The 130392-nt window shown below is 39.4% G+C and overlaps 1 protein-coding gene and 1 long non-coding RNA gene across 2 annotated transcripts; both read left to right on the top strand.

Moving 5' to 3' along the window:
• The first annotated feature begins 12482 nt into the window (after window positions 1-12482).
• On the top strand, window positions 12483-13431 carry LOC110162864 (uncharacterized). Its single transcript, XR_008631487.1, has 5 exons — window positions 12483-12587; window positions 12947-13003; window positions 13052-13099; window positions 13196-13230; window positions 13389-13431. It is a non-coding gene; the product is annotated as an uncharacterized LOC110162864 (long non-coding RNA).
• Window positions 13432-27186: 13755 nt separating this feature from the next.
• On the top strand, window positions 27187-118569 carry mtnr1ba (melatonin receptor type 1Ba). Its single transcript, XM_020927787.2, has 4 exons — window positions 27187-27198; window positions 35145-35316; window positions 114242-114360; window positions 117823-118569. The coding sequence occupies exons 1-4, from the start codon at window positions 27187-27189 to the stop codon at window positions 118567-118569; spliced, it is 1050 nt and encodes a 349-aa protein (XP_020783446.1).
• The last annotated feature ends 11823 nt before the right edge of the window (window positions 118570-130392 follow it).

Genomic DNA, 130392 nt, shown 5'->3' on the forward strand with positions numbered 1-130392 from the left:
AAGTGCTTCACATGCAACAGAAAAATTTCAATACATTAACCCCCCCCCCCATATATACAACAATTTAAACAGAAACATAAAAACTAAAAAATAAACATAAAGCTCTTAAGAGTTATAGTAAAAATTAAAATGTATAGCTAAGATCAGATGGAGACCAAGTAAAATAGTGATGACAATTTAATTTAAAACAACTATAATAATAACAATAATAATGCTAATTTAAGTTATAACAACAAAAATTTCAGTTAAAAGCTAAATTAAAAAGATGTTTTAAGTTTACCTTTAAAAATATGAACACTCGCAGCGGACCTCAGATCCTCAGGCCGTAAAAGCTAAAAGACGCCTCAGCGTGGGTTTTAGTTTGGACTCTTGGGACAGTTAAAAGGAGACTACCTGAGGACCTGAGAGTCCGAGAGGGCTCATATGATAAAAGCAGATAAATAAATAGGATTAAGACCATTAAGAGCTTTATAAACCAATAAAAGAACTTTAAAATCTATCCTGAAGCTCACAGGAAGCCAGTGCAGAGACTTCAGTATTGGGGTGATGGAGATCACTTACAAGTCACATTTAATTGGAAATGTGAATGACCTTGCAAAAAAATTGGATTTCACAAAAAAATCTGAATTGAGCATTGAGCCCTGCAGTCTGAAAGTACAGAAACACGTCGCTATAAAAGAAGAAAACTGCAATTTTTCAAGTTAGTCCTTCTAGCAGCTTAATTTCCAAGTCCTATAAACCAAATTGAAATAGGCACCGAGACTGTTTTTTGAACTTTAAATTCAATATCGGAAACAGACGTCGAAATTTGTTTTTTGGTTTGACACTGAAACGGAACAATGAAATAAACTGTTAACCCATTTTATTGTTTTTCAGTTGAAATTCAAAAGAACGAATGGTGCACGGACCTGTTACGTTTCTTCATGTTTAAATTCCACCTTTGTACAGTTTTACAGGTAAGTTTTTTTTCCTCCACTCGCTTCTACTGCCTTTTGAAATAAAACCGTCTAACAGGATTACGTTTGTTCCTATTGTGAGGAGCAGTTGATAATAAAAGAGGGTACATCCTAGAGCCTGTTCTTTCACTGGGGGCAGAGTCTGTGGGCCGTTTGAAGACGTGCCAATAATGATAATGTACAAAGGCCCGTGTTAGGAGTACACTCACGTATGGGGCTCTTTATGTCCGTAAATCTCTGCCAAAAAATAAGTACAAAGGAATAAAACATTGGCAAAATATCAGAAAAATTATGTCAGGTTTTTCTATTCTTTGTTGAAGGTGCACTGTGTCACTTTTTGGTGGTCGTCCGTCGTCTGCTTGTTGCCGTGGAGATGTTATTGCTCTGCCTGGAATGTTCCACAGTATGACATTAAACAGCTTTACCTTACTTTTTCAAGCGCTTGTATCCGTGATCTCGTCCTTTCGGTCACTACCCAGAGCTCATGACCATAGGTGAGAGTAGGAACGAAGACTGACCGGTAAATCGAGAGCTTTGCCTTTCGGCTCAGCTCCCTCTTCACCACAACGGTCCGATACAGCGACCGCATCACTGCCGAAGCTGCAGTAGCTGGAGTAGAGCCGCTGCTCCTCCATGTCGAGAGGAGCCAGTTGAGGTGGCTCGGGCATCTGTTCCGGATGCCTCCTGGACGCCTCCCTCGGGAGGTGTTCCGGGCATGTCCCACCAGGAGGAGGCCCCGGGGAAGACCCAGGACACGCTGGAGGGACTATGTCTCTCGGCTGGCCTGGGAACGCCTCGGGGTCCCCCCGGAGGAGCTGGAGGACGTGTCTGGGGTGAAGGAAGTCGTGGATGGATGGACCTTACTTTTTTTGTTTGTTTTTTCAATTTCAGGTGGTTTTATAGCTCAAAAATGCCTACAAAAACGGACATTCTGACTGAGAGCGGGGTCGCCTCTCCTCAGACTCTCTGGCCTGTAACTTGGTCTGCGTTGGTCTCCATGAGGATAGAAATGTTTAATGCCATACTGTCAAACATTCCAGCAACAACATAGCATTTGACAGACCCTCCACCAGAAAAGTTACACAATGCAACTTCAAACGAGCATTGCGTAACTTTTTAGTGAAGGTCAACAACTTGCTTTGTTTTAAATGCCCCACAGTATGGCATTAAACTTACGTATGTCCATGGAGACAAGCCCACAATCCCTCCAGGCCAAGTTACAGGTCAGATCTGTGGAGAAGTGAGCTCAGTCTGTGTAAGAATGCTTGTTTTTTGTAGTATTTGTGAGCAGTAAATGCAGTATAGATGAGTTTAATGCCATACTGTGAAACCTTTCAGGCAAAGCAGTTATATTGCCATGGAAACAAGTTTGTGGTGGACCCCCAGTCAGTGCACCTTTGACTATTACAGTGAAAACAATAGAATCTCAAGACAATTTGGCTACGTTCAGACTGCAGGGCTTAACGCTCAATTCCGATTTTTTTGTGAAATCTGATATTTTGTGAGGTCGTTCACATTTCCAATTAAATGTGACTTGTATGTGACTCGTGTTAAACAGCCCGAAAGTGTCCCGCATGTGCACTGGAGACACGACGACATCAACCACAGCAAGCGTGCTCTTTTTTTTTACGGAAGTTGTCCAAACATGGCAGCATTGAGCACCTGAAGATTCTAAAGTTGCTCTTGTACCGGAGCCAGAACATGAACAACTTACTTGTTTTGAGGAGATTGAGAAGGAGAAGGACGAGGTTTTTGGTCGTGGTGTTTTGTGGGACAGCAGCAGCGACATCCATTGAAAGGAACGTGTAGATGTGGAGACGTAGCCAAGAGTGGTGAGTGGTGATGTGCTTCGCTTCAGTGACACGGACTTCATTAACAATTTTTGCCTTCTTCAGCGCAGAATAGTGACGTTTGTGGCTTTTTGACAACAGCCAAAGCGCAGTCATCCACCTACACGTTACTCAAGGTCTGTTTGTGATGAGGAAAACAACATTATAACATATTTGAGAAAACAGCATAATATAATGGGCCCTTTACAAAAAACAATTTCAGCCTAGACAATTACTTTTTATTCCAAATGGGGTTTCTTCTTCACAGATCTGACCTTCTGCTAATCTTGGTCCATCATCATCTTAACATCACGTGACTCTATGAAGATAAATATGCTTAAAGAAGACACAGTTGTAATCTATGACATCTTTGGATCATTATGTTATCTGGACATTTTTGATCACAATATTCAACTAAAATGACTTAATAAAAGAAACAATTCTGCTGACTTCCTCGTTAGAAATCTGTGGTGCCTAATGGGAGCTCGCATCCCCATAAACATCATCACAACAAAGGGCTGTGAAGTTGTATGTACCCTTGACGCAGCATCCTACATTTGAGAGAACTGCTCATATAAATATCATAAAATACTAAATAATAGCCGGGGTGTTTCTTTGTTTCAGCCACTTAACAGACCAGGCCTTTATTTGAGACCAGGCGGCAATTTATGGCAGACAATTAATTCCTTCCTTATAAAAATCTCGCTCAGCAAAACTGGGAAAATATGGTCCTCAAATTCTTTTGACCAGTATGACTATAATTTAAAGTTTTTACGGCACATCTCGGCTGAGGTATCGCAGTTATACGATGGCCTGGCGACTACTTTGCGACCTTGTCAGCACCTTTCCTGCCACTTCGTCCCCTGCCTTTCCTCGCTTCTTTGCTTCAACCAGTGTTGGGAAGGTTACTTTTAAAATGTATTCCCCTACAGATTACAGACCCCAAAATGTAGTTTGTAACATAATCCATTAAATTACTTAAAGTGAGTAACAATCTGAATACTTTGGATTACTTGATATTGTCATGCTTTTTAAAACTACATGAATGTACCAACTACATCCTGAAAATTCATGTTTGTTCTCTTCAAATTGTCTGTTGAGCCCAAGTCTCCATGAACAAATCAGTGGCGAGTGTTTTACTGTAGAGAAACAAAGACAAGGAAATTTTAACATCAGATGTTTTATCTGCTAAAATAAAATAAAATCAGTCTTTACTTAACCGTATTAAAAATATTGATAGAAAAAATATTTTTACGAGATCACTGCTGCCTTAAATTATGTCCACACTATTGTTAGGTGTCATTGTTTAGTCCTGGTTGTAGTCCTGGTTGTAGTCCTGGTTGTAGTCCTGGTTGTAGTCCTGGTTGTAGTCCTGGTTGTAGTCCTGGTTGTAGTCCTGGTTGTAGTCCTGGTTTTAGTCCTGGTTTTAGTCCTGGGTTTAGTCCTGGGTTTAGTCCTGGGTTTAGTCCTGGGTTTAGACCTGGGTTTAGACCTGGTTTTACTCCTGGTTTTAGACCTGATTTAGTCCTGGTTTCAGTCCCAGTTTGGTCCTGATTTAGCCCAAAATGTGAAAAAAAGAAATATACTGCCATGTAATCCATTTATTTCAACAAAGTAACTGTAATCCAACTACCACTCACTGAAACTAGCTGTAACTGAATACAGTTACTCATAATTTGTATTCTGATTATGTAACTCTGGTATATGGAATCTGTTACTCCCCAACACTGGCCACAACTTTCCTCTTACACCTCAGCAACTACGACATTGCTGCTTCCTCTGAATTGCCAAACTGAAGTAATTTTACCAAAACTCCTAAAAACTGCTTCCATTTCCTGCCCGCTATGTCGCACCATCTTTCTTTACGTCACTTCAAAATAGAGATTTCACAGCAACATCATCGGTTTTGTCATTTTTTCAGTGAAGGTGAGGCTCATCGGATTTTTAAAAATACATTACACTCGGACTTTATTTGGAACCGGCGGTTATTTATCAAAATATACACCTGCACCTAGTGTTTAAAGGGGACTGGAAACATGTGTGAATGAAACAAAACAACTCTAGGTGCGTTTATGATGAGGAAACAACTTTATAACACAGAACATAGAACAGCGTCATATGGGCTCTTTAACGGTTTAAATTAGCCCTGTCAGTAAAGTGTTCACCTGCTCTTGTTTGCAGTTGGCCCTTGGAGGACCTTAACACATGGACCAGGCCCCGGACACAAGGACGCGTGGAGGTTAAACACATGTAAATCTGCTCTGAGCCCCTCACGCACTCTGTCCAATGTGGTTCTATTGATTTATGAAGCTGACACAGTGAATGCCCAGGCTGCATCATCACAGCCCGGCCGTGGTTAAGTAAACAGTAACAGAGACGCAACGCTTAACTGAGATAGAAGAGGGTCCGCAAAGAGCTGCTCGTATCACAATGAAGGACAAATGGAGAGATATGGGCTAAAAGGGACCAGAGGCATGAAATCAATTTTGAATGTAACATCTGGTATGACTTTAAAAGTGCGCTGTGTAACTTTTTGTTTAGGGGTCTGTCGATTGCTTGTTTCTATGAATTTGGGTCCGGTCAAGCAGTAACGGAGGAAACGGGGGCAGATTTTTGACATTCAAATGTCTCTTATTCAGAAAATAGAGGGACTATTGAAATAAGTAAAGTATCAGAATGTAGGAAAGAGTTAACACTCCAACAGGGTCAAGTTAAACCTGTGATATTCTTTCAAGTTGACAAAAAATTTAAAAACTCATGTCAGTAACGGAGGAAATGAAATATGCTGCACTTTTTGGGCAATAAATCCAAACAGTGATAACTCTTGGTTCTCACTTATATATCCTTAAACTGGTTTGAATATTTGCTTCGTATAGTTTTCTACCATATGGTACAAGATTAGGTTGAAAAACCTCTTACTTTTTGACTAATGAGATTTTTTATTAAGAAAGGTCATGGTAACGGAGGAAAAGTAACTGAGGGAAAATTGTGCAAACAAGTAGAAGGTGCAGGATTTTACATCATTTGTCAACTTTTTTCTTCCGAATACTTTATTACTTCAAAATGAAAGGAAACTATTTCTATAAAATATGTCAGTCCTTCCAAGCAAATTTTTATCATTTTAAATACATTTTTTAAAATCATGTACCTTCATCAACAGTTCAAAGATGGAATAACACAAGATATGATGAAATACATCCATTTATTTACATGATTTGCAGGTCTTTGAAATGTGGGAAATAATTTTTGTTCCATGTTTCATACATGGTCTGTTTAAAATGTATGTAACTTTAGAACCAAAAATGGGACAGAAAAAAGGTCAACAGTTTCATAAACTAGAGTACATGTGTATCTGTTCAATACATTTTTATATCAGATGCATTAACTTGAATTTTTGGCCTTGTGTTTACTTCTGCTTGACCGGGCCCACATGTCATTGCTCAGCCTTGAATGTTCCACAGTGTGACATTAAACAGCTCTACTTTACATTCACAAAATTACAGGTAGTTTATAGCTCAAAAATACCTAAAAAAATCAGGCAATCTGGCTGTGAGCGGGGTCACCTCTCCACAGAGCCGACTAGTAAGTTGATAAGGTTTGGTGCCACCATTGTCTGTTAAGGAATCACTGGTCGGACCCAAATCTGCAGAGGGGAAAAAAAGTATTTTATTCACAAAAATAGTCTTGGCGGGGGGATAGATTCCAAGGGAGGCAGGACGAGTCCGGGTTGGCTGCAGATGGGAAGTGTGTGGAGATGGAGGCTGACCGGAGGCTTACAGAAACTGGTGGCAACGGGATGAGGCTGGCTCCAAACGAAGTGCTGGGGATAGGACAAAAGAAAAGGGTAAGAATCAAACAGTCTCTGGAATTCTCAAAAAAAATCATAAAAAGCCTAAGTAGTCACCACTGAGGTGACGGTACGATCTGGCACTGGAGAGCAGGTCAGCAGGTCTTTTATTGTAGGAGATGATTACTTGATGAAGAACAGGAGTGGAGCTCAGCAGGTGCAGGATTGGGACCCGCCCAGGAAATGCCAAACAAGGTAAGGAGACACAGAGAGAGGGAGCAGGGAGAGGAGGGATAGGAGGAGCATGGAGAAACCCTCACAGTGTCACATTTTGCAGAAATACAAATTAATGACCTGGGACAATCTTATTAAATTTAAAAATATCTGTCTAGTGTACAAGATCACACGTGGCTCAGCCCCTCCTTCGCTGAAAGACTTTGTTCATTTCAGATCTAGTGAGGGCAGAGTGACCAGAGCATCAGTGAGGGAAGGAGGCATTATTCCTCATAAAAAAACTGGATTTGGTCAGTCTGTTTTCTCGGTCAGAGCATCCCATCAGTGGAACTCTGTGTCTGAACAGTGTTGGGAAGGTGACTTTTAAAATGTATTCCCCGACAGATTACAGATTACATACCCCAAAATGTAGTTTGAATACTTTGGATTACTTGATTTGCTGTAGAGAAGCAAAGACTAGGATATCATAACATAAGATGTTTTGTCTGCTAAAAAAAATAAAAAGCCCAGACTTTCCTTTACAGTATTAAAAATATTATTGACAGAAGAGGAGGAGACACGTCCACCCAGCATGGTTTAGTCCTGTTAAATCCTGTTTTAGTCCTGTTTTAGTCCTGTTTTAGTCCTGTTTTAGTCCTGGTTTAGTCATGGTTTAGTCATGGTTTAGTCATGGTTTAGTCGTGGTTTAGTCGTGGTTTAGTCGTGGTTTAGTCGTGATTTTAGACCTGGTTTAGACCTGGTTTAGATCTAGTTTAGATCTGCTTTTAGTCCTGTTTTAGTCCTGGTTACCTCCGCCAAGGAGGTTATGTTTTTGCCGGCGTTTGTCTGTTTGTTTGTCTGTTAGCAACATAACTCAAAAAGTTATGGACCGATTTTGATGAAATTTTCAGGATTTGTTGGAAATGTGAAAAGGAAGAACTGATTCCATTTTGGGGGTGATCCGGAAGAAATCCTGGATTTTGGATCACTTTGACATTTTAGTTCACATTGTGGTAAATGGGGCCAAAAATTTTGTTTCTCAATATCTCGGTTAATTATTGACCAAACCCCATGAAATTTGACTCAGGGATGGACAATGGGATCCTCTTTCATATTCCAAAGGCTGATCCGGATCTGATCCAGAAGACTGATTTTATCTCAGTTTATATAAAAAATGGGGGTAGTCCTTGGCGGAGGTCTGCGCTCTCTGAGTGCTTTTCTAGTTTAGTCCTGGTTTAGTCCTGGTTTTAGATCTGGTTTAGACCTGGTTGAGATCTAGTTTAGACCTGGTTTAATTTCTGGGAATGAGTGGAATTACCGGAAATTAAAATTATACATAAAAGCACATCTGTTTTTATGTGTTGTTAGGACACAGTCCCGCACGGCGCAGTCCTGCTCCACTCGCTACAATTACAATTGTAATTTTCATTCCCGTTCTCGCCGCATCTGTGATAAACCTGCACACGTCTGATCTCTGAATACATCGCGACACAGACACAGACACAGATTCACTTTCAGCATCAACATCCCTCTGTCACAGAGAGAACACTCATATTCCACTGAGTCATGTCCTTTACTCCAACAGAAGCTAAACCTCATCAGAGCACATATTCTTTTCTCCGCTTAGTTTATGCAAATGAGCCATGTGGTTTTAAGTTTCTGTGAGACTTGCGCAAATCTGCATTAAACACATGATAATGTCAAACGGGCTGATGCGGCTCTAGAGTGGTGATGTTTATATGTTGTAAAATTAAGTTTATTTATGCAGATTAGTCATAGTAATAATAATGATGATACTTATATAAAAACGTTAATGATAGTATGAAAATAAAGTAATAATGAATTCAAATGAAAATACCTCAAGATGAAGCTTTTCTCAGCAATTTTTAGGTGAGATTAAAAAAGAGATTAGATTAATTAATTACAGATCATAATTAATTAATCTCATTTTTTTTTTTTTTTTTATCGCTTCACAGCACTAACTACAATACTACAATACTACAATACTACAATACTATAATACTATAATACTACAATACTACAATACTACAAAACTACAATACTACGTGGCATCTCACAGTTGTGTTGATGCTGTACACAAAACATAAACATCTTCATAGAAAAAGTATCCGACCCTCCACCAGAAAAGTTGCACAGTGCATCTTTAATTATTGCTTGTGAAGCCATTTGACTTGCCGATGTTCTTACTGTGGTCAGTTTTGAAATATGGTGCACTTTTCAGTCTGGTCTCAGTGAATAAAGAAGCTCCATCTCAGTGCAAGTCTCTCCAAAAGCACTTATCTCATGGACATCCTGACACGCACATGTGGAGATGGCTGGAGCAGAGCCAGTTTAATTCACTTCAGAGGGAGAGTGTGTTTACGCGTGTGTGTGTACGTGTCTGTGTGTGTGTGTGTGTATACAGGGCAGGGCTGTGCTGAAGAGGCACGGAGACCCACTGCTCTCATCAGATACACAGGTGGAGGTCTGCACCACACACTTCATACACATGTCAGATTTGATTTAACCTGGAGCTTAAACCCTGTGAGCACTTGGCTTTGTTTCATAGAGATGCTCTTACTTCAACTGTACAACAACAGATAATACTCCCTACAACTGTACAACACCTTTTTGTATAACAGATAATACTTCCTACAACTGTACAACACCTTTGTCTATGACAGATAATACTTCCAACAACTGTACAACAACACCTTTATATAACAGATAATACTCCCTACAACTGTACAACTCATCCTTATGTAACAGATAATACTCCCTTCAACTGTACAACAACACCTTTATATAACACATAATACTCCCTACAACTGTACAACAACTCATCCTGATGAAACAGATAATACTCCCTACAAGTGTACAACAACTCCACCCTCATGTAACAGGTAATACTCCCTACAACTGTACAAAAACTCACCATTATGTAACATATAATACTCCCTACAACCTTACATCAGCTTACCCTTATGTAACAGGTAATACTCCCTACAACTGTACAACAACTCATCCTGATGAAACAGATAATACTCCCTACAACTGTACAACAACTCACCTTTATGGAAGAGATAATAATCCCTACAGCTGTACAACAACTCACTTTTATGTAACAGATAATACTCCCTACAACTGTACAAGAACTCATCATTATGTAACAGATAATTGTAACCCGCATTTGAGGCACTTTTATTGTTGCGGGTCAATTCCGCTTTACCGATCGATCTCCCCCACTTCCTTTAAGTTGCGGGGTCACCGTGTCACTTCCTCCTCCTCCGCTCCGGCAGAGTCGGCGTCAGAGCACATCTACTGGAGGGGCGTGGGTCACCAGCAGGGGGGGCACTGCCATTTGAGAAATATTTTAACACGGTGGAGTAGGGCTGGGCGATATGGATCAAAAAATATATCTTGATATATTTTGCTATATCTCGATATACGATATATATCTCGATATATGTTCAAGAAAAAATAACCCCCTAAAACTGAAAACTGCAAAAACAAATCTGCCAAATTCCACAAGGTCCTTTTTTTTAATTGAAGTGTAAGAGGTCGGCAGTTCATATAGGAACATTTAAGATTACAAAAAACCCTAATTACATAAATAATAATTTAACTGTAAAATAAAAGAAATAATACATATTTCCTTCTTTTCATTCATAAATAAAACAGCTCAACACAAGCTCATCTTTGCATTAACTCTGTTATCCAAACCAGAACCAGAACCATAAGCTCCTTTAGCAGAAGAAGCTCAGGATGCTCCTTATTTTAACAGATCCATGTTATTACCCAGCAGTAAGGAGCTCTGAGGTTTAATCCCACAATCCACTGCAGACCAAACCAAACGTTTCCAAACACTATTGTACAAGTGACACTGCAGCAGATTATTCATTAAAATATTCTGCATAAATAAACTTTACATTGCTAAACTTTACAATATAACGACTACGAGTCACATCAGCCCGTTTGAGATAATAATGTGTTTAATGCAGTTTTGCGCACGTGTGTTTACATTTTACAGAAACGAAACTTAAGTGCGTGGCTCATTTGCATAAACAGCACTTCTCGTGCAGCTCAGCTCGTTTAGCTTCTTTCGGGCAAAAGGACGCGACTCAGTGGAATATGAGGATGTGCTGCTGATGGTTTTGTCTGTAAATGGTGGAAAAGGTTCGTGGTGATTGAAGCTTTTCACTGGCACCAACTTTCTTCGTTCACGGTGATAATGAGGAGTGAAGGAGACACGAGCGAACAAAATCAGGGAGGCGGAGGCGACGAGACAGAAGGTAAACAAGCGAAGCGGCGAAATCAGAATTGAATATAAGCATTATATCGATATATACGATATGTCAGAATTCATATCGAGTTTAAAATTATCTCGATATAATTAAAATATCGATATATCGCCCACCCCTACGGTGGAGTCATACACAGCAGACATGCTATCATGTTTTTCTTTAACAGTATTAGGCTAATTATGTGTTGTTGTTATTATTATCATTATTATATTAAAATTATTATTATTAGCTGCAATAGTTGTTGAGGCTGTGTGGTAGACGATACGCACACAAGACAATAATAAAAGGTTGAGGTTTATTAAAAACAATAAGGCCTGACACTGGTTGTAAACATTAAACAACAGCCTCTCGTCAAAAACACCCCTGAACAACATCACTGAAAGAAGCAACCGGGCAAGAAATAGTCACACATCGGACAGCACCAGGTCTGTAGTGAACGTGGTACACGAGGGTAACGCCGTCCAGTCCTGTCCTATAGAGACCTGAGACTTGAGGGACCGGGACTAAACCAGGACCAGTGGCGGCTGGTGGTATAATTTTTGGGAGGGGCACCAAGGGCAAAATTATAAATATATATTATGAATAATATCCCTACTAGCATCAGGATCTGCAGCGGATCCGCTTTCGGTCCGCCCAAATCCGCCCCAGAGTCCGTCCGCTTTGCGGATCCGCTGCGTATTTGTTCCGTATTCGCTTTCTGACTGTTGCTAACCCTAACCCTCGGATGGCCTGCTGTTACAGAGAGAATCTACGGTTAAATCATCTTAGATCCGCACTGTGAATGTACTTTTAACACAACACTTTGTTTTTGACACACTGAGTTGTACTATCAATGCGCGGATCCGCGGCTAAACCGGTTTGGATTCGCTGCGCGGACGCGCCACTGAGTCATCAGCCGTTATCGGGACATGAGTGGAAAGAAACAGCACCCACCTATTGTCCATGGATTTAACTGTAAGTAATAGTTAGCGACAGTAGCAGCTGACGTGATGAAGACGATGTGATGTCAGGAGTCTGGAATAACTCCGTCTCTTGAGGTAGATCCCAGTCTAAATACTATTTTTATATAACGCTACTTATATTCTTGTATATTTTTACGATCACAGAGTTGTAATTCTGCTCCGTGATCATTGGTCGTGTCTAACGGGCTCGGTTCTGGCTGGATGCCGCTCTCGGCGCTCTCCCTTTGGCTGTGGAGCGACGGTGACACCGGTGTCTGATCTGGTTTTGTTTTTAACCAGAGATAATTATTATTTGTGTAGATTAGAGTGTTGACTGTTGAGTTGAGACTAAAGTGCAGTCATGTCAGTGCCTTAATACGATCATTTAACGCAACGTGCCATAATACAATAACGTAACATAATAAAAAGCACAACTTTTAACAACAGCTAATGTTAGATAACCAACCTAAACTTATGTTGTTTTTCCCCAGATGACATCAGGAGCCCCTGTCCTTCTGCTGAGTGTCTCCATCAGGAGCCCGGCACGCTGATCAGAAGTTAGTACTTTTAATGATTTCTGTGACTGAGGATTTAGTTTGGAGCCAGATCTGACTTTGTCTCTAACTTTCTGTTATGGGACTTGAGACGGTGCTTCAGACTTTCAGTGAGAGATGTTGACATGAACACTAATGTGTCACATCTATATTACACTGATATTGACTATGAACACCATCATAAATTGATTATTATATTTTAAATGTTGTGGTAACAGTAAATGTAGTAGAGTATTCTATATTAACAGCAGTGAAATATGTCTCAATCTCATACTCAGGCTTATACTAAAACAAAAGAGTTCAGTTTTACTGCGCTAAAGTATTTCCTATGAGTTAAATAATGTTTTTCATCTCTGTTTCAGAATATACAATAGTTAATAAGAAGATGGACATAACAGCATGATAAAGACCCTCTGGAGGTAAATACTGCACTTGTATTTGTGTTTCTCTTATTTGATGTTTTACAGAATTCCCTCTGCTGGGCCAAGTTCCAAAAATGTAGAGACAGACCCTCTGTAAGTTTACTGTATTATCCTACTTTTATTAACTTTCATAACTAAACATATGCACATTATAATCACACCTGTTGTTGTGCATATTGTTTCTTTCAGAACATGCTGTGGTGGAGTTTAAAGACTGACCCTCTGTAAGTGCATAGATCTCTCCAATCAAGTATTCACCTTTCATGTTCACATCACACAGCCACTGTCAGGACTTACAATGTTCTTCACAAACCTGAACTCTAACTCCTTACAAGAATAAAAGGTGTAATGGGGTGTTTAACATACACTGGTGTCATTTCAGATGCTGTGAGAAAGGGGAAGCCCAGAGCTGGACACTGACAGACTGGATCTTCACCAGTCAGACTGAAGAGGAGCCAGCGTCACTGCACCTCTGCCTCAAAACCTCTGCCTCAGACTGAAGCTAAAGACAGAAAGAGGATAATACTCCCTACAACTGTACAACAACTTACTCTTATGTAACAGATAATACTCCCTACAACTGTACAACAACTCACTCTTATGTAACAGATAATACTCCCTACAACTATACAACAACTCACTCTTATGTAACAGATAATACTCCCTACAACTGTACAACAACTCATCCTTATGGAACAGATAATACTCCCTACAACTGTACAACAACTCACTCTTATGTAACAGATAATACTCCCTACAACTGTACAACAACTCATCCTTATGGAACAGATAAGCCTATGTCCTGTCAATCATCATATCATTGTTGCAGTGTTTTCCTGTGACCTCTTGTACATAGCTGTGATTTTATATTTTATTACTTATCTGTCAATTTTATTTTGACTTGTGCATTTACATTGACACCAGTCTCTTTTTGCTACTTATTTAGAATGTATTATTACTATTTCTATTTTCTCTCTTTGTTATTCTATTATATTATGATGTGTGAGTTGCTGTGCCCAAATAATTTCCCTTGTGGATCAATAAAGTTTGTCTGAGTCCAAGGTTAGATGAGTTTATCAGGACCACAGCTGAATTTTCTCATCTTAGTCGTGCCAACAACAACAACCATGTTAACCATGCACTGATGCAATTATGAAATGATTGTTGGACATTAATTAGATGCATGTTGACTTTTTAGTTTTTTGTTGTTGTTTTTTTACCTCAAGATCCACTTATGCTATATATCTACTGGAACAAGACACATTTTGCTCAGTTACATGGGCCTTTAAAGATTAAATTCATCTTTTTAACATATGTCTTACCTTTTACTATACTTTTTTTTTTTTCTCTCAGTCCTCCAGATATCAATCCATAGCAACTTTTCTCTGTACGGCAGACTGAAGTACTCGCAGTCCACAAAGCAATGTGTTCTACTCCATTCAGTGTAGTGAAGACCGCAGTGAGTGTTACACGGGAGAAACAAAACAGCCACTTCACATGAGGATGTACAAACACAGACGAGAGAGCAATGATGGACCTCAGTCTGCCGTTCATCTCCATCTCAAAGCCACTAACCACTCCTTTGAGGACAGTGAGGAACAGATCTTAGCCAGAGAAAAGGAATGGAGAGGGGAGTTAAACAATTTTTGTTAGGAAACACAATCCATCTTTGAACAGAAATGGAGGCTCAGACATCATCTCTCTTCTATTTACAGCTCCATCCTCAGACCTAAATCAAAACAAAGAAAACAATAGTGATAGCCTGTTCGAGTTCAGAGGTGTGAAAGCACCCAGGGGACTGAATGATTATGCCAATATGACTCAGTCCCCACTTAGTGCAGCTCAATAGGCCTTGCTAAGAAAAACACTCTGTAAACAAGTAGGTGTGTTTCAGTGTAGGTAGTTCTTCCCTTCAAGCAGATCTGACCAGAAGTGAAGAAGCAGCTTGGACAAGTTGAGGAGAAAAATTCAGTTTGTGGACTGGACAAAAGTTAGTTTAGTTGAAGACGTTTCGTAGCTCATCCAATCTGCTTCTTCAGTTCTGGTCAGAATGCTGGTGGACACGTCCTTCCTTAACTTCCTTCCAGATATAAGGAAGTGTCCACCAGCATTCTGACCAGAACTGAAAAAGCAGATTGGATGAGCTACGAAACGTCTTCGACCAAACTAACTTTTGTCCACTCCACAAACTGAATTTTTCTCCTCATGGATTCTACCTGGACGACTGAGGGATTCTTCACACATCTTGGACAAGTTGCAAAATGAATCTATCAAAAAATGTTTGTCCAGTTGCCAGAATTTAATTTCTCCTCTGCTATTTTTTTTTCTGCTGAAGCTTTTGCCTTTTTGTATAGATTTAAAACTTACTTTAAAATGTGTTATATGCAAAACTTAAAGGAATATGACATGTTAAAATGTGCTGATCAGGAAAACCAGCCAATAAAGTCCATCATATCTGAAGAATATTATACAAACTCCACACAGAGAAACTCCCCACATGATGCCAGTGGTTTTGAAATGATAATACAGTTGCACAGATGAAGCTCTTGCATGTTCTGCCTGTTGCTTTCCTTATTTCTTGTTACTCTGCTGTTTCATCGATCGGAGAGAGCCCCTGATGTGAGCTGTGTTCTGGTTAAAAATACCACACCTGCTCCTCATGACCTGTGCAGAGGAGGTCTCCTGTTTTTGTGTCTTTGGACAAAAACTGTGACGCAGTTTCAGAAGGAGGAATAATTAGGACCGTTGCCATAGTGATTCATAATTAAAATCTAAATATTACATTTTTTTAATGTTAAAGTCAGCTGAAACCTATGAAAAGCTAGATAAAAGTCTATTGCAATGAATATATATTCTGCATTAACATAAAAAAGAGAAGAAAAAGAAGAAGAAAAGAAGAAGTAAGTAAAATTTTTATTTATATAGCGCTTTTCAAAGACATATATCACAACAAGACTTTACAGAACATTATTCAGTCACTCCATACCCGGTGGTGGCCCCTTCGACCACCACCATCACTCACGCACACACCACTTTCATACTAGGCAATGTGGGTGAAGTGTCTTGCCTAAGGACACAACGACAGTTTTTGTGACAAGTGCCCCCCTCTGGAACCTAATTTTCTCAGTGGTCTTCCATCCAAGTACTAACCAGGCCCGGCCGTGCTGAACTTCTGTGTTCTGACTGTGCTGAGCAAGATTTTTATAAGGAAGGAATTAATCGTCTGCCATAAATTGCTGCCTGGTCTCAAATAAAGGCCTGGTCTGTTACAAAGAAGGTCTGGCTGAAACAAAGAAACACCCTACGCTATTATTTAGTATTTTATGATATTTATATGAGTTCTTGCTGCGTCAAGGGTACATACAACTTCACAGCCTTTTGTTGTGATGATGTTTATGGGGACGATAGCTCCCATTAGGCACCACAGATTTCTAACGAGGAAGTCAGCATACTTGATTCTACTACTACTACTACTACTACTACTACTACTACTACTACTACTACTACTACTACTACTACTACTACTACTACTACTACTACTACTAAACTACTACTACTACTACTACTACTACTACTACTACTACTACTACTACTACTACTACTACTACTACTACTACTACTACTACTACTACTACTACTACTACTACTACTACTACTACTACTACTGTACTACTACTACTACTACTACTACTACTACTGTACTACTACTACTACTACTACTACTACTACTACTACTACTACTACTACTACTACTACTACTACTACTACTACTACTACTACTACTACTACTACTACTACTACTACTACTACTACTACTACTACTACTACTACTACTACTACTACTACTACTACTACTACTACTACTACTACTACTACTACTACTACTACTACTACTGACTACTACTACTACTACTACTACTACTACTACTACTACTACTACTACTACTACTACTACTACTACTACTACTACTACTACTACTACTACTACTACTACTACTACTACTACTACTACTACTACTACTACTACTACTACTACTACTACTACTACTACTACTACTACTACTACTACTACTACTACTACTACTACTACTACTACTACTACTACTACTACTACTACTACTACTACTACTACTACTACTATACTACTGCTACTACTACTACTACTACTACTACTACTCTATTACTATTACTACTACTATACTACTACTACTGCTACTACTACTACCATACTACTACTATTACTATTACTATTACTATTACTACTACTACTACTACTATTACTATTACTATTACTACTACTACTACTATTACTAATAATAATAATAAATTAATACAACAAATAATAAGAAAGTAAAAACATATGAAATAAAAAATAAATAAAAAATTTAAATTTAAATAAAAATATATACATTTTAAAGATAAAAAAAATTTAAAAAATAAAAATACACAATTTGTTAATTCAGAATTCAGAACCGTAAATGTAATTAAGAAACCATGCACTGTAGAGCAAAGGAGAAATTCAATTCTGACTATCAATTCAGAAATGCAGTGAGCGTATTGGAAAAATGAAACAGCAACTTCATAAGAAGATGTACCAACACAGACGAGAGAACAGCACAGGACCCCAGTCTCTGTACATCTCTATCTCAAAACCACTAACCAAGTCTTTGAGGTAGAGAGGGTTGATCTTAACCAGAGAAAAATGGAGAAGGGAGTTAAAGAGACTATTTTTGTTAAGAAATACAATTCATTTTTGAACAGATGAAGGCCCCAGACATCATCTCTCTCCTATTTACAAACAGAAACAAGTGTGTGGGTTAGTTTCAGAGTAGTTTCAGTGTAGTTAGCTCCTCCCTGCAGGCAGATATAAGACCGCGTCCAAGAGCATCTGACCAGAACTGAACGAGCAGCTTTTGTCCAGTTGACAGAATTGAATTTCTCTTTCGCTATGGATCCCACCTGGACAACTGAGGGATTTCACAAACATCTCCTCTACAGACTTTTCCTCAGAAAGAGACACACATTCCCCCAGATGATGCAAAACACAATTATTTGTTTAACACAGCTGCTGTCACCAACGCACTCCGCTGAAAATACCGAAGTCGATATAAACCCGTTTTGTAGCACCGCTTTGATGGACGGATGGAGGAGGAGCAGAGATTGTGGGAGAACAGATCTGTCCATTGATTTGTTCTTGAATTCATTTAGTATTGACAGTCACATACCCAACATATAGAGACATACTGCCATTCACTCCCACCGTAATTCACTACAGGACATGATAAGAAAGTAATTCAGCGATACGGGCTTTGGAAGGGAGTTGGATGCAGCGCGTAGAAACCCGTGACAAAAATGAAAAATAGTGTGCGGCGCGACATAGGTTTGAGGTTAGATGTACAGATGGTGGTGGACCGGAGCCAGGCTGAAGAAGATCCATCAGAGCAGACTGGAGTCCAGGGAGCGCTGCTGGCTTATTGAAGCGTCCCAGAAGAATCGTGAGTTTGACTAATGTTCACCACACACTGAGCAGCCCTGGGCGACGTGCAGTACATAATAAATCCTCCAGGGGTCTCACTATAGGGGTAAATGCAATGTGGATGACTGGAGGGGACTTGCTATATTGCTCAGAGGCCTTGGGAGTTTACCATAAAGGTCCGATATTACACAAAATTGAGTCTTGTGAGCTTTAGGCCATGTTATAATGTTGTTACCTCATAAAAACATACCTGCAGTTGTGTTTTGTTTCATTCACACGTTTGAGTAAACATTTATTATGAGTCTGTCTACATCTCTAAAGCTCAAAATGCGCCGTTCCAACCTGCGATGTCAAATAGTGGAAGTTTTACCGTCTTACTTGCAAATTGTGAGATTCACTAGGACAAACCGTGCAACGTTTCGGCACTAGGCCCTCGTCAGGCAAACAGAATGAGAGTTCAGGTGGCCATCTTAAATAGGGTGTGCAATTTGCAAGTAAGACGGTGTGCGGGATTTTTCTCCATCCTCATCTGGATTAAAAAATAAAAATTGCTATTAAAACTCACTTTTACCCCTACATCCTTTACATCCTATGAATCTTTTATTTAGTACAACCTGTTATTTCACAATCTGCGTGCTGTAATAAAAGCTATAGGACCAGAAATACAAAACAAGAACAAAAAACTGAAAATTTAATTCACACTCTTTCATGCAAAACACATAGCAAACATGTATAAACAACTTTTTGCACATAAAAAATGATAAATTTAGTGTCTTATCTACAAAAGTGCAAAATATCAAGAATGTCAATAAACTAAAAATATCCTTGTTCCCTCAAAACATCCATCCATCCGTTTTCTTCCGCTTATCCGGGGTTGGGTCGCGGGGGCAACAGTCTGAGAAGGGCCTCCCAGACCTCCCTCTCCACACACACTTCCTCCAGCTCTTCCGGAGGGATCCTGAGACGTTCCCAGGCCAGCCGAGAGACATAGTCCCTCCAGCGTGTCCTGGGTCTTCCCCGGCGCCTCAAAACAAAACAAAAAAAAAGTGCAATGCCTTTCCTGGTGTCAGTCATGGAAACAGCTGGTGTCAGGTCCAGAGCACAGAGCCACATCACGTCCTGCATTTCCATGGGGTTTATTACATTTGGATTTGTACATTTTGACTGAAATAAACCTTTCAAATAAAAATTACAAGGGATGTGTAGTTACACAGACCAAGATGTGTAATTTGCCATTTATCTGAGAAATAAGTGCACTTAGAGAGCCAAAGATGTTAATTTTGTCTTCTTATGTACTTCAACTTATTGGATGCTTTTTAAAGTCAATACAGTCAAGTGTATTGACCTTGTTGACATGTTTCAGCTGCTGCTGCAAACCATCTTCAGAACTGTCCCCGGTGTTGGTGGTGATGTGTCGTATATCAGCTGTTGTTACTTCCTGTAGGCGTGGTCAGCTGTTGTTACTTCCTGTAGGCGTGGTCAGCCTGATGGACCTGCAGTTCGCTCAGACTGATAAGACTGACAGTTCAAACGCTGGATCAGGGAGGACAGTGAAATCAGGAAACGAGGCACGGACATGATCAACCGTGATGACGGAGTGTTCCTCCTTTCACACACCTGGGACACCCTCCTCCAGAGAACATCGGGAGGCGTGGTCAGTCTGAGCGAACTGCAGGTCCATCAGGCTGACCAAACCTACACCTACAGGAGGACCTAACAGCAGCTGATATACGACATGTCACCACCAACACCAGTGACAGTTCTGAAGATGCAGCAGCAGCCGAAACATGTCAACAAGGTAAATACACTTTACTATATTGTCATTTTAAAAGAACCTAAGACGTTATTGCACTTAGAGAGGTTTTTTCAATTGTTACAAACACAGACGCTCATTTAGTCGACCATATTAGCTCACTACACTCTTTGGCAACGTTTGGGTCGATCAAAATGGATGGAGCGCATACGTTTGGTGGAAAACAACATTCCTATTGGACATACATTTTTCTCTACATCATCACACAGCATGCATGTGACGTGGGATAAGCTTTACAAGGGGAAAAAAGTAACCGCGCAGGGTTAATAGCTACTCTTTATGTTTAGCTGAGATTGGCAATTCCTGTATAAGTTGTTTTATGTGTGAATGAAACAAAACACAACTCCAGGTATTGTTTTGATGAGGAAATACTAGTACATAGAAAACTTTGTAATATGTAAACAGAAAATAGTGTAATATAGATCCTTGAAGCTCCTGGAGTATTGCACAATTGGTTAAAAACGAATATTAGCTCGATAATGTCATGATTTTCACTGTAATCAGTGTTCATATCAGTGCGGTGCTTTGATTGAATGCGGTTGTGTCTTGAAAAGGTCACGCAGTTATTGGTGAAAAGTGTACAGTGTCAGAAGTCATGGTTTTGTCCTGCTGCTAAGGTTTGATTTCAATATTGATTCGGGATTGATTTCATATACGATGCCCTTACATGCTGTAACTCCATCCATTTTTCAAACACAAAAGTATTGCTTGTGATGTGCTGTGGCTGGTTTTGTGGTTTACCACGGCGAAAAGAGACAAATATCTGGAGGAGCCAAGATAAACTGCACACATTTAACGGTCTTATAGTTGTTAAATGGACTCTTGAGAGCTTTAAGCCATGTTATAATGTTGTTACTTCCTCAAAAACAGACCTTCCATACAGACATTGACCTCTAATTGTCGAAGTAGTGGCATAAACATTACTTTTCAAGCGTCCAACTACTCCGACATTTGTCTTTTCTTTGTTGGAGTAGCTGCACTTTACTATTTTTCCAACATTCTACTTTTCCTAGTGCTGGGCGAATGGAGCCTCGTGAAGCACTGACACCTCAGTCGCAATATTGTCTCAAATGGTTCGACGTGTCTGAGGCCTTGGAGAAACACTGACCTCTAGTGGACAAATTTAACCATTGGCACTCAGGTGTCTCAGCGTCGATGAAGTATTGTTAGTGTAAGACAATACTTGTGTGCAGAGCGACACCGTAACAACAACAACAATAATAATGATGATTTAAAATAATATGTAAAGAGCAACATAAATAACATGCTGTAAATAAGAAAGTAGGTGTTACCTTGTTAGGTGGAATTAGATCAAAGTGATCCCAAACCATGGATCACTTTTTTCCACTTGTAGATGCCATCGAAAATGAAACAAATGCCAAGAGTCACCAAAAGTCACCAAACTCACCACTAATACTCCTCCTCCACCAATACTCCTCACTACCAAACATTTTTAAGAAATATTGGTGCATCTTTTATACTGTAGCAGTTTAGCTACAGTATAAAAGGAAGTGCGCTGAACACTCTGAAGCACTCTGAACCAATCGCAGAGCGGAACATTCGCTGAGCCAATGAAACACTTCGATACAATGAAGCGATTAACACGCAGAGCGAAGCAGTAGGGGAGGGACCGACACTTTGACACTTCGGTCACGTGAGCGGCTGCTGCGAGACGAGCTCCGAGGCAGTGCTCCAGAGCAATTTGTTTCAGAAAGAACGAGACGTGCTCCGGAGCTCATTTGCCCATCACTAACTTTTCCGACATGAATAATATGAATGTGATAGCCTATTATACTTTGCACTCTCATATATCATAAGATGCTTGGGCAGGTGCAAAGGTCTTGATCAGAGAAAACTTAGGAGGCCACATAGGAGACCAGACAGTGGGGAAATGTCCTAACTGATCGCCGTGGGAAACAGCCCTGCATTTTAAAAAAGTGCATATGCCAGCCTTCGGGAAAAAACTAATCTAAAAACGGAGACTGCATGGGCCCTTTGTGCTTCATTTATTTTGTCGTGTAGGCAGTTTGCGGAGAGCACCGTACAGCCTAAATAAATAACCAATTAAGTTCATTGCGCCAGCTCAATGAGAAGACTTTATTCCTCACCTCTCGTAAAGTGGTAAATTTAAAGTGCATCATCTCATCCATATTATCCATATAAATTGTCCTCCGCAAATAATAACATCCGGTCCACAAAACTGCGCTGTTAATCCAGTTTGAGGTGTTCTTTGAAAGTAAAAAGGTGAAAGTAGTGTGTGTGTCTGTTTACATCCACACAGCATGGATCAAGGTGAAGCTGCAGATTTGCGATAGTGACTCTACTTCCTGTGGACTTTATCGCCAATTTATGCTTTACAAATCATGTATCTGAAGTATTGCACAATATTCCACAAATATTAATGACAGTTTTGACTTGTATCTAAACTAGAAGTGTAGTGCTGTGATCTTTTGAACACTTAATGCCGGACGTACACAGCTCAAACTGTACGACCAAATCGCAGGGTTTAAAAGTTCACACCTCACGACTCATGTTCTTACATCATACAAACTACTTCAGCAGAGTGAAACCTTAATGAGAGGTGACTGGATTTTAAACAGGTTTGATATTTTTGCGAACTATGAATGCCGATCTGGAGCTGGTTTTGAGGTATTAATCGGTTCCCCGATACTGTACACTGCACGGTATACGGTATACTGCATGAAGCACAACACACGATTAAGTGAAAACTCAGCCTGATCCTAAAAACAGTCGCATGAGTGAAAAATCGTCTCAAAAAGGGCCAAAAAAATCGCACAGTGTACGCCCAGTTTAAGAGTCTCAAAGTGAGTGGTTTTAGTCCAATGAGATTTATTTGGTCTTCCGATATTTTATGTTATTACGTTCTTTTTTCAGACCTAGAGTTTTGTTTCATACCTGACTGTTTCAACTGCTCACTAGCGCACTTCCTCAGAGTGGTCACGTGATGTTGCTGTGACGTGTCTGGGTAGCTGATTTAAACAGGTTTTGGTGCTGTCTTCCTACCGGTGGAGGCAGGACGACAGCGCCATCTGCAGTCCGACTTCCTCAGGACACTATCCCAGGTGTGTGAGAGTAAAAAAGCCCCCTCGTCCAGGTTTATAGTCCCGTGGGCACGTTTCTGTATTTCGACTGCCTCTTTAATCCAGCGACGATGTTTGTTTTCCTCTGTCCCATTGATGTTTGCACCATCCCAGTTCATAATGTGGTTCTCTCTTTTACAATGGTCAAAAATGGCCCAAAATTTGAGTTGTTCCTGAGTGGTTTTACTGTAGGTTTTACTGTTTATTGTACTGGTGAAAATGAGGACCGGGGGGACTTTGTACTGTACATACCTATCGATTGATCAGCTGCATTCAGCACCATGGACAGCGAGAGGCAGAAAATATGACGTGTTAGAGAATAGTGATACCAAAAAGTGTGGGAAAACCGGCCTGTCTAAATAGAGGCATGTTGTAATGTATTGTTGTTTAAATATAGATATGTGATAATAAAGAGATGTCATTATAGGCTGTGGACCCTGATGTGGTAGTTTTCAAGTTAACAGCTACAGTTTACCTTTTGTTCAGTAGAGATTAACATTTCCAGGGTTGAAATGATCCAAATTATTCTAGTGAAGTTGTATGGAGTTTAAAAACACAGTGGAGCACTTCCTGTATTACCACATGACATCACAAGGTGGAACAGTGTGTATTCCACAGAGTATTTTCAGTCTGAGAGAAGAACTGAGTCTAAATATGCAGGTTTTGCGTGTTACACATGTGTGAATGAAACAAAACACAAGTGCAGGTCTGTTTGTGATGAGGAAACAACAGAGACAGCAGAGATCAGAGAATAGTGTCTTTAATATTTGCCCCGTCAAACTTTGGTCATTTACAATGCAAATGAGTGCTACAAGTTCAAATTCCTCACGTTTTATAGTGTGAAATGCAATGGATACTTGGCATTAGAGGCTTGCAAAAGTGAACAAAAGTGCAGAGTGATGCTGCCGTCTTGGAGTCCCTTGGAGACACTTAGAGGCCCCTACACTGGAAAACGTATTGCTTTTTTACTACAATGCATGAGTTTCATTAGCTTCTATTACAGTATAGGACCCTAATGGTGCACTGTAAAATTAATAAAGCTACTATATGGTTTTGAGCTATAAAGAAATTAATATAGCCTATAAATTAAAATGGTACTGAGATTGTTTCATGTAGCTAAGTTTAAAATCTACAGCATTTGGTTTGCTAGACATTAAAAAACACATATAACACTATTGTCTGATCTCTGTTATAGGGATGGGCATTCGATTAAATTCGTAATCGATTGTCAGGAGAATTAATGATAAATTTTTGATTAATCATTAACGTTTTTATTAAAATTATCATAATTAATAGTAATTTATTTTTTACTAATCTGCATAAACATATAAACCATAAACACTATAGAACCACATCAGCCTGTTTGACATTATAATGTGTTTAATGCAGCTTTGACACATTTGTTTACGTTTTGCAGAAACAAAAATTTAAACCACATGACTCATTTGCATAAACTATAAGTGCTGAAAAAAACATCTCTTTCCTTGTGTCCTGATGCAGTTCACCTTCCTAAAGGACACGACTCAGTGGAATATGAGTGTTCTCTCTGTGACAGAGGGATGTTGATGTTGATGATGGTGAGTGTGTTCTGTGTGTGTGTCGTGTTGGAGATGGTTAATGTTTTCAGAGATCAGACGTGTGCAGGTTTAGTGCAGCTCTTTATTTAACAATCATTTCACTTTATTTATGTTGGTCACTTTATTTATTTTGGCTACTGTTGTGATGAAAAGACTAAAAAGTGTTTGTCTTTTGGGCGCATGTGCACTCAACTTCATGTTGCAGTAACCAGGATACTGCGTTTACATGCACCATGACCAAACTGGGATACTCAAAAAAATCCAATCATACCCGGGACACTGATGTGCTGTAAACACACTCAGTGAGTGGAACAGTGTTTCCAAGGAGCCAGAGCCCAAACGTGGGACTGTGAGGCACAACTCCAGTGTTTGTGCTGTCAGACGCAGCCTCGTCTCCTCACGCTACACTGCGCACAAAAACCTACATTTCATTTGTCAAAAATCTTAATGATCAATTAGTCGACTAATCATGCCCATCCATACTGTGTCATAATGTTGTTTCCTCATCACAAACAGACCTGGAATTGTGTTTTGTTTCATTCATGTTTAACTCACAAACTCTGCATTGTTAGGCTTCTCTCAAGCAGAAAACACTCTGTTCCACCTTGTGATGTCATGTCGCAATACAGGAAGTGCTCCATGGTGTTTTTAAACTTCATACACTTTCACGAGAACGGTTTGGATCATTTCAAACCTGGAATTGCCACTAATGAACAAAGTAGCTGTTAACTTGAAAACTACCACTTCATGACATCACAAGGTGGAACAGAGCATTCAGAGCTTTGGAGATGTAAACAGACTAATTATAAAGTATTACTCAAACATGTGTAAATGAAACAAAACACATCTCCAGGTCTGTTTTTGATGAAGTAATAACATTCTAACATGACTTAAAGCACACAATAATCCATTTTGTCTAATATAAATAGAGCCTTTAATGTCCAGCCCTGTTAGTATTAGAAACAAATTACTTTTCATTTCCGATGGCTTCTCCAGTTACCCTGTACTGCTACGTTTTCTACTTCATACAGCTAATGACTTCCGGATATAGCTTAACATATGCATTTAATTAGCTCTAACTCTGCTTACATTGAACATTTGGTCTGCCTCGTCCCCTGTGTGGATCTGCTCCCTGTTATCCTCTCATATAGTCCACTCTAACCCCTCATTGACCCTCTTTTACAAGTCTAATGTGTATTTTCTCAGAGACTTTTAAGATGTCCTCTCCACTTCACTCCGAGCACTGATGAGCCAATGCGGAGCTGCCAAAAAGGTTATTGCAAACATAAAACTCCGGCGATGACCAAGAGTGAGGAGAAAACGGGCACAAAACACGGCAGTCTCACGGGAGACGGGGCCTGGACTACGCGTGTTCTCATTATAATTGAAATATCGGAATGCTTTGCCACGAAGTTCCATAGTTTTATTGCTCTCAACAAATAGAGCTGTCACATAACGTTTAGATGGAGGGCGAGGTCTTTAAAACTTCATGGAGAAGAAAATATCCATGAATTTCAGAAAGGTATAAAAGTGGGACTGCTGCCACAAGTTATTTTGATATTGACAGTAATATTAATATTATGATTCTTGTATTGGTATTGTCCTTAAATCAGTGGTCCCCAAACTTTTTTGCGCTATGGATCATTTTAACGTCAAACAATATTTTCACGGACCGTCCTTGAAGTTGTGTCGGATAAATACGACAAAATAAAACGATATGATCAACACAAAAACATAACAATAACTGAAATATCGTTGTATCGTATCATCAAAGTTCTCACAATAATATCTTGGACCATCATAATATATCGAATTACAAGTTTCTTTGCTTAAATGAAGAGTTATGGTGCAGCAATAATTTAAAAAAAGACAGAGGGAACTACATAGACCATGATCCTTTGCTCCATTTCAGTGCAAACTATATGAAGGAATAACAGTTCTAAGCACTTTTAAGTCTTAGTTCTTCGGAGTAAGTCTTGTCAAAACATTTTAAGAGGAAAAAGTAGCATATTAACTGTTTTGTTGCCTCCACAAAATATTAGATATATTTTGTGATAGATATGTATTGCGAAAATATCGTACTGAGATTTGGATATTGTTACATTCCTGATCGTGAGCTTTCCCACGATATCACAGTAAATATCATACTGTGAGTTTCATGCCGTGATGATATTGTACCATGAGACTTAGATATTGTTACACCCCTAGTAAATATGATAATAAATGTTGCCAAAGACGTCTGTTTTTTATTCATTTTGCAGGTTGTGGTTTTAATATTAGCGTTAATGTGACTGAGACAAGCATCCTGACATGCAACAAGAGTGAGTCATAGACGAATGTAACAGAGAGACTGGTACCAAACAACCCATGGACCGGTACCAGTCCCCGGTCCAGGTGTTGGGGACTGCTGCTATATATGATATGGTTAAGTTGTTGTTAATATTGATTGATTTTTTTAAACCCCTCTTCCCCACTCATAAGTATCTTTCCAGAACATTCTGAGTGACCTGTTTGTTAAAATGTTATTAAAACTTTCAGTCTGCTGACTGTTTGTTGTGGCTCAACAAAAAGGACCCAAATTGAGTTGACTTGAGGCTGACAGAAAATTAAGAGTTTTATTAAGCAGGTTTCCTGGGGAGTCTCAAGAGCAGTTAAAGCAGATGCAGAGTGGAATCTTCAATCAAATTGAAAAAGAACAGGAGGTAAGTATGAATATTTAGAAAAACGTAAGTAACTACAAAAAGTTTGGACTGAAAAATCACCATGTAATAAGATGGAACAATCTGGCAGCTGCTGTCCCCAGAGCTGAAGACAAAAGCTGGATGGCAGACTGTGTACACACAGGTTAACAGCTGCAGGTGAAGACTCCGCCCACACACACAGGGACAGGAAAGAGGGGAGCACAGAGGAAGGAGTGTCACAGCCAGCGGCATCACTGCTGCTACAATACGCTCTATTCACACTTGCATCACAAACCAGGAAGAAGTTTGGAAACATGCGATGACGGTTTGGCTCACCGACCGACTCTGATCAAACTCACCGAAGTAAATGTGATCAGTGGTAAAATGAAGACTGCAGACGTATGTGCTGTTTGGAATCATCTTGAATTTGGCGCCTCATCTCTTCTAATCACATGTACCCAGTGCACTCAGAGTTGTGCATCAGTGGGGAAATGATGAAAACTGAGCTGTGGTTGTAACTGTTGATGAGCCGAACATAACGGAACACTACCATGACATGGAGATGATGAAAACTGGGACATTTTTTCTTTTTTCCTAGATTTTGTCAGACTTACTACCATGAACAGAGCCTGCCGGAAGTTGTCATCACACTTTTCCAAACGTTGTCCTGGTTTGTGTTATAAGCATTAATAGAGCCAATATTAACTAAATGTATTATTGTATTTTGAATGGGAAAAGTCCTCAAAATGATGTAGATAGCAACATAAACTCATAAATATACTTTTCTAGAGTAAACCATATACCTACTTTCTAAAGGTTGGTATTTCTCTATTCTTTCCAGTGCAATTTACAATGGGGAGTTAGCCTTAGCCCCCACTTTTCAACTTTTTCTTGTTTCCTGACTTGAGCCAAGCTGGCCCCACCTAATGCCTCCGCTTAATTTCAATTCAATTTCTCTCTAGCGACTAGGTCAGGAATTGGAATACACTAGAAGGTTTACAAGAATCCCGGAAGTTGTAGACCACGTACCGGCCAATCAGAGAAGAGCTGTGAAGCCATGACCTCAAACTCAAGCTCCTGTATGGGTCCCTTTTGTGATACAGCACAACAGTAAACAAAACAGCAACGATGATTGAGGATTTAAAGCTGGAACAAAGAGAATGTCTGGTGAATTTTATCAAGAGGAAAAACGTTATTGTCCTTCTTTCTACGGGATTTGACGCATTACATATGTCATAACCAAATAGCAACAAGTGGTTAAATGAAAAAAGTACCTGTCTACCATTGAGCGAACGAATCCTAATGCTGTGAGGTCAGACGGTTTCCATGAAGTGAAACCGTCTGATGAATCCAGCTATTCTGACTTAGCAATTAAAGATGAAATTTGCACGAATATTAACAACCACACAATTAACATTTCTTGAATCTAAAATCACACCTGTATTATAAAGTAAATTTTTCAGTGCTATTGTGAAGAAAGAAAAACAACTTTTGTACATGTTTAAAATTCACAAATTATGCAAAACTGACTTTTGAGTTTTTAAACATGTTATAATGGTTTTCCATAATCTTACACAGAATTGTATTTTGTGTTATTAAAAGTTATATTGTGCGAAATTGTCCCTTGTGAGCTTTCCTCCTCAAAAACAGACCTGGAGTTGTGTTTTGTTTCATTCACACACATTTGCGTAACCGTTTATGAGTCTGTCATCTGCAAAAGCTCAAAATGTTCTGTTCCACTTTGTGATAATTTGCAAGTTAATAGCTACGTTTAGTTCAGTAGAGACTGGCAATTCCAGGTCTGAAATGATCCAAATGATTCTAGTGAAGGTGTGTGGACTTAAAAAACACACTGGAGCACTTCCTGTATTACCACATGACATCACAAGTGGAGTGTTTTCTGTTTGAGAGAAGAACTTGTGTTTAAGATGAGGAAATCGACCAGAAAATAGCGTAATATGAGCCCTTTAATGCATGTTTGAGTTATTCGGATTTGTCCTGCATGAAAGAATCTGTCTTCTTCACACATTTTATTTAGTTATTTTAACAGTGAATTCCTCTTTATTGTGTTGTGGTGTCATCTGAACATCCTTTTTCTTCTCAAACTCTCGTACCTGCTCGTGTTCGGCAGCTGGTGTTCTTAAAACTGGGTCACATTTTTCTACGCTGCTCACTTTGGCTTTTTTGTTCCACTTTTTCGTTTTCCTTCGGGGATTTGTAAGAACAATGACTCCGGTTTAGAAAGCTCCGCGCAAGCTTCTCAAACAGTTTTATTGAGGTAGTCCATTCTTCATTCTCTCCTTAGTCAACACAAACTGTATCTCGTTATTTAAAAAAACTGCAACTGATCAAAGTACTGAAGAAGACATATTAAAACACCAAGTTACATCTACAGCTAAACAAAAAAACAAATATTAAAAATGTACTGAAAAGGGTCACGTCAACCAACAATCACGCATTTTCACAAGATGGTCGTCCTACACAAATGCTCCCTACAGTTACAGTCACTGATCCAAAGGTTGATTGTTCGAATCCTGCTCTTGGCATAAATATCGTTGGTTGAGCAATCAGATCCACTGATCCAGAGGTTGGTGGTGAATCTTCAGCTCCCACAGATGGATGATGTCTTTGGGCAAGACACACAAGTAACCCTTTATCTACTAGTCTACTGTCTATACTGTCCATACTGTCTACATCTAACCTTGTGCAGTAAGATGAATTCTCACAATATTTGTGTTCTCAAACTCACGAGAATCCATCTTGAGGTGCTCTCGCTGTATGGTTTGGGTGGCAGTAGCTCAGATGGTAGAGCATTCGCCCACTGATCTGAAGGTTGATGGTTTGATTTCAGCTCTCGACATAAATATCACAGGTTGAGCGGTCAGATTCACTGACCCACAGGTTGGCTGGTGTGATTCCAGCTCCCACAGATGAATGCTGTTGTTGTGTCCTTGGGCAAGACACTTGACCCACCTTGCCCACAGTGTCTGCGTACACTGGTGTGTGAATGGGTGAGTGGTTCCTTGTTGTAAAGAGCTTTGAGTGCCTTGAAGGTGGAAAAGCGCTATAGAAAAATGTGACCATTTACCATTTAAATTGGACCAAAGCAGTGGTCGCCCAATCACAGGTCTTCTATGGCAGCGGGAGCACCTCAAGATGGATTCTTGTGAGTTTGAGAACACAAATATTGTGAGAATCTTACTGCACAAGGTTAGATGTAGACAGTATGGACAGTAGACTAGTAGATAAAGGGTTACTTGTGTGTCTTGCCCAAATTCATCACCCATGCATGGGAGCTGGAGATTCACCACCAACCTGTGGTCAGTGGATCTGATCGCTCAACCAATGATGTTTATGCCAAGAGCAGGATTCGAACCATCAGGCTTTGGATCAGTAGATAAACATTCTACCAACTGAGCTACGGTTGACTGTAATTGTAGGGAGCACTTGTGTAGGATGTCCATACTGTCTACATCTAACCTTGTGCAGTAAGATGGATTCTCACGATATTTGTGTTTTCAAACTCACGAGAATCCATGTTGAGGCGCTCTCGCTGTACGGTTTAAATTGGACCCAAGCAGTGGTCACCCAATCACAGAGCTTCTATGGCAGGGGGAGCTTTGGAGTTGTCCTACAAACTTGATGTGCGCTCAGGTTCAAACTGAATCTTGCCAAGACCGTTCATCAACATCGACGACGAATCCAACCAACCGCTTGACGACGCTACACAGAATGCATTGTGACGTAAACAAATATGGTACCAGTGATCATATGTTCTCCCTTTTTATAAATAAAAATACTACAAGCAAACATATTTGAGTTTTTTGGTATCACATATTTATAACTGATGCCAACGTTAATCGTATAAGACCAGGATGTCAAAGTACCGGGGATCCTTTTAATGCACAAATTTGTATTGCAAAAACAGCTAAATTACTTTATGGACATCTTCCCTCTGCAACATGACACTTGTTTTGGTTCTATCTGACTCAGGTTGGATATGTCATTTCGACAGATTTGCCGTGATTGGCTAAAAAGAAACTGATGGGCGGTCACTTCGGGGTGAGTCGCTCAATCAGCTCGAGGCATTCTGCTGCAAGTCTTTCCTTTTTCTAAACACTTTCAGCGAGAACCGTTCCAGATGGAGAATCTGTAGAACTCAATTCAGAGTGACACACAGATCAATCTAACGTGAGCCAAGTTAGTGTACATCTCCAAAGCTCAAAATGCTCTGTTCCACGATGTGATGTCATGAAGTGGTCATGTTCAAGCTAACTGCGCCTTTTACCTTTTTCAGATTGGCAATTCTAGGGCTGAAATTTTTCAAATGGACATTGGGCAGATTGACAAACTGATCCGTAAAGCTGGTCACGTGATCGGCTGTGAGCTGAGTGAGGGAAACGAGGACACTGGACATGATAGACACTCCTGTTCACCCACTGCGCCAGACTATAGAGGGACAGATAATACTCCCTACAACTGTGCAACAACTCACCCGACTGCGCCAGATTATATAGAGGGACAGATAATACTCCCTACAACTGTGCAACAACTCACCCACTGCGCCAGATTATATAGAGGGACAGATAATACTCCCTACAACTGTGCAACAACTCACCCTTATGTAATGGTTAATACTCCTTACAGCTGTACAACAACTCACCCTAATGTAACACATAATACTCCCTACAACTGTACAACAACTTACCCTTATGGAACAGATAATACTCCCTACAACTGTACAACAACTCACCCACTGCGCCAGACTATAGAGGGACAGATAATACTCCCTACAACTGTACAACAACTCACCCACTGTGCCAGACTATAGAGGGACAGATAATACTCCCTACAACTGTACAACAACTCACCCGCTGCGCCAGACTATAGAGGGACAGATAATACTCCCTACAACTGTACAACAACTCACCCTTTTGTGATGGATAATACTCCCTACAGCTGTACAACAACTCACCCTAATGTAACACATAATACTCCCTACAACTGTACAACAACTCACCCTTATGTAACAGATAATACTCCCTACAACTGTACAACAACTCACCCTTATGTAACAGATAATACTCCCTACAACTGTACAACAACTCACCCTTATGGAACAGATAATACTCCCTACAACTGTACAAAAACTCACTCTTATGGAACAGATAATACTCCCTACAACTGTACAACAACTCACCCGCTACACCAGACTATAGAGCGACAGAGGAGCTCATTCTCCAACAGACTCCTACAGCTCCACTCAAACAGTCAGAGATACAGGACTACAGTCGTACTATAATACTCCCTACAACTGTACCACAACTCACCCTTATGTAACAGGTAACCCTATGCCCTGTCAATCATCGTATCATTGTTGCTCTGTCTTCTTATGACCTCTTGTATAAAGCTGTAAGTTTATATTTTATTACTTATCATTCTATTTTATTTTGACTTGTACATGTACATTTATAAAATTATGTCTTATTTGACACCAGTCTCTTGCTTTATTTTCTGCTGCCTATTAAGAATTTACTATTATCATTTATATTTTTGCTTTATTGTGATGTGTGAGTCATTGTGTCCAAATAATTCCCCTTGCAGATCAACAAAATTGGTCTATTCAAATGATTCTAGTGAAGATGTATGGATCTTGACAACACAGTGGAGCACGTCCTGTATTAAGAGATGACATCACAAGGTGGAATGGAGTGTTTTCTGTTTGAGACAAGAACTCAACCCAAATATGCAGAGTTTCTGAATGTGTGAATGAAACAGAACACAACTCCAGGTCAGTTCGTGATGAGGAAACATTATAACATAGACCAGAAAATAGCGTCATGGGCCCTTTAAATATAGTGAATCAAAGATAAATTATTAACGTAGGCTGCTGTATCTGAATATGATTTTCTGTTTTTGTTTTGTTTTTTATCAATGGGGGAATTCTTCTATTATCTCTGTTTAATTATACAGTGTTGGTAAATGCACTCCACTTTCATTATCATAATTAGCCCCATATGTTTACATCCGCCCACATGCAGCTGCTGTACACACAAACTGAGCGTGAATGAATGAGCTCCACGCCTCACAGGGCAGCGCACGTGGACCGGGGGGGGCGGGGCCTGGCTCTGCTCCGGTGCCTCTGACAGAGAATCCGACACACAGAGCCAAAGAGGGGAGAGAGGAGAGGGAGCCGGAGCAAAGAGAGGAGAGGAGGAGGAGGAGGAGTAGAGCCGAGGAAATCAAAGGAGACCGGGACAGGAGCACGCAGGGACACTGTCTATGGGCGTGATGATGATACAGAGAACGCGAACGGAGCTGGAGACAGGATGACCGAGCCGAGTGACAGCTGACGAGTGGAGGTTTTGAAGATTGGATAAGTGAAAAGCCGATGGAGCGAGCTCGAAACCGTAAAAGAAACACCACGAAACCTCCCGTGAAGATTGCGTGGACGCTCGAGAACTATTAAAATCTTCTACGATGGGCAAGACTTGGACAAAAGGCATGGGAGATCTCCAAGGAGGACACCAATTTGAAAAAGTCTGAAATGTGATGAGGTTATATGAGGTAGACTTTTAAAGACAAAACCAATACAGTGACCAAGAAGTAGTTTAGACTCAAGTAAAAGGGGTGTGGTAGAAAATATTTCGATAAGAGTTCGATGGGACTTTTTGAATTGACAGTAAAGAAATTTATAGATTCAATCAAGAACTTCAAAATTCTTGGACTGAACTAAAATACAAACATTTTCGTGATCTGTAAAGAAGAAAGTGGAAGACGTTTTATTTTTAGAAATGACTATTGTCGATGGACCGACAAGAAAAGTCAAAACGGACATCGTTCATTCAGAAATTTTACCTGACTCAAAGATTGGGTCATTGAGAGAAGAAAACTCCTCCATCGGATATTCAAAAATGTCAAAACCGAATTGAATTTCAGACTCAATCTCGCCAAGACGTTTTGAAAAATGAAACTGCTTCAATTTCTGAAGGTGTGCTTTTTCAGGGGAGAGTTTTGGTTTGCCTGGCATTTGGAGATTACATTTCTGTAGCCAAGGTTAAGAACGTCAGAGAGAAACTGCCGGTGTCCTTCAAAAAATGTGAAGACCTATCAAGAAGATATTTCGTTTCAACCGACCTGCGTTTGAATGGATTTACTGCTGCCCATTTTTACTCAAGATTACTCAGGAAAATCCTAAATGAAATCTTAACTCAAAATGGGATTCAGACTGCTCTTTTCAAACTGGTTCACCTGAACTTCTGTCCACCCACATGGCTATTACGTGAACTACAAGAACTACAAAACTACAAAAATGGCAGACAAAGTACGGTGCCCGAATTGCCCGACCTTAACATTCAAATGAACCAACAAAACTACGAACAAACGCCAAATACGCTTGAAGGTAATTTGAACTTCTTGCGGTTTCTGAAGAAAACGTAGAATGTGAGGAGAGACTTTTCGGAGTAGAACCTATGGGGGGCGCTGTGGAGGGCAACATGGACTCCCTGGACGACGAACCCAAGGCGACCCTGGCCATGGGGCGACCTATGTGGGTGGTATACACTCTGGCTGCGGTTCTGATCTTCACCACCGTGGTCGACGTGCTGGGGAATCTGCTGGTGATCGTCGCTGTGCTCCGAAACCGAAAACTACGCAACGCAGGTAAGAACATTTTTTTAATTTCATGTAGTTTGAATTGTCCTAGCGGGCTGTAATGGATTAAAGAAATTCTTGGTTGACTAAAGATTGGTTGACTACTGATTGATTGGTGAACGAAAAGTGGGCGTGGCCAAAGTTCTCAAAACGGTTGTGTTTCTCCATATATCTCATTCAAACTCCACATACAAGACGACACCTGTTCCACAAGTTCGTGAAAAAACTGCTATTTATGAAAAAAGTAACAAAGGAAATCATCATTGAGTTTAAGTGGCCCATATTCTGCTATTTTCTGATCTGTTATAACTTTTTTCTTCATCATAAACAGACCTGGAGTTGTGTTTTGTTTCATTTACACATTTAACATTAGACAAATCCTCAAAATGGTAAACGCTCTGTTCCACTTTGTGATGTCATGTGGTAATACAAGAAGTGCTCCACTGTGTTTTTAAACTCCACACACTTTCACAGAAATCATGTAGGTGATTTGAGCCCTAAAATCATCTCTACACAGCAAAAAAGCTTGGTCAAAATGTAAAATATAAACACTTAAATCCATCAGAAAATGACTTAAAAGTAGTAAAATGATGTGTCCATGCAGTAAGATTATTTTTCTTGACAAGTTGTCTTAAAATAAACTACCTCTAGACTAGAATTAAGCATCTTAGAACTAGTAATTGACAACATTTCAAAACATTTCCATGTTTTTTTCATGGCTAAAAGTGCATTTTCCATGACTTTACAGCACCTACATGTTTAGAACTGATCAGACTTTAAGGGCTAAATATGAAAATGTTAACCTTTTCTACTCATGTTATGGTTTGGGATTATAGTTTTTGAGCATTCAAAATCCTGTCAGTGCATTTATTGTCATCTCTTTTAAACAGAAGGCACAGATGTTTGGAAATAATCATAATAGTCTAATGAGAACATAACAGAAGGCTGTAGTTGTGTGAAAGAGATATTAAAATTACATGACTTTTCTAGGCCTGGAAAATGACATTTTCAATCTCAATCTCAATTTAAATTTCCATGACCGTGGGAACCCTGTAGTAAGTAGATAATAAATCTGAAAATAAAATGAATAACCTACAACATACAAGTTTTAAAATCTTGGCGAAATCAGAGAAATTTGCAGAACTAATAGTTAGTTCTAACTATAACTAACTAGATAAAAGGAGCTGTTGAAATACCGCTTCATGACATCACAATGTGGAACAGAGCATTTTAAGCTGTGGAGATGTAGACAGAGGATTACTCAAACATGTGTGAATGAAACAAAACACAACTCCAGGTCTGTTTTTGAGGAGGTAATAGCATTATAACATGAATAGAAACTCACAAGAGTCAATTTTTACGAAACATAGAACCTTTAATTTGCCTTTTTACATATAAATATCCAAAATACTAAATTTTTTAGCTCTCTCACCCACTTTTTTGTTCTGCTGTTGTCCCGTAGAAATCCTTAAAACCTAAATACTGTAAAATGATTCTTTTGGGGAGTTTGCTACCTGCTTGTCTCTGTGGAGATGTTGCTTCTTTGCCTGAAATGTTCTACAATATGACATTAAACTTATCAATCTGCACCGAGACAAGCAGGAGAAGCTATAGGTCAGATCTGCGGAGAGGCCAGCCCACTCACTTTAATATTGCAGGTTTTCAAGGTATGTTTGAGCAGTAGAAAGTAAATGAACAAATGCCAAAGAAAATAAGACAAATACCAAACTGCAGAAGATTCTAAGCTGTAAAATCTCCTCCCTACACCAGACTGAACCTTTAAGTGGCTTGAGTCCAACATGCGCCTACCTCAGCAATGATCGTAATGAGACATTGCTCATTCCACGAGAAATAAAGGAAGTGTAAACAATTGCTCAAATATATCAATTGTTGGCCCAACTTCATCCTCTGCCGTGCTCTAACTTATGTAGTATCCATATTTGTTGAAAGCTGCTGATGCATGCACAGATCAGACAAAGGGCCTTTAAGTATGGGCAATTTGTCAAGTTCTGAGCAGGTCCTTGATTTATCCTGAGTCTCTTGGCTTGGGTTTAGTTCCGAGACCTTTTGAAAAATCTTTACGTGAGAGTTTGCATTGTAGGTACAGTCTTCCACATTAACACAAAGCTTCCCGAGGCTAATCTACAGAGGCCGAGAAGGGTCACAACAAAGGCAAACGCCGCAACAAATACAAATGCGACAACACGACAAAAAGCCACAACACACCCAAAAAAAGCCACAACGGAAATGACCGCGAGATTTTAATGCAAACGCCGCAACAAATACAAACGCCACAACACAAATGCAAATGTAGCAACACATTAAAAAGCCACAACACATTAAAAAGCCACAACACATCAAAAAAGCCACAACGGAAATGACCGCGGGACTCTATTTTAATGCAAACGCCGCAACAAATACAAACGCCACAACACAAATGCAAATGCCACAACACATTAAAAAGCCACAACACATCAAAAAAAGCCACAACGGAAGTGACCGCGGGACTCTATTTTCCAACGGACCAATCAAGCGGCAAGTGAAGAAGAAGAACTACAATGTGAAACGAATAATGATAAAACAATAAATTACTTTTACTTACGTTTCCAACTTCTCCGTTCCTTTACTTTTCACATTGTAGTTCTTCTTCTTCACTTGCCGCTTGATCGGTCCGTCGGAAAATAGAGTCCCGCGGTCACTTCCGTTGTGGCTTTTTGATGTGTTGCGGCATTTGCGTTCGTGTTGCGGCGTTTGCGTTTGTTGTGACCCCTCTCGGCTTCCGTACTAATCTGACCAAGATCCTGCTTTAGATGTGGAGGAAAGGTCTGGGGCTGCACCATGTGGTTGCTTTTCAGGCCCCATTTACACGTACATGGGTATTTTTAAAAACGCAGACATTTCCCTTCGTTTGTACCCGTCTTTTACATCGAATTCGCCTCTGAAAATGAATCTTTCTGAAAACTCCGGCTATAGTGAAGATTCTGGAATTCGTTTGCATGTGAAGTGAGATAGACAGAGTTTTAGGAGCTGACTCGCCAAAAGTACGACCAGTGTTTCCCTTTCGCTGTGATGATGATGATGGAAGCATCCAGAGCAGCAGTCACATTTCTTCTGCTGCAAACACTTTTCATTTGTTTGCATTTGCACACACAGCTGATGGATCATATTCATGCACCAGAGACGAATGAGAGTAGAAGGTCAGCAATTTCTTTAACATATCTGTGGAGAGGCGAGCCCGCTCAGTAATGCACGTTTAGGTATTTGTGAGTAACGCTTACAACTGTAATGAAATAAATGCTACAAATTTGAATCTAATCCAGATGCTGCCCAGAGGTTTGGTGTAGGTCTGACGGCGCTCGATGGCGTATTTATGCAGGATGAAACAAAAAGAAACAAACAAAACAGTAACAGACCAATAAAAAAGAACAGACAAGTGTTAAAAAGATTAAAACTACCATATTTTCCGCACTATAGGGCACACTTAAAAGCCTTTAATTTAATCAAAAAACGACTGTGCGCCTTATAATCCAGAGCGCCTTATATATGAATTTATTGGGGTGTCTTAGTACGACTTTAGTAAACTACAAAGCCGCACCACTTGCAGCGTCATGGCTCCTGTAGTCAGGAGCATCAGGAGTAATACATACTGTGTGTCATGGTTCAAGCTTTGTAGTTGTTTTTTGCTTATTTTGGTGGATCTTTTCCTTTACTGTTGTGTGCTCTTGGTGTTTTATTTTGATATTGGTTCTGTCCGCTTGTAGTTTGAGTTTAACTTCCTGTCTGTTAATTGATTTGCCCTGCCCTAATGTGTTTCACATGTATTTGTGTGTTTCCCTTTCGCTGTGATGATGATGATGGACGCATTCAGAGCAGCAGCCACATTTCTTCTACTGCAAACACTTTTCATTTGTATGGTATTTAGGTATTTGTGAGTAATGCTTACAACTGTAATGAAATAAATGCTTGAGGTTTTAATCTAATCCAGGTGACACCCAGAGGTTTGGCTTAGTCACGATGGCGCTCAGTGGCGTATTTATGTGGGTTGATGTAAACGAAAACTTTTTTGAAAACGATCTTATGTGCACAGTGTTATTTTGGAAACCAGAGGGAGGGAAATATTAGTTTCTCAAAATACCTGGCTATGTGTAAATGCAGCCTCAGTATCATTGAAGAATAGGATTTATAAAAGTTTACCTTAATTATAATTTTAACATCTAAGCTTTCAGTAAATTAAACAGAATCACAACCAGAATAATAGGTGACTGACTCTTGAGCTTTAAGCCATGTTACAATGTTGTTACTTCATCAAAAACATAACTGGAGTTAAAAGCAAACAGACCTGGAGTTGTTTGTTTTTTTCATTCACACATGTTTGAGTAACCCTTTATTATTTGTCTAAATCTCCAAAGCCCAAAATGCTCAAAATCCTTTTACCTTTTTTCAGTAGAGATGATGAAATGATCCAAATGTTTCTAGTGAAGGTGTGTGGAGTTTAAAAACACAGTGGAGCACTTCCTGTTTTACATCATCATATGACATCACAAAGTGGAACACAGTGTTTCCCGTTTGAGAGAAGATCTCAGCCTAATAAATATGCAGAGTTTGTGTGTTAAACATGAATGAAACAAAACACAACTCCAGGTCTGTTTGCTTTTCTAGTCCATTGTCCGCCACCTGTTTGTCTCATGAAGATGTTATTGCTTTGCTCAGAAAGTTCCACAGTATGGCATTATCAGCATCGCATTCATTCAGTTGCAGGTGCTTCTGCTGTGTAGAAATACCTTGTAACTGTAATATTTTGTCTCAGTAGAGAATAGATACATTTAAAGCCATACTGTGGAATATTGCAGGCAAAGCAGCAACTACGAGGCATGGAGACCAGAAGGATTTGCATATCGTATTTATTGCATCAGTTGGGTTATTCGTTCGCAGCTGTTGCTTCCCCGGGGCTGACTGTTATCGCTGTCAATCTGCACCACCCGGCTCTCCGACTACTACCAGTCCAAAACACGCAGAGGGTCGTATTTTCAGTGAAGTTGTTTAGTTTTTTTTTTCTTTTATCGATCATTCATTTTGTGGGATTTCTTTTCCATATACAAGAAAGATATTGACTTTGTAGAGACACCAGGGCAAGTGTTGGGAAGGTGACTTTTAAAATGTATTCCCCTACAGATTACAGATTACAACGTAACGTAATCTGAATACTTTGGATTACTTGATATTGTCATGCTTTTTAAAACGACATGAATGTATCAACCACATCCTGCAAATTCTTGTTTGTTCTCTTCACATTGTCTGTTGAGCCCAAGTCTCCACGAATAAGCAAATGTTTACTGTAGAGAAGCAAAGACTAGGACATCTTAATCTAAGATGTTTGTCTGCTAAAAGACAATAAAAAGTCTTTCCTTAACTATATTAAAAATATTATTGATAGCGAAATGATTTCTATATGAGGTCACTGAAGCCTTCAATTATGTCCACCTACTGTTAGTGTCATATTGTTTAGACCTGGTTTAGTTCTGGTTTAGTCCTGGTTTAGTCCTGGTTTAGACCTGGTTTAGTTCTGGTTTAGTCCTGGTTTAATCCTGGTTTTGGTCCTGGTTTAGACCTGGTTAAATTCTAGTTTAGTCCTCCTTTAGTCCTGGTTTAGACCTGGTTAAATTCTAGTTTAGTCCTCCTTTAGTCCTGGTTTAGACTTGGTTTAGTTCTGGATTAGTCCTGGTTTTAGTCCTGGTTTAAGTTCTGGTTTAGTCCTGGTTTTGTCCTTCTTTAGTCCTTGTTTTATTCCTGGTTTTAGTCCTGGTTTAGCCCAAAATGTGAAACCAGGAAAATTCCGCCATGTAATCCATTTATTTCAACAAAGTTACTGTAATCCAATTGCCACTCATTGAAACTGTAACTGAATACAGTTACTCATAATGTGTACTCTGATTACGTAACGCCGGTACATGTAATCTGTTACTCCCCAACACTGGCTAGGGGTGTGCTACATGTGTCTCCATGGTCGAATGTGCTTGAGTTACTATGATGATACGATGCGTACTTTAGCAAAAACTGACAAAAGCGATTTAAGAGGTACCTTTTCAATAAATAAGGTTTAAAATATTAAAATACAATGTGATAAAATACCCAAGGCCACAGGTAAGTTTGTAATAAAAGGACAGAGACGTGACTTTAAAAGATATAATTCTAATTTATTAAAAGACTAAAGGAGCAAGTAACCTTTTAAATGATTTATTCTATAAAACCAGGCAGTTCTTAAAATGATAAAAATGGCCCAAGTTTCTGAATAGACAGTACTAAATAAATACTAGAATAAAACCTTGCAGCCCCTGGGCAGAGGAACAAATCCTGTAACAGAAATAAGTGTTAAAAATCAACCAAACAAGGGTGACACCCAGAACGAAACGGAAAGTGCTACCACGCAGTACAATAACATACCGTATTTTCCGGGTTATTGGGCGCGCTTTTAAGTCTCTAACCGCATCAAAAAACGACCGTGTGCCCCACAATCCAGAGCGCCCTACACGAATCCACCCGGGTGTCCCAGTACGACTTCAGTAAACTACAAAGCTGCACCACCCTCAACACACGCAAACACACACGGAGCAGACAGCGACCGCACAGCGAAACACACCCACAGACACACTCATCACTCCACGCCGACGAGGAACGGAACGGAGGAATGAACCAAAAAAGCGAGTGCAATGTGCCGCTTCTAGACACAACTGAACAACTGAGTCACTGCGAACACACCGACAATCCAGCGATCCCAGACAGCACCCTCCCTACATCCACAACTGAACAAAGCCCAGAGTCACCGTGAACGCCACAAACAAACAAAACCACTCACCCATCACACTGTTGTGTTTCGTTTAAAGTCCAGTGCGGTTTATGTGTGAAAAAAGTTCGAAAATAGAATTTAATGACAGTGCGTCTTATAATCCAGAGGGCCTAATAGCCCAGAAAATACAGTATTTTACCTCTTTTAAACCAGTTTTAATGGATTTTAACTGTACTTTTAGAGCTAAAGTAACCAGTGGCAGATCTTTTTCCCCATGTATTTGAGATTTTATGGTAGGACAGGTTTTACATAGGGTTTTAATATACCGTATTTTCCGCACTATAGGACGCTCTGGATTATAAGGCACACTGTCATTGATTGGTCTATTTTCAAACTTTTTTCACATATAAAGCACACTGGACTATAAGGCGCATTAAACGAAACACAACAGTTAGATAAGTCAGTCAAACTTTATTTAACGTGTTCACAATAACTCTCAACTTTGTTCAATTGTAACTTGTAAAAAATACAGTTTGGGATGCTAAATTGTTTTTTGATGGGGTTAGAGGTTTAAGAGCGTGCCCAATAACCTGGAAAATACGGTAGTTAAAAAGAGGAACAGCGTTAAAATCAGCCAGCAGAGGTCAGGACTGAGGCTTTGTCGCTTGGCCTATTTCCGCTGGTACAGGAAGTTGGCGTCAGGTGATTAAAAACTAACTCGCTTGTGACGGTGATTTTACGTGTGACAGACTTGTTTACCTGCACAAATCAGCCTGTCGTAGCTCAAGTTTGTCAGTTCTTTCTGGTCTGATTGTGTTTAAACAAAACTCAGATTAAAGTCTAACATAAGCAAGAGAGCTTCAGACAGAGCAGTGCCTCCAGTTAGCGTCACACCCCCACGGAATGTTGGTGACTCTGCAAAGTATGGAGAGTTATATAAAGTCCTGCTGTCATTTCAAAGTGACCTGCTTTGAGGGGTTTAAACAGTAATGGCTTTTTGATATCAATTACGACAAAACAAAAGGAGCAAAGATTGTCAAGGAAACTTCACTTCTCTCAGGACAAACAGTTTCTCCAGGGGGTGACCTTGACGCTGCCTTCTTCCTCTCCCTCCTCTTCCTCCTGCTGTCTCACTGTGAGCCGTGCGAGTGTGAGATTTCAGCCCAAAAGTCTCCAAACAGGAAAAGTAGGTGACTGAAATAAGTTAAGGATTAGCTCATTCTGTTACAGGGACAAATGTGTTCAATTTGGATAAAAGCTATAGCAGCTGTCCGCAATAATTAAGGAGCCGGAGACGTTTTTGTTACAAGTTAATTCAAATGGAGCCGCTAATGGTGCGGGCTCTGGCAGGAGGAGTAATGGTCCAGTTTTGGTCCAGACACAAAGGAGAATTTTTAAATGAAATTGTAATTGGACAGATATGAGATTGTCGACTAATGGGAGAGAAAGGTTTGAAGTTTAATTTTTGTTATGTTTTGTAATGGACACCTGCAGTTTAATTACTGTAATTTTCAGACTGACAGACTTATACTGCAGTGCGACTTGTGTATTAAAATGTTCACACTGAAGTCATGAGAGGTTCTAGTCTTGTGTGTGAGTATCTGCTGCTCCTGTTCCTCCTGTACCACTGTCACTTCACTCTACTGCACATGTCTCCTGCAGAAAGAGCCTCTGTCCTGTCTGTACCGTTACTTCTGTGCCAGTGAACAATTTAAAATCTAAACAAACTTATATAGACTGATTGAATAGGCAGCAGGTATGACCATTTATAGGGGTTGCAACCCAAAACACGTGATAGTTAAAACACGTTATTCAATCAGTCCTGATGAAGACCAAAACCAAGTAGTCGAAATGCGTTTGGCGTGACTATTAATAAATTCACCACAAATCAGAGTGCCTTTGCCATCCTTTTTTCTATTTTACGAGAATCTAAGCCCTCCGGTTTGATGAGCACCTGTATGCATATGTTTTTTGATCCAGTGTTGCGCTCCAATTTTGTTATTTTTAAACTTATATAGACGACTGAGAAGACTGAACACAAATGCCCCAAAAAGAAAATCATTTTGCAGATTACAAACTGCAAGTCCTGAAATCTGCAGCTGAAAATGATAATCAAGCAGCAGAAAGAAAGATTGGAGTGAGCGAGAAACTTGTGACACCGGGAGGATGCACCATGAAACTTTCCTGAAGTCACTGGATGGATGGACAAAGTCTGGACTTCAGTGACACTGAAACCATCCTGTCGAGATTCAGAAAGACCAGAATAATTCTAACTGGAACTGATGCTGAGTCTGACAACAGCTACACAGAAGAGGAAGCGGTGCTCTGTTTACCTCCGGAGGTTGTGGAGTTGTTCAGAAGTGACACCGAGGATGAAAAACTGAATGGATTTAGTGATTTGGAGTGAGATGGAGAGTTTGGTAAACTTGTTCTGTTCAGTTGTTTATGCTATAGTTATGTGAAGAACTGTTCATTCGACACACAACTCCGAGCAAACTGGGTACATGGATTAGAAGAAATGAGAGAACCAAATTCAAGAAGATTCTGAACAGCACTTACATATCCAGTCTTCATTTTACCTCTGAACACATTTGCTTCAGTGGGTCTGATCAGTCGGTCGGTGAGCCAGGTGTCGGGAACTACACTGGAAGTTGTCATCACATGTTTCCAGACATCTTCCTGGTTTGTGACGTAAGCGTAAATAGAGCCTATGAGGGACAAATAATATAAAAAGTGACAGTACGCAATGTTGTCCTAAAAAAACTGTTTGAATCCCAGTCAAAGCATTTCAAACTACTGCTGGGCCTTTGGGTAAAACACTTCATCCAGGTTGCCTATGCTGAATTACGTGTTTGGGGGCGCTTTTAAAAAGAACAATGCCAACAACTGATTTTCGTATCCTCCAGTGGATACCTGCACGATTTTTCCTGTGGAATCCTACAGCTATCACAGATTAAGAAAACAAAATTGGAAGTAAGTAAGTACAGAACAGTAGGGGTCTACCGGTGGTGGTGAAAACTGGTGTTGATTGTCAATATAGCGCCTTGAAAAGAAGTGATTAAATTACTCAAACATGCACAAATCAATCTAAATACAACTTTGAGATGGTAAAAGTGGAGGAGAAACAAGTATAACATGATTAAAAACTCTGAAAAGTCGATTTTGCACAATACGTCTGTAATTGCATTTTGTGTGATTTTTTTGTTGTTGTTGTTGTTGTTACTTTCTTCTAATCTATCTTCTCAAAAACAAACCCTTCATATTTAGGCTGAGTTCTTCTCTCAAACAGAAAATACACTGCGCCACCTTATGATGTCAGACAAGAAGTTCTCCATTGTGTTTTTAAACTCCATACACCTTCACTAGAATCATCCGGACAATTTCAGTGGCCAAATTAGAGTATCCAGCTCTACTAAATAACACCAAAAAGGAGCTGTTAACTTGAAAACTACCTCTTCAATCCATGTATCATTCGTTTGTTTTTCAATATAAAACCAAAAATAAGAAAACGAAAAAACAACAGTTTTTTTCATTATTTGTCTCCAAAACCAAAATGAAAAAACGGATAATGATTTGTTTTTTCAGTTTTCGATTTTGTGTTTAAATAAAAAATGGAAAAAACGGATAATGATAAACGATAAACCGATAAACCGATAAACGATTCCCGTTTATGTGACTTCCATGACTGCGATGTCGGACTTTTGCACCACATACGGACTGAACCAGGACTGATACAGGTCCGGGACCAGAGCGGGACTGAGACCGAGACCAGGCCAGGACCAAGCTGGGACAAGACTGGGACTGAGATTGAAACCACACCGGGACCACACCAGGACCACACCGGGACTGAGATCAGGACCAGGCCGAGACCAGATCGAGACTGGGACTGAGACCGAGACCAGACCGGGACCAGACCGGAGGCTCAGAGCTCACGGCAGGGCCGGAGCTCGAAGCTGAGGCTCGGACCCTGTGGAGGCTCGGAGTCGAAGCTCAGAGTCCGCCCTGGTCCCGGTGTGGTCCCGGTGTGGTCCCAGTGTGGTCCCAGTGTAGTCCTGGACCTGGATCAGTTCTGGGTCAGTCCGTACACGGTGCAAAAGTCCGGCATCGCAGTCACGGAAGTCACATAAACGGGAAATGGACGTTTTTTTTAATTTTGGTTTTGGAGACAAATAACGAAGAAAACTGTTGTTTTTTCATTTTTTATTTTTGGTTTTATATTGAAAAATTAATGAACGAATGATTCTCTTCCTGACATCACAAGGTGGACCAGAGCATTTTGAGCTATGGAGATATAGACAAATAATGCAGGATTACACAAACATGAAACAAAACACAACTCCAGGTCTGTTTTTGATGAGGAAACGGCATTATAACACGGCTTAAAGCTCACAAGAATCTATTTTACGTAATAAAGAACTTTTAAAATGATTCTTATCTGTATACTTGTATACTTGTAACACACATGTAGCATTTTTTTCTCAAGCTTCTCTTCCGATCCCTTAAATCCTTTTACAAACCATATCTGCCATCTTGTGTTAGAATAAATATTAATACCTGCGTTTGTAGCCGTGAGCGCAGTAATATTCTCGGGCCTGACAGTTTGAATGGATGTGACAGACAGTAGATGTGGCTCTTATTGCATCAGTAGAGCTTCATAAAACTGCTCCATCTGATTCAGTAAGGCCACCTCAAAGTCACTGGTCTGATCAGCACTCTCAGCACACTCACTCGGGCTCAGCTACAGAACAATATATGGTGCATTTAACCTCACTGCAATTTAATGAGCTAGTGAGGTAGTAGCCCATAGTCTAGACCATCATACTGTACGTTTCCAAGGTGAGGATATGTGTATAGAAGAAAGGTTTCAGAGTGCGACTGTGTAACTCTTTGGTTGGGGTTCCTTCGCCGTCACCTTCTTGTTTTTATGGATATGTCATTGCTCTGCTTGGCATGTTCCACGGTATGACATTAAGCACATCTATCCACTAGGGATGTAACACTAACCGAAATATCATGATATCGTATCGTCAAAAGTCTCACAATAATATCGTGGGCTGTCACAATATATCAAATTACAAGTTTTTCTGCTTAAATGCATGCTTTTATAGTTGAAATTGCTAATAAACATTGGGAACTACATATCCCATGATTCATTTCAGCACAGATAACATGAAGTTGTTATGTTTTTTACTTGGATGCTTGGGATTCTGACAGGAATGATTCACACCAAAATCTTGTCAGGGTATTTTAAAAACAAAAAAGTGTTCTATCTACAGTTATATCAGCCTCCACAAAATATCACAATAAATAGCGTACAGTGAAATGCATATTGGGATAATATCGTACTGAGAGATATCGATATCGTTACATCCCTATTATCCAGCATTTATTCATTATGCGCATTTCTATTTCTCAAAAATACAATAACTGTCTGTGAATCGGAACAACTCCCCGCAGATCTGGCCTGTAACATAGCCTATTGTCTCCCTTAAAATAAATAGATATAGATCAGACATGGGCATTGTACAGCCCCTTGGCCACATACGGCTGTTTGCCTGTCTCTGACCGGCCCGTTTAAGATCATTTGGAATTACAAAATAAACATTTTATAATTTTACCTCATGCATGGACTAAAGCTGCATTGCTTTTATTTTAGGGCCTGTTTACACGAGAATGCTTGTGGGTAAAAACGACTTAATATTTTATCGGAAGTGCCTTTCGTTTGGATGGTGACGGCATTTTTGGGGCTTAAAAACGCAAAAATCTGACACCACCCTCCAGAGTGGAAAAGTTGAATACACTCTCCAGTAGCATTTCCGTCTACACTGCCCAAACGCAAAAATCTAGTACATGTTTACATCACATACATGTTTACGTCACATACATACAGTACACAGAAACAAACATGTCAGATCATTTCCATACGTTGGACCTTCTAGCTGCTCTGACAGCTCTAATAAACTTACAGGAGGCTCCCAACAAATGTATAGAATCTGCACGGATACTGTCAAATTCTGGATGCACCAGTTCGTCATAGATGAGTCAGATGGATATGGACGAGACCTGGAGAACCAGTCGATGGTGGGACGACTTTGAGGAAGGAGGAGCTGATGAAAATGTGTGGTGTGAAAACTTCTATATGTCCAAAAATGCCCTTGTTGCTTTAAATACAAACATACCCAGTCCAATTCCACACACTTTTGCATCACCGTATGCATGCAGATTTCCTCTCGAAAACACTTGTGTAAAAGTGGAATAAAAAGTGAAGACGCGACACCACTTTTGCATCTTTTGTTCAGACCGTCATCATATAAACGTAGCCTTAGAGGTGTTTTTTTTTATTTTTTTGTAAGGCAACCGTACTTTTTCATTGCTTAGTCAAAATATATACACTTACCAGTCTTACCAGCGCATCAAATCAGTGCTATTTAACGTATTGCTTTTTATAAAGAAATACAAATCATATTATACAGAACTGAGTGAAACATTTTGGCCCGGCTCTCCACAATATTTTCTGTTTCTCATGTGGCCTCATTGAAAAAATAATTGCCAACTGCTGATATAAATAGATTGGTTTAATCTCTACCGTGGAACTCTCCATGGAGACAAACAGATGAAGGACACTCCACCAGAAATATTGCACAATGCACCTTTACACAGCTCTGCCTTACATTTATTCAGTTACAGGTACTTTTATTGCTCTGAAATTCCTAGAAATACAGACATTCTGACTGTGAGTGGGGTCACCTCTCCACAGATCTGACCTGTAACTTGATCTGATTTGGTCTCCATGAAGATAGAAATATACTGTTAAACATTTCAGACAAAGCAATAACATCTCCATGGAGAAAAGTATTTTACTGACCCTCTACCAGAAAAGTTACACAAAACATTTATTCAGGGGTGACAGTAGCTTAGTTGGATTATTGATCCACTGACCCACAGGTAGACAATGTGATTCCAGCTCCTACAGATGAATGCTGTCCTTGGGCAAGACGTTTAAACCACCTCACCCCCCTCAATGTCTGTGTACATTAGTACGTGAATGGGTGAATGGTTCCTTGCCCACTAAGTGACTATTAAATAAGGATGAATACAAAACAAAAAAGTACTGCTTGCACATGAAAGGGACAGTCCAGAATTTTGGACATAGGGCCTCATTTCCTAGTGAGCCAGAGTGTTGGAGACGTGTGGAGACACTTAAATATTCCATCCAGTCCTTGTATTTGCAGAGGTCGCTGGTGCTAGGCTAGTGCATGTCAATGGCCATAGTTATCCTGCTACTAAAAACAGTCTTAACCACTCCACAAAACACCTAAAGAAAATCTATTATTACATCAGACTGTCCAGGTGAATTTCTGTGTTGATTGAATAATGTTTGAAATAAAATTAACCTTGCATCGCATGAATCGTCGCATCGTGAAGGACTATTTACTCATATATCAGTCCGCCGTGTCAAGCTTTCTATCAGGAAGTACAACTCACTGCTGCTGCTCAGACATAAATCCTTCAAATGCAAGTTTGGTTTTACTTCTAAAGTTATTATATCAACACAAACATTTACATGGACAGTCTGGTGTAATAATAGTTTTGTTTCGGGTGTTTTGTGGAGTGGGTAAGACTGTTTTTAGTGGCAGGATAACTATGGCCATTGACATGCACTAGTCTAGCACCAGTGACCTCTGCAAATACAAGGACTGGATGGAATATTTCAAAAAGTGTCTCCACACGTCTCCAACACTCTGGATCACTAGGAAATGAGGTCCAAAATTCTGGCAAGTGATTTTTACAATCTTGTAAACAGAATTAGTTCTTTTATAATAGTTTCCAATGGCCCAAACTCACTCACTCACCATTTTCCCAACATATTCTGAACATCCTAAGCTTTCAACAAAGGTCTACAATCGCTTTTCTGAACTTTCAGAGGCCAGAGCACAGTTTTTCCTTCACACTATTGGCAACAACTAGCATGCTAACAGCACACCAATGTTACTGTCTGGTTTACAAACAATAAAAACACTTTAATAACACTGTAAAATCAATATGTAGGTGTATGTAAGTGGATATTACTTAAATTAAGAACATTTGACTTGTTCTGAGTTGATTCAACTTGACAAGTCAAATGATCTGCCAATGGAATAAGTGTGTTTTTCTTAATTCAAGCAATATTCGATTTAGTTCCTTATTTGAATTGCAAAGAGTTGTTTTTTTAGTGTAGCAAAGATGTATTTTCATATTTTAATTGGTTCCATTGGTACATCATTTTACTTGTCAAGTGAAATTTACTCACATTACGATAAAACTTTCTTAATTCAAGTCATGTTAACTTGGCTTTAACTTCATTTGAGTTTTTGCACTGAAGATGTAGATCACACAACCATTTTTCTTTTTCTTTTTTTTCAGATGCACATGAGAAAACGTATTACATGTGGTCATAATGTTCTGGTTAAATCGTATAGTATAAACCTTCACACTTTATCTGTGCTATAACGCAGTGGTTGAAGGTTATGAAGTACAAAAGTATAAGTACAGTTTTTAGGTGTCTATACTTTACCTAAGTACATTTTACAGCAGATACTTTTTACAAGTACTTCTCTACATTTGAGAGCAGATATCTGTACTTTCCACTCCATTACATTTTAGATCTGGACTGAAAAGTAAAAAGTACTTCTCTTTATAGTTTGAGACCTGCTGAAATGACTGAAACTTATTTTTAGCACATTTAATTTGGGATAACGTCGCAACTTTGAGCAAACCAAAATACACAAAACACAAAAACAGACATGAAAAATAAGAAATCAGTTGAACCACTTAAAATCTGCTAAATTCTTAATCAAAATCACAATATTTGATTCTTTAATAGTTCTAAAAATCTCTGCGAAATACTTACTTTTTACTTGTAGATTTTTCAGCAGGCACTTTTCAGCAGATTTTTTCATGTGATACTTTTACTTTTATAATCTTTTGACCCTGTATCTGCACTTTCACCTGAGTAACAAAAGTGAGTACTTCATCCACAGCTGCTGTAACGACAGGCTGGATGCAGGGTGCCTCAGGTGTCTAACGCAGGCTGCATTTGCATCATTAAGTCCCGTCTTTTGAATGAGCCGTGACTGCGCCTCTCACTCCAAAAGGTCATTGATGTATTTTAAGAACGAGATGCCAAATCCAATACGGCAGCCGCGTCTCCGAACTGCTCATTAGGTCCAAAAGTTTCTTCTACTTTATCTTCTTTTACTTTCTTCTGTTCGCTTCAGGGTCTCCTCAGCAGAGCCTTCACCGAACCCTCTCCTCTGCCTCCCACCCGCGTCTTCTATTTTCACACCAGTATCTTCAGGAAAACTTCATTAAAGGTCCTATATTAGACAAATAGGACTCTTGTGAGCTTTAAGTCATGTTTGAATGGTGTCTCCTCACCAAAAACACACCTGGGGTTGTGTTTTGTTTCATTCACACATTTTCTTCTGAGTAACTCTATACACTTTCACTAGAATTATTTTGATCATTTCCAGGGCATTTTGAGCTTTGGATATGTAGACAGACTAATAACAAATGACTAGTGAAACATATGTGAATGAAACACACACACAAATCCAACTACTGTATTTTTTCTACTATAAGTTGCTCATTTTTTCATGGTTTGGTTGGTGCTGCGACTTATACTCCAGTGCGACTTATATATTAAAATGTTCACACTAACAGCCACAACAGGGCGCTCTAGTCTTGTGTGGGAGTATCTGCTGCTCCTGTTCCTCCTGTATCACTGTCACTTCACTCTACTGCACATGTCTCCTGCAGAAAAAGCCTCTGTCCTGTCTGTATCATGTCAGACAATCGCACCTTTTCTTCTGCACCACTGAAAATTTAACATTTAAACAAACTCATAAAGACACTGAGAAGACTGAACACAAATGCTCCAAAAAGAAAATCATATTTTGCAGATTACAAGCTGCAAGTAGAGAAATCTGCATTTGAAAACGGTAATCGAGCAGCAGAAAGAAAGTTTGGAGTGACACTGGGAGGATGCACCATGAAACTTTCCTGAAGTCACTGGATGGATGGACAAAGCCTGAACTTCAGTGACACTGAAACCATCCTGTCGAGATTCAGAAAGGCCAGAATAATTCTAACTGAAACTGATGCTGAGTCTGACGACAGAGACACAGAAGAGGAAGCGGCGCTCTGTTTACTTCCGGAGGTCATGGAGTTGCTCAGAAGTGACACTGAGGATGAAGAATTGAATGGATTTAGTGATTTGGAGTGAGATGGAGAGTTTGGTAAACTTGTTCTGTTCTGTTGTTTATGTTATAGTTTATCTGAAGAACTGTTCATATGTGACGTTAACAGTCTGTTGTTCTCTCTTCTATTGTTATGACTAGAACTTGACTTTCAATATGAATTATAAAAAAAAAAATTCCCCCAAAAAGTGCAACTTATAGTACCGTGTGACTTTTATGTGTTTTTTCATTACGCATTTTTGGCTGGTGAGACTTATACTCTGAAGCGATTTATAATCTGGAAAATACCGTATGTTTTTGAGGAGGTAATGACATTGATGACAAAATGACTTCAATCTCACAAGAATCTATTTTGTGTAATAATATCATAAAATAACAGTGATATCTGATAAGAATTTACATAATATATTTGTACTTTCCTCCACCTCCACAGTTCAACGTGGTGACAGAACTATCATTTATTCCAGCCCACGTCCCATCAGACCAAAGTGGTTCTTCACTGACTCGAATCTGACTTCTCTAATTAAACCTTGTGCAGTTTGTTTGGGCTTTGACTTCAGAAACACTTTCACACAGCAGATAAAACTGTTCGCAGGCTGATGGGAGATCTGACTAGGCTGACGTGAAACGCAATGTTAAGTGGGTAAAAATATGTTTAGAATGCTTGATGTCTGGGTTTCGGAAGGACACAAAATGAGTGCTGTTGCCATAGCAATTAACAATTCAAAACAAAATGTGACAGTTTTAGACTAGGGGAAAAGTTTTTGCATATAACAGAAAGCAGAAACTCATTTATACAGTGACCCAAAAATGACTCTGGTCATGTTGAAAATCTATCTTAAAACATGGCTGAAACTATTGCTGCTGGTGATGCTGTCTGCCTTTGTATGTTCTAAATTTAAACTCAAAAATATATGAAAAAATATTTTAATCAATACATAAATAATAAATAAACAATAATAGAAGAAAAGAAAAGAAAGAGAATATGATAAATACATACATACATGGATATACACACACGCGCGTGCGCGCGCACACACACGCATACATACACATACGTGCATACATACATACACACACACATACGTACATACACACACACATACATACATACATACATATATACATACAGACATACACACATACATACATACACGCATACATACACACATGTATACATATGAAAAATCTTAGCCCTTGGTGTTGTCCAAAGTCTGTTATTGTTGATTACATTTCAGGTAAATAGTCTTCGTCAGAACTCAGGGGTCCAAACAAAGCAAGAACAAAATGATTGAACTGAGGCAATTTCCCAAACACAATCAGAAATAAAAAGAGCTGGACATGTGCCATAAGAGTGTGCTGCAGTGTTTTCAGTTTATTTTTTCATCATAGTGTTCCTCACATTTATACCTCGACAAGGGCACTGGATATTATTATTATTTCAATTATATTTAAAAGTACACAGTTTTGTGTTTTTGTGTTTTCTGTTTTGTGTTCATCGCTACAGTGCTACCTTTTTCTTTTGAGCATCCTTTTGTTTAAACTTTACATTTCTCCACCTTTTTCTTGGCCTCTCTGCAGGTTGTCATGCTTTAATCTCTGTTTAATAGCATAATGCAGGAGAATACCGTAGGCGATCCAATCACATCTCCATGGAGTCGAGCGGGTGACATTGAGAAATGTTACACAATGCTCCTTCAATTAAGATTATCAAAAGAGTTAGGCCCTGTAACCTTTGTTTTGTTAGTTTTTTTGTTTTTAAATTATACTAGTCTGGTATAATTATTTTTAAAAGTACACTATGTAACTTTTTGACTGAGGCTCTGATTATTTCTTGTTTTTATGGATAAGTCATTACTCTGACTGGAATGTTCCACAGTATGACATTAAACACTTCTAACCTTACACTTATTCAATTACAGATGGTCTTATAGCTCAAAAAGACATAGAGAAAAGCTCAAATACACCTAGAAAAAAAAAAGAAAAAGAAAAAAAAGCCATTCTGACTGTGTGCGAGCAGGGTCGCCTCTCCCCAGATCTGACCTGTTACTTGGTCTGGTTTGGTCTCCATGAAATAGAAAGTCTCAACGATCCTGTGAAACATTCCGGACAAAGCAAAAGTCTCTATTCACGCTTACATCACAGAAACATCTTAGAAAGATGCAATGATGACTTCTGGCAGGCTCTGTTCGTGGCAGTAAATCTGACAAAATCTAGGAAAAATGAGAAAAGTTTTCTTCATCTACATTCCACTGAAGCATTCTGTTATGTTCGACTAATCAACAATTATAACCATACCTCAGTTTTCATCATTTCCCCACTGACGCACAACTCTGAGAAGAGATGAGGGCATCAAATTCCAGATGATTCCGAACAGCACATACTTTTTATTTATCTATTTATTTAATAGGGACAGTGCATATTAATGAACATCTACAACACTGCACTGTAAATATGACAGATTATAGCAAGAATACTAATTTCCATCTGTAGTCCCTCGGCAGGTGACACTACAAATTTAACAAAGAAAAAAACAACAAAACAAGTGACAGTTCTAAACTAAAAATGTCCACAAGTCTGGTTTTCCTTTAGCCTCTGTTTCAAGTGGGATTTGAAAGTGGCAAGTGTTGGAGTCTCTCTTAATGATAATGGGAGACTGTTCCAAAATTTAGTGCCTCTGACTTAGACACACTTTGTCCAAATGTGGTGCGTCTGTGTGGAAGTTCACAGTTCCCCCACACTGTGGCCCTAGTTCTCATCCCACTGACAGTCTTTACTTTAATACCTAACATAACATACATAACATAACATACATATGCAGTTGGGGTTGGGCATGATTAATCAGTTAATCGATAATTGATTATTAAGAATTTCATCGATTATGTTCATTTTAATCGACAAACTGAATGTAGGCTGCTGTGCGTAGTGTAGGGTGACCAAACATCCGTGTCCAGGGACAAACAGGGGTCCGTACATGTGTCTCTCTGCACTGAGGAGCGAGCAAACACACACAGTCAGTCAGCCTGCAAAGTGCCGAAGCACAAATGCGTATTTAACGATGACATGTACAATAAATTCCACACTTTCCATTCTGGTCAAGTGTGAGTCCATGTGCACAGTGTACAAAGCAGCACATATGTTTCGGTGTCCAGTGGGAGAAAGTTTTGCCAGGTGAGAGTAGCACAATGTTCATGACGAGTCTCCACCTCCCTCCCCCCGTACGGGGTCCTGGTTTTGACAAATGCAAATCTGGTCACACTAATCTGTATTCACCTGAGTCATGTCGTTTAATCTGACAGAAGCGCACAAGAGCTGTTTTTTTTTTAAATTCACTTAGTTTATGCAAATTAGCCATGCAGTTTTAAGTTTTGTTTCTGTGAGAGTTGTGCAAAGCTGCATTAAACACATTATAATGTCAAACAGGCTGATGTGGCTCTAGAGTGGTTACGGTTTACATGTCGTAAAGTGGAATTTATTTATGCAGATTAGTAGTGCAGATAGTAATAATAATGATGATCATTTTAATATAAAAACATTAATGATTAATCGATATTCAATTGTTAATTCTCCCGACGATCGATTAAGTCGGTGAGTCCCGTGTCGGAAAATACGTCATCCTCTTTCCAAACGTCTTCCTGGTTTGTGACGAAAGCGTGAACAGAGCTTATAACGTCTCCATGGAGAAAAGCATTTGACGGATCCTTCACCAGAAAAGTTGCACAAAGAAAGAGTAAATTCCATGGGTAACCTCTGAACCAGAAATCAGAAAAAGTTGGCAGCGATCTTCAGCTGAATAAGTCCACTCTCTCCGTCTCCATCAGTACAACAGGCCGAGAGCTGAGTGGGTTATTTATGTATGTGCATGAGCAGCTCTCCTCACCTCCAGCTGCTCTCCCTCACCGTCCTGTCACTGCAGACGGATGGCCAGGGATCACCATTGCCCTTATTTATTTTTCAGGAGGTTTTACTAAAGCAGGCTCCATCTATCTATGTGACTGCAGGCTTGGACCACACACACGCACACACACATACACACACTCAAAACACGCTGATACTGGAGAGAGTTCTGCTCCACTGGGCTGCAGCAGGACTCAATCTGGCAATTAAAAGCTTCTGACACCAACGTCTTATTGTAGAAAACAGAATCCAGGCTAATAGTGTGAGATCTAAACTGGTTTATTTCGAAAGGGTCACTACACTAATTTAAAGCTGCAACTTGTAACTTTTCTGGGAACTTTTCTGCTACCTGCTAATATCCAAGGATAGAGTGTGTTACTTTGTCTGTAACGGTCCACAGTATGGCATTAAACTCATCTATATAGCGTTACCTTAAAAGCTTTCTTATTGTGATGATCTGATGTGTAACTGGGCAACGTGTAACTTGTGCAAAATAAAAACAACAGGATCAGGTTAATACAAACATATTAAGACCAAAATGGCGAGTCCCACAGCAGCAGTTACAGAGAAAGCCAGAGTTGATGGACCCAGAAGTGTCCAAATGGCAGTGTTATACCTGAACACATTCATATTTTGGGCAAACGTGAACTGAATGCACTGTATTACTGCCTGATGAATAAACTGTGAGCGTGTTCATTTTGGAATCTATGAGTGGCATGTGCTTCTATTTAACTTCATTCAATGGGGTGCCACATTTCTTTAGGGTTCCAGGCAAAAATATGTCTAAACACACCGTAAAAAGTGGAGTGGAAAAACATTCAATCTGGCAACAACACTAGTCACCAGCGTTGTATCGCCGCATGCGTCATCGGAACAAGACAGAACACTTCACTCTACTGCAGAAAGAGTCTCTGTCCAGTCTGTATCATGTCAGTGTCTTGGAGGATTTCAGCAGATTTCTGGCTCTATCGAGGGTGGGGATAGGTGTATCAATCAGGTATGAGTAGATGTCCGGCTACTGAAGTTTGAGTTTCTGATTTAACACATACAGGTTATTAAGACGTATCCCACTCACTAATGTTCATTTAGCATCATAACTTATTTTATGACACGATGATAAACAGTTTAAGTGCTGCGCTTTCTGCACTCAGGCTGCACACATCTGCTTGCTGATAAACAAATATTCTGTCTATACTGTCGGGGCGAAAGCTGCAGTTGTTCCTCATGTGACTGAACAGACAGAAATGCTGCTCCCTAAATGCTCATGTGAAGATTTGATATGAAGATGAAATTTAACACTTAGTTTCATAGTTAAAACTGATCAAATAATTGCTGTCTGTGGTTCTGTATGGGCTTTGGCAATGATACTGAAAAACAATAGCTCACAGCAACGTATTTAAAAAAAAAAAAGAAAAAAGAATGATGAAGTATTTAATTTTTTTGGAGCAATGAAAAAACTATTAACTATAAACAATTATGAACTATGAGCGAACTAGTTCATTTTGAAATTTGAACTGAACTTTGAACTAGTTCATATAGAAAATGAACTTTCCCAACACAGCCAAATGGTCACTTTCTGGAACTTGGCACACATCCATTTACATATACAGGCTATGAACCTGGAGAACCTGGACCAGTGTGTCGTCTCCTCGTCTCCTCGTCTCCATGGAGATGAGTTTAATCCACATCTCCATGAAGACAAACAGGTGGCAGACCCCCTTCAGAAAAGTTACACAGAGGATCCTCAACACAAAGTCAGCGTTCCTGCAGAAAACTGGGACAGATTAATACTTTTCAACACAATCTGACCAGAAAGAAATCTAGAAACTTTGTGTGCATTGTGTCACCATGGTTACAGATGATCACGCCACCATACACATAAATGTAGAACACCCCCAGCATGATATCATTACTAAGAACAGCAAGATATTAATGCTAGGAAGGAAGAAAAAGACATCCACCTCTTTCTGGTGAAGGAAAGAAGTGTGTGTGTGTGTGTGTGTGTTTGCGCAGAGGAGCTTTAGGTGCTTTCAGTGCTTTGGGATGTCCTGTTCACATCCGCACTCGTGTCTAATTGGCTGCTTCTTTATGAGCTGAGGGGTTTAGGGCAGAGCGTGAGAGAACTACAGAATGAACTGAGCCTGAACATAAGTCATTACACGGAGTACTCGTCACCTTCACTGCCCCGCGGAGACGCCGGGTCAGAGGCCACAACCACGGAGACCAGTCACTGCATCAAAGATATTTTAACAGCCATTTTTGGACCGAGAAGTAGTATAGTGATATATGTTCTAGGAAAGTTTGGAACAACAAAATACATATCAGTTTGATTTGAAAACTATATGAACATTTTTTTTAACAATTTAATTAACCAAATCAGCTTCAGATTAATAGCTTCAAACCAAAATTTAATTATAAACTTTCTAACGGCACAAAGTTAGCCTGACCAGATAAGACTACATGCTTTTCCCATTCTACACAAAGGCTAATGTGGGTTGATTTGAGGTAGCCAACTAGCTCTTTACACCAGTTTCTACACCAAATTTGACAAAAGACCTTCCAGAGAAAACATTTTCCAGGAATGGTCCATCTCATTACCGACTGAAACAACAGAGCAGAGAGAAAGCGTGAGGCTTCACAGAGGCTTTCCGGTCCAGAGCTCACCTGGTTCCCCCGGGTGTTGGCCGTGATGTCCGGGCTGCAGGACACAGAGGTGGAACACTTAGAGGAGGGACACTTTTGTCCTGAGGGCTGTTACGTCATACTACCCTAACACTGGAACTGATAATCCTACCTGTTGAACTACAAAGGATACATTTACACTGAAATGAATCACCGTATCACCGTATCGGAAACTATTTGCATCCAGACATGTCGTTTCTGTGTCTGCAAGCCTTCCCTACCCACACAGCTTTGAGCATATTCGTTTACGTTTTACAGAAACAAAACTTAAAACCACATGGCTCATTTGCATAAAGTAAGCGCTCAAAAAACTGCTCACTATTGTGCGCTGATGTGATTCAGCTTCTGTCGGACTAAAGGACACGACTCAGTGGAATGTGAGTGTTCTTTCTGTGACAGAGGGATGTTCTGATGACGGTGAGTCTGTTCTGTGTTTCTATCGCATTGGAGATGGTTCATGTTAAACTTTTCAGAGATTATACATCTGCAGGTCGTACGCAGAGACTGTATATATGAATGGACATATATTCTAGCCTCTTAGTGTTTTGGCAGTGAATTACCTACATCAGCATATCAGTGTTTTCAGGCGTCCACACAGTGCCGGATCAGATCTGTACTCAGACGAATTTGTGGGAGCTGGCGGCACCACGTCTCTGAACACTGCATCCATAATGAAAATGACTTGAATATGTACTTTTTAATGTTCTATTATTGTCTCCATGGAGATGTTATTGCTTTACCTGCAATGTTCTGTTCTCCATCGGCAAACATGCAGTTACAGGGCAGATCTTTGGAGCAGTGACCACACTATAAGTCACAGTATTTGTAAAAACACCTCTAATTGAATAAATGCCAGATAGATTTGTGGAACATTTTTGGCAAAGACACAAGCAGGTGTCATACTCTACCCGAAAAGTGACTTAGTACAGCTTTAATGTGTTGTGACAGGCCTAACCCCATCCCCTGTGTCAGCTCTTTAGTTCTGATTTAGTGAAGTGTGAATATGACAGGACATCAATATGTGTTTTAGGGACAGGACCAGGCGCTGAGGCACAAAGCCAATGTAAGAGAACCAGCTCACACACTGAATATTTACAGTTTCCAAACAGCTCTGTATGGTCCAGTGTAGGTGCAGAAAATCAATAGAATAATATATTAACATCTCACTGTAAGACATACATTTAAACATTACATTTAAAGTTCCAAGAGTAAGTCACCTGCCTCAAATATGCAGTACAGTGTTTGCCATTATTACAGGAGACTATGGGATTATAGTGACCACCAAAAGTCTAAAACTCTCCCCCCATATTTTAAAAGCAACCTGGCACAACAAAATTAGACTTTGTAGCTCATTGTATTATCATAAACTTATAAAAGTCTGGCTCAAAATAAGGTGTTAAAGTTTAAATATAAGCAGAAACAGTGACATTCTTACTCCACAAATTGAATGAGGTGAAATTATTCAAATACCAACCATAAACTCAACCAAATCTGTGGGAAACACTGCAGTAGTAACAGTAGTACCTTATATACCTTTACTTGTATTGTTCTAACAGTGATTACTTTAACTAAAACATACTGTGAAATTATGCATGAACATTTTTGCACTATTATCATAACGTGTATATGGACAAGGGGAAGACATTAGTTTGTGAACACCACTGAGTTCCTAAATTTTTAATGGTGTACTGCAGGGGTCTTCAACGTTTTTTAGGCCAGGGACCCCCAAACTGATGGAGAGCTGGAGCAGGGACCCCCTACTGTATATATGGCATACAGTTGTGGTTTATATTAAATTGGGTCTAGTGTCACGTATAAACAGCTACTCTGTTATTGTACATTCAATACTAGGGGGGTGTTCCATCAAAGTCGCTTAACAAGTCCAGGCTTATCCTGAAATCCTGACCTGAAACCAGCTCCACAGCTCGAACCCACTGAAAACCAGTTCATCCTCATCCTTCAAAAATGAAAAAATATAAAGTAAATAAATAAATAAAAAAGTCTAATCAACCAAAAATTTCGCGACCCTCCCCTGCCGTACCTCCTCAATCCTCCTAGGGGTCGCAACCCTCATGTTGAAGACCTCTGGTGTACTATGTCACTTTTCTGGTGGACAGTGTCATTGCTTTGTCTGAGATGTTCCAAAATATGGCATTAAACTTTAAGGCAGGCAACGCCATCAGGTCAAGTTACAGGTCAGATCCGTGGAGATGTTAACCTGCTCACAATATAAATGAAAAAAATGTGAAATATCTTGAGTAATAAATGAAATACAGACAAGTTTAATGCCATCAAATCTCCTTATAGAGACTGTATAACTTTTCTGTTGGATGGTCCATCAGATGCTTTTCCCCATGGAGATGTTATTTCCTTGTCTGGAATGTTTCACAGTATGGCATTAAACCCTTCTGTCATTATGGAGACCAAACCAGACCAAGTTCCAAGTCAGATCTGTGGAGATGCAACCCCGCTCACTGTCAGAATGCTTGTTTTTCTAGATATTTTTGAGCTATAAAACAGCCTGTAATTGAATAAATGTAAGGTAGAGCTGTTTAATGTCATACTGTGGAACATTCCAGGCAGAGCAATGACATCTCCATAGAAACAAGCAGGTGAAGGACCCCAAATTGAAAAGTTAAATAATACGCTTTTAAGTAATTCTATATAATTTTGAGACTTACTCACCAGACCCATCCTGTTTCTGTTCTCTCGTTTCATCTTTATAATGACGACTCACTTTGGGACCAGTGAGTTGAGTCAGCTCTTTCTGTTCTTCCCTTTTTAAAGCCACATTCTGCATTATTCTCTTATGATTATCTCTGACAGATACATGGGTGCGCTGCATTGACCTTGACTCCGAGTGGCCCATAAAACCAATGAGGCCAAGAAACAAAAGAGAAACTCCATTAGAGACAAACCGGACCACGTTACAGAATCAGCAGTAACAGCCACGCTTAAGTCATTACTCAAACCGTCAGCGTGGGACCTGAGCACGGGCACCACGGGTTTATGACAATAACAGGAAAATATGGTGTCAAAAGTGTGACTCAAATACATAAATCAGACCAGCGCCGATGGCACAAATAAGTAAGCAGAAGTAAAAGAAGTGGGTAGTTTCAAATGTGCAGTGCAACATTGGGCTCACTTCAGTAATGGGGGGTCAAAGACAATGGGAATCTTCCATGTTCAAGACAGTTGTCGATAGATTTACAGATACTTTAAATTCATTTTTCAGCACCAACAATGAAACGTAATAATAATACAGGAGTAATTCATCAGTAGAGCGATGCGTTGTACAGATGTATGGAGTGTGGGACAACGGACTTCCAGAGTGTGTCCGTGGAGCAGAGCAGGGAAAAAAGCCTGTCCCAAAGGTGCTCTCCTGTCCTATCCTGTCCAATGGTGCTGTGTAGATGGTGCTTGGGGTTCTCCAGGACGGTCAGGAGCTGGTTTAGGGCCCTCTTCTCAGCCACAGATGTGAGTGAGTCAAGCTCTGCACCCACTACTACTTCCTCACCAGCTTATCCAACTGAACAGCATCCTTTTTTTTTTGAGGCTGTAGCTGGACGACAAACGTACTGAGAAAGTGGAAGGATTGAGTCCCATGTGGACCAAGTTCTGTTTGTCAGGATTCCTATGGCAACATTTAGATGCTAAGTTTGACTATCCGGAATTAACACTGTAGATATCAACATAATAATTTAATTTTGGATAGTAGTAATTGTCATTTGAGATATCTGTAACTGCAATTTTGACTAGACAAAAAGGACAATTGCAGAAAACTGTTATTCAGTTTTGACTAGGCAGATTGAAAGTTAAAGATATCTCAAATGTCATGATTTCATCATGACACAGAAAGCACCATGTTGTCTCGTAGTACACCAGTCCGTCCAAAAAGCCATTTGCCTCTAAAGCTAAGCAACCATCAGTGTAAGGCAAGCCGTTTAAAAATTGAAACGCCAAGCTGGATATGTATTACCTCTAACTCAGTTTTGCCTAATCAAAAAGAAAATTTCCACAGTGACATTCTTCCTATCTGTACTAGTCATTTTAGATATCCACAATGACATTCTTCTCAGGGCAAATGATGTCACCTTTGCCATTCATTTTTATGGATTTCATAATTACAGATATCCACAATTCAGTTGAAGATGTTCACAACATAAGTTACAGGGAAGAATGTCGTTGTGGATATCGAAAATGACAATTACAGATGATAGGAAGAATGTCATTGTGGATATCCTAAATGTTCTTTTTGACTAGGTAAAACTGAGTTACGTATCTGCAATACATATCCAGCTTAGCATTTAAATGTTTAAACGGTTCGCCATAGGATTCTTGTCTTTGTCTCCCCCCTCCTTTCTGTGTGTCTGTGTGTCTGGGCAGAGAGTCCGGCACCACCCTTACCTATGGTTCCCACTAGAGCCCTGCAGTCATGGGACCCGCGGGACCCGACGCAAAGCACTGCGACGTGGGACACATTCATAAAAACATTTTAAGCAGCAGACCGTACCCGCAGACTGACCCACCCGTCCCACGAACAGTCCGGTACGCTGCGCAGACAGTCCTCCTTCCGTACGCCACGCAGACAGTCCCCCCGCGTCCCTGATGCCACGCGGACAGTCCTTCCTTCCTTACAGCGCACGAACAGTCCCCCCCGCCCAGTCCTTCCTTCCAAGTACGCCACGCAAACAGTTCCCCCACGTCCCGTACACCGCGCCAACAGTCCCCCCGTCCTGTACACCGCACGAACAGTCCCTCCTTCCGTATGTCATGCGGCCTGCGCCACTAAACCAGAACTAAACCAGGACTAAACCAGGTCTAAAACCAGGACTAAAACAGGATTTAGCCTGGACTTAACCATGCTGCCGGACTGCCCACCGTGCCTCCTCCCATACACAGCCCAATTCCTTTCACTTCTCCATGTTTGATAGAGTTTAAGAAAGCAAAGGTTCCCATCCTGCGGGACTTGCGGGCGGGCGCGTGACAAAATATCGCAGATGCGGGCGGGAGTGGGATTGAAAATTACAATTCTTTGCAGGAGCGGGCGGGCGCGGGCGGGCGCGGGACTGCACAGTGCGGGAGCGGGCGGGAGCGGGACTGAAAATTGTGTCTCGCGCAGACCTCTAATTCCCACCCTCTACTCACCTACAGTCCATCTCCAATCAACCTTCAACCTCTCCAGTACAAAGAACCGGACATTACCCACATTGGAATTCCACCCCAACCTCCGACCCAGATCCCAGAAGTCTGCCTTTTTTTGCGATAAATTTTTGAATTTCATTGTCTGTATCATTTGATCCTCTAGTTGTTATAATACCGTTGTTGTGTCCTTAGGTAAGATACTTCACCCACCTTGTCGAGTACAAATGTGATGTGTGTGTGAGTGTTGGTGGTGGTCGGAGGGGTTGATGGTTCATTTGCTCTTCCCCAGAGCAGCTGTGGTAAAAGAATCTTTCCATCACTGGTCTAAATTATGGAGTGAACAAATAATAGCTTCTTTATTGCACTTTGAGTGGCTTCACCAAGTCCTTAAAGCACATTACAAGTGAAAGCCCTCATGCATTATTAGGCTGAGCACCAGACGCTGGCAGCCATATTTAGTTTTTTACTTATCTAAAGCTGATTATTATTATTATTTTGTATCTCCTGCTTAAATGGCTTCAAATTATATAGTTTGGTCACATCTCGTAGAAATGCAGTTTGGTGGTGAGGGCATATAAACTCAAAAAGTGACTCAGGATCACGAAAAAGGTTGAAGAACTTGCTAAACTTTCACATTTTGCTTTCCAATTTCAACATTACTGACTCCGTATTTGTCAACTCCCCGACCTGTTCAGACACCAAAGCAGAAGCGTTGCTGAAGAGCTGAATGCGTTCTTTTCTTCTCCTCTCTCAGAGTCTCACAGATGTTAAATATTTTACGACCTGTGTTTGTTTTTATTGCTGTGAAGTGATCAATACTCACCTGAACGCCGGAGAGGACTGTTCAAAAGCCGGTTCATAAAAAATTCAATGTGGCTTCACTTCCTGCTACATGTGCGTTTATGGCTCTACAAATCACAGCGAGATCGGGCTGTGAGTTCGGACAGAGGGGAGAGGTTTCCTGACGTGAAGGACTCTAACGGGGCTTTGTGTTTGTGACTGAGAGGGCTGCATGTACGTAGTTTTAGCCTTATTGATTATATGTGTATCCAGCAAACAAAGACTTGAACAGATTAAAGATGAGCTGTGAAACTTTCTCTGTGGAGATATGATTGCTACAAAAACAAAAATAAAAACAGATTCGCACTTCAGTTCTTTGGTCCATGTACTATTCGTTCTTTTGAATTTCAATTAAGAACGAAAAACAATAAAATGGAAAAACATTTAATTTCATTATTCCATTTTAGTGTCAAACAGAAAACAAATTTGGTCTTTCCAATATTTAATTAAGTTTATTTTTTTCATCATCATCATCATTTCCAATCATAAAACAGTCCCGGAGCCTATTTCAATTTATTTACCCCGGAAGTTCTGCTGCTAGAAGGACTCACCTGAAAAACCTGAACATGTCGTCTTCTTTTATAGCGACATGTTTACTTGTCATTGTTGAACTCCATGACAAAAAACAGGAAGCAGCGAGGCGATAAACTCCTGAATTCACTCTCGGCGCAATATGCAGCAGAACTTCCAGGGCAAATAAACTAGAGAGAATAAAATATCAAAATTAAAATAGGCACTGAGACTGTTCTTTGATTGGTGTTATTTGAAATAAACTTTAAATTCAATACTGGAAATAGAGGGTGAAATCTGTTTTTTGTTTGACACTAACATGGAATAATGAAATAAAATGTTTTCCCATTTTATTGTTTTTCATTCTTTATTAAAATAAGATTTTTTTTAAAAAAAAAAAAAAAAAAAACAATGGTACATGGACCTTCTTTGGAGCTCCCAATTTTTTATTTTAATGACACCACAATGTGACGTTTCGGGGTCAAGCTCTTCTTCAGACATCCAGTACACAGTCGCAACTTACTGGATGTGCATGTCTCTAAGATATTATTGCTACACCCAGAACATTCCACAGTACGGCATTAAACGTGTTTTTTAATTAAAATGCCTTGAAAAGCCTGCATTCTTGTTGCAAGTATATGAGATTGCTTCTTTACAGATCTGATCATGGTCTGCTCATTTGGGCTTTAATCTTCAAAACGACAGCTTTAAAGCCATAATATGAAAAAAATCTGATTATCTGATTGGCATGTATCTCAAAACACCACACTCAGTTTTCAGATTCCTACACACAACCAAAAAACACTGCTGCAACGAACAGCATAGAAATTCTAGTAGGTACCACACATTAATAATTTAAAGCTGTTATTTGACATATATGTGGCAATATGAAGCACAAAATGTTCACAGGAAGGAATGTCATCAAGTGGTATTTTCCAAGTTAACAAATACGTTTCACATTTAGTTCAGTACTCAGCAAAAAGTGCAGTGTTAAAATGGACTCACACAATAAATTTTAACATTTCTCAGGGTTTATATGAGTCCAATCTGTTCTAGAGTTAGTTAGTTTAAAGGGCCCATCTCATGCAAAATCAGCTTTTCAGAGCTTTCTACCTTGATGTGTGGGCCTTTTTTATGTCACCGAAGTGGTTTTTAGATTGATTTGGCTTTTTTTTTTTTTTAAACAAATTGCAGTGTATTTCTGCCACCCTCCCACGTGACAACGAACTAAAGCTGCTACAACGATGACGCGGCAGATACACCGATGACGCGTTTGACGTATCAGAAAGAGCTTCACACCCGTCCCCCTCCCCCGCTCCACCCCACATTGGTTGACAATTCCCACATGAACACCTAAACAAAAGCGACAGCATAAGCTCATTGTTCTACACTGCAGTGAACACGATATAATAAGTTGATCTACTAGTGTTTATTAATACTTTACCAATCAGTAATGTTCAGCTGATGTGGACGCGGTGCTTGAGCTTCGTGCTCCTCAAAGTCCTCGTCCGATTCCGGGTCCAACACATGCGGCTGAACGCGCTGTATCTCCATGATGAATAAAAGTTTATTCTACCACTATCAGGGTCACGTCTGTCTCCCCCTCCCTCCCTGAGATGGGCGGAGGAAGGGCGGCTCACTCAGAGCCTACATCACGTTTGGAGGGCGGAGCCTGTGCTTTCTCAGGACGGGCGGGGGGATGAGCAGTAGTCGATCTTTCATAGTTCCTGGTCTGTGACTGTCTCCAAGAAATCAGGAAGATTTCAGAACTATTGTGTAATGGATGTTCCAAAACTCAAATTTTGCTTGTTTATGTGCAGAAGATACAATGTGAAAAGAGTTATTTTGCATGAGATGGGCCCTTTAACATTTTTGGAAATGTTAATTAAGTAACACTGGACCAAAGTTCCTGTTTAACCCCGACATCATATTTGTTACATTAATGTTTTGAGAGTAAACAGATAACACTTTGTAGGGTTATCCTGATTTAGCTAAACAACACACAGAGGGGTTTTACTTTTACACTTTATTTGAGTTAATTTAAGATGAAATTATGAACAAAAATGGTTCAAACTGGTCTTCTGGGAGTTTGAAGTGATGGGTGGGAGGTGCCAAATTAACACTAAATGAAGTTGAATATACAAGTAAGTAAGATGAATTAACTTCATCCATATCAACTCCGGCAAATAAGCCCAACTCAAACCCCCATTTAACTTTCCAATAGGTAAAATAACCCTTTTTTAGATAAAAAAAAAATAACTGAAATACTTTACCCTGAAATTTTAACCCTCCAGTTTTTGAGTTTTTGCTGTGCAGAGATTGGTAATTGCGTGTCTGAAATTATCCAAATGACTCTAGTGAAGGTGTGGGGAGTTTAAAAACACAATGGAGTACTTTGTGTATTTACGACATGACATCACAAGGTGGAGTGGAGTGTTTTTTGGGTTTTTTTGAGAAAAGAATATGGCTTAAATATGCACGGTTTGTGTGTTAAACATGTGTGAATTAAACAAAACACAACTCCAGGTATGTTTGTGAAGAGGAAACAACACTATAACATAGATTTTAAAAAAGGAGTGTAATCTGGGCCCTTTAATCCATCAGAAAGGAACAGTCTAAACTCCCCTCGCTTTGTAACTGTCAGTATAGATTACATTTAGTGTTAGTCCGGTGCTGCTTCACTGTGTCCATCTCAAACAGAGTAACAGATCACCGTTTTATTGCTTTTGTGGCTCTTGTCTCATTCACTCGCTCCTCTTTTCATTAAAGTTTAAAGTGAAACGCTGCAGGTGAAACTATAATGGGACCTGCCAGATGGACACAAAGAGGGACAGTCGTGGCTCCTGAAACCCTGAGAAAAATACTGATTACATGTACCAGCCTATAGTCCTGAGATTACACCGGCCCTTGGACTAAATGAATAGAGTCAATAACTTTCCTTCTATAAAGAGCATATTAAAAGGGTTCAGTTTCATTACTCAGCGATATCAATGGAGAAGGTGTATTTTCACTTTTATGGGTATGTCGTCTGCTTGGCTCGTGCCTGAGACGTTGAAGCAGTTCATAGAATGTTCCACAGTGCCACATTTAAAGGTCTTCTCATACACAAAATTGACAAGCCAAGTTATGATAATGTTACCTCCTCAAAAACAAACCTGGAGTTGTGTCTGTCTACATTTCCAAAGCTCAAAATGCTCTGTTCCATCTTGTGATGTCATGCAGTGGTAGTTTTCAAGTTAACAGCTACCTTTTAGCTTTTGTTCAGTAGAGATTGGCGATTTTAGGGCTAGAATGGTCCAAATGTCAACATAGATAAAAAAAATAGTAGTGATGGGCGAATGGAGCCTCGTGAAGAATTGACACCTCATTCACAATTAGGGATGGGCATTTGATGAAATTTTCTTAATCGATTGTCGGAAGAATTAATGATCGATTATCGATTAATCATTAACGTTTTTTATATTAAAATGATCATCATTATTATTACTATCTGCACTACTAATCTGCATAAATAAATTCAACTTTACGACATATAAACCGTAACCACTCTAGAGCCACATCAATCCGTTTTAGATTAGAATGTGTTTAATTCAGTTTTGCGCAACTCTCACAGAAACAAAACTTAAAACCGCATCACTAATTTGCATAAAGTAAGCGAAGAAAAAAAAACAGCTCTTGTGTCGCTGATGCGGTCAACTTCTGTCGGATTAAAAGACATGACTCAGGTGAATACAGGTTAGTGTGACCAGATTTGCGTTTGTCAAAACCAGGACACCGTACGGGGGGAGGGGGGCGGGGCCTCGTCATCGACATTGAGCGACTCTCACCTGGCAAAACTTTCTCCCACTGGACACTGAAACATATGTGCTGCTTTGTACACTGTGCCCATGGACTCACACTTGTCCCGAACGCAACGGAAAGTGTGGGATTTCTTGTACAAGTCATCGTTGCACATTGTTCGCATTTGCACTTCGGTACGTTGATGAACGTAATCGATGAAATTCTTAATGATCAATTATCGATTAATCGACTAATCATGCCCATCCCTATTCGCAATATTGTCTCAAATGGTTCGACGTGTCTGAGGCCTCGGAGAAACACTGACCTCTAGTGGACAAATTTAACCATTGGCACGATGCAGGTGTCTCAACATCGATGAAGTATTGTTAGTGTAAAACAATACTTGTGTGCAGAGCGACACCGTACCAACAACAACAATAATAATGATGATTTAAAATAATATGTAAAGAGCAACATAAATAGCAGCTGTAAATAAGAAAGTAGGTGTTACCTTGTTAGGTGGAATTAGATCAAAGTGATCCCAAACCATGGATCACTTTTTTTCCACTTGTAGATGCCATCGAAAATGAAACAAATGCCAAAAGTCGCCAAAATCACCACTAACGTCACACAATACTTCCTCACTACCCAACGTTTTTAAGAAATATTGGTGCATATTTTATACTGTAGCAGTTTAGCGCTTGTCAAACCATGGAAGTGCACTGAACACTCTGAAGCACTCTGAACCAATCGCAGAGCAGAACATTCGCTGAGCCAATGAAACGCTTCGATACACTGAAGCGACTGACATGCAGAGTGAAGCAGTAGGGGGAGGGACCCACACTTCGACACTTTGGTCACGTGAGCGGCTGCTGCGAGACAAGCACTGCCTCGGAGCAATTTGTTTCAGAAAGAACGAGACGTGCTCTGGAGCTCCGTCTCATTTTCCCATCACTAGAAAATAGGGCAATATAGAGAACCCGCATGTGACGTCACGGCCTTGCCCTGATCCAATTCCGCTGAGCCAAAAGATCACCATTGTAAAGTTGGCACATTTTCAAGTCGTTCCTGTAATTTTCTCATTAAGACACATGCCGGAAAAGTGTTGCGTACAGAGATAAAGACACGGGTTCAGTTGTATCGGATCCCGGTTGAAGCTGACAGACGAGACAAGTGGAGCTGTCATAAATCGGGGAATTTATGACGCGACCACAGACAAAGCCGCCTGAAGGAGGTCAATTGTGGCAGTCGTCAAAACACTGCAGGCTTTGTAGCAAGCACTTTTTCGGAGGTCAGTCATCATCAATTACAATCGAATTAATTAGTTTCAAGGTTATTCTAGCTAAGGTGATGTAAGATGTAAGAAAGTCATAAACTCACCCAGATATTTGTAGGTGTCTCGACTCTTATAAGCCTTCAAACATGATGCAGTGTACTGAGAGGAGAAATTGATTAAGTCGTTTTAAATGTCTGCATACTGTAAATCCAGCAATGCAGCACATTGTTTTAGCGATGTAAACAGACCATCTGGAATGCAATATGGGTCTGAAATGTTGAACCTGTTTAATTTTGCCTCGTACTTAAATTTATTGCTTATGTCCACGTGAGAAGTGCCGTCCTTGTGTTAAAATTCCGTGTTAGTAGAGTGCAGCTACCATCGTCGGGACCATCAATATGGTGGCCAAAACAAAAACGGTGACGTGACTGCAGGTTCTCTATAGAGCTACAGCACCTACGTGACTGAATCTGACAGGGACGCCATGTTGGTGGGTTATGGGTAATGAATGGCACCAGGTCACTTTTGGTGTTTTTTTTGTCATTAGGAAATTGTAAACTACGTTTTATCTCAAAACTAATCAGATTAAACATGAGTGACCCTTACCTGGCACTGGTGTTATTTTTATTTCGCTTTCATTCTGTAAAATCTGGACATCTGGTTTACTTTTTCCCTTCTTAAATCATCTACAAAGGTCTTTGAAGATGTTTGTGAAAAAATAGACTTTATTATAAACCCCTGTACATATAACGTTTACTGATACTGACTGTTTAAATGACGTGAAATTGATCAAAATAGCGAATATACCATGTGCTCTGACTAATGTGCAGATGTTGTAATTACGTAGCAGCTACATCACTCAGGTAAATGTAATAAACACACACAAAAATCACAAAATTAACTTTAGTAAGTGATTTTATTTTCTACAATCCACATTTCTAAGCAGGCATTAAAGGTTGTATAGAGGATTTTCCAAGGAAAGAGAAATACAGCGACTGTTTGTCCTGACAACAAATTTCAAATTTTTCACCCCCCTCCTCTACAGCTGCTAAGTTGAAACGCCTCCTCCCGCCTCTTCATTACGCTTCATCATGCTTGTTTACAGCCGGTGCACTTCAGAATCGCTGAATGAATTGCTATTGAAGTTGCCTGTCCAGAAGTAATTTAGCGACCGACGCGTCAGTCTTTAGACCCTTCGTCTGCTTCGGTGCACGCCATTGCTGGAACGAAGCTCCAAGAATCACCTTAGTTTAGCTTTGCTCTTTTTCCCCTTCTCTTCTTCTTTCTGCAACTGGTCGTGGATTCTTGTCTACTGTTGCTACAAACTTTGTGCTAACTGCAAGGAAGCTACAGTTAATTCTGATTTCAACTTTCACTGACAATGTGAAACTAAAAAAATTACATACAACCTTTAATGTTAAACATATTAACAGTGTTAAGTAAAAAACATTTGGGATTGTTTCTCTTTAGTCTACTCTCTCTCTGCCTCATTAATAGACTATAACAATACACCAATAATGCACAATCTCTAAAACCCCAAAAACTTTCTTCAGTCCAGTCGACACTGTTAGATTCCATGGGAATTCTCAACTGTGACCACTGCCAGTGTCACAAGAACTCTATATGCCCTTTAACATATCTACTGTATTTTTCGGACTATAAGACGCACCGGATTATAAAGCGCATTAAGTGAAGCAAATGAACGGCACTTGAGACTGATCCTTAGTCCAGGCATCCACGATCCATTGGCAGATCATGGTATAATTCATGAATGTAAATGTGGGTGGATCATTTTAAGTTTGTTTTTTTTTTTTGTTTTTTCCTGCAATGAGGACTCAAATATACATTGAGTAATAATGTGTTTAATGCAGCATTGCACCCATTTGTTTACATTTTACAGAAACTAAACTTAAAACCACATGGCTCATTTGCATAAACTATAAACGCTGAAAAAAACAGCTCGCTCCTTGTGCACTGATGCTGTTCAGCTTCTGTTGGACTAAAGGACATGACTCACTTACTCCGCGAGGCTCCTGACCACAGTAGCTGTAATGCTCCTACAATCCATCAAGCGATGCAGCTGTGTAGTTTACCAAAGTCGTACTAAAACAAAATATTCTGACAGCCATGTACCACATAAAATCAGTTCGAGGTCAGTTACGCACAACCAGAATTAATACATAAGGTGCACCAGATTATAAGGCACACTGTCGATTTTTGAGAAAATTTAAGGATTTTAAGTGTGGTTTACGGTCCGAAAAATATGGTATATTTTTACATATTGCCAAACATTATCTTGAAAAACATGCATTACTATGATGAGCAGAGTCACCTCTCCACAGATCTGACCTGTAACCTGGTTTGATGACGTCACCTCCTTGTCTTCATGGTGTTAGAGAAGTTTAGCATTACAGGCAAAGCAAAAACATCTCCTTGGAAACAAACACGTGACAGATTCCCCATCAGAAAAGTTATGTAGTGCATCTTTAACCAAGCTAAATTCACGTCCAGTTCTCAGTTTAAGTGGAGTCTGTCTGCTGTTCGCTGGTTCTGCTTTTGTCTGGGTGTAAACTAATGTTTCATCTGAATGGCAAACAACAAAATATAGATGCATCTTGTCTTTGTAGTTGACATTTTACTCCAGATGCCCTCACAGATACTGCTCTTTTTATAGCATTGCACAAAAAGTATACAGTTGATAAATTGGAAGCTTTTTGTTGAAACCACAATACCCCAGATGGTGATTTTTCGAGTCTATGAAAAGCAATGATTGGCCTACAGGGATAAGCTGCTCCCGTGCCCATTCCCAGCAGAGCAATTAAATGTAGGTTAGACCAAAACCAGCCCAAATACTGTTCCAACCGTGCTGCGTTCAAGGACAGTGCACGAGAACTACAAATAGATGCATTTTGGATTAGAAGTCAGGAAAAGGTGAAATATAAATATAAAATATATAAATATTTAAGAATAAAAATATTACTTCCTGGTTGGAAATCATGACATCACTTGGGAATTCCATCACTGTTACCAAGCAACCATGTCGTGCATTGGTCCAAAACTCCTCTCAGAAAGTAGGACGCTCCACATATTAAATTTTCACTGCAAACTGGGGATGATTTCTTAGGCAGTCAAATGTTTCCTTTTCGGTCCTTCCTGTGGATCAATCCTGCCCATCGCCTTCGCCTTTCACTATTTTTCAATTCCGTTGGGAAGGGAAACAGTTTGAACGGAGGTTTGAGTCACACACATCTGATTCCCTTTTGCATTTATGGAGTTCGCAAACAAATTTCTCGAGTCGTTTTCCGCTGTTAGGATCCAACAACCACACAATTACCATGTCTGAATCCTAAAACTAAAATATGACAATATCAGAACCAGAAACAAAAGTGACATTGTTCAAAAGACTAGAAAAGATCGACTTTGACAATAGACGCATCCCACTGGGAAAACAAACATGGTGGTTTGATGCTCACTTTTTGGGAAAATCCTTCCCAGTATGTATTACGCAATGACCAGAAGTCCGAAATTCTTGATGCATCTATTCCGTTCCTATTTAATTTTATTGTATGTATGAGAGAGTGAATGTAAAAACTTTTTATGATTTAAAAATAATAATTGTATGTTCCAAAAAAAACAATAAGTACTTAATAAAATTGTATATTTTCCTATAGTTCATATTCATGCTTCCCTGTGTTGCCTTCATATTAGTGATGGGCATTTCGGCTCTTTTTGGAGAGCCAGTACTTTTGGCTCTGCTTACTATGGGCGAGTTTCATTGTTGCATGCATGTTGCAAAGCGCGCGTTGCATGCTGGGAATTATTTTGGTCAGCGGCAATAAACACTAATTCAACATGACGGACGGAGCGAGAAAGCACGTAAAGGATATTGATCCTGGTTTTTTATCCACTCTAACGGCAGAGGACCCCAGACCATTTGACCAGAAATTGGTCATAAGCATCGATGGAGCCAAATCACCCTTTTCAACCCCGACAAAAGGTGGACCAAACCAAATTTCTGGTCAGAATCGCCAACTACCTGGTCAAATATTCACTTCGGCGATATCCACAATGACTTGGTGGAAACTCCTGGGCCATTCACAGCAGAAAAGATGAAAACCTCCAAGAGTCTCGATGTGTTGTTGAACTTGTTGGAGTCCACGGTTTGTTAGGATCTTCTACGTTTGCTCTGCGAATGTTTGAAAGACGTTTAATTCACCGTTAGTGGTTCTTTTCACTCGGAATAAGAAAAAGACATTTTCCTTCTTCTGTGCTTCTATTTGTGCATCCGATAATGCAGCAGGAATTTACCATTATCGGGGAGAAATACGCGAGGTTACGCACTGTGTTTGACCGCAATCCCTGTTTTTTGCCTCCAACCAAAATATTTCCCAGCATGCCACGCGGACTTTTAATAACAATAACGTCAGCTGAAACTCGCCTATAAAGAGCCGGCTCTTTCAGCTGCCAAATGGCTCCTCAGATTTTCTGCTTCTTAAATTAATTTATTACCAAAGATGCAAAACTGTGTGTAAAATGAATTACTAATTAATTAAAAAAACCTTTATGACATCAAGTGTTTATCCTTTATATGGCTTTATTTTCCAAACACACTCAACCTTGAACCAAGTGCTACAAAATAAATGATGAAGATTTAAAAAGTATAAAAATGTAGTCTCATTTGTCAATTAGACAGACTTTAAATGTATTTATTTGTGGGGCCTGCTCTATATGATATTTTCACCTTGCACAGTCTACTCTCTGCTTTTGAACTGCATATTGTATTGAAATGTGTCCAAATTTTACTGCGTTTTCTGCTGCTGTTGCTCATTTTCTCACCGTTCGTCGTTTTCTCTCTTTTTCTCTCTGTCCCGCTCACTCGCTCTCATTCAGTCTCTCGTCTCCCTCCCTCGTGTTGTGCATGTGTGTGCTCATCTTTGTGTGTGTCTGTGTCGTGTGTGCACTCACCGCTGTGTGTGTCACCCCTCTCCCTCTTCTGCTCAGTGGACACACAGATGCCGCCACACATCTTGACCAATCACGTACGGCTTTCACAAAAAAAAAAAAGGCAGAGGAAGAAAACAAGAAAGGCACTATAAAAAAAAAAAAATCTGCTCCCAACTCCCTAAGAGCCGGAACAATCGTGACCAACACATCACTACTTCATATTATAGGTGACCTGTTCTCTTCGGTGGTGGCGTTGCTGGACATTGAGTAATAGAGCTTCAGACAGAGCAGTGCCTCTAGTTAACACCACAACCCCGGAAGCGTTTGATGGCACCAGCTGCAAAATATCAATATGTAATTTTATTGGTGGAGGATCCATCAGCTTCTTGTCTCCATGAAGATGTTCTTGCATTGTTTGGAATGTTCCTCAGTCTAGTATTACATTTCTTGCATTTATTCAATTACAAGTGCCTAAGGCCCCGTCCACACTGGTATGTATTCGTCGTTTTCGTTGTGGATGCAGTGTTCGTCCACACTAATCTGATGGAAAACGGCTCCAGAGATCTGATGCCGCCAGGTCCCACGAATTCATCTGAGCACAGATCGGATCCGGCACTGTGTGGACGCCTGAAAACGTTGATACACTGACGTAGGAGCTTTAGTTGTCGTCCTTATTGGACCACGTCACTGTGAGTTGTGCCTTCCTGATTCGCTGGGTTCATGACATCGATCATGTGACGCTATTGCGGAAAACAGTTTAAACAAACCACAGACAAACTGAACCTCGTCGTTGGTCCACAAAAAGACTGTTTTGACGCTTGCCATTTTCCTCGCCTCAAAATCGGCTGCTGCAACTTCAGACACGGCGCTCCACTTCCTTGTTTTTACCGCCCATGTGACATCATGAAGTCGTGATGACCTGACGGCAGCCTAATCACGTGACTAGCGTTTTAGACTGTTTCGCGTTACTGTGTTTATAGGGAAGGCTTTGATAACGGACACAGAAACGACGTGTCTGGGCGCAAATCACTTCTGATATGGTGATGCGGTGAATCGTTTCAGTGTAATCGTAATCTTAAACTAACAAAAAACATGCATTCTTCCTGAGCTGCTTGTTGTCATGGGGTTGATAAGATTACAGTAATGCCACAGTGAGGAACATTACTCAGAAAGTTACAGAGAATATATTTAAAGGGCCCGTCTCTTGCTGTTTTCTGTTATAATGGTGTTTCCTCATTAAAACCATTAGCCTCGTTTCACTTCATACAAACCGTCTGACCTTGCAGCCTTAGATTTCGTTCACACGGCGGTAGGTGGGTACTTTTTATCATTTAACCAATCGCAGCTATTTGGTCATGACGTATGTAATGCTCCGCTAACGGGGCTAACTGGTATATTAAGCTTTTCCCAAATCCCATAGGAAGAAGGGCAATAACATCTTTCCTCTTGATAAAATTCACCAAACATTCTCTTTGTTCTGGCTTTAAATCCTCGGCCTCGGGAATCATCGACAACACTGAATAAATGGCTCTTCACTGATTGGTGACTGGTGCCCGAACTTAGACTTCTGGCTTTTTTGTGAACCGTCTAGTGTATTGTGATTCCTGACCTTGTCGCTGGAGAGAAATTAAATTGAGCGGAGGCACTAGGTGGCGCCAGCCTGACTAATAATATCCAACCCTAAAGAGTAATGTTACTTCAGTAGAAATGTTATTAGGAGTATGTTAGTAGGATTATTAGGAGTATTATTAGGAGTATGTTAGTAGGAGTAAAATGATGCTGCTAGAAACTCTGAAAATTACAATTTCTATAAAGATCCTACATTATGCAAAAGTGGGTTTTAAGCTGTGTTAGAATGTTCGCTGATTGACTGGTGCCTGAACTTGCACTTCGGGGTTTTTTGTGAACCGTCTAGTGTATTTTGATTCCTGACCTAGTCGCTGGAGAGAAATGAAATTGAGCGAAGGCACTAGGTGGCGCCAGCCTGCCTATAACCCATAACCATATTACTCAAATTTGACTCCTGTGAGCTTTAAGCCATGTTATAATCCTGTTACTTCATCAAAAACAGACCTGGAGTTATGTTTTGTTTCATTCACACATGTTTAAAGGCAAAATGTAGCTGTTAACTTAAAAACTACTACTTCATGACATCACAAGGTGGGGCAGAGCACTTTGAGCTTTGGAGATGTAGACAGACTAATAATAAAGTGTGAATGAAACATGAATGAATGAAACAAAACACAACTCCGGCTTATGTTTTTGATGAAGTAAAAACATTCTAACATGACTTAAAGTTCACAGGAGTCAAATTTGTGTAATATGGAGCCTTTAAAATTGTTTCTGTTGGTGTCTGGTTATTTTTATGCTGCTGTCAGTGAGTTCATTTTGTGTAGCACTTTAAAAATTTGGTGTGACTAAAATCCACTGCATAAATAAATACAAAGTGGATTCAACGCACACGCACAAGCCTTACATGAATATGTAAGTACCATAATGAATCATTAGTCGTGAGTCTCACCTCTATGTTTACGGTCACATATTTTTCCTGTCTTTTGTCCGCTCTCCCACTCAGCAGTCTGTACGTGCATTATCTCAGTGAGGGGGAGGTTTAATGAGATGGACCTGAGCCAGTACTGTCTCTGTGTAACTGAAACACACACACAAATCACTGACTACTGCTCAATGAACTCCATGACTGTTCATTCAGATAAACAGAGAAAGGCCACAACATTATGATCACCTGCTCCATGTGCTTACACGCTGTATCGACACCGCATGGATGTTTGTGGAGGAATTTTCTAGCAGTTATCATGGTGACACAAAGCACACATTAGCAAACACAGCCTGGGAAGTTTTTAGAAGGTCTGAAAACTCAAGAATAAATAAAACAATAATTCATTTAAAGGTGCACTGTGTAACTTTTCGAGTAGAGGATCCATCACCTCTTTGTCTCCATGGAGATGGTATTACCTTGTTTCTCAGTGTGGCACCTGGCTCACATCAGACAGATAAGTGTATCACTATGAACTGAGTTCTACACATTCTCCATCTGGAACGGCTCTTGCTGAAAGTATTTACCTTGAGCTGATTGAGCCAACCGTCCTGAAGTGCCCGCCCACCAGTTTGTTCCAACTTGCGGGAAGATGTCCATAAAGCAATTTACACGTTTTTCCAATGAAAATTTGTGCATTAAAGGGACAGTCCGGAATTTTGGACATAGGACCTCATTTCCTAGTGAGCCAGAGTGTTGGAGACATGTGAAGACACTTCCTAAAATAATCCATCCATTCCTTGTATTTGCAGAGGTCTTACCCACGCTAAAAACACCCAAAACAATCTATTAAATTAAATCTATTATTTCACCAGACTGTCCATGTAAATGTCTGTGTTGACTGAATAATGTCTGAAGTAAAACTAACCTTACATTACATGAATCGTCTCATGTTGATGGACTATTTTCTCAGCAGCAGCAGAATTTTACTTTGCAGGTAAAATAGGTGATAGTTGACATCAGTCCCCTGCTGCCAAGTTTTCTATCAGGAAGTACAACTCACTGCTGCTGCTCAGACATAAATCCTTCAAATGCAAGGTTGGTTTTACTTCTAAAATTATTCCATCAACACAGACTTCCACATGGACAGTCTGGCAAACACTGTATATATAATATATAACACATATATATATATATACAGTTTATGGTGTAGGCCTGGAGCTTGGGGTTGTCTGAAATTCCTCCCCCTGCCATAGAAGCTCTGTGATTGGCCCTGGGTCCAATTTAAACCCTACAAGCAGGACCACCTCAAGATGGGTATTTGTGAAGACAAATATCGTGAGAGTCCATCTTGCTGTGCGAGGTAAATTAAAGATCTCCATCTACCTTTTATTCAGTTATGGGTGTGTTATTGCTCAAAGCGGTGGGCAGCGGACCATCCATGACCTTGGTCTGGTGGCATCTCCTGCTAGTTTCCATGGAGATAATTAAGTTTACCACACTGTGACATTTTCCAAGCAAAGCAGTTATATCATCATGGAGACAAAAATGTAGGCAGACACACTACCAGAAAAGTTACATAGTGCATCTTTAAACAACACATTTTCAGGTCCTGTTGCGGTGTTTGGTTTTCAACAAAAAAGTGAAGGACTGTCAACTAATGCTGGCTACCTTGTGATGTGAGAAGGACTTATTTAACAGCACAAACCAGCAGCTCTCCTGTTGTACTTCCAACTAGGTCAGCACTGTACGGTCAGATTGTGTTCATATAAAGCTCAGATTAAAGTCTGAGTCACAGAGCTTCAGACAGAGCAGTGCCTGTAGTTAGCTTCACCCCCAGAGGAATGTTGATGACTTCAGCTCCACACTATCAATATTGTTGTTATTGTTTTCACCAGTGTTTGTTCATTATAAAACTTTGGAATGATTCACACCAGTGCACACGAGCAGCTGTTGTGGAGCGTGAGTCAGAAACAGCCCATTAGTCCCCAGTCAAATTCACTTAACTCTTTACTTTCTCCATCTTTTACTCAAAACTGAACATTAGCTAAGAATAGTATCGTTTTTTTTTATTTATCATTTTCTGTTTTTGAGACTAATCATTTAATAACAATTGATTGCTTTCTGGTTGAAGATCCGTCAAATGCTTTTGCTTAATGGAGATGTTATTGCTTTGTCTCTAATGTTCCACAGTATGTTATTAAACCTTTCTATCTTCATGGAGACCAAACCAGATCATGTTACAGGTCAGATCTGTGGAAAGGCGACCCCGCCCACAGTCAGAATGCCTGTTTTCTAAGTATTTTTGAGCTATAAAACCACCTGTAATTGCATAAATGTAAAGTAGAGCTGTTTAATGTCTGTGGAACATTCCAGGCAGAGCAATGATGTATCCATAGAAACAAGCAGGTGATGGACATAGCTAACTTGCTAGTTCCAAATAGGAAGTGAACATGGGGGCACTTCTGGCTCCATCGACTCTGGCTCCAATTGAATTCACATTGAAAAACTGTCATCCCTCTCTCCGTGACTACTGCTGTGAGCCTTGTCATTAAAATGTTTGTATTAACCCATTCTATCTGATCATGGTGTTTTTATTTCGCTATTTTGTCCATAAATATATTCCTATTCCTAATATGGAACTCGCCTCTAAAATTGCTTCTATAACCGCTAGCCTCTGTGAGATTCATTTGACTGGAGCCGAACACTGTGGCTGACGTCACACTCACTTATGTCGGCTGTACACTGAGTGATCTTTGGCTTGTGCGATTGTTTTTGGGATCAGGCCAAGTTTTTGGATTAATAGTGTGTTGTACTTCGTGTAGTAAACATGGGGTAACGAGAACCGATTAATACCTCACAACCAGTAATGGACCTTACTGCGTTACTTTTTTCATTAAGGAGTAATCTAACTAATTACTTTTTTTTTATCGTTTAACACGTTACCGTTACCAACACACCATTACTGCGTGTTACTGAAGCTCCTCATTGAAGCGGTCGTCCGTCTTCGCTCACACCATTTCTCACACAGACACAGCACAACACAGCTGCTCATGTACACGCACACGCACAACTTCACTATACAAGCCCTGTCAGGAGCGCTGATGTTACTCATATGAGAAAAACAGTGAATGAAGTAGCTCCAAAACACACGGCAAATCACCTCTGTGTGTGACAGACAGAAATTTGGCTGTCATCACTATTCCGCGCTGTTATTATATCCATAAACTGACAGGGAGCGCGTATCGCCACAGGACTCATATCGGTCTCACTATTTCATAGATATTTCTGCTGGACTTATTTATCTGCTAAAGCGTTAGCTCTGCTGTGTGACATGTAAACAAACAGTGCCATGTGATGATGTCATTGGCCATGGCTCGGTTCAGTTGTGCAGGTGTGAGTGCAGAACATAGAACCCTAGGCAATCGTGAAGACTTAGTGTGAGTCGTATAGTATGAGAACATGAATCGTGAGCTGTGAACTTTTAAACCCTGCGATTTGGTCGTACAGTTTGAGCTGGGGCTGAGTGAAACCATCGACACACTTTATCTCTGGCATTAGTCCACTTCTTTATACAGTCCATGGCTGTCTTCATCATCACAGCAATTAAACAGGCCATATCAAAACATTACATCTTTCAAATGTGGAAAAGTCCTCTATGGGTCCTCACAAAATCCTTCAAATCAGAAAGGAATCAGAAATGTTTTTGTGTGGTCCAAAGTTATTCCTCACTTCCTTTACAGATCCTGAGCCTCCTAATTCAGCACTTTTCACAACTTTAAGAGACCAGATTGGAGATTTGCAGTGACGATAGTAACAAACTAAGAAGCATGTAAACATGCATTTCCTGATTACAGATCTTAAAATGCTTTCTAATTAGCTACACACAGAATGTAGATGAGTCAATCCAACATTTAACATGATATTTCTGTAACACTAATGCCTAGAATCAAGTTAAAAGCTGCTTTGGATCTGCTATTGCTATACTAAAGCCAGAAATAAAACTCGATGACGATCGCAGTAGATCTATTTTACACCATCTTTATTCAGCGCATACATCAAACTTATAACTAATGATACAATGAAGCCTATCTTTGCTCTCCTGGTGAAGCTCATGTATTTTTCAGGCTCTGGCTCGTCTGCAGCGCGTGGGGGGTTCTTACAGTCAACCCCAGAAACGTGTCCTCAAAGCCTCCCCCGATCAAAGACGCATATTAAAGTTTCAGCTGGTATTGTGTAACACTTTATGTAACAATATCTGACGTCAGGGCCAGCGACGCTCTCATTTATTTAGAATCTTAGCGCGGGCTGGGTTTGAGAGCTGCGGGCCCAGGGAGAGCGAAGCCTTTTCGGGGGAAAGCCTTGTCAGATGTTCCCTCTCCTCCTCCAGAGAGATGGAGAGAGGAGAGAGAAGAGAGGAGTGTCATCATCATGCACATTCAACTTGTATGAGGGGAGTTACTGTAAAATTGTACACAGCAACATTTTCGCTGTGAATAAAAGACAAAATATGTATAAAAATGTATTTGTGTTATTATATGGCAACAAAAAAACGTAGTAGAGTATAGCCAAAAAGTTTTATTCATGTAAAAATAGCGTTACCTCAAAGTATTATTACCAAAAGTAATGGTCCAAGAGATTACGACTCAAGTAAGAACGCTCTGTGTAACTTTTCTGCTGGAGGGTCCATCACTTGCTGGTCTCTATGGAGATTTTACAGTTTTGCCTTTAATATTCCACAATATTTAAATAAACTTCACAATGGAGACAGGTTAAAAGCAGTCAGATCTGTGGAAAATCAAGCTGCACGTGGGAAGAATTCATGTTTTTTAAGGTATTTTTGAGCTATAAAACAGATGTAATTGAACAAATAAGAGAGATAGGTTTAGATCGCCATGGAGACGAGCAAGTAGTGGACCCTCCATGTACATACTCTGGTATTTTCTAAGGATAGACACAAACATGACACAAACTAAATCATATCTGAATAGGGATGTAACGGAATCCAAATCTCTCGGTACAATATTTTCTCGATATGCATCTCACGGTTAGTCTGATTCATCAGCCGGTTTCACTCTGTAGAAACCATCTGACCTCGCAGAATTTGTTCGCTTGACGGTAGGCGGATACTTTTTTAATTTAACCAATCTCTGTTATTTGGTCGTCAGATATGTAATGCTCCGCTCCCAAATCTCGTAGGAAGAAGGGCAATAACGTCTTAATCCTAACCCTAATTCACCAAACATTCTCTTTGTTCTGGCTTTAAATCCTCGATTTCGGGAATTGTTGCCAACACAGAATGTATGTCTGTTCAGTGATTGGCTGGTGCCTGAACTTAGACTTCTGTGGTTTTTGCAAACTGTCTAGTGCAGACATGTCCAATGGGGCCCCCAGACAAGTTTTTCTTGGCCCTCAGGCTTCCAACTGAATTGGCCCAAATTTCTTTGTATCAATTAAAAATGAACTTTTTACTGCAAGTTTTTTGAAAATCTACCTTGATAAAACTAAGTATTAAATATTTACTGTGTGGTTTTGAGGATTTTAGCATAAATAAAGACTGATGGCTCATTCTAACGTGTTAAACATGCACATATTTCAATTATTCCCTGTACTGAGCACCAGTCTACGGCCCTTGGTCGGCCCCTCTGCTTTGTCTGTGTTTAGATATGTGGCCCTAGATGAAAAAAGTTTGAACACCCCTGCTCTAGTGTATTTTGATTCCTGACCTAGTCGCTGGAGAGAAATGAAATTGAGCAGAGGCACTAGGTGGCCCCAGCCTGGCTGATAATATCCAACCCTAAAGAGTAATGTTACTTCAATACAAATGTCAGTCAAGTAAGAGTAAAATGATGCTGCTAGGAAAGTACTCTGAAAAGTACAACTTCTTTAAAGATCCTACATTACACAAAAGTGAGTTTTAAGCCATGTTAGAATGTTGTTACTTCATCAAAAACAGACCTGGAGTTTTGTTTCATTCACATGTTTGAGTAATTCTTTATTATTAGTTTGTCTACATCTCCAGTGCTCTGAATGTTCTGTTCCACCTTGTGATGTCATGAAGTGCTAGTTTTCAAGTGAACAGCTACTCCTTTTACCTTTTGTTCAGGAGAGATTGGCAGTTCCAGGGCTGAAATGATCCAAATGATTCTAGGGAAGGTGTGTGGAGTTTAAAAACACAGTGGAGCACTTCCTGTATCACCACTTGACATCACAAAGTAGAACAGAACATAATAATAAGCAGGGTTTGTGTAATAACAACTGTGAAAAAAATTCCAGGTCTGTTTGTGATGAGGAATCACTATAACATAGATTAAAAAAAAAAAAAAAAAAAAAAAGTTAAGTAAAAAGTATTATACAAGTAAATGTATAAGTGAATACCCAGCTCTGCCAATAACGCAGAGAGAAGAGGGTGAAGTGTTTTGCCCAAGGACATAACTGCAGGTGTGGAAGCAGCAGGAATCAGACTCACAGCAGGTCTCTGGCTCAGGCTCCTGAGCTGCTGCTGTCTCATATTGTCAATGTGATTGTGCTGAGAGATTGATTGAATTTTAAATAGCGTTAAATTTCTCTCTCAACTCTGAAAAAAGATGTTTGAATTATTTTTATTCCGAATTATAGTTGCTAAAATTTTAAGTATATTTTTTTCAATATGTTTCAAATTGAAAATAAAAATGTCACCTTTAAATATTCAGCATAGATATTTTCAAGCCCTCAAATTCAAGAGTGTGAAATTCGAAGTGTAAAATTTCACAGCAAAGATCCAATATTTGTGCTGAGTTTTTTAATCCTGAATTTTTAACACTTTGAACATACAAATGTACACTTAAATTTTCGGCAACTAAAGTTCAGAATAAAAATAATTCAAAGTTAAAAAAATTCAAAGTGAGAAATTCTGCAGCATTTAAAATTCTAAATCTGATTAAATAAATCCCAATTCCAAATCAAAATACACTTTATTTCTATAGCACATTTTAAAACAAGAAACAAAGCAGTAAAAGCAGTCAAATCAAAAATCAAATTCAGTCCATTCAAAGCTTAAAGCAACAGAAGATTATAAAATCAAGACAACAAAAAGATAGAATGCAAACATTTATTTAAGATAAAATGCTAAAAACAATAAAAGCAGTCAAATCAAAAATCAAATTCAGTCCATTCAAAGATTTAAAAACAAACAATTAAAATCTTAAAGTCAACTCTAAAATAAATTGGAAGCCAGTGTGGCTGCAGGTGAGGTGGGCGTCGACCTCCCCCACCAATCACGGACCAGTGCTCCTGCAGCAGGAATCAAGAGAACTTGGCAAAAATCACACAAACAAATTAGAACCAAGGCCTGGGGCCGTAACAAAGGCCAAAAATTCAAGTTAATGCATCTGATATAAAAAGTGTATTGAACAGATACATATGTACTCTAGTTTATGAAACTGTTGACCTTTTTTCTGTACCATTTTTGGTTCTAAAGTTCCATACGTTTTAAACAGACCATGTATGAAACATGGAACAAAAATTATTTCCCAAATTTCAAAGACCTGCAAATCATGTAAATAAATGGATGTATTTCATCATATCTTGTGTTATTCCATCTTTGAACTGTTGATGAAGGTACATGACTGACATATTTTATAGAAATAGTTTCCTTTCATTTTGAAGTAATATTAAAGTATTCAGAAGAAAAAAACTGGCAAATTATGCAAAATCATGCACCTTCTACTTGCTTGCACAATTTTCCCTCCGTTACCATGACCTTTCTTAATATAAAATCTCATGAGTCAAAAAGTAAGAGGTTTTTCAACCTAATCTTGTACCATATGGTAGAAAACTATATGAAGCAAATATTCAAACCAGTTTGTTAAGGATATGGAAGTGAGAACCAAGAGTTATCACTGTTTGGATTTATTGCCCAAAAAGTGCTGCATATTTCATTCCCTCCGTTACAGACATGAGTTGTTTAATTTTTTGTCAACAACTTGAAAGAATATCACAGGTTTAACTTGACCCTGTTGGAGTGTAACTCTTTCCTACATTCTGATACTTTACTTATTTCAATAGTTCCTCTAGTTTCTGAATAAGAGACATTTGAATGTAAAAAATCTGCCCCTGTTTCCCTTCATTACCACTTGACCGGACCCAGATGCCAAGGTTGGAGAGTGTTTTACATGCTTTTTCAGTGGGCCCAGGTCAGTGAGGGTCAGTATTGCCAAACACAATGATTTCACTTTTGCCTTCATTAAGACTTGTGGGCCAACCAATCCTTGACATCACTTAGAGACTGAAGGAGAGGTGTCAGGCGGTCAGAAGCAAGTTTTTTAAGTGGCAAATTATCTTCCATACTATTGTAAATGATTTTCAAATTGTGAAAAATTAAGTTTGCATTGATTCAAATGTAATTAGTCCGTAGTTTCTCACAAACCCTACTGCACTTCACTAGTATTCACATGGATTTAGTTTTACCAGTGAGAAAGCTTTAAAACAGCTTTTACCGACAGAAAAGTAAAGTTGGATGGAGCTTTTTTTGTACAGCCAGTCAGCTCTCAGCCCAAATATATAGATATTTGCTGCTATCAACATTCCCTGGGGGTGTGATGCTAACTGAAGGAACTACTCAATCTGAATCTCAAGTGTGACTCAAGTTAGACTTTTGCTGTATTCTATTGCTCTCGGGACTCTGGGAAAACCAACCACCTCGAGAAAGTGCAATGAAAAGGTCAGTCAAATGGGGATTCCGAAACACCAACTCGGGCAAGTCGATTGGACATTAAACTTTCTCGGGCATCCATATTTTCCCCAACTGTTGCAAAGGGAGAACTGACTCGGATTTATCAACGATCAACATTCACTAGAACATGGCATTTAGTCTGAGTTTTGTTTTACTACAACAGGCGAACTGATTTGTGCAGATAAACAAGTCTCTCACACGTAACATAGTTAGTTTTAGCCAACAGTTTTTCAGTTTGTCACTTTTTTTATGTTGAAAATCAAACACATTAAAGGGACAGTCCGGAATTTAGAATTTTGAGGACCTCATTTCCTAGTGAGCCAGAGTGTTGGAGACGTGTGGAGACACTTTTTGAAATATTCCATCCAGTCCTTGTATTTGCAGAGGTCGCTGGTGCTAGGCTAGTGCATGTCAATGGCCATAGTTATCCTGCCACTAAAAACAGTCTTACTCACACCACAAAACACCTGAAGCAAAACAATTATTACACCAGACTGTCCATGTGAATGTCTGTGTTGACAGAATAATGTTTGAAATAAAACTAACCTTGCATTGCATGAATCGTCACAGCAACGGAATTTGACTTTGTTGGTAAGATAGGTGCGAGTTGACATCAGTCCGCCGCTGTCAAGTTTTCTATCAGGAAGTACAACTCACTGCTGCTGCTCAGACATAAATCCTTCAAATGCAAGGTTGGTTTTACTTCTAAAATGATTCTATCAACACAGACATTCTTGGACTGTCCTACAAATGCTCACATGAGTGATTTAGGGTTTAAATCCAGTGTGTATTCTTTCTTGAGTTTATCTTATTTATTTATTTATTTATTATTATTTATTATCCCAGTGGGGAAATTTGTCCTCTGCATTTGACCCCTCCTTCATGGTCACTGAGGTAGGAGCCGTGGGCAGTATGTGGCTCACCCAGTGACCCATCTCCGTGAACTTCTTGCTGGTGTTGGTAAGGACTAGTCAGGCTGGAGCCATCTAGTGCCTCCGCTCAATTTAATTTCTCTTTAGCGACAATCAGTGAAAAGCTGTGAAGCCAAGACTTCAAACTTGTCGCGCCTGTCTGGGTCCCTTTTGTGGAACAGCACAACAGTAAACAAAGTGTCGAGATGGATGTAGACGAAGACAGACATTCTGTGTTGGCAGTGATTCCCAAGATCGAGGATTTAAAGCTGGAACAAAGAGAATGTTTGAATTTTATCAAGGGGAAAGACGTTATTATCCTTCTTCCTATGGGATTTGGCACATTATACATACTTCATGACCAAGTAGCAACAATAGGTTAAATAAAAAAGACTCCGCTTACCCTTGAGTGAACAAATCTTAATGCTGCGAGGTCAGACGGTTTCCACGAAGTGAAACCGACTGATGAATCAGGCTTGGTCAGGACTACCTTAGCTGGAGGATTTTACCAGTGGTGCATGTTTTGGGTTGAGTCTTAAAACCTTTTGGCTGCGTTTGCTAATGAGGACTTTGTGTCACCATGGTAACTACTCAACATTCCACCGTAGAGATACATGTAAAACACCCTCATTGTTATGTCACTGCAAAGTATCAGTAGTGACTCACATGACTCATTTCCTCGTTTGCAATAAATACTGTGTTTTTTTATTACATGAAGACAGCGTGTAGTGGTCTGAGTTTTCACATTCTGCTTTTACTATACACATTCTGAGGGGGAAAAAACTGAATTTACTCATTTATCAGAAGGGGGAAAAAAGTTCTTCTCTAAATGTGCATTATACATGTTTTTTGAGGGTCCATCTCCTACTTGCCACATGAAAATATTATTGCTTTACAGGGAATGTTCCACAGTATGATATAAATTTATTGTATTTATTCAGTATGTGTGCATGTGTTTTATGAGTGTAGTTGTGTTTTCTGTTTGTTTCTATGGAGATTATCAAGTTGCATGCCAGTCTGTGGAACATTTCAGGTAAATTAATAACTTTTTTATGAGACAAGCAGGAGATGAACCCTCAGAAACTTGCATAATAAAGTAAACTGTTCTAAAGCAGCAGTTTCAGAAATGGCAGCCCACGATTCATAGTCAATAAAACATCTCCATGGAGACGAGCTTTCAGATCTTCCAGATAAACAGGAGCCTCTATAATGGTCCTGGATTACGTAAAATGGACTCTTGTGAGCTTTGAATTATTTTAGAATGTTGTTATCCCATCAAAAACAGACTGGAGTTGTCTTTGTGTTTCATTCACACACGTTTGAGAAATCTTTTATGATTAGTCTCTCTTCATCTCTAAAACACAAAATGCTCTGTTCCACCTTGTCATGAAGCTGTAGTTTTAAAGTTAACAGCTATGTTTTATCTTTATCAAATGATTCTTGTGATGGTGTACGAAGTTTAAAAACACAGTGGAGCACATGACATCACAAGGAACAGAGTGTTTTCAATTTGAGGGAAGAACTTTTGTGTTTAACATGTTAATGAAATAAAACACAACTCAAGGTACAGTATCTTTGTGATAAGGAAACAACAATTGCCATATTTACATGAGAGCTTTAATTCTGATTGAAAATAATTTAATTCAGAATAAAAATTCCACTTCAAAAAGACCATGTAAACACTTATTTCCTAATGATAATTATTCGGGATTAAACTTAATTCCAAAGTAAGTGGGTGGTTTATTCCAATTTTAAAGCCGAATTAATTTATTTCTCGATCATGTAAACGTTTATTCTTCCTAAAAATAATCCCGGTCGTTCAGTGCATGATCATTGGGTCGCCCCTCTGACACGATCCAGATGATCCGGCTCCACCAGTCCTGGCTTCGGACTTTCATCCACGTCTCTTTGGATTTGTGAGCGGGATGTGGGAGTGGGCTGAGGTAGAGCAGCCTCACACTCAGTTTGTCTTCTTCCTCCTTCTCCGACACTCTTCCCTTCTCCTCCTCAGCTGACAGACGTAAAGCGTGATGAGCGAATTCTCCAGCCGCTGCGCAATTATCATCGGAACGACGTCGAGAAAAGTTTGGATGATGTTTGTGTCCGTGGCGTAACGACAAACCGAGATGACAGAAAAGCCGGTAGCAGCTGAAGTGTGTGTTTTCTTCTGGTCGACGTAAATATGTTGGTGTCTCTGTCCAATCAGAACCCTTCCTCACCCCCAGACGTTGAGCGGAATTAAATAAAGCCAATTTTTCCATGTAAACCTCAACTCAGAATTATTATTTCCATGTAAACTCAAAGGAGAATATTTTCATTCAGAACTATTTAATTCAGAATAAAAAATGTAAACGTGGCCTTTATAACATAGATCAGAAAATAGCGTAATATGGGCCTTTTAAATTATCAGCGAGCAAACTGATCAAATGTATATAAATATCCTGTAGTCATGTAAACAGAATGTAGTCTGAGGTGAACTATACAGTCTGTAAAATTAATTCAGCGGGGTTATGCAGGGTCAGAAAAGCAGGCGATGTTAAATTTGTCTCTTCACTGTGTCGGCCTACAGAGAATACATATATCTGAACTCACCACACTTTTACAGAGACGCCGCTGAGTTCAAACAGGCCCAGAGCTCGGTGCATTCGAGGTGAAGGCTCAGAGAGAGACAGACTTAAATCACGACTCAAACACGAACAAAATGGTGACAGTCAGATCGAAACTCCGAAAAGGGCCCTTATGACGCAAAAGTGACTCTTGTGAGCTTTTAGTCAAACTTTATTTCTCTAGCACCTTCCAACAACCAAAGCCGACCAAAGTGCTGTACAACATTAAAACAAGATAAAAAACATTAAACATCATACAAATAGGTCAACAAAGCACATGACAACACAGAGTTCTAGAGTTTTGAACCGGCCACTGCGAAAAGAACGATCACCCCACTGTTTGCACCAGGACCGGGGGACCTCCAGCAGATGTTGCCCAGCAGATCGTAGAGCTCTGCTGTTGGTGAGGGGTCAAAATCTCACACAGGGTCGGAAAAAGTAGACTGAGCAAGGATTCCGAGTCAGAATCCAAGATGGCTGTGCCCACTGTGATGTGTAAATATGAAATGTTGTCACTGTGTTTGGACACTTTGATGGTTTAAATGACAATTTCAGTCACTCGTATTACTGCAGTACCTTACCGCGTCTGTATCACTGCCTGTGGGTGTGGGAGTCGGTGTTGTGATGAGGCCAGTACTGAACAAATACTTGATTTAAAGGGACAGTTCGGAATCTAGGACATAGGGCCTCATTTCCTAGTGAGCCAGAGTGTTGGAGACGTGTGGAGACACTTTTTGAAATATTCCATCCAGTCCTTGTATTTGCAGAGGTCACTGGTGCTAGGCTAGTGCATGTCAATGGCCATAGTTATCCTGCCACTAAAAACAGTCTTACCCACTCCACAAAACACCTGAAGCAAATCTATTATTACACCAGACTGTCCATTTAAATGTCTGTGTTGACGGAATCATTTTAGAAATAAAACCAAAGCTTGGCAGCGGCGGACTGATATATGAGAAAATAGTCCCTCAACATGCGATGATTCATGTGATGCAAGAGTAGTTTTATTTCAAATATTATTCTATCAACACAGACATTCACATGGACAGTCTGGTGTAATAATAGATTTGTTTCGGGTGTTTTGTGGAGTGGGTAAGACTGTTTTTAGTGGCAGGATAACTATGGCCATTGACATGCACTAGCCTAGCACCAGTGACCTCTGCAAATACAAGGACTGGATGGAATATTTCAAAAAAATGTCTCCACATGTCTCCAACACTCTGGTTTACAAGGAAATGAGGTCCTATGTCCAAAATTCTAAACTGTCCCTTTGAGTTTATTTGAATTTGAATTGATTTGTTTGGAGGATAAGCCCCTTGAGATGTTAGGGACCTTAGGGACGTTAACAGGTGTTAATGTCCTTAAGGTTGTAACAGAAGAGAAATCATAACATAAAATGAAGTGCAAATTTCAAAAATTAAATGAATTAAAGTGGCAGCATTTTCATAGGATGAGGGAATAGTCGTAGTCATAATCCACGTGGTCTGACACGTGAAACATAATAATACACTTCAAGCTCGAACGTCACGTCAAATCCGAGGTCCAAGTGGGAGTCGGAAGATAATCGAACACAGGGTTTTTCTTGAGTTTCCCAGCGTGATATCACTGCAAAGTACAATACAAGAAAGTTATTTGTAGCATAACTTCACTTGACGTGTTTATATTTCGACACAATAATCTTGAGTAACATTGCAGCTTGTCATGGCCCCAGCCCAAAAAAACCCAAAACCTAAACTAACTGAAGTCTTCCCTGGGGCACTGCAGTTTTTTCTGGACATGAGCTGAAGTGACAGACGCGCTCAACCTCCTCGTGACCTCCTCGTGACCTCACTTTACTCTTGGGCCCCAAATCTCTGTCTGAACTTATCCAGCTTCATGTTTTCAGAAGAGCTGTTTTCTTTTTGTTTTCGGGGCATTCGTCTGAACTTGTGCTGAGGAAATCTGAATTGTAATAATCTGAGTCAGTGCTGTCTCATGATTCAGAAGTGTTCTCCGCAAGTTTGAATCCAGCCTGGGTGTTTTGCTGTTTCTGTTCAAGTATTTCATTTACATATTGCAGACTAGAGACTACTTCCATAATGAATACATCATCATCACCAGCTTCTCTATATGAAGATGTTCCCTGAAATGTTCCACAGTAGGACATTATACTTCTGGGAATCTATGGAAACAGCGGGTGACACCACACGGCCAGCTTAAGTGTCAGATCGGTGGAGAGGCGAACCCACTCACAGCAAAAATTCAATCAGAGTCAATAAAAAAGGAGACATTCCAGATGAAGCAGCAGCATCTCCATGGAGACAAGCAGATGGTAGACCAGAAAAGTTACATAATTTATCTTCACAACTTTAGGCATTCATGGGTTTTAGCTTCTATTTTGAGAAGACTTTTTCCCATTCAAAAGATATATTATTACTTAAATATTATACTTTTAAATTAAATTCAATCGCTATGGCAACAGTCCCAGTTTTTCCTCATCCTTTTCCCATTTCAAATCGTTAAATGTCATGGCAACCAGGGGACTAGAGACATCAACAGTGAAACTTTAAGTTACACTGTTGAATGACACAATTACTACTTCTATATCTGAGTGAAATTTGTCAAAAATGTAAAAAAAAAAATAAAAAAAATAATTGTGTTTCTATTGCTCAAAAACACAATAATTCCTTCTGTGAATAGGTGAATAGAGGTGACTTTGCCTGATTCATCAGCCGATTTCACTTCGCAGAAACCGTCTGACCTCGCAGCATTAGAATTCATTCGCTCGATTGTAGGAGGGTACTTTTTTATTTAACCAACTGCTGCTATTTGGTTGTGACATACGTAATGCTCCAAATCCTGTAGGAAGAAGGACAATAACGTCTTTCCCCTTGATAAAATTCACCAAACATTCTCTTTGTTCCGACTTTAAATCCTTGATCTCGGGAATCATTGCCAACACAGAATGTATGGCTCTTCGCTAATTGGCTGGTGCCAGGACTCACACTTCCGGGGTTCTTGTAAACCATCTAGTGTATACCGATTCCTGACCTAGTCGCTGGTAGGGGTGTAAGAAAATATCGATTCAGTGATATATTGCAATACTTCATTGCACGATTCTTATATCGATTCAAAATGTGTCTGAATCGATTTTTGACAGTCAGGTTTTTCATGAAAAAATCATAAGTTAAATTTACTGTTCTCATGATTTAAAAATTAAATAAACTGTATTTCAGTAAATTTTGTTCTTTTGAATGCTACTTGATCAAAATATTATACATAATTATTGATAAGTCACAATATATCATCCTTTGTTTTAGTATCAGGATATATTGAGATATATTGAATCGTGACAGGCATATCATGATGCGTATCATATCGCCAGATTCATGGCAATGCACACCCCTAGTCGCTGGAGAGGAATGAAATTGAGCGGAGGCAATAGGTGGTTCCAGCCTGGCTAGGGGCAACTCTCCACTGATCTGATTTGTAATGTAGCGCAGTCCTGTAACCCGCTGGTCTCCTTCATGATAGACAGATTTAATCTATACTGTGGAACATTCTAGACAAAGCAACAACATTGCCATGCAGATAAGCAGGTGATGGACCCTCCACTAGAAGTGCACCTTTAAAGTACTATTAGTGAGCAAAATATTAAAATGTGTCTTATGTAGTCAAATAAAATCATCTAGTAGAATAGTTTTTTGTATTGTATTATGATGTGCGGTGGCTGATGGGGGCCAGACGCACTGCAACGGCCCAGTGCGCTTCAGAGAAAATGATGCAAATTCACAAACTCAAACACAAGTTTAAATGAGGTACAAAGAACTTGATGCAAATGAAAAAAAAACAAAGACAAATGTGTCATCATCATCAATTGCGCTGCAAATAAAGTAATGACGCAAAACACAAAACCAAGAAAACACCAGAATGAAAAACGCTGCATAAAGAGTCATCACAACCTGCAGGGGGCGCTCTCAGTGTAACAGCTCAATGGAGAGACACACCGGATGGAGAGAGAGAAATGATCTGCCCGTAAACTCTGCCTATGAGAGAGACAGAAAACAGCCGACTGATGATAAATTACAGCGGGGACTAATTATTGTTACGACTAATCGACGTGCAAATGTGTCGCCTTGTAAAATCTGGTGTGAAATACAATAAAATAAACAGCATCTGATGTACAGCGATATTTGTATTATTTATAAAGTATAATAGTATATGAATATAATCAAATAAAAGCCACATTACCATAACAAACATTGAGCTATTACAATGAGAGCGCCCCCTGCAGGTTTGGAGCACTTCTGTTGTAGTGACTGTTTATGCAGCGTTTCTTATTTTTCTGTGTTTTCTGTGTCTTCATCATTTTGTGCTTTGTGTCGTTTCTCTATTTGCGGCACATTTGATGGTGATACATTTGTCTTTGTTTCTTGCAGCGAGTTTTTTCCATTTGCACCATGTTTTTTGTTTGTACCTCATTTAAACTTCTGTGTGAGTTTGTGAATTCCCATCGTTTCTCTACTTCTCTAATCTACTAACCCTTATTCTGATATACCACCACTCAAACAGACACTCACCCCGGCATTCTGTCATTCCGACATGCCCCGATTCCAACATGCCCCCGTTCCGATACTTTTTGGTGCTGCCATTTCGTCATCTTTATGTCGCCAGTCTGACAACCTACTCATAGTGCAGAGCTTCACCTTGTTTGTGTTGTATACGCTGAGTGGACCAAACCTCCTTCAGTACGCTACCTAGGCCGCACCTTTAAACCAGAACTTAAACCAGGACTAAACTAGAACTTAAACCAGGACTAAACCAGAACTTAAACCAGGACTAAACCAGAACTTAAACCAGGACTGAACTAGATCTAAAACCAGGACTAAACTAGAACTAAAACCAGGACTAAACTAGAACTTATACTAGGCATAAACCAGGACTAAAGTCAGGACTAAAATCAGGACTAAAATCAGGACTAAAACCAGGTCTAAGCCAGGTCTATACCAAGACTAAACCAGATCTAAACCAGGTCTAAACCAGATCTAAACCAGGTCTAAACCAGGACTAAAATCAGGACTAAACCAGGCCTAAAATCAGGTCTAAACCAGGTCTAAACCAGATCTAAACCAGGTCTAAACCAGGACTAAAATCAGGACTAAACCATGCCTAAAATCAGGTCTAAACCAGGACTAAACCAGGTCTAAACCAGATCTAAACCAGGACTAAACCAGAACTTAAACCAGGACTAAACCAGAACCTAAACCAGAACTAAACTAGAACTAAAACCAGAACTAAAACCAGGACTAAACCAGATCTAAACCAGGACTGAAATCAGGATTTAACCAGGACTAAACCAGGTCTAAACCAGGATTTAACCAGGACTAAACCAGGTCTAAACCAGGATTTAACCAGGACTAAACCATGCCATGCATCTCCTCCCATACATTGTGTGCATCTTGCCTCCTACGCCACCAATCTGTCAAAATATAGTCCCGAAAAGAGCACAAACACAACTTAATAATTCCCTTGTGTGTTAGAATGGCGGAATGTTGACAAAAAAGCTAAAGTGCTGCCACTCTGACCAAGGAAAAAAAAAGTCAGAGTGCAGGGATGTTTGATAAAAAATGGAAATGCCGCCACTCTGACAATTAGACGTTGTTGTCGGGGTTGCGATATGTCAGAATGGCAGCACGTAACCGATGAATAGATTGCTTAAACAGTTCACTATTGAAATACACAGTTACACTTGTACTTCTAGCAGAAATGTGTCAACAATGTAAAAAAAGAGGAAAACCAATACAAAGGTTGGCAGTGAAATTGTTATTTAAGTGAAAGTACAGACACTGGAGCAAAAAAAAAAAAAAAAACTCAGGTAAACCCATTAAGTAACTATTTTAAAATGTACTTTAAAGATTATGGAATCTAACAAAGCTTCAGATGTGGTGATTTTGAGACAGATTTGTGCTGAATTTGTACAACAGAAAATACTTTTGCTTTTCAGTCCTGTTCAAAAATGGAGTGGAGTACAGATACCTGCTCTCTGATGTAGTATCGGTGTGTAGTATCTGTATGTGTGTGATTGATGGCGGTTGGAGCGGGCACGGCCACACACAGACTCCACACACAGACTCCACACAGACTCCACACCTGCGGCTGCTCTGTCCGCTCAGTGTGCAGAGTAAATGAATTATGGATGACATTGTAATTGAAGTAACCCATGGCTCTTCAGGGCAAACTCTATCATGCTTAAACGTGCATTGTGTAACTTTCCTATTGTAATATCTGCCACCTCCATGTCTCCATAGAGATGGTTTTGCTTTGTTTGGCAGGCCGGCGCCACCTAGTGCCTCCACTCAATTTCATTTCTCTCCAGCGACTAGGTCAGGAATCAGAATACACTAGAAAAAAACAGCAAAAAACCCGGAAGTGCGAGTTCGGGCACCAGCCAATCAGCGAAGAGCCAGACATTCTGTGTTGGCAACGATTTCCCGAGATCGAGGATTTAAAGCTGGAACAAAGAGAATGTTTGGTGAATTTTATCAAGGGGAAAGACGTTATTGTCCTTCTTCCTACGGGATTTGGGAAAAGCTTAATATACCAATTAACCCCGTTAGTGGCGCATTACATACGTCACGACCAAATAGCAGTGATTGGTTAAATAAAAAAAGTGCCCGCCTACCGATGAGCGAACAAATTCTAATGCTGCGAGGTCAGACGGTTTCTACAGAGTGAAACCGGCTGATGAATCAGACTAACCGTGAGATGCATATCGAGAAAATATTGCAACGAGAGATTTGGATACCGTTACATCCCTATTCAGATATGATTTAATTTGTCTCATGTTTGTGTCTATCCTCAGAAAATACCAGATTTTGTACATGGTGGGTCCACTACTTGCTCATCTCCATGGCGATCTAAACCTATCTCACTTATTTGTTCGATTACAGCAGTTTTATAGCTCAAAAATACCATCAAAAACATGAATTCTTCCCACATGCAGCTTGATTTTCCATAGATCTGACTATTATTCACCTGTCTCCATTGTGATTACCAAGTTTATTTCCAAACTAAGGAATATTCTTACATTGAAGTAAAGCTATTCATACTTGAGTACAACTTTTTGGCTATACTCTGCTATGTTTTTTTGTTGTTATATAGTAACACAAATACATTTTTATACGTATTTTGTCTTTTATTCACAGCAAAAATGTTGCTGTGTACAATTTTACAGTAACTCCCCTCATACAAGTTGAACCTCCTGGTTAATGAAAAAAAGTACCTGCCTACTGTCATGTGAACGAATTCTAATGCTGCGAGGTCAGACGGTTTCTACGAAGTGAAATCAGCTGATGAATCAGGCTAATGTTACACAGTATGGCATTAAACTTATGTATCTCCAGACAAACAGGTGTTGAAATGACACTGCAAAAACTCAAATCTAGCCAAGTTAAGATGACTTGAATTAAGAAAGTTTATAATGAGTAGATTTGACTTGACAAGGGAAATTATCTGCAATGGAACAAGAGTTTTTGGACTTAAAATAAGAAAATACATCTTGCTACATTTAAGATAAGAATTGGACTTAAAATAAAAGAAACTGAGGCTACGTTCAGACTGCAGGGCCTAACGCTCAGTTCGGATTTTTGTTGTGAAATCAGATGTTTTTGCGAGGTCGTTCACATTTCCAGTTAAATGTGACTTGTATGTGACTCCAGTGTGAACAGTAAACGGCCCAAAAATGTCCTGCATGAGCACTGGAGACACAACGTCAACCGCAGCGAGCGTGCTCTGTGTTTACGGAACACACATGGATGCCAAACATGGACGTGAGCATCGAGCACCTGGAGATTTTAAAGTTCCTCTCGTAACGGAGCCAGAACATGAACAACTTACTTGTTTTAAGGAGGAGACTGAGAAGGAGAAGGACGAGGTTTTTGGCGTTTTGTGGGGCAGTCTGTTGAAAGGAACGTGTGGATGCGGAGACGGAGCCAAGATTGGTGGGATAGTTATGTACTTTGCTTCAGTGACACAGAATTCATTAACAATTTTCCTATGACGAGAAGAACGTTTGTGTACATTTGTGGCTTGTTGATAACATGTAGTTCGGATGAATGCGCCTTGGCCGTTCAGACTGAAGTCGCATGTCTAAAGATCGGATATGTATCGGTTTCAGGAGCACATATCCAAGTGTCCTGGGTCACATTTGAAAAAATCTGATCTGTGTGGTTCAGACTGTCATTAAAAGATCAGATACAGGTCACATAGGGCCAAAAGATCGGATTTGGGTCACTTCAGGCTGCAGTCTGAACGTAGTCAAAATCTGTCTATCTAGAGTACAGTGGAACATTCCAAGTAATGCAACTACATCTCCATGGAAACAAGCAGGTGGCGGACCCTCTCACCATAAAAGTTACATAATTTATCTTATCTTTAGGCATTCATGGTTTTCAGCTTCTAATTTTAGAGGACTTTTTCCCATTCAAAAGATATATTATTATTTATTTTATTTAAAATTGTCAGTCACTATGGCAACCGTCCCAGTCTTTCCTCATCCTTTTCCCATTGAAATGATCTTGTTTGAAATCGTTAACTGCCATGGCAACTAGGGCAGTAGAGACATCATTTCCAGGCACGAGGCACAAGAGAAAATTAGGTTTTGGCATAATTTCCAATATGTAGATAGTGTGATTTAGTTCCCAAAGTTGGCCTCAAATTCGTATTTACTTCATTTAATATTTTTGTTGTCTTTCAGGCAGTGCTTTCTGGAACTACAGCTTCTTAAAAGATGTAACTCACCAGCACTTAACAAGTCTTTATATGAGTCGATTCAACTTGACAAGTGAAATGATCTACTAATGGAAGAAGTGTTTTTCTTAAGTCGAGCAACATTAGATTTAGTTTCTTATTTTTATGTGCAAAGAGTGGTGTTTTTTTTTTTTTTATCTTGTGTAACAAGATGTATTTTCATATTTTAGTTATATAAAGTATTGTTCCATAGACCTTCTTTGCAACGGCCGGAAGTGCCATGATGTCAGCATGTTTTATTCATGACCATAGTTTTGCTCAGGAGTACAATAATGCTAGTTGTTGTTCACCTTTAAGTTTTCGACTTTCTTACGTTAATAGTTGTGGATAAATTCTTCATGGACAGAATATGTCCTCTGTGGACCTTACTGGTTGAAGATTTAGTGATGGGACAGATTTATGAAGCTGGTGGAGAATACACCAGACATTGCCACAGATATTTTGCCATAGAAAAGCATTAACATAAGTGACGTTTACCCTACACGTCCATTTTGAAGTTTACTTGTGAAGTGAAACTGACTCAAATCTCAGATTTGAGATTTTGCAGTGCAGATATAGATTCAAAGGTGCATTGTGTAACATTTCTTGTGGAGGGTCCAATCAAATCAAACATTTTCTCTATGTAGATCAGGGTGTTAAACTCAAATTCACAGACGGCCAAAACTGAAAACTGGGACCAAACTAATTATTTAATGTGACATTTCAACAACATCTGGATGTTTCCTTTTCTTTTGAGATATGAAATGTTAAAGCTTTTCTTATTAAAATAAATGTTTCATAAAAGTTTTGCTTAAACATTGAATCCAGAACAAGCATCATATAAAATAATAACAACATTATAAATAAATAATGTCTCTATAGTCTATCTGTAGCCGGCGGGCAGCTCTAATACAGATTCAATATGATCTCACGGGCCAAATATAATTATATCACGGGCCAAATTTGACAGTTTGACATGTCTGATGTTATCACTTTGTCTGGAATGTTTCACAGTATGGTATTAAACCTTTCCATTTTTATGGAATCCAAACCACTTCCCAGTTACCAGAGTTACAGATCTGTGGAGACGCAATCCCACAACCCCACAGTCAGAATGTCTGTTTTTCTAGGTATTTTTGAGCTATAAAAGCACCTGGCATTGAATAAATATAAGGTAGAGCTGTTTAATATCACACTGTGGAATATTCCAGACAGAGCAATGACACATCCGTAGAAACGAGTAGATAATGGACCCCCAATCGAAAAGTTACACAGCGCACCTTTAATATTGACAGAATACTCAAACTATATATGTATTTGTGTTTCTTTTCTTTTCTGCAGTACACCACACTGATCCAGTCCAGAGCCTGTTGAGCTGCTCCTTTATGTTCTTTGTGTGTGAACATGTGTGGACCGCAGTGCTGAGTCAGGCCCCGGTGACTGACGCATTAAAAGCCATTATAGTGCGGGGCTTGTATTTCACATCCGCTGCCCCGCTCCCATGTGTCAGCCACGGACACTGCGCAACATTTACAACGGCCCGTGTACTCGAGCCATCAACACACAAAGGAGCTGCAGATAAGATCACGCCACTGAGGAAATAATCACACTTACTGTAGAAATCAGCAGGGACGCACAACTCTGACTATGTCGATATCAGCTTCCTGTTAGAGCCGACATGTTCAGGACTTATCACCGTTACAAAGATTACGAAGATATTATTTTAAATGGTTGATCGCTATGGTAACAGTACTCAACTTTCATCATTCTGAAATCCATGGAAATTTGTAGTTTGATGTGGCGTTTTGGTTGGGGGTTCGGTTCGTCGCCTGCTTGTTTCTATGGATACGTCGTTGCTTTGACTGGAATATTCCACAGTATGACTTTAAACAGCTCAGCCTTACATTTATTCAATTACGGGTGGTTTTATAGCTCAAAAATACCTCAAAAAACAGGCATTTGGACTGTAAGCGGGGTCGCCTCTCCACAGACCTGACCTGTAACTTGGTCTGGTTTGGGTTCCATGAAGATAGAAAGGTTTACTGTGAAATATTTCAGACAAACTCCATGGAGAAAATCATCTGACAGAGCCTTTGCTAGAAAAGTTCCACAGTGCACCTTTAATCGTGGGTTTTAAAATGATCAGAAATTAGGATTGTTGTCATAGTGATTAACAATTAAAAAGACAATATTATATGTTTTGAATGGGAAAAGTCCTCCAAATTGTAATTAAAACTTTGGTGTTGATGTATGATGCAAATTTAAACAATTTTCATCCAAAGCAAATTATTTAGATTTTAAGACCATTGGCCCCCTGTGGTACCTGTTTTTCCCAGTGGTCTCCCATCAAAGTACTAACCAGGCCCGGCCTTGCTTAGCTTCTGAGATCTGGCTTTGACAAACCATTAAGTCTAAATGAAGGAATTAAATTAAACTGTGTAAATGTGTGCTGTAATTAATAAACTTAAAATGTAAATGAAATGAAATAACCCTAACACTGTGGAGTGGAGGGAGAGATTTTGTGTCCAAAGATATTTTGAACAGAAAAATTCACTTCGACTTTACCATTAGTTAAAGTGTGATATTACTTGCTTGTCAGTAGATTTTTCCTGACAATAAAATAAGTACTCAAAACAAATAAAGTAACACAGATGCTTGTTCTGTCTCTGCTATTGACGACACTTACTGCTGTTGTATCCTTGAACAAGACATTTTAAAAACACAAATTGTGCTTGAACCTGCTGAATAGTTATAATCTACGACACCCCGGGATCATTATGTTATAATTTGCACAATATTCACCTGAAACCACTTAATAAAAGAAACAAGTTTGCTGACTTGTGCATTAGAAAACTGCAGTGCCCAGGGGGAGCTGATGTCGGCGTAAACATCATCACAACAAAGAGCCAGCACCTCTGATGGATAGCTGCACATCACATTAGTGAACACCAGCTTTTTTTTTTTTTCATTTGTACCAAAATCACTACACAATGCTACCAAATCCTACGTGTTTCACAGATTTAAAAAAAAAAACTATATTAAAACTGTATTGTATTTTCAGACTATAAGGCACTCCAGATTATAAGGCGCAATATCAATAATGTTGAATTCTCTCGACTATTTTCATACATAAGGCACACTGGATTATAAGGCGCATTAAGTGAAACAAATGGACGACATTTGAGACTGATCCTTAGCCCAGACATCCACGATCCATTGGCAGATCATGTCGTAACTCGCCCGGTGTTGCCTCCCTGTCTGTTATGTATATTATATGTATATTATGAAAGTGAATGTGGCTGGATCATTTAAGGTTTTTTATTTCCTACGAGGACGACTCAAATATACATTGAGTAATAATGTGTTTAAAGCAGCTTTGTGCACGTTTGTTTATGTTTTATAGAAACGAAACTTAAAACCACATGGCTCATTTGCATAAACTATAAGCACTGAAAAAAAACAGCTCGCTCTTTGTGCGCTCATGTGGTTGAGCTTCTGTCGGACTAAAGGACTCAGTGGAATATGAGTTTTCTTTCTGTGTCAGAGGATGTCCTGCTGATGATGAGTCTGTTCTGTGCTTCTATCGTGTTGGAGATGGTTCATGTGAAACTTTTTAGAGATTTCAGAGACTGTATATATGAATGGACATATATTCTCTGTAGCATTTCATTAATGTCATAAATGCCAACGCAGAACTAAACTTCGCCCTTTACTCCGTGAGGCTCCTGTCTACAGTAGCCGTAATGCTCCAACAATCCATCAAGCGGTGCAGCTTCATAGTTTACCAAAGTCGTACTAAAACATTTTAACAGATTTTTGAGCTCCGTGTACCACATAAAATCAGTTCAAGGTCAGTAAGCACAACCAGAATGATACATAAGGCACTGATTTTTGAGAAAATTGAAGGACTTTAAGTGTGCCTTATAGTCTGAAAAATACAAGTACAGAGCAGTGGGCGTGTACCAGTAGCGGTAAAAACTACTCAGACATGCACTAATCACTCCAAATACAACTTGAAGATGGTAAATGAGAAGAGGAAACAGCTATAGCACAGTTAAAGTCAATTTTGTAGAATAGATCTGCTGAAAATAGTTCCTTAATCGTCTCTAAGTAAGTATTTTTGAGTTGCATTTCCTTCCACTTACTTCGAGAGCGTCCCAGCAGCACAGTGTTAATGAAAGTAAAAATAAAAAGTGTTTTTGTCTGGCGAGCTCTGGGAATACAACTGAGATTTGTACCAGTAAACACTTCTAAAGTTAGCAGCACCAAACTATCTCCAACAACACCCACACAGTCCCCATTCATTCTCAGGGACAATGGGTGAAATATCTTGCCCAAAGACACAAAGGCAGTGTCTATTGTGAGCAGTACTTTTGAGCACTTTAACCTTGGTACTTTACAGCTTGAACTGTTAAAAGAAGACAGACTATTTCAGCTCTGATTTTTAAGGGAACAAAACAAAATTTATCTCTTGTCTTCACGGAGATAAGCAGCAGACGCCACCAGACTGAGCTTTAGACCAGGCCTGTGGAGAGGCGACAATGCTCACAGGGTGTACTTTAAGCACTTGAACATGAATAATACAAGATAGTGTGAACCATTTTAAGCAAAGCGATAATAAATCCACGGAGACAAGCAGAAAACTACCAAAAAAATGTTACATACTTCTCCTGGAACCTGAAAATAGTTCTTTCAGCTTGAGATTTCTCTTGTAAACAAATTAACTCACAAATTAGATTCAGTAAATAAAACATATGATGACTAAAACCTTTACTTAGACTAGGTAACGTTTTTTGTGAAAGATCCTCTACCTGCTTCGTTCCTTGGAGATGTTATTGCTTCGTTTGGAATGTTCCACAGTATGGGATATTACGGAAGCCGAGAGGGGTCACAACAAACGCTAATGCTGCAATGAATACAAATGCAACAACACGACAAAAAGCCACAACAAACCAAAAAAAGCCAAACAAACCAAAAAAAGCCACAACGGAAATGACCACAGGACTTTATTTTAAAGCAAACGCCACAACAAATACAAATGCCACAACACAAACGCAAATGCGGCAACGCATTAAAAAGCCGCAACACATCAAAAAGCCACAACGGAAGTGACTGCGGGACTCTATTTTCTGACGGACCGATCAAGCGGCAAGTGAAGAAAAAGAACTACAATGTGAAACGAATAATGATGAAACAATAAATTACTTTTACTTACGTTTCCAACTTCTCCGTTCCTTTACTTTTCAGGTTGTAGTTCTTCTTCTTCACTTGCCGCTTGATCGGTCCGTCAGAAAATAGAGTCCCGCGGTCACTTCCGTTGTGGCTTTTTGATGTGTTGTGGCTTTTTAATGTGTTGCAGCATTTGCATTTGTGTTGTGGCGTTTGTATTTGTTGCGGCGTTTGCATTAAAATAAAGTCCCGCGGTCATTTCCGTTGTGGCTTTTTTTGGTGTGTTGTGGCTTTTTGTTTTGTTGTGGCATTTGTATTTGTTGCGGTGTTTGCGTTTGTTGTGACCCCTCTCAACTTCTGTAAGATATAATTGATGTGTTGCCATGGAGATTAGCAGGTTTGGCCACTAGATCATGTTACAGATCAGGTCTATGGAGATGTGACGTGGTTTGAATGTTATTGCGAAAAATGTGAAATAAAAGGCAGAATGAGACAGAGTTAGAATAAGGGCAGGAGGACAGAGCGACTGAAGTGCCAATCATGAAAAACCCAGAATAAAAAGTGTAAATAATTTATTACAAGAGTTAATAATGAATTAGAAGTTCAAAAAGGATTCCTCAGTAAAACCAGTTTAAAAAAGGGTGGAAGCACTACTGGGCCAGGGTTAAAATGAGGGGGTAGTTCGTCCTGTTGTCCTGTCGCCTGCTCTGTGTCCATGTCCCACAGCCTCTGAAGACAAAACAGAGACCAGCAGCAACAATCCACAAACAACAGACTGTTACGTTGTAGTTTTATGAATGTGGGCGGGCAACACTATCCCACGTTACTTACGGGGCTCCTCACTCTGACATTGTTTTCATTCAGTGTCGTGGTGCCTTTCTTTAAATCCTGTTGGTCATCGTACTCTAGCTCTGTCCTCGCCGTACCCGCGCCACACCGCCACCACCGCTATGTCCTGAGCGCAAAACACAACGGGCAGTGCAAAGTGCAACTCCCAATGTAGCCTACAGCCCAAGGATGTTGAGCTGGAATGCCACTAAAAAGTGTTTAACATTTACACACAAGGCTTTCAGTTTTTCACTCTGCCTCTGTGTTGATCAGGCATCGTGGTGCCCCATTCCAGCTCATGATCCGACTTTTGGTGGTGGCTCCTCTCCAACAGTTTGCTTCAGCTCCAGGTCATCTCTTTCTCGTCTGTCTCCCTTCTTCCTTTTACTCCCTGTTTTCTACCGCCTGCTCCAGATGTTCTAATTAATTGTTTCCCAAAGACTGAGTTGTAACCCTCAGGTGGGTCGCAAGAGATTTTTTTGGGTCGCCAACCCCGACTCCTCACTTCTTCTCCGTGCACGAAATCTCCGCTCCCCTGCTCCTCTCTTCTTCTCTGTGCAGAGAGACATGATCACTCAGTCAATAAAATATCCTCATTAATGTTCAATAATGGTCACAGATTTATTTTGTGATTCATGAATAATGTCTGTTGACTTGGGTCGTGAATATTTGTGACTTTTAAAATATGGGTCCCCAGAAAAAAAGTTTGGGAAGCACTACTCATGAAGGTCACTCATTGGTTCGATAAGTGTCTCGTGCATTGGGGTTGTAGGTCAGTGCTGATGTGAGGCTTAAACACATGCAATAAAAACTCCACAGCAAATAACAGGTAAAAACAACAACTATAAACAAGCCTCCCCATTTCACTGAGACACATCACAGAGAGGCACAACTCCAGCTCACTGTAACAATGCAAGCTTTTGAACATATATTTTAAGCACAAACACTTAAACATGAACACATGCAGCAAGATTTGTCACATTTCATACCATGAAACATTTTAAAATCAAACTTTTCAGAGCTTTTAAACATGTTATAGTTGTTTGCCCTCATCATTTACCTGCCAAAGTTGTATTTGAAGTGATTTGTGCAGGTTTGAACAATCTTTAATCTCTTATTTTCAAATTGCTGATCAATCCCCATTTTCACTGTCACTGGTACATGCCTCTGTATTTACTCTGTTCTCCAGTTTCATTTTCATAATCAATAATAAGTGTAGGATTCAGCAGAGTTGCGTAGTCATTTTGGTACAAATGATAAAAAATCTGCTGCTCACTGCCTGAACTGCAGATCTCCATCGAACTCTTTGTTGTGTTGACATTTACAGGACGACAGCTCCCTTTAGGTACTGCAGTTTTCAATCACAGAATTTAAAGGACTTATTTATTTTATGAAGTGGGTTTAGATGTTTTTATAACATAATGATCCACAGTTGTCATCGATTAGAGCTTTCTAGCAGACACAAGCACAATATGTCTTCTCTCAGCAAAGCCATGGAGACGAAAAGTACAATTCAATAAGAATCTAAACCTCTGAAATCACATTTCTTCTGCAAACAAACAGTGGGTAAATCAAATCAGCTGCTCTGTGAGACCAGAGGTGCTGAATGCTCTGAGTTGGCATGTTTGGCGTGGAGCTGTTGCCCTGTTCTTGCCCCATGGAGGTCAGACAGAAGTGGCAGCATCCGGACGTCAGCACAACCACAACTTATGTGTTCACAGAGACTGCGTCTGCAAGGTCAGCCCTCACGGACCGGAGCCTTACACATACAGGCTCCGCATGTTACAAGGTCAGCCCTCAGAGAGCGACCAGCACTGATACAGGCTCCGCATGTTACACACAGAGCAGCAAAACACACACTGCATCTGAACCTGAGTCAACAAATGTGATCCAGACTGTTAGTGTAGCTGTGTGTGCACAAGAGGAGGGGGCATCATTTAACTGCCCTTTTATTGTTCTCTCCTGTCTTCTGTGTAATTGTCTTCAGGATTACCTGCCTCTGGGACAACAGATGGGAATCATCCCCTTTACTATGTTCTGTCAAATTTACACTGTAATCACAGATTGCTCATTAATAGATAAACTCGCAGTGACATCATGCTGGGGGTGTTCTGCATGTAACTCTATGGTGGAATGTTTCATCAGTGTGGAATACACTGTAGCAATTAGCAAACACTGTCAAATCAGTTTAAGATCTAAGTCTGAAAGGAAAAATGGATTTAAACAGCACACTTTCAGGAGCCTGTGATCAATACGAGCGTTCATGGTCCTGTAGGAGTTTGATTTTCAACCAAACGGGACTGAGAGTGACTAACTGAAAAACTGCTGACTGACCTTGTGATTATAATATTGTTTATGAGGGACCGTTTAGCAGCACAAATCATCTGACCTGTTCCAACTCAGTCAGTTCTTTACATTTCCGTTATATTAAAGCAAAGATCAGATTAAAATCTAATTTGACTAACTTCAGACAGAGCAGTGCCTTTAGTTAGCATCACCCCTTTGTAATATATCAATATACACACTATCCCTATCAAATAAATGGAATCATATAAATGCATTTGTGCATAATGTTAAGTCTCTAAAGCCATCATTGGTCTGAGTATCTTTCTGATGAAGAGTCTGCTGTCTGCTAGTCTCCATGGATTGCTTTTTCTGGAATGTTCCACAGTATGACTTAACTATCTCAATAGAAACAAGAAAGGAATTTCAACAGGTCAAGTTGACTCACAGTAAGAATTTATGTTTTTTAAGTTATTTTAGTAAGAAAGACATGTGTAAAGGAAAGATAAATGGTTTCACTTGGTGGAAACCGTCTGATCTCACAGCATTAGAGTTTGTTCGCTCGACAGTAGGCGGGTGCTTTATTTAACCAATCACTGCTATTTGGTCGTGATGTATGTAATGCGCCAAATCCTGTAGAAAGAAGGACAATAACGTCTTTCCCCTTAATAAAATTCACCAAACATTCTCTTTGTTCCAGCTTTAAATCCTCGATCTCGGGAATCGTCGCCAACACAGAATGTATGTCTTCGTCTACATCCATCTCGATGCTTTGTTTACTGTTGTGTTGTTCCACAAAAGGGACCCAGACAAGCACAACAAGTTTGAGGTCATGGCTTCACAGCTCTTTTATTGGCCTGTGCACGGTCTACAACTTCCGGGGTTCTCGCAAACCGTCTCGTGTATTCTGATTCCTGACCTAGTCGCTGGAGAGAAATGAAATTGAATGGAGGCACTAGGTGACACCAGCAGACACCACACCAAAAAAGTTACATAGTGCACCTTTAAACTTTAGATTGGTGATTTACAATTATAATTTGAAATTGAACAAGATAATATATTTTTTGCCATTTTGAACTCTACAAGTATTTAACAACATAGTATGATAAATATGATTCTATTTTCTGTTGTATGTTCTAGCGTTACATCCATTCAAAGCATTACATACTTACATACATACATACATACATACATACATACATCCTCATTACATACATGCAGCCTCATCATAAACAGACCTGGAGTTGTGTTTTGTTCATTCACACAAACTCTGCATATTTAGGCTGAGTTCTTCTCTCAAACTGGAAACACTCTGTTACACCTTGTGATGTCATATGGTAACATAGTGAGTCCTCCACTATGTTTTTAGACTCCATACACCTTCATAAGAATCATTTAGATAATTTAAGACCCGGAATTGCAAATCTCTAAAGAACAAAAGGTAAAATATAGCTGCTACTTTGAAAACTGCCATCAAAGGACATCACAAGGTGGAACAGAACATTTTGAGGTTTGGAGATGCAGACTAATAATAAAGAGTTACTCAAACATGTATGAATGAAACAAAACACAACTCCAGGTCTGTTTTTGAGGAAATAACAACATTATAACATGGCTTAAAGCTCTCAAGAGTCCATTTAACAACTATAAGACCATTAAATGTGTGCAGTTTATCTTGGCTCCTCCAGATATTTGTCTCTTTTCGCCATGGTAAACCACAAAACCAGCCACAGCACAACACAAGCAATACTTTTGTGTCTGAAAAATGGATGGAGTTACAGCATGTAAGGGCATCGTATGTGAAATCAATCCCGAATCAATATTGAAATCAAACCTTAGCAGCAGGACAAAACCATGACTTCTGACACTGTACACTTTTCACCAATAACTGCGTGACCTTTTCAAGACACAACCGCATTCAATCAAAGCACCGCGCTGATATGAACACTGATTACAGTGAAAATCATGACATTATCGAGCTAATATTTGTTTTTAACCAATTGTGCAATACTCCAGGAGCTTCAAGGATCCATATTACGATATTTTCTGCTGTTATGATGTTGTGAATGAACCAAAACGCAACTCCAGGTATGTTTTTGAGGACGTAACAACATTATAACCAGTGTTGGGAAGGTGACTTTTAAAATGTAATCCCCTACAGATTACAGATTACATATCCCAAAATGTAGTTTGTAACTGAATCCATTAAGTTACTTAAGGTGAGTAACGTAATCTGAATACTTTGGATTACTTGATTTGCTGTAGAGAAGCTAAGACTCGGATATCTTAACATAAGACAAAGAAAATAAAAAGTCCAGACTTTCTATATGAGATCATTGCTGCCTTAAATTATGTCCACCTACTGTTATGTGTCATATTGTTTATAAAAAAAATAAAAAAATAAAAAAGTCACTTTCATTTCAAACATAAAGGCGCCAGCCCAGTAAAAGTCAGTAATATTTGATGTTTTTTACTCAAAATGATGCAGAATCAGGTTATTTACAGTGTGGATTTAACAGTCCTGGTCCAAGTTTTAGACTTGCTTTAGACCTGTTTTAGACCTGTTTTAGACCTGTTTTAGTCCTGGTTTAGACATGGTTTAGACATGGTTTAGACCTGGTTTAGTCCTGGTTTAGACCTGGTTTAGACCTGTTTTAGACCTGTTTTAGTCCTTTTTTAGTCCTTTTTTAGTCCTGTTTTAGTCCTGTTTGGTTTAGACCTGGTTTAATGCTGGTTTAGACCTGGTTTAGACCTGTTTTAGACCTGTTTTAGTCCTTTTTTAGTCCTGTTTTAGTCCTGTTTTAGACCTGGTTTAGACCTGGTTTAATGCTGGTTTAGTTTCCAGCAATGAATGGAATTACCGAAATAAAAAAATAAAATAAAAATGGAATACTGCCCAAAATGTGAAAAGAGGAAAATAACACCATGTAATCCATTTATTTCAACAAAGTAACTGTAATCCGATTACCACTCATTGAAACTGTAACTGTAACTGAATACAGTTACTCATAATTTGTACTCTGATTACATAACGCCGGTACATGTAATCTGTTACTCCCCAACACTGATTGTAACACATCTTAAAGTGTCGATTTTGTGAACTATAAGACTTTTATTAATGTTCCTTATCCCAATTGTCAAAGGTTTGTGGAAATCAATCCGCTCTTAGGCCGGGGGTTAAAAATACCGCAGTACCTGATGATGTGGTTAATACACGCAGCACTGAAATGCCTCCCCGCTGCAGAGACGAGGGTGACCGCATGTCTCTGTGGATGGGACTGTCCCGCTCTGAAGCTTCTTGGCCCGAGTCCCACATAATTAATTCTAAAATGTGTCCCCCGGTTTGAAGTGTCCCTGTCTCCAACGTCCCACTTTAACAAATCATAACATAAAGGCACTGCAGCATATTTTAATACATTTGGCTCCACGACATTATTTTAATCAAAGGTGACCCCTCATGCCCGCTTTGTCACTGAATGGGAGTTCTGGGGCTCTAGAACTCTGAAGCCTCTGGACCAGGATCATAGTGTTTTGTTTTTTTGTTTTTTTGTTTTTTTTTTTTTTTGCTTTTTACCTTTTATACATACATTTTATAGATTTTTCTTTTTTGTGCTAATTACCTGCTTTTTTTAATCATGATCAAATGTACTTTGAAAAGAAATGAAAATGATGGTAATCCTCAATCAGCTTTCAGCGTAAAGTAAGAAAGAGTTTGTATTTCACTTCTATTGGATTGTAACTGCATCATGTTACCTTGAAAATCCTGTATTCACCATAAACAACGTAGTAATAGTAGTAGTAGTAGTAGTAGTCAGAGGTGGGGATTGGCAAGTTGTGACTTGGACTCGAGTCAGACTTGAGTCAATATTTTTAGACTTGACTTGATAAAATGGAGTAAGACTTGGGACTCGTCTTGGACTTGAAAGTCAATGACTTGGGACTTGACATGGATTTGAGCCCTGTGACTTGAGAAGACTTGATGCTTCTCCTAAAAATATATATGTTTTTAGAAAATACTTTTCTGTTTACAGTTGATAAATGCAGTGTATCCTCAAATTTACTACAGTGATACAAAGTACAGTAACTATAGTAAATATAGTACAATACAGTAAAACAGAGGGAACTACAGAGAACTAAATGACAAAATAACTTTAATTCAGCACTTTTAAATCTGAATTCTTTCTGTTCTGACCGTAATGATTCACACTAAGATCTTGTCAAGACATTTAAAAAGGAAAAAATTGCATTTCTACAACTCTTACGTAAATATTCATATATAAACATACCACTTTTTGAGTACAATTTAGTTTAAAATCCATATAAATTGCTAAATTCTAAGTTGGTTTAAAGACTTGAAATGACTTGAAGCTCAAAGCAGGCGACTTGGACTTGACTTGGACTTATTGGCCAGTGACTCGAGACTCCACTTTGACTTGCCTGTATTTGACTTTGACTTAACTCGGACTTGAGGTCAAAGACTTGAGACTTATTTGAGACTTGCAAAACAACGACTTGGTCCCGCCTCTAGTAGGAGGATAGTTTAACTTTTCTACTTTCATTCATTCATTTCATTTATGTCATTCTGAGTCATCCTCCCTTTGCTCTCCACACCAAGTCACTCCCCCTTCAGAGCACTATCATAAAACTACTTCACATCTCATCAGGTTTGTCAAGTTGCTGGGCACAGTTTTGTATCATGTGTTTGTATATTCATGGAGAATTATCATGTGGGAGCATGGGTGATGTAGTTTTGTGGGCAGAGATTTACACAGAACCTCACAGCTAACAGAAAAGAAGGTTTGAATAGAGCCTGAGAGAGAGTGCTAAATAACTACATGCATGGATGACATCTAAAACCTCTTCAGGCATGTTTTTGATGAGAGAACAACTGTATAACAGAAAAGAAAGCTCAGAAATATTATTATTTTTCATAATATCCTGTCTTTAAAGAGAAAGATGTGTATAATCGAGCTTCGAAACATGTCATACCTTGTATCTGTCTTGAGAAAGTCATTTTATGTTTGATCATGCAATCATTGTTTGCTGTAAGTTTCATACAGACCACTTCCTTTTCAGCAGGTGTAATTCTAGCGCCCTCTGCTGGCATAAGGTATAAACACAATTCATGGCAAAGCTTTTCGGTATTTTTAAGACACATACATACATTATTTGTGTTGCATTTTTGTATGAAAATCGCTCTATAAATAAAGTTTGACTGATGATTGATTGATTGATTGATTATTTTACAAAATTTTATATGAAGGATAGTGTAACCAGTGCAGTTTAAAGGTCCTATATTATGGAAAATTGACTCTTTGTTTCATTCACACATTCATTTTCATTCATTCATTTATTTATTTGTTTGAGCCAGGTACAACAAAATTCAAAAACAATAACCAAAATAGTGATATATATATATATATATATATATATATATATATAATCCTATATTTTGGACCTGGTGCTCAAAAGGAGGAGGATGAAGTTTAAAAAAAACTTATAGAGTCCTACCCCAATTGTTTTACATAATCAGGTGGTTCACTTTTTTTTTTTTTTTTTTTTAATCACCTTTGGAGTGGTTACCTGTCATTTTCAGAAATATACTCACATATATACAAAAGCATATCCGCACATACATACATACATATACATGTAGACACACATGTACATACATACATACATACATAAATACATACATATACACATCACAGATATCCAGTACATATACTCAGTATAAATGTTTACACACACATATACATACATGCAGAAACATATTTTCATTTATGCTCGTACAAACTAATAATAATGTTATCGTAGGCACAAAGTTTATCATTTATGATCGTACAAAATAAACAGTAATGAGAATGAAAATTTTGGGATTTTTGTTTTCGTTTATGGTCGTACAAAATAAACAGTAATAAGAATGAAAAATTTAAGGATTTTTTGTTTTTGTTTATGGTCGTACAAACTAATAACAGTAATGAAGAAGGCACAAAGTTTATTGTTTATGATCGTACAAAATAAACAGTAATGAGAATGAAAAATTTAAGGATTTTTTGTTTTCGTTTATGGTCGTACAAACTAATAACAGTAATGAAGAAGGCACAAAGTTTATCGTTTATGATTGTACCAAAATAAACAATGTATTGTTTATGATCATACCAAAATAAAAAGTAAAAAAGTTCAAGAAAAGCATGTGTTTAGTTAATAGTTTCAATTTGGACAGTGGATCTAGTCTTCTAGGTATTTCTGTAAGATTTTATTTTTATATTGTTTTTTGAAGTGCACCAAGTTTGTACAAGCTTTAATAAGATCATCTAACCTGTTCCGCAAGTCTACTCCACGTCTGGTAACACACATGATTTTGAGAGTGGTTCGAGAGAAGTGTTTTTTAAAATTAATTTGACCTCTCAGGTTGTATTTGAATTCATTTGTGCAAAACAGTTTTTGAATATTTTCTGGAAGCTGTGTGCTCAACACATGTTTGAGTAACTCTTTATTATTAGTTTGTCTACATCTCCGAAGCTCAAAAGGCTCTGTTCCACCTTGTGATGTCATGAAGCAGTAGTTTTCTCATTTTACCTTTTGTTCAGTAAAGATTGGCAATTCCAGGAATGAAATTATCAAAATTATTCTAGTGAAAGTGTGTGGAGTTTAAAAACACAATAGAGTACTCCCTGTATTACCACATGACATCACAAGGTGGAACAGTGTTTTCTGTTTGAGAGAAGAACTCAACTAAATGTGCAGGGTTTGTGTGTTAAAAATGTATGAATGAAACAAAACACAACTCAAGGTCTGTTTTTTGTTGTGTTCTGAAACAGCTGAAATCTCACAAGAGTCATTTTTGCATAATGTAGGACCTTTAATCCTATCAGTCAGACCCATCCATCATCGTTGTGTTCGTTCCCACAGCGACAGAAGGAGGAACTGTAAAACTGTGTGAGATAATTACTGTCTCCATTCATCATTCATGGCGGTAATAAATCTACTTTTCCTCTGAGCGTTTAACTGTCCCCTCTGGTCTTTAACGTCGCTCTGCTTCTGTCCCTTTGCTTGTGTCCTCAGGAAATGTGTTTGTGGTGAGCTTGGCCTTCGCTGACCTGGTGGTGGCGCTGTATCCCTATCCTCTGGTGCTGTACGCCATCTTCCACGATGGATGGTCACTGGGGGAGACTCAGTGCATGGTGAGTAGCTGTCAGTGTCAAAAAAACGTTTGTTCTAGAGGTTGTAAAGGCTATTGATTAAGTAACTTTTTTGGTGGAACATACAGACATCCCTGTTTACTCCGGAACAGTCCCAATGTTGAGTCCTGTCCCAGCAGATTTATCCAAAACTGTTGATTTGTCCCAGTTTTATACCAGAAATCTCCCAGGTGTCCCTATTTTTGACCAATCTGACCCCTGCCAACAGTAAAGAAAGGCATACATTGACATTTGTTTTGGTAAAATACTACCTCCACTCAATTTCATTTCTCTCCAGCGACTAGGTCAGGAATCAGAATACACTAGACGATTTGCAAGAACCTCTGAAGCTGTAGACCGCGCACTGGCCAATCAGAGAAGAGCTGTGAAGTCATGCCATACTGTGGGGCATTCCAGGCAAAGTAATAACGTTTTATGAAGAAACTTTGGTGATGTATGTTTAGGGTCACCAGAATTTCAAAATCATAAACTGGAACACTTTTGGTTTGTGGTGGTTGGTAATAATAAAATTGTGAAATTAGTACGTAAGGAAAATTGTTATGCACTCAGTGAGTCAGTATTGGGCCTGTTTAGACGAGAATGCTTGAGGGTAAAAGTGACTAAATATTTTATCGGAAGTGGCTTTCATTTAGATGGTGACAGTATTTTTGGGGCTTAAACCACAAAAATCTGAACCCACCCTCCAGAATGGAAAAGTTGAATATGCTCCGCCGTAGCGTTTCCGTCTACACTGCCCAAGACACAAAACTCCGGTCAGATCTGCTCATGTTGCATACGCATTTACGTTACATACATACAGTACCCAGAAACAAACATGTCAGATCATTTCCATGTGTCCGACGTTCAAGCTGCTCTGGCAGCTCTAATAAACTTACAGGAAGAATCCCAACAAATGTACAGAATATGCAGAAATACTATTAGTGAACAGACAAGGATCTGCGATCACCTCTGTCAAATTCTGGATGCACGAATTCATCACAGGTGAGTCAGACGGATATGGACGAGACCTGGAGAACCAGTCGATGGCGGGACAACTTTGTGGAAGGAGTAGCTGATGAAAATGTGTGGCATAAAATCTTCCATATGTCTAAAGATGCCTTTGTTTCTTTAAATACAAGGATACCCATTCCAATTCCACACACTTTTGCGTCACCGTATGCACACAGATTTCCTCCTGAAAACGCGTGTCTAAACGCGGAATAAAAAGTGAAGACACAGCGGCACTTTTGCGTCTTCTGTTCAGACTGTCATCATATAAACGTAGCCATAGTCACATTTTCTTTGTGTTTTGGTCAGTTTTAAGCAGCTTTTCTGTATTGTACTAAAACAAATGACAGTTCATGCTTCTCTTTATTGTTGGCAAGGATCAGATTGGTCAAAAATAGGGACACCTATCGGGACACACTTGTAAAAAACTGGGAACATCTCCATGGAGACAAGAAGGTGCCGGACCCATCTCCACTTTCTATTCCCAAATCGATTCCGTGTAGTAGTAATCTTCTGTAATGTCCTCCATTAGTCTGAGATCTGAAGAAGGGTCCCCTGGCGCTGCACCGTCTGCTCCTGACAGGCGGCCCCAGTGCTCTTGAAGAATGTGTCAGTGAAGGAGAGATCGTTTCCAATGGGGACAATAAAGTCTATAGCTTGATCTGAGCCTGCTCCAGGACTGCTCTTGTACACGATTACCACCAAATCACCAATGCCGCTTTCAACAGTTTGTAATGTTCAAACCAAGAATTTGACTAGAGGATTGGAGGAACAAATTGGGTTATAAAGACATTAAGGAAAGAAGAAGAATGATGGCTCTCTGTACGTTTTATACAGATTGATATCAGTCTGGTCCCCATGGTCTCTGTTGCCATTGGTCAAGTTCGATCAAACGTGACCAGAATCAGATTAGTTTATTTCAGTGACATGTGTGTAACAAAAGAGCTCATTGGTCATCTATCATTTACAAACAAAATTTAATCTGAGTTTTATTTTTTAACAGTCTGACTAGGAAGAACTGATTTGGCATTTTTGTTGAAAATCAAACACCTAAACATAAAACCACGAACGTTCCTATTGATCACAGGCTCCTGAAAATGTGCTGTTTAAATCCATGTTGTATTTAACTTCTTGGGTTCTTTTTTAAAGACAATACAGTAAAGTGTATTTACTTTGTTTACATGTTTTTCCCGTCATCAGGGACACTCACCAGAAAACAAAAAGACAAAACAGAGCAGGAAAACCTAAGATCCACCATATCAGACTGACTGTAAAAGAAATAACCACATTATGGATTTGGACAGGACACTGGTCATTGGATTGGAGTTCAAGTTCAAACGCTGGATCAGGGAAGCCACTGAAATCAGGAAACGAGGCACAGACAGCATTATGCATGCATGATGGAACGTTCCTAGCTTTCACACACCTGGGACACACTCCTCCAGAGACGGGAGGCATGGTCAGACCTGCCAGGTCCATCAAGCTGACCACACCTACAGGAAGTAACAACAGCTGTTGTTACAACAACACATCACCACCAACATCAGAAACAGTTCTGAAGATGCAGCAGCAGCAGCCGAAACATGTCAACAAGGTCAATACACTTTACTGTATTGTCTTTAAAAAGAACCCAAGAAGTTAAAGTACATAAGATAAGATAAAATGAACATTTTTGGCTCATGTTGTATTTTTTCTTGTGTTTTCAGACAATCTCGTAACTTATTTGGCAGTGTTTTCTAATGTGTGCATTGTGTCACCATGGTAACTGTTGAACATTCCAGTATAGAGATCGTGTTGAACACACCTGCATACTGTCACTGCCAAGTATCAGTAGCCTTGCCTTATTAATATTTGCAAATTTGAAAAAGTTGTAACAATCAAGGTAGCAGAAAAGGCAATGAAATCTCAAAATAAACCAGTAAATGTAGTTAATATGATTCACTGAGATTCAGGAGCAGGACCACGCCTCAGTCGCCCTCTCCTCTCACCAGTGAACCACAACTCACCTCGACCATGCCTCTAATTTCCCAGAAGCCTATATGTAGCAGCCTTTCCCATCATCCCAGTTTGTCTCGGCTAACCCCTATTTTGTTCATCTTTCAGTCATAAGACCCATACAAGGGGGGGTCCTGTTCCGGCTGGGCCAATTTAAGATTGAGACAAAGCCCCCACCTATAGTCTCAACCCAGACATCTCTGCCCCGCTTCGTACATTATCAATAAACTTCTTCGCACTATGTCATTGTTGATGTGGTCCTAGCTAGTGAAATGTTCATATACCTAAAACTTAGAAAGTTTCGCATTTTATTTGGCATTAATCACTGGTAAAACCGGTTATGTAACTGCAAATTATCTATAAAGTTTTTTTTTTATTCTGAGAAATAAAATACAACATAAGTACACCTACTGCATGCACATTCCTCCTCTTCTTTTTCCTTCTCTCTTTTGTTTCTTGCAGGTGAGCGGTTTCCTGATGGGTCTAAGCGTCATCGGCTCCATCTTCAACATCACCGCCATCGCCATCAACCGATACTGCTACATCTGCCACAGCTTCTCCTACGATAAGCTCTACAGTTACCGAAACACGCTGCTCCTCGTCGCTCTGGTCTGGCTCCTCACCATCGTCGCCATCGTTCCCAACATCTTCGTGGGTTCCCTCCAGTACGACGCCAGGGTCTACTCTTGCACTTTCGCCCAAACCGTCAGCACCTCCTACACCATCGCGGTCGTGGTCGTGCATTTTTTCGTTCCTATCACCATCGTCACGTTTTGCTACTTGCGAATCTGGATTTTGGTCATCCAAGTACGAAGGAAAGTCAAGACGGAAGTTCGACCCAGGCTTAAACCGAGCGATCTGAGAAATTTCATGATGATGTTTGTGGTTTTTGTGCTTTTCGCGATCTGCTGGGGGCCGTTGAATTTGATCGGGTTGGCGGTTTCGATAGACCCGGACTTGGTGGCGCCGAAAATACCCGAGTGGTTGTTTGTGGTGAGCTACTTCATGGCCTACTTCAACAGCTGCCTTAACGCGATCATTTACGGCATGCTAAATCAAAACTTTCGAAGGGAATATAAAAGAATTGTAATGTCCGTTTGGAATCCGCAGTTGTTTTTCCAGGAAACGTCACGCGGAGGAACAGAGGCGATGAAAAGTAAACCGTCGCCAGGACTAAACAACAACGAACAGCAAGGAGAAACCCAGTGATTCACAAAACCACGGAAGCGATTCTAAGGCCGTGAAGCAAGAGTAGAGGTTAACTTAAAGGTGCATTGCGTAACTTTTCTGGTAGAAAGTCCACCACCTGCTTGACTCCACGTATGTTAGTGTTTTTTCATGGAATGAGCTACAGTATGGCATTTAATTTAGCGATCTCCATGGAAACAAGCAAATCACATCACCCAGCTAAGTAACAGGTCAGATCTGTGGAGAACTGGGCCTGCTCATGGTAATAATGTATGTTTTTTGCCATGGTTTTGAGAGAAAAAAAAAAAACGTAATTGAATAAATACAAGATATGTTTGTTGGCATTTATTCAATTTTTCATTTCCCCTTAATAAAAAAGCTTGACAAAATGCATTCTTACAAGTTGTGGGTTCTACTCTCCACAGATCTGACCTGTTAATAGTGGTGCCAATTGCTGCTGTCCATGGAGATAAATATCGTAAAATACCAAATAATAGCCGGGGTGTTTATATGTTTCAATCACTTAACAGACCAGGCATTTATTTGAGACCAGGGAGCAATTTAGGGCAGGTGATTAATTCCTTCCTTATAAAAATCTTAGTCAGCAAAATTGGGAAAATATTGTACTCAAATTCTTTCAACCAGTATGACTATAATTTAAAGTTTTTACAGCACACTTCTGTTATACGATGGCCTGGAGACTACTTTGCTGACCTTGTGGGCACGATTTCTGCCGACTCGTCCCCTGCCTTTCCTTGCCTCTTTTCACAATTTTCCTCTTACGCCGCAGCAGCTTCGATCACATTGCTGCTGCTTCCTCCGAATGACCAAACTGAAGTAATATAACCAAAACTCCTAAAAACTGCTTCCACTTTCCTGCCCGCTATGTTGCGCCATCGTTCTTTTTTACATCACTTTGAAATCGGGATTTCACAGGAACGTAATCTATTCCTCCACTTTTTTAGTGAAAGTGAGGGTGATTGGACGTAGCGTAGAGATTATAGCCTATCCATTCAGTCACGCAACCAGTCTGGTAAATTCAGGACTGGACTAAAGTCAAACTGTTCTTATGTCAGCGGTAAACATCACGCTGTCTGACGTTGCACTAATCATGAGATCTTGGTTAAAAACAGTTTGAGCTGCCTCCTCCTCGGCCGCAGTCAGAACAACTGCTGGGGCCACTTTCTATACAGACTCATCATTTACTTATCAAAATATACACTGCACCCGGCTATTATTTGGTATTTTACGGTATGTTTACGCCATATTGTGGAATGATCTGCAAAGCTATAAAATCTTGATGGACGCAAGCACGTGGCAAATCCTACACCAGAAAAGTTACTCTCGACATCTTTAGGTTGGAGCAATAAATTTGTGCTGAAAACTGAAAAAAATGGTGAAAGCTGATTCCAGAAGCAGTCAGTCTATATAAAGCCGTAAAGAGAAGAGAAATCCAAACCAATTGTAGTATGTGTATAGATAAAAAGAACTGAGTCTGAATGTTTGCGATTTAGAAAGCACTTTGAACGAAATGCAACTGGATCACGCTGAGACGGGGTCATGGGAGAAAACTTCGCAACAGGCTCTTTAAAAGCTCGTAGGGAGTATTTCAAAACTCAATATCAACATTTATAAGTACCATAATAAATTCTAAAAACAGAAAATATTAGTCTTATGCTTGTTCTGGTAGACATCAAGACCATTCTTAAACTAAAAGGAAAGGTCCACATTCGATCAGTATCAGTACAAATGAAAGTCTAATTTCAATATTAATTAGATATTGATTTCTTTTAACAGTTAATTGGCCAAAAGATGCACAGTGTTGGAGACGCTGCTGTGTGGACAGTGTTGGGAAGTAACTGAATATAAGTACATAGAACACAAACCTTTGAGTATCTGAATTCTGGTACAGTTATTTTCATTTCCAGTTACTTCGCTAAAATCAAAATAATACTCGGCAGTTCTTGATCACGCAGTTTAGGCGCCAAACTACACAGAATCAGTGAGAAAAATCTAAAAATGTGGTAAAGTATGTGTGATTTTTCATTCCCTAATTAGCGATAATGTGATAATTTGTGATTATAATGAAACAAGCGTAAATCTGTTTTGAATGTTGCATCTTTACTCTACAATTTAAATACAACTTCAAGTAAAAGTATTCACAGTATTCAGAATATAGTACTCTGATTGGCCCATGTATCAGAATATGTTACCAAATACATTTTACTGCAGGTATTCAGTATTCTAAAAGTACCCATCCTTGTGTGTGGACCAGTTGCATCAAGATGTGAGGGACGTTTGACACGACTCGCCGTAGGTTATAATGTGAATATACTGATTTGAAGCTGCTAGGATTGCTTGCGTAATTGTGTTGTTTTCTTCAATAATGTGACAACGAACGTGATTTGCACCAAAGTCTGAGATGTTCTGCTTGCGACGGACCGAGGAGACTGTGTTGAATACAAACTGTGTAATACAGCTTCGGTGTTTGGAGAAGCTTTGGACGACTTTGGTCGGAGTCACATCTGCAGTAACAGGGTTTTGTGCCATATAATAATAATAATATTACTACGTGATTAGAAGTTATTATTTATTGATTTATTTCTATTTTTGTGCCAAAGACTCAAAGCGCTCAACTGTGAAATTAAAACAAGAGGAGTTTGAATGAAAGAAGGTCGAGTGTGCCACAAAAGTCAGTTCTGGTTTGACAGCAACATACATACATACATACATACATACATACATACATACATACATACATACATACATACATACATACATACATACATACATACATACATACATACATACATACATACACACATACATACATACATACATACACACATACATACATACATACACACACATACATACACACACATACATACACATACATACACATACATACACATACATACATACATACATACATACATACATACATACATACATACATACATACATACACATACATACATACATACACACACACACATACACACATACATACATACATACATACATACATACACACACACACACATACATACATACATACACACATACATACATACATACATACATACATACATACATACATACATACATACATACATACATACATACATACACACATACACATACATACATACATACATACATATATACAGTATGCAGCAGTGTTTCTCAATCTGTGTTATGGGGCCCTCTGCAGTTTGAGCATTCGGTTTATTTAAAGACAAATCTATCCATGTTTTTGTCCCTTCTTTGGTTTATCATTATGTAAAACTATCATGGTTTAGTGTTATTTAGACCTTCTAGACCTCTCGGACAAAATAACGAAATTAAAAACACCTGGATCATGTAGAGCGGTGTTAATACGAACATTTTAAAGGGACAGTCGGGAATTTTGGACATAGGACTTAATTTCCTAGTGAGCCAGAGTGTTGGAGACATGTGGAGACACTTTTTGAAATATTCCATCCAGTCCTTGTATTTGCAGAGGTCACTGGTGCTAGGCTAGTGCATGTCAATGGACATAGTTATCCTGCCACTAAAAACAGTCTTACTCACTCCACAAAACACCTGAAGAAAAACTATTATTACACCAGACTGTCCATGTGAATGTCTGTGTTGATAGAATAATGTTTGAAATAAAACTAACCTTGTATCACATGAATCGTTGCATGTTGAGGGACTATTTTCTCAGCAGGTGTGAAATTTTACTTTGCAGTAAGATAAGTGATATCAGTCCACCACTGCCAAGCTTTCTGTCAGGAAGTACAACTCCCTGCTGCTGCTCAGACATAAATCCTTCAAATGGAAGGTGTGTTTTACTTCTAAAATTATTCTATCATCACAGACATTCACATGGACAGTCTGGTGTAATAATAGATTTCTTCAGGTGTTTTTTGGAGTCGGTAAGGCTGTTTTTAGTGGCAGGATAACTATGGTCATTGGCATGCACTAGTCTAGCACCAGCGACCTCTGCAAATACAAGGACTGGATGGTATAAGTGTCTCCATTCATTTCCAACACTCTGGCTCACTAGGAAATGAGGTCCTCTGTCCAAAATTTCCAGACTGTCCCTTTTAAGACCAAGATGATAAGTGATTTTTCAATGTAAAGTCAATTGGAAACAGAGTCCTATTTGGGGAGTCAAGAATATAAGAGGTAATTTAATCTAATTTGCTCAAATATAATAGTAAGAACTCAAAAGTGATTGTTATTCTAAAAGAAATTCAGATATTTAAGAACCATCTCTTTAAAAAATAAACCTATAACATATATTGCTTTTTTTTTTTTTTAACAAATCCCTTTAACTGTATCGTTCAGAAGGCTTCATTTCATAAAGTCACATTTGTTGTGTGAGCAGCCTTTGAGGGCTCCCGGACTCCACCTTGGGAACCACTGTATCAGACAATGTGAATGAAATAAAATTAGGATTTCACAGTGTTTTGGCTCTAACATGTCACGTTTCTCCTTGTGACCCTCGGCACATTGAGTCTGAGAGGAGTCCTGCTGTTTCACTCCGCAGTTACTCACCACAGGTTTCCAACAACCAATAAATAATGGACAAGTTTGTCAGACCAAAACTGATTGAGTGGTTTTTGTTTGTTTTGTTTGTGGCACACAGAAGGTTCATGATGGTTCCTGCCTCTTGTGTGAAACTAGCCCAGGGCATCAGAGCTTAGTAACAGACTCTCTACAATGTGAAGTCCACTTGGGTTTCTGTCATATATTAGTAATATACAAGTGTAAAACTGCTCTTATTTAATGCACTGAATGTTTGTACTGCTTTTACAGTAACCTTTGTATCCATGGAAACTGTTCAGTCCACTGTGAGAAGAAAATCTATGGGTCTCATCATGAAAACACCAAAACAGGACACAGGACTTTGTATTCTGAACCAGCTGATGAAGTTCATTTTCATTTTATTAAAGCCACACTGTGTAACTTTCAATGATGGGGAGGCTGCCATTTGCTTGGAATGTTCCACTGTAAGGCATTAACTAATCTATCTTGAATTCATAATAACGTGTTTTTACTGCAAATAATGATAATAATACCACATTGATAATACCAGGTATTATTTCAGGCTCGCCTTTTCACAGATCTGCCTTGTAACTTGGCATGGTGGAGTGACCTGCTTTTCTTCATGAAGATAGGTATGTTTAATGCCATACTGTGGAACATTTAAAGCAAAGCAATAGCATCTACATTGGTGGATGACGTACTCAATTTTGTTATTTAAATAAAAGAACCGAAACAAAGGCAAAAAGTTTCTCAAGTAAAAGTATCACATAAAAATGTATTTAAGACCACGGGCGTAGGTTTGGTCTCAGCTTTGGTGGGGACATTATCAGCTAACCTAACCTAAAACAACCAGCTTTTATAAATTCTATGCAAAAACACACAGAGGCTGGGCAGGTCCAAAATAAGTGAGAGGTGGTTTCATTTTTCAGTTCACAAAATGTTCAGTTTGTGTCCATTGTCCTTCTAAGATAATTGTTTAGTAGATAACAGTGATGTAGAAGTTTGTACAGATTTCCCTTTGCTTGTTGGTGATGTGATATTTGTGCTGTCATGTCCAAATATTTTTCCATGGAATATTGTCAGTAGAGTTGGGCTGCTCACAGCGCACGAGTAGGGCTCTGTTTGGGAGGTGCACTTGTGGTCATAGTTGCTCTTTTTCCACAGCAACTCATTATAAGACAAGTTTAACTGAAGATGAAGCCAAGTCAGTTCCTTTTGAAAAGTTTTTCAGAGTTTGGTGCAGCGTCTTCACTCACGCCTTTCCTGTCGCTTCCACAGTTTAGGCTCCTGGCTCCACTAATGACATCACATCACCGAATACATCTCAGAACACCTAATAAACAAAATGTGAACTAAAACATGTACAATTAATACTACTGAGTTTGGAAAAATATCAGAATAAATGTATGTTTTTGTTTACTAAAATAAAAAAGCAAATATTGGTAGGGACTATTTTGTCTTCCCCAAATATTGGTTGCGACATGTTCCCACCATCTCTATGTAAACCTACGCCCATGCTTAAGACAAGTGTTAAAATACAAGTTTAAAAATATTCTTTTAGACTAAAAAGTAAAAGTATTTCATTTAGCAATACAAATCAGTTTCTTATTTTTTCTTATGAATTTTGTGTATTTATTTCCGCTTGCCTAAAGCCAAAGCTGAACTCAAAACCTTTTAGTCAGGATTTTACCACAAACATATGAAAAGTACTCTCAAATGTAGTGAAAAGTACACACTGCAAAACTGACTTACGTACAGATACCTAAAAATTCTACTTAAGTACTTTGCTACTTGTACTTTGTTATGTTGCACCACTGATGTAGACTAGCAGATAGCAGACCTTCAACGAGAAAAGTTACACAGTGCATCTTTATTTGACAGTGTCACCTCGTCAAAATGCCAACATAACTTAGTAATTCTTGTCTTAGTAACAACACAACATATGGCACTTCGATAACGAGGAGTAAGAAGTTGCAGAAACCAACTTCTGTTCACAAAAATAATGTGAAGTCATGATTTTGTGTTTCCATGGCAACCTGCGTGATCGCTCTCGCTCTTTGTGAAGCCTCAAACGTCCAGTGGAAATGCAGTCTGTCTGTGGTGCCTGATGTTTTGTTTTTTTTTTGCTTTTCACCTCAAATGAATCAAAACCAAACCGAGCTACTGAAGCTATGGTGAGATTACAGGGAAAAATGCATTTATATATAATAGGCCCATTTAGATGAAGCTTTGAGTCCGTTCATATCCACAAACAACCACAAATAACCAGTTTAAAGACCCAGTTGACTAAACATATGGAGGACTTCTACTGCAACCAGCCCCAATTATCAAACGGTGGACAATTTCTATGGTTATTCATGTTTTACTACCTAGAAAAGTGATTTCCATCCAAATTAGGTCCCTAAAGATTCATGGGGCCCTGTGGGGGTTCAGACAAAGGAGACGAAACTAGACAGCTTGATAAATGATCTGTTAATTGCTTTTAAGGAGCTCAACAGTCCTTCGAAGTCTGTTTTAGTTCTGGAAGTAAATTTCACTTTTCCCAGAGACTTTTCAAAAAAATAGTTCAAAGGTTGTTCTTTTTGCAGGCTGAGGTAAATATATGTATAACGTGTTTGTTTTAAGCCCAAAAAGCATGTTTAAAATATAAGATTCAGCGAAATACTTTAATAACAGATTATAAAGTTTCAGAAAAAAATAAAGAAAAAATGTAATTAATCCATACATTCATAATAAAATTCATAATTAATATAAAAAAATGAAGATTATTCCGAATGAATAAATAAATACATACATGTATTTTAAAAAGACCAAAAAAAAAAAGGAAATAAATGTGGAAGATCGTAGTGAAAAGTAATATTAGGCTATTATATGTTCAGACTGCAGCCTGAAGTGACACAAATCAGATTTATTTATTTATTTATTTTTTTTTGCTATGCTCCTGTATCTGATCTTTTAATGACACAGATGTGATTTTTTTTCAAATGCAACCCAGGTCACTTGGATATGTGCTCCTAAAACCGATACATATCTGATCTTTTGACATGCGACTTCAGTCTGAACGGTCAGGTCACATTCATCCCACCTACACGTCAGGCTCAGAGTTTCGTCAATGGAGGGAAAGCGAGGTTAGCGAGTTTATTCATATTTGGGGGGATCGCTGTATTCAGGCCAAATTGGAGGGGTCTTATCGGAACCAGGCGGTTTTTGAAATGATTGTGGTGGTCCTGGCTCTCCTGGCAAATACAAGGAGGATAAAGACTGAGACAAACGAAGCGGCTGTGGACGTGTAACCTGTCCATATCCGTGAAGTCGTCGTGTCCTCCAATGTGCATGTGGGACACTTTTGGGGCGTTTAAAGTTCACACTGGAGATCACATACAAGTCACGTTTAACTGGAAATGTGAACAACCTCGCAAAAAAATTGGATTTCACAAAAAAATACGAATTGAGCATTAAGCCCTGCAGTCTGAACGTAGCCTAAGTGACTTAAAGTGGAGAAACAGTAGCTCAGTTGGTAGAGTGTGTGTCCACTGACCCATAGGCTGGCGGTGTGATTCCAGCTTCCACAGATGAATGCTGTCATTGTGTCCTTGGAGTAAACACTTAACCCACCTCTCTCCCAGTGTCTGCGTACACTGGTGTGGGAATGGGTGAGAGTTTCCTTGTTGTAAAGAGTTTAGAGTGCCTTTAATGTGGAAAAGCGCTGTATAAAAATGTGACCATTTAGCAAAGTAGTGACTCATTACAAAAGGGAATATAGAATATACTGTATATACATAAAAGTATATACATAAATGTATATACATAAAAGGGGGCCTAGCAGTATGGTTATGCAGCACTACCACATTATTTTTATTTGATTTGATTGTTTATGTGTGTGTATTTGGGGGGAAGGGGTGGGCTAAAACTCTACCAGGGCATGAATAATGTTCTATAACACCTTTTAATAACCATAAAAATAAGACATGTGTGTTATTAGGTTCTTTTTTCAGACCAAGAGTTTGTTTTTTGTAAAGAAGCCCAGTGAACCTAGCCTGATTCATCATCCGGTTTCCACGAAGTGAAACCTGTCTGACCTCACAGCATTAGGATTCTTTCACTCGACAGTAGGCGGGTACTTTTTTAATTTAACCATTCGCTGCTATTTGGTCATGATGAAAGTAATGCGTCGCTAACGGGGCTAACTGGTAGATTAAACTTTTCCTAAATCCTGTAGGAAGAAGGACAATAATATCTTTCCCCTTGATAAAATTCACCAAACATTCTCTTTGTTCTGGCTTTAAATCGTCAATCTCTGGAATCCTTGACAACACAGAATGTAAGGCTCTTCACTGATTGGCTGGTGCCCGAACTCACACTTCTGGGGTTTTTGCGAACCGTCTAGTGTATTCTGATTCCTGATCTAGTCACTGGAGAGAAATTAAATTCAGTGGAGGCACTAGGTGGCACCACCTACAGCAGACCAGGACTATAAACCGGATCAAGGGGCCTTATTTACTCACCAGGGATACTGTCCTGAGGAAGTTGGACTGCAGTTGGTGGTGTTGTCCTGCCTCCACTGGTAGGAAGACAGCACCAAAACCTGTTTAAATCAGTTGATTGTGTCTGGTCAGCTGATTTATTGGTCTCAGTAACATCACGTGACCACTTTGAGGTAGAGTGCTAGTGAGCAGTCCAAACTGTCAGGTACGAAAACAAACTCTTGGTCTGAATAAAGAACTTAATAACATAAATTACTGGAAGACCAAATGAACGTCAAGACTTCTGATGGTGGATTTTTTAGAGTCTCAAGTGTTCACTGGTAAAACAGGCGTCGCTAAGAGAAACCGATTTAAAACACTGCAGTAGTTTGAGTCCTCCATATCAAACAAGAACCTGAAAAGCACAATAACGTTGCAGTCTTTGGGTACGTGCAGTTTACAGATCGTGGGAATCTTAGTAAACCTCAAATCTTAGTATTAACATCGATAGTGTGTTTTCTATGCATTCCATGTTTCATAAAGACTTCCAGGAGAAACCCAGCTCGTCTCTGGTCAATTAAAATATAACATGGAGCAAAATGACTGCTCTTGAGAATGTGCATGCTGCTAAAATGTTTGTTTTTTTGTTGCAAACTGAGGAAAACTGCTGCTAAAGACAAGGTCGGTGTCTGTGTAATACTAAATGTTGGCTACAGAAAGTGGTTTGAAGGTTTAATTGTGTAACTTTTCTGGTGGAGGGTCCATCACCTGCTTGTTTCTATGGATATGTCATTGTTATGCCTGGAATGTTCCACAGTATGGCATTAAACAGCTCTACTTTACATTTATTCAATTACAGGTGGTTTTACAGCTCAAAAATACCTAGAAAAACAAACATTCTGACTGTGACCAGGATCGCCTCTCCACAGATCTGATGTGTAACTTGGTCTAGTTTGGTCTTCGTGAAGATACAAAGGTTTAATATCATACTGTGAAACATTCCAGACAAAGCAATAACATCTCCATGGAGAAAAGTGTTTAATGGACCGTAAACTAGAAAAGTTACACAATGCAGCTTTAAAATGGGTTGTTTAAACCATTGTTTCCCAAAGACTGGGTCATAACCCTCAGGTGGGTCACAAGAGATATTTTTGGGGTCACCATGTCACAATCTGCATATAGGTCTGCAAAATACAGTTCTGACTCTTGTTGAAATGTTAAGACATGTTTTGTATAATTTCTAATCTTTTTGTAATTATTGTATTGACTGTTTTGTTCCAATATTGCTGCTTCAATTGAATGTTGAAAAGAAAAAGAATAGGCGACTTATGGATCCTTTTATTGCTGCTTCAGTGATTGTTTTTCATTGTTTAAAACTTGAGTTAAAGTAATTGTTCAGAGACATGATCACTCAGTCAACAATAAAATATCCTCATTAATGTTCAGTAATGGACTTGGATCGGATTGGTTTGTGACTTTTAAAATATGGGTCTCTGGAAAAAGAAATTTGGGGAACACTGGTTTAAACTAAATAAAGCATCTGTAGAGGTTCTTGTGCTCTTAAAGTAGCCCAAATGTTTTAATAAAAGGCCCATATTACAGTAATTTCTGATCTGTTATAATTGTTGTTTCCTCGTCACAAACAGACCTGGAGTTGTGTTTTGTTTCATTCACACATTTAACACACAAACCCTGCGTATTTAGGCTGAGTTCTTCTCTAAAACAGAAAACACTCTGTTCCACCTTGTGATGTCATGTGGTAATACAGGAAGTGCTCCACAGTATTTTTAAACTCCATAAACCTTCACTAGAATCATTTGGGTCATTTCAGTGTTTCCCTCTTCTCTACTGAACTAGGAGCTATTAACTTGAAAACTACCACTTCATGACATCACAAGGTGGAACAGAGAATTTTGAGTTTTGGAGATGTAAACAGACTAATAATAAAATGTGACTGAAATAAAACACAACTCCAGGTCTGTTTTTGATGCTCAAGCTCAAGTCACTTTCACATAACGTAGGACCTTTAAACAAATACATTACTTTCCCCATTGAGTTTCTTTATTACAAAAAGTAAATAATCTTCTGTTTATACATGAACTGTGTAGAATACCTCAAGGTTTTCTCCCTTTGCTTCAAATATTTATGATGAAACTGTGTAGTGTCTTTTAAAGAAAATGGGACCTGAATGAAAACTCAAGTGTGCATCTGTTCAATGTTTGCCACTGTAAAAATGTCAATAAACATCTGAAATTGCTGTGGAAGTTTTTGTGTTTAACAAGAGATCATTAACACAAATTAGGGTGGTCAAAAATCAAAAATCAGATACGAATTGATACTGAAATGAAATACTTTTTTGAGCACAAGCCAAAATTTGAGCTTTCCTGAACAGTTATATTGTGATTTTAACTTTATTGGAGTGAATATAATCATCAAATCATCATCAAATCAAACTTTATTTATAAAGCACTTTTCATACAAAATGCAACACAAAGTGCTTTACAGTGATTAAAAACAGTCCCGCATTTCCAACCACCCAACCACCCACCCACCAACCCAACCCCCGCACCCCCAACCCCACATAGTCAAACAACCCAAACACACACACTCACATACACACAAACATGCACACACACACACACACACACACGCTAAAATACATAACCAGACACAATAAAATGTGAGGCTGAATACAGGCGAACCAGTTGAGAAAGCACCATCAGAGGAGCCGTCTGCAGCGGGAGCAGAGAGAATATAAGACCTCATATTAGGATAAAGAGTAGTACTATTATTATTTTGTGTATAATACCAGTTTGTCAAAGCCTAATCCTGTCAGATTTCA

The sequence above is a fragment of the Boleophthalmus pectinirostris genome, unplaced genomic scaffold, assembly GCF_026225935.1.
Source record: "Boleophthalmus pectinirostris isolate CB_2022bp ecotype Guang Dong unplaced genomic scaffold, ASM2622593v1 HiC_scaffold_9, whole genome shotgun sequence".
Taxonomy (NCBI): Eukaryota; Metazoa; Chordata; class Actinopteri; order Gobiiformes; family Gobiidae; genus Boleophthalmus; species Boleophthalmus pectinirostris.

Coding starts and splice junctions, on each gene's coding strand:
- mtnr1ba (XM_020927787.2), top strand. Junction 35,317..114,241: donor CCGAAAACTACGCAACGCAG/GTAAGAACATTT, acceptor TTGTGTCCTCAG/GAAATGTGTTTGTGGTGAGC. Junction 114,361..117,822: donor TGGGGGAGACTCAGTGCATG/GTGAGTAGCTGT, acceptor TGTTTCTTGCAG/GTGAGCGGTTTCCTGATGGG.